A 144,179-nucleotide genomic window follows, 5' to 3' on the forward strand; every position below is an offset into this window, starting at 1 on the left:
TGCTGGACCCGCAGAACTGTTGTCGTCATTCCAGCATAGCAGCCACGTTGCATGGACCCACCATCCAGATGATGGATGGCTGGGATATAACATATACACCATGAGGGGCCCACAGAAGTTGTTGACGTCAACGGCAGCTGCTGTTGCTGCAGGAGATGGATGAACAACATGGATGAAATCCCGTCCTCATGTGGGTCACGCCCAAATGCGTGAACGGTCTGGATTATAGTACATGGGACCCATGAAAGGTGTAATAGAACGTACGTAATATGGTGCATCCAGCACCGTCCCACGCTGGATGGTGTGGATGTAAAATCACATACATGAAATGAGGGCATGCATTCCAGTGATGCCATGTGTGCAACTAGCACGATGACAAGTGGGCCCCACATCCCATGCAAGGATGGGGTGGCTTTCATCACAGAAATGATTCACCGTCCAGTAGCTGCTGGACGGTGAAAGATACGGCCCCACACGTGTGGCCTACACCATGGTGATAAAACACCAACATCACAGTGCGTCCCTCACTTATGGACGGCTGGATTCTTCACACGTGCACTATGGTAGGTCACGTGGATGGGATCCATAGACCACCACTTCTATATATATATATAATCTATACTATCATTATTATATTATTATATATATATATATAATCTATACTATCATTATTATATTATTATAAATAAAAAAAAATCCAACGTGCAGATGGTTGGATGGCTGGATGTACTGATGGTGGGGTGGAGCCCAAAGAACTTGTTGACGTCCAACTGATGGATGGCCCAGATTCAATGCTCGCATGGTCCACACAGTGGGTTTAGATAAGCTGATATTTGTGTCTTCCTCCAATCAGGCCCGTCCAAACGGTGGGCCCACTTGGAGGACGGCATGGATAAAAATACATTCATCATGGTGGGATCCATCCGGGTGGGCCACACGGCCACATCACCGCTAAAGAAATGAAAGAGAGGGAGAGAGAGAGAACGGTGGAGATGGGAGGGACCCCACCACCATGGGTCCCTCTTTGATACAAGACATACATCAAGATGGGTTCCACCATATGTGGGCCCTCAGATCATCAATATCACACAAATTAAATCATAAAATACACCCACCTTTGATCTTCCTAGACTCCTTCCACCGATGCGATCTAAAGGTCGAAGGGTTGGATTGAGTGGTAGGGAGTAGGCCACACAACGCTTCTCTTATAGAGGTTGGGACATTGGAGTTGCTCTCATGGAGCTTGGGAGAAAAAAATGAGAGAGAAATGAGAGAGAGAGAGAGAGAGAGAGAGAGAGAGAGAGAGAGGTGATGTGAGTGATGGAGTGATGGGGAGAGGGAGGGTGAGTGATGGGTGGATGTACTTAGTTGTAAGAGAGAGTTGACTTTAGGGGAGGGGTGGTTGTACTTGGGGATAGAATGGTTGTACTTGACATTTGATATGATGTGTCGTAAAGATTCCCTAGGTAATTGCAACACGTGACGTTTTTCTCGAACTGAACGTGAGCCCACATCTCCTAACCTGGGTATCGCCTTAGCGCTCGAGACGCGGCATCGGAACCGCAGCGACGGCGCGGTCGCGAGGGTATAAGTTTCGAGTCGAGCCAACTCTGATATACGGAACACGACTCAGGATCACGCGCAAACACCGATAACAGATCGCAGGTCACCGAAATTCGACCGGGAGGACCGCGGAGGTATACGGAACAATACGGGCTAGGATACGGGTCTCACAAATGGAATCGGCCTCGTCAATTGGACTCGGCCTCGACAATCGGTCTCGACATACGAAATCGGCCTCGGTGAGAATGGGCCTAACAAGGCCTAAGGGAGGGTCACAATGTGGACATCCAACCATCATTGTCGATCAATGTGGATATTCAAGCACCATTGCTCCCAAGGAGTGGTCCACATAGGGTTAAACATATAGTGGGCCCATGGCCTCACACAAGGGCCTACATCGCGATGGGTCACATTCATGGGCCTCTCATACATCAAGTGGGCCGCATCATATGGGCCACATATACACCATAATGGGCCTCTAACACGGGCCTAATATACATCAAAAGGGATTCATCCCATGGGCCTCAAATATATCACAATGGGCCTCTACCCATGGGCTCAAAATACATCACAATGGGCCTTAACCCATAGGCTCCAAATACATCACAATAGGCCTTAATCCATGGGCTCCAAATACATCACAATGGGCCTTAAATATATCACAATAAGCCTTAACCCATATGCCCCGAATACATCACATTGGGCCTCGCCCATGGGCCCCGAATACATCACATTGGGCCTCGCCCCATGGGCCTCAAATACATCACATTGGGACTCACTCATGGGCCTTGAATACATCACATTGGACCTCGCCCATAGGCCTCAAATACGTCACATTGGGCCTCGCCCATGGGCCTCAAATACAAGGCAGGTGGGCCTATCACATGGGCCTTAAATACAAGGCAGATGGGCCCTATCACATAGGCCTTAAATATAAGGCAGATGGGCCCTATCACATGGGCCTCAAATATACATTATGATGGGCCTCATAGATGGGCCACACCAATGGGCCTCATACATCAAAATGGGTCGCACCAGTGGGCCTCATACAAGGGCCTGATATACATCAAGTGGGCCTTATCAAATGGGCCCAAGTACATCACATTGAGCCTCACCAAATGGGCCTACAACAAGTGGGCTGTATTAATGGGCCACATCAACTACACCATTCATTCATCTTTAGAGATCATTTTAGAGTATTATCTAAAAATTGAATCATAACAAAAGATCATTTGGACCATACCACACATAACAATGGTGAAAATGATTTTTCACCATTAAAATTAAGAGGGCCCACCATAGAATTTATTTTCCATCCAATATGTTTATAAGGTCACAAGGACCTGAACCAATAGGAAAAATAAATATCATATTGGTCTAGAACTTCTATGACCCAAAAGAGTATCAATAGTAAACGTACAATCCCACTGCTTTGGCAGTGTAGTCCACTTGATAACTAGTTCTATCTCATTTTTCTTCTCAAGCCTTAGAACAATCTCACCAAATGGGATGGACAGTTCAGATGTAACACACATCAGTGGGTAGGACCCACCGTCCAGCCATTTGGACGGTGCGGCTAAGACCCATATATCACGATGGTCCCCACGGAATTAGATGGACGGGGCAGAAAATGGGTCCAAGTCCAGACCGCTGGACGGTCTGGGTTGGATGGATGGACGGTCCATATAAGGGGGGAAGGTCCACCTAATGGCCATCCCAAATTCATAACGGGTGGGTCCCCACGTGGGGCCCACCATAACATTTATATTAGGATATATTATATATATATATATATATATATATATATATATATATATATATATATATTATACATATACATATACATATATATATATATATGGTATGTATATATTATAATATGATATTATACACACACACACACATATACCATATTGTGTGTGTGTGTGTGTTTATTATATAGCATGCCTGGTCCAGTGTCCAGAGAGTCTGGACGCTGGATGGACGGTCTGGATTGAATCGAGTAGGTCCACATGGTGTGGGTGGATGATCTTAAATCAAGGTGGGTCCACACTTGTGGCCCACCTCTCATACATATATACTATATTATACACACACACACACACACACACACACACACACACACACATTCTCTCTCTCTCTCTCTCTCTCTCTCTCTCTCTCTTTAATAAATAGCTGGAAATACACACCACTTGTCAGTTCACACTTCATGGATAACACATCCAGCCATCCAGATACAATGGACAGCCTAGATGCATGAATCAAGGTGGGTCCCACGTGGACGTGGCACACCTAATTTGGATCAATCTAATATTTGTGTTTTTCCTTCCGTCTAATCCCGGTAATGGGCTGGACCGTGTAAATCTAACACATCTATAGGTGGGTCCCACAAAGGTGGATGACATGGATAAAATATATACTTTGTGGTAGGCCACACACACACACACCCCGACATTCATAAGAGAGAGCGAGAGAGAGAGAGAGAGGAAGAACGAGGAGGGGAGGGACCCCGCCACTATTGGGCCCTCCTTAATACAATGTATACATCAAGTGGGTCCCACAACAAGTGGGCCCTTAAAATGAAAATCAACAGTGGATCACCCACCTATATCACTCTTTCTTTAGCTCATAGGACTCCTATGCTCCTTGCCTTCTATTTGAATGGAGGTTGATGGAGAATGAGTAGTTGAGATGGGAGATGAGAAGGTGGGCCACACTTAGTTTTTGAGAGAGAGCTTGGATGTTAGAAGCTCTCATGAGATTTGGGAATTGCTTAGAGAATGAGAGAGAGAGAGAGGAATGATAGATTGATATGTGATGGGTGTTGTAAGGAAGGAGATGGAGAGGTAAAGTTTTGTTTGAAATTTGGAAAAAGAGAAATGGGTAGGGAGAGAGAGAGTTGACTTATGGAAAAGAGCGAGTGGGCATTTGTACTTGGGATAAGGTAAGGTGGCATTGAGGTATGGTGGTGTACTTGACTTGATTTGATGTGATGGGTCGTAGAGATTCTCTCGAAATTCGTAACGCGTGACGTTTCTTCGGAATGAACGTGGGCCCACATCTCCTGACCCGAGTATTGGATCGTTGCGCCAGTCACGGCGTTGGAACCACGGCGATGGCGCGGTCGCTAGGGTACAAGTTTCAGGTCAAGCCGACTTCAGTTTCAGGACTCGACTTAGGATCACGTGCAAACATCAGATACAGGTCGAGGGTTGCTGTAATTCGACCACAGAAGCCTACGGAACGGTACGGTATAGGATACGGGTCTTACACAACCTGTGAAAACTCCTCACCTCATGAATGTTTATTAAGATCGGTCATTCTCTAATAGCTCGCACCTTTTCATCATCCACACGAATGCCTAATGACATTACAACAAATCCTAGAAACAAAAGGCTGTCAATTAAAAACTACACTTCTTTAAGTTGAGTTATAACTTGTTAATTTGTAGAACATGCAGTACCTGCCTGAGATGTTTCCTATGCTCTGTCTCATCCTGGCTATATATCAATATGTCATCAAAATATACTATCACAAATCAGCCTGTGAATGGTTTTAAAACTTGATTCATCAAATGCATAAAAGTACTTGGTGCGTTCAATAGGCCGAAGGGCATAACCAACCACTCATACAACCCTTCCTTAGTCTTGAATGTCATTTTCCACTCATCACTAGGTCAGATACGAATCTGATAGTACCCGCTCTTAGATTTAGTTTAGAGAACACCTCGGCTCCTTCTAGCATATCGAGCATGTAGTCCAACCATGGTATTAGGAACCGATATTTGATGATAATTTTGTTGATTGCTCGGCTGTCGACACACATGCCCCAGCTTCCATCTTTTTTGGAGTTAATAATGCTAGTACGACACATGGGCTCATGCTCTCTCTCAAGAGACCCTTATGGATCAATTCCTCCACTTACCCTTGAAGAAAGTTGAGTCTCTCGATTGATCATAACGCAATGATGTCAGCGGTGCTGGAGTGAATGAAAACTCGTAATTCCTCCTAAAGCTACTAGATCTCTGATGAAGGTGGATGGGATTCAGCCACAAGGATATCACATGGGAATGATTGATCAAAAGAGGATAAGATATCTTTTATGGGAAGCAGCTCCTCAGAAGAAAAAGATAGGGCATGAGAAATATTGACCGATGGAGCCAAAGAGGCAAAAAGGTCAACCGCAAGAACTTTTGTAGCTCAACCAGGAAAGACTTCAATTGGTCGAGATGTTTCCTCTTCCAATACTTCTGCTTCGTCCAAAGGAACCATCATGTGTTCATCGACCGAGGTAATAATTACTTGATCAGTTGGTTCTATGGATGGAACAGACTGAATGGAAGATAATGTTGTCAATGTGATCGATTCCATAACTCTCTGATTCTGATCAGGTGCAAGCAATGAAGTTATAGATTGCAAAAGGAGATTGAAGGACTCCATGGGATGGTATATTATTACATTCTCTTAAGCTTAACCTTCTGTCTGATTCTCTAATCAACGAATGTTACTCATAGTCTCTTTTGAGTCAGAAACTTCAAGTCTTTCTATAGAAGAGTAAGAAGCATCGAAGAACAAAATGTTAGAGCAACATCCACCTAAATCTAATCGAACAACAACAATAGTAAATCAGTTGACTGCTAGTGAATTTTTGGTGGGGTCGACGACCAAAGCTAGAGCTTGGTTGGAATAAGGAAAAGGAGGATTAGGACAATATGGTGTGAGAAATTAGTTAAAATGAAGATTATGATCATTTAATATTTCATTTTTTCTTTATCATTTTTTAAAAGTCATATTGAAGTGAGGAGCTTTGTCCCTTATACGTCTCTTCTATCTCCCAAGAATATTTTAAAGGTGGAATACCCGGCCAAAATTTGGTTTTATAATATTTTTCAAAAGCTGCAATAGCTTTATCCGAAGAAGAAATACCTAGAGCAAATCAACCAGAGGTTGCAGAAACTATAGGGTGAGGAGCTGGGAGAGGCTTAAGCTCAAAAATCCTCAAAATAGTTGAAGTTGTAGATGTAATTTGGATTGAAGTAGTCGTCGGAGCCACCTTAGTTGGACTTGCTATTATAATCTTTTAACACTTCAATTCAAGTTGAGTCGGCTCTACCATTCTTATTAACATGAAGAAGGTTTAACCGTCTTTATTAGTGTTGGAGATAGGACTATCGATGTGACCAAAATCGTCTTCCTTAATCATGTTCTCTCTAAGTAGAAGACACGACCGATTGAGGTGCAGTCAATTTTTTGGTGCCTTCTTTGATCGGCCATAGGTTTCTCCATCTTGAATGAAAAAGAAAGACAGTCGATAATCACTCGATGGGATCTGTTAATTAAAGTCCCATAGTAGCTTTTCCACCAGGAGTGGAATGGCTCTAGTTGTTGTGGATAGGTGGTAAAGAGGGTAAGCATGAAAGAAGAGCTTATGGACTCAAACTCTCTACGAAGAGTTTGAAAGGTGATGACGAAGTTTGTAATTGGTCAATGAGTTAAAGGTTGGTTGCAAGTTCGATGAAAAAATGGAAAGTGGATTCCTTGGGCCAAATCAAATTGACAAGCAAGAATATTGGGGCAGTATTGTTCGATATTGGCCTTGCCATCTCAAATAACTTTTCCAAGCCACATCCTTTAAGCTTGCCATCTCGATATCGGTCGACTCATAGTCTTCAATGAACCTGGTCGGGCAAAACTCTTTATCTTTAAAGGAGCAGAATGAATGGTTGTACTAATCGAGGGTAAAAGAAAAGAAAAAAAAAGTCATAAATTTAGCAAAAGAATAATTGATTTTGGAGCAGAGGATATTGTGATGGACAAAGGAGGTGAATTCCACATCTGCTAAAATAGATTTGTCAAATTTTACTCCAAAACACTCATATAACCATATTTGGACAAGACAAGCCCACCAGAGTGATAAAAACCCTTCGTAGTTGCTTCAAACATGTTGTGGTAAAGGTGGTCAAGAACGAAATGGGCGAGAGCTAGGTGATATTCTTGATCGAGCAACTCGAACATGTGGATATATTCTTTGGTGATTTGAAGAGCACTCGTAAATAGTAGAAATCGGCAAATCTACATCATAAGGAAAGTCGTGTGTTCTTACTCATTAACTTTATCATGAGATTTGCATTGTAGAGCCATGAAAGTATAATTCACTTTGTTGGTCTTGTCCGAAAGGGTGAAGGGATGTTGATTCTTTAAAGAAAAGCTCGGATAAACAGGCTCACCAAAGGGAAAAAGGTGGGTGAATGCACATACATCCATGATTGTTAGACCCATGGGTCCGCATTCAAAATGAAATGTATTGGTCGACTAACTCCAGAAAGTTGAAATTGCTATAAGGAGGAAGGTATTAGATGGATATTCACACAAGGACAATTTGATGCATTCATAAATTCAAGCCCACCTCTATGTGTCACCATGTTGTGCTTCAATGCGAGTAAACCATTATGCTCAATCATTCATCAGTTTCGTCCATGCTCTTAGATACTTAAAACACTTTGGAAGGATCCGAGAAATTATCAGATTAGACAAGAAGAACTTCATCGGGACACTTTGAAAAACTTGGTTCGATCTCACGGAGTTATTCATGAGTAACTGCAGGGTGAAAAGCTGAACCAAGTATCAACGATGCCTTGTCTACTTCGATGGAAGTATTGAATAGGGGGTCATTGACCACTCCTAAAGATATAACATCTAGATCTTTGATGAACAATTTTAGATGAAAGGCTAGAATGGAAGAAGAAGAATATGCAGCCATGATAATCGAGAGGAAAAAACTAGAAAGGGGGTTTCGACACAAAAGAGAAGAAGAAATGGGTGAAGAAAGGAAAACATCGACTTAGAGTTTTGTTTATGTATCGGTCGTAATACATGCGCATTAATAAAAGGATAATCATGACTCCTTGTACAATATAATTGTATGCGATTTGTCACATGGACAACCTAAAAGGGGGAGGGAAATGATATCTTTCGATACAGCCTCGGTCAAATAGAATCAATGCGGAGACAACATGTGAAACAATGACAGATTGCATTTATTACATTGGGCAATGGAATAACATTGCTTTCACCTTTTCACAAAGGTGAAGCAATATGAAAAGTAATGTTGTATTCTATTTCTAACCATTTTAAAAAAAGTCAATAGGAGGCTAACATGTGGCATTGCATAAAAAAATAGGAGGTGGATGAAAATATCTTCAAAATATTTTGAATGCTTTTTACGGAATCATAGTTGCCATAAATCTAGTTTTACGTGTCAGTGGATAATCGACGGAATGATGTAGTCATGCTACCCAAAAGTTTAATGAACGAAAAGAGAAACGAGGTCAAGCAGCTAGAAATACAAAAGGCGACAGAGAGAAATAAAACTTTGCTAATATAAGAGGGACAATCACAAAAGGAAAACCTAACAAAAGAATAATCTAGAGAAGGACTTTTCAACTAATGTAACCATTTCAGTAATTGAAGAATGATTTATACGAACAAGCTGTAACGAAGCTCTATAAATAGCAAAGGAATCCAACAGAGCAAAAAACCCAATAACCAATTATCTACAAATCAAACCAAACAAATCTAGCAATTTACTTTATCTCAACTTATCCTATGAGTGGAGGTAATCAAGTAGTAGTAATTCTTAGTTATAATCTTTAATTGTAATTCAAATCTATACTCATATGTTAGATTTGATCTCTATTTAATATCATGCAGTTCTTTCAAGAGACGCATTCTTATAATCGCTCTGAGTGACCTATTGCGAGTTTTTTCCTTTGTTTGATTGCACCAGTATTCTTTTGAGAATCTAATTATATACATTTATATTAGACATATCTACTTATTTTGGTGCTTAGGGTCAAAGTTGATCAATTTAGATCGGCTTTATCGATTCTAGCATCCTACACACATTACACATGATAAGAAACAAACCGAGTGCCAACACAATCTAGATCAATACTAGATAGTCCAAATGCTCCAACGGTAGCACTAGCATTTCTCTTCACCTGAGTCCAAGTTACGCTACTGATTTGGAGTTTGAATCAAATTGGATCTTCAAGCTTTAAAATTAGGCTTATGAAATAAATCAGCAAGTGTGATACATGTGGACAATTAAGAGTGAAGATTTCATGCCATGAGGATCACTTTTTATCGAGGCCTGCTAGTCCCACCCACGTTCACACGCAATATACATGTCACCATGACATGTTTGTGAGAATTATGAGCCACATATAAAGTGGCCCACCATCAATATAACCTATAGCTAGCCTAAATACCAGGCCTTCTGAATGTTGACAATTGGTAAGTTATTTTCACACTTACATGCCGTGCTAGCACATGCATAACGTGACCTGCAAGTAATGGGAGGGCAAGCAAATTTAGTTGAAATATCATTTTATAGTAACACGCGGGTTGACAATAGGGATTTTTGCATGGTCTAATTACCGAGCCATTGACTCGATGAATAACTGAGAGCAAGTGGTATAGAAAGAGAAGAATAGAAAAGTATAGTGCATTTATTGATCCTTTGAAATGTAGGTGCAATGATCTTTCATTTTGCCAAGCGTGATTAGCTGTCATTAGTATGGGAAATGGTTATATGGTCCCACCAGATGTGTATTGAACATCCGTCCATTTTCTAGGTACACTGTAGGTTACAGGATATTTCAAAAAATTAGCCGTTTCTAGAACTCAAGTGTGTCATATCATCTGAAATCATCTGAGATCATGCTTAAAATATCATGCTTAAAATTTGGTGGGTACTCTTGCTCGGGTGGTAGACTCTCAGGACTTTCAACTCCCCGTCAAGGGTTCGAGTACCCATAGGTGGTGAAATTCCACCAGCGTGAGTGTGTGGGGGTGTGTGTGCGTGTGTAAAAAATAAAAAAATAAATAAAAATAAAAATAAAAATGTGAAATCATGCTTAAAATATCTAAAAGCACTTGTTAGGCCCACCTGAGTTTTGGATATGACTGAAACTTGGTTTTACCCTTATCCAAGTGGGACACACACAATGGATGGTCTGGATGTCTGAAACACATCTCAGCTAGTGCTATAAATGATGATGAAGATTTCAATAGGTGGATATCCACTCTTGACTGTTGTCTATAGTGTGTCCTACCTAAGCCATGTATTAGCCTGATTTTTAGTCCCGTGGCCCACCATGGGAGGGTGCATCTGATCAATGGGGTGGATTTCTGACATAGATCACAGCGAGCCCACAAAGCTCAACTTCATGGGCAGTTTCCCATGAGGTGGACCTCATAGTACCATTTCCCTGTAAGTATTGTCACAATTATCATCGGCATTTTGAAAATCTTGATAATATCTTGAATAGCATCCTACACCACATTATTGTGATTTGATGTGAGATTTTTAAAATGTTAGCATATTCAAAATATCCTGTTTTTATCACAATATTCATGATATTGTCACAAAAAAATAATAAAAACCATAAAGAATTTGTTACATAAATATATATTAAATATATAATCATTCATATTGTATCTTAAAATGCTTTTATTTTCGCAATATTTTCATGCTGATATCTTGAGGAAACTTTAAAATTTAAAAATCTCTTGAGAAATTTCTAAGCCAAAAAATTGTCTAAGAAGATCCATCACTATGCTTTCCGAAATATTGAAAAAACGTGTTCAATGATGCATGATAGGCTTTGCATCCTTTCCTTACTTTTAGTATTTTCTTTGTTTGAAAATTAAAAGAAAGAAGATATAAAGGGGAAAAAAATAAATTAATGACCTATAACTTAATTGATATGATTTAACTAAATAAAACTCGGAATATTTTAAAAGTAGCCTACCAAGCAAGTCAACAAGTCTGGTGCTAGTTCATCATTAAGGTGGAGCCCACCTTACGAAGAGCTCCCAAATGCACCACATTTGTGTTAGGTTGGCATGGGTGCCCACTTCAAAGGTGGAACTAATAGAGCTCCGCTAAAGTATAATTATCAAGGTGGACCTAAGGAACTTTTGTTGTACTGTCTTCCTAATTAGATGCTTCATATATGCTATTCACATAAACCAAGAGAGGACTGTGTAGCTACGCACATTAAAGAAAGTGAAAGTAATGAAAATTTAATATGTTGATTACAAGAACTAAAATGTAGACAATTTCTTACCGATAAACTATATTTTAATAATAATTTTATCCTCTAATAACCGAAGTTTTTAAAATTTGAATGTCCAAAATTATATATATTATATACCCATATAAACTTTTAAATTTGGATGACTGAAAATATATATGCCTAACTATGGCATAGGAAGAGCTTACAGTTCAACAATCTCTATAATGAAATGCTACATTGATCAAATGTTTCCCTTATTAAATGAACCAAAACGTCTAATAAATGGATGAATACAACCATTGGTCTATGTTTAATAGGGGCCAACTCAAATGGCATAATTGTTTAACAGTGAAATTTTGAGGATAACCCAAAGACTCCTATCCACTTTGGGGCCACCATATAAATGTTTTGGATCACTAAAACGAGGGACCTGCATCCACAATGTATTGCGAGATGGATGATATGCAACAATTTTTGTTTCCTCATAAGTGTGTTTTATGAAAATGTCCCTAAAAGACTTAAGGCCTAGGTGGGGATGGGACCGGTCGGGTTCAATTAGGGGCCATCAAAGCCCTAACCTTTTTAAACTGGTGAAGAATTATCAGCCAAGCCCAACATATGCCCATTACATTGTGCCTAATACAACCCACTTAAAATTCATCAAGCCTAAACTTGACCTGACTTGGCCTATTTAGCAATAATAAACTCAGGCTTTCATTGACCTGACCTGATCATACCCATTTCACAGTAAGTAAGTCGGGCTTGATTGACTGGCCCCACTGGCACAACATAACCGTAATAGATCTCTACTTATGAATGAGTAGATCTGTCTTTTGATCCACTTGGAGGGTAGATCAGCCTCAAATTTTAGAATAGAATATGAGGCCAATTGTATTATTAGCTGAGAGAATCATGAATACCTACATAACCATATCCATATGTATGTATTTGAACTTACCTTCTATTAATTTGTTTTGGATTTTGGGCCAGCCGGGTAGGACCATTTAGCCCAATATAGTGAGTTATTAGGTATAGAGATGGCAATGGATTGGGTCAGCCTACTGGTCGATCAACTGGCTATACCTGCTTTTGAGGTGGATTTCGGAGAAGCAAAATGGGTAATGGTTGTGTTTGTGTTAGAAAATGTGGCCTATTTACTTAAATTGGTTGGGCTTGGGTTGAACCCTCAATGGGCCTTGTATTCCCACAATGTATTTATGTTTGTATGTATGGATCTATTAATTGCTGTTCTAGAATACCTTTAGCCCGATATTCCACTCTTAATCATGTGTCGTCATGCTGGGTTGGTTCTTGTCAGTCAAGCCCACTCTACTTACAATAAAATGGCTCAGGTTGGGTTGGGTTAGGTTGGGTTGGGTTGGGCATGGGTGTGATAAATTTTAAGTAGATTGGATCAGGCCACAAAGTAATAGTGGGTCACTGGTCGAGTTTCAGGTAGAAATCTTGGATCGTTTGTTAAACAGGTTGGGCTCAGACTAACGTCGACCTGGCCTGAACCCAACCCATTACCACCCCTGGTTGGGTATGGTTCAAACGAAGCCCTACTGATTTATTTAAATGGGCCACTTTTCTAGACCAGGCCTGACCAGCTACCCTCTTAGCTTGGCCTGAAACCTCAAAAGCAGGTTGGGCGTGGGTCAATATCAGCACTACGTTTTCAAAGAGGCGCACCAGACAAGCACACACTGATCTTGTGACATGGTCAAGGTGGGCACTTTCCTAGCAAGTTGGGCTTTTGTTTTTTGCCTAGTTTCCCAGCTCTTAATCAAGCCTGACAAGCCTCAACCCAGTTGGACCAGTTAGGCCCCTGGTCACATCCATCTCGTGGCCCAAAAGGCCACACTCACTGTTGGAATCTATATGTGGTTGAATTAAATAGACTATAAAAAAAAATGAGAGGGAAAAGGTAGGACACCCTAAGCTTGAGCTGGTATAATCTAGAAATAACCAACTCAAACGGTAGGGATAGGCTTGAAGCTCGGCTCCTGTAAAGCTTGTAAAGGGGGGTCACATAAATAAACCAGACTAAAAATGGGTCAAACTCGGTTAGGCTCAGCTTGCATACAGCTCTACACGTGGCCATTGAAAGTTGGTGTGAGTGGGTGGTTTCATCAAGGTTGTTAAAGTCCACACAATTCAATATGGGATCCATTTAATTTACCCGAGACATTAGTAATGGGATAATCTTATAGTTTGGATTGTCTATCAGATCTTTTAAAGGCTAGCTAGCACTTTTATAATTTTGATTGGTTAACTTTGAGTTTTAACTGTCAATTTATTTTCAACCATGCTTGATGGGCATCCAATGGCTAAGATATGTTGATCCACTCCTTGGAGCGGCATAAGAATTTCCAAGGATAGTTCCCACTATTTCCAAGAAATTTGGTTCATTAGGGTGCATGGATTATAAATTTAAATAGCCTTCTTTCATAGTAAGGTACACAAAAGTCTTATAAGATGGTGGAGTGCCCTAATATGGTACACTTCTTGAAACTATTACCCGTACATGGATCTTATACCTGGTGACCGGACTTTGTGGGGCCAACCGTGATGTATGCATTTAATCCACACCGTTCATCCGTTTTGTCAGCTCATTTAATGGCATGAAACCAAAATTGAATGTTTAAGTGGACCACACAACAGGAAATAGTGGGGAAATGGCATCCACCGTTGAAATATTCATAGGTCCACCGTGATGTTTATTTGCCATTCAAACCTGTTCTTAAGATCAGACGGACTTAGATGCAGGAAAAACACAAATATCAGCTTAATCCAAAACTTCTGTAGCCCTGGAGAAGTTTTCAACCGTAGGTGCTCAATCTCCACTGTTTGATGTAGTGTGGTCCATTTGAGCTTTTGACATGATTCAATTTCGGGCTTATTCCTACAATAATATCCAAAAACTAATGGATGGAGTGGATAAAACATATACATCCCGGTGGGCCCCACGGAGTTTTCAAACTACGGTAAGAGGATGGTGAGCGCGTCACTCCACAATCCAAGTCCGCTCCAGCCGAGATCCTTCACTCCGCGTCCGTACGTCGCGTGCACCGGTCATATAGTGCACACGGTCCGGACATGATCGCGCAAACGTGTCCTCAACCGACCGCGTCTTATAGTCCGCGGACTAGTAAAGTGACTTAAAACGAAAGAGTGATTCTAAAGAAGATTCCTCGACATATAAGTTCCTTTTGAATAGTCATTAGAGAGAGAGCCAAAGAGAGTGGAAACTGAGAGGGAAAAGGAAAGACACCTCACCTCCTATAGGCATCGTTTTAAGCTAATTTAAAGACATTTCATTGTATTAAATTTAGTTCTGAAGATAAAACCGTTACAAAAAAAAAGGGGGGGGAATTTTTGATAACCTGGAACAGTGATGGCTGATACATATGCAATTGGAAATTGTACATGTGGCATTCGTTAACTCAAATTAAACCATCCACATTTCAGGACTGCACCGTAGTTTAGATAGGTCATCATTCCAAAATTACATTGTTTGAACAATCCTAACCTTTGATACACTGGCACTAATCCAAACAGCAAGAAATAACAAGCAAAAACATCTCTCTGTTTTTTTTTTTTTTTAAAGATCTTTGTACCCAAACAGGCCAATGTCCACCAACAGGCTATCTAGATTATCCAATCAAGTCGTAACTTTTGATTTATGACCCACCACAATTTTGAATAGGTATAATTTATTAATGTCATTTTCTTTTAAATTTTGAAAAATGCCCTATATATATATATATATATATATATATATATATGATACAAGCGTTCAAAAAGAAAGGATTAGGCCTAGATTTTCAATGCATCCATTGGGCACCTTTGGACATGGAGCCTTTAACTACACACGCACGATCATAAGGATCGATGGAGATTGAAAAGGCTGAAACCATGTCATTCCAGGGCGACTAGACAACGGATGCTAAATGTCACAACAATGGCAACTTTTGAGGTGGGTTTGGACCAAGCTAAATGCATAGCAGGTTCAGCTCAGGCTACAAATGTGATTCCTTCAACTTAATGGGCTAGGCTTCAGTTGAACATGATGAATTTTTAAGTGGGTGAGTTCAGAAGGTAATGGGTTGTGGGCCCGGCAACCGGACCTGCTGGCAACCCTACTCCTGCCTTCATATTGATTCAGAGAAAGCTGTTCAACCTGGACCAAGAAAAGCCCAATAATTGTTGGGCTTCAAAATCATAACAGCCCAAACTATGGGAAATAAAAATTAAGCCAAGGAAAGTACATGGTGGGCTTGAGCATTGACAGAGGAAGCCCCCTTGACTGTCCTATTTCCAGTAGCTCCACCAACATGTTACATGTGTTGGAGATCACGACCGGTCAAACCATATACATGGCCCGGCCTAAAAGAGGTGGCCAGTCCACCATCATCAATTACTCGGCCACAGGTACCAATGGTCTGCATACACTTTTGCAAAACCTAATAACTTGACCGGTCACATGTCTGGGCCTGGGCCTGTTCATGTTATGACCCACCAATGAATGGTCAGATCTCATGACTTGTTGGATCTCTCCTCTCCCAGTCGCCTTAGCATCTATCTCAGAAAAAAAAAAAGCCGAGTATCATATCATCCATTTGCATCAGTCTTGTGAGATGCATCCCATGTACCAGCAGCGTTCAAAATATTAGAGCTCCGCAGACTACAGTTGAAATTTTCAAAAACTCGAGTCAACTCGATGTGCCCCTGAGCTGAGTCGACTCGACTCTATTGCACACAGTATCTAATAATTAAATTAATAAGAATATATGTCTAACAATAGATGAGAAATGCTTAGAGTTCTCCTAGCTGCATTTAGTTGTATAGGAGCATTTGGACTGTCCAATCCATTGATCTAGACCGTCCATTAGGTGTAACGCACATTTCATGGTCAACCATGTAAGCATCACAGCAATCGAAGAAATATTAACCATATGATCAATGTCTTTAACATGGAATGCCAAAATCATTTACACAACAATATGTCCAGTCAAAAATTTAATCCATCTACCTGTCTAGACCATCATGGATTGCTTATGATTCTAAATAACCTCTTTTATTAAGCAATTGTCGCCATCTGATCAATGGCTTGGGACGACGACGGCCATAACAAAGAAGGCCAAATCAAGGCTGCATTGGATCATCTGATCAGTGCGATTTTTGCATGGTGGCCAGAGAAATATGATCTGGACATAATCGAAAGTTTAGATCGACCGGCGACCGGTCTGTCTTACTCCCATTAATTTTTACATTAATCATGCTTGAGTCGACCAAGTCAGCGAGCCAACTTGATGAGTCTGGCCAAGTCATAACCGAGTCGAGCTCATTCGGGAGTTTCTTGGTGACTCAGGCTCAAAATCTAATCGAGTTGAGTTGACTCAGCCGAGTTTCAAGTTGAATCATTGAGTTTAAGAACTATGCCACTAATCACATAAAGATGTATTTAGAATCAACAAAAATAAAAAAAATAAAAAACATATATTTCCATATATAACGGGTTTTAACCATAACTGTAAGTTTCTGCAACCATGTTTATCAGTAGTATTCAACGTATAAGAAATAATAGATTACTAGTATTAGTGTATAAAGAATACACCGATATGATAGTGATCAGGCAGTGGAGCCCAGCGGCTGCTCAAGTACAGAACCTGCTCCTTGGACCCCAAAAACCGATCATGGTCGGATTCTGATCCGATGGTTGAGGATAACACAGCACTCTTATTAATTTAGCCACTAGAATAGGCAGTAGATCAGACTCAAGCGTATATACCCAAATGACAGGAGCCTCTTACGCTGTTGAAGCAATCTCCGGTGGCCTCGGTATCGCCTGCCATCCTGTACAAATTTGGAGAACCTCTTTCAGACCCACCGACGGAGCTTCCATAGTCAATGTCGAGCAGCATTCGCTTGCCTTAAACACAGAATCCACGCCAGGCCCGGTGACTAAACAAGGTTGAGAACCGTTTAGGAACAGATCACCTTCAGACCTTACCCACCCAGATGCAGCCTCTTCACAATCAGCTGCCTGCACCAGCATCACAATACCCCACCACTTCAGTCTCACCATACAAACAGCTACGAGTAAAGTGAAAAAGCACTGACATGCAACCAAATATAGGAACTGAATTTTTCTTTTTTCTTTTTTCTTTTTTGAAAGATGACAAAAAAAATTTTAAAAATAAAAATAAAATAAAATTATCAGGAAGGCTCACAAAACGAGCAAAAGAATACGACACCAACGACGCCAGATCAGGCCCAACTCACTAAGAAACTGGAGATTCTACTAATGATCTCCTCATCCCTAGGCTGGATAAGAACTGGAATTATCAGGCCCAACTCACTCGGAATGCAACTATAATGGAGGACATGCAAAGTTAATCAATTCTATGCATGTGGCAGCCAATGATCAGATCAACAGTCTAGATTATGGAACAACGGGTCCCACATGTATGGAATTCCAATCACACAGAACATAAACATGAACACTTTGCATATGAATATGAACCAAGCCATCCATCAACATACAGACTATTCTGGCAAGAATCATTAGAGAGGCACATAAGGGGCCCTGTACCTCACCAAATGTATGGTACGGTGAGATGCAGGATTCTGAACATGTTAGAAACGCAGTTCAGTGATCCAGACCATTGATATGATGGCCCCACATGGAAGGAGGATGGAATTCCATGTTGGGCATAATCTCCCAGACTCTTGATCGTTGGCCTATTTTCCATTGCGTGTGGATAACTGCCGTCTTCTTTTCTTAATCCCCTATTTGTAGACCGGAGGTTGACCTCAAATCTGGGAGATTTTGAGGGCAACCCATACACGGTGGATTGACAGATCAACAGTCCGGATAACCAAATCATGGTCCTCATATATATGGAATTCTGATCTGATGCTCGGGACTATAATTCTGTTCAAACAAATATCACAGGTATAGTTCTCTTACAAACTCTATGCCCCGACCAGCAAACCATCCATTCACAAATCTCCAACATCCGATGAAAATTGCATCAGGTATCTATCAATATCAGACAAGAATGTAGAATCTGCCTCCTCGCGTAAGTAATGAGTTTTACATTCAAGACGACCGTCTCTCAACCCAGAAATACTAGAAAGCTCTCCTTCTACCATCATTTTTATACAAAAGCAGCCACTCTTCCTTATTGGACCACTCAGCAGTTTAACAACTAGCTTTCAGAGACTCATGATTCAAATGACTGCTCTTTTCCCTATTAGGTCCACCCCATGCCAAGTGACTAGGACATATTCGAAGAAACTTTAGAAGATTACCCAGCCGAATATATATATATATATATATATATATATATATATAGACAAACAATAGTTACGCACAATGGAGATAGATGCCTGTATCTGAGCAACAGCCTATATCAAACAGTTAGTGATGTTTGGCAAGGTTAAGGTGAACCGTCACAACAGCTGAGATGGAAGAAGAATAATCCCACTGACCGATAACTCAGTGCCTAATTGGACCTTTTGGAACCCTGGTGTTGGAGCTTGCATTGGTCTTTTTGATTAACCTTGTTAGGCGAGAAACTAGTTCCAAATTCCATAGAGTTAAAAAAGGGAAGTCCCATGCAAAACTCCTCAAGTAGTTAAACTTTTTTACTTTTTTTAATTAAAATATGATTAAGCACAAAGGAAAACTACAGGCTCTCTTCAAAAACAACAGACAAAATCAATTAGTGACCAACCGCCTATTTTATGATATGATCTGCACACCACTTTATGAAGAATCTACTATTTGGTCCATATATAGGAGTTGCTTGCTTTCTATTTGTTTCTTAATCGACTTCTATAACAAATTACAATTTTATCTCCACTTTCTGCCTGCCATATTATACTTAAAACTATACATCATTAATAGATAGAAACCAAGCAAATAGAAGCCCTTTCACTGTATATTTTAAATGTGCATGAATTCCATCTTATGTCCTACAATAACGAGCATATAGAAGTTAATGTGCAAATATGGGAAAAGCATCAACTGAGTTACCTTCTCTGTCGTATATCTAAATACCTCCTTCTTCTTCCCAGCTTCATATATATTACACTGAGAAAGAATCTGGAAAAAAAAAAAAAAAAATTTGCCAAAAGAAAAATAAATTCAAACCTGAAAGTTAGAAAAAGAAGGAAAAAAAAAATGAGTGCTTTATACTTTCATGATCAAATGGTTTTTAAATGTATTGGAACCTGAGATTCTACGCTGGCACACACAGCATATATACCCCAATTCCTTGTGTAATTGTTGTATAAAAGAACTTTTGCAAATCTAACACGAGGATGCCGCTGCATAGTCCCGTCAAAAAAACAATGATGAATCGTCACCCTCATGCATCTGTCTCCAGTGTGTGTAGGATCTGCTCCAATAAGCATCGTTTTATCATGCTGTGCAAAGTGACATCTGTTGGTATAAATCATTGAATCTGATTAGCATTGAATGTTCGCTCCAAGGTAATAAAACTCGTTGAAACAAAGTCAACTTGAAGAAAAGATGTGACAACTCAGAAAAAAAAAAAAAAAGCATGTAGAGACACAGGACAAACCGAGTTGCACCCCAGAAACATTTATATGTTCCGAGTGAGATACTGCGCAACACAACAGTTCCACCCAGAGCAGAACAAGTTGTAGTGGTTTCGGCTCCTGAGCTTACATGGTACTCCCACTGAGTCATGTCTGCTCAAAATGAAAGCCTTGATGGCTGAGGACAGCACAATTAGCTAACAAGCTATTGCATATTACTCACCTTGAAACAGTAATGTCTGTGCTTTCTCGTGTAATATCAATCAGTCCATCATCGTAACCACACAGGCTGCAACGGTCTATCCATATGTGCCTTGACTTGGTCCTTATTTGAATGCCATCAACATCATGTCCTCTACCACCTTCAAATTCCAGGTTGCATACAATGACATGTTCACATTCCTTCAGCCGTAAACCGTTGCCCATCAGTTTTATCCTCTGGCCACGGCCATCGATTGTCTTATAAGATGATACATTTAAGTAGGAATTGAGATGAATGGTGCCAGACACTTCAAAAACTATCCAAAGTGGTTCTTGTATACGACACCCAGCACGAAGTGATCCATTTCCATCATCTACATAAACAGAAAATAACAAATTAACCTAAGCAAGATAGCCAAAAGCTAATACGGTAGATATCACCTTGTTGCTGGAATCGATACGGGTGGATGGCACGATGTTGCTAGAAACAAATGCAACAAAAGTCTGGGTTTAAAAACTTACCAGAGCTAACGAAATGCACAAAATGGGTAGTGAGAAAAAGGCACTTTTTAGGGGGCGCATGAGTTTCGTGAATGAAGTTCAATAAAGACAAACTAGTAACCACCAAACACAGACTTCTAAAAGGAGGATTGTTCAAAGGAATACTACAATGTGTGTTTTGCACCATTGCTTAGCCGGCAGGGCTTTCAACAGCTCGAGTTTGAGTTTATTGCTGTTGTACCCATAGCAGGACCCGCCTAATGGGGTCGGTCAGGTTCAGCTCTGGTACCATATTCAAGATACCAGGCCCAAACCAAAAAATAAGTTTGGGTATCTTTCAGGTACCTATAAGAGAGAGAGAGAGAGAGAGAGAGAGAGAGAGTTTTTTTGAACATCAAGCAAGATGAAAAAGCAAAGATACAAAACTAATGATCGAGAAAGATAAATTACTATGCTATGCTATATATAATATTAACATGAAAGATTAAATCGGTACTTGACTGGTACCCAACTACGTAAAAAATGGTTCCAGTGTTAGGATCAGACCTGTTTAAATCAGGTCGGGTATCTCGAGTGCCTATGATCTGGGTACCCATTGACAGCCCTATTAGATGGTGGTGATTCATCCATGGTACATGTCAGTGAACATGTGTGTCAACTGCCACTCATCCAAATACCACATCACATTGCAGTCCTAACCAACAATTGATGGCCACCAAACGGACAGTAAAAAGGGCAAACAGTCTAAATTAACCAACAATTGATGGCCATCAAACGGACAGTAAAAAGGGCAAACAGTCCAAATTGAACAGGCTATTATAACATGGATATGATCATCCAATTGCGATATATTTAATAAATGCTACATACACAATGTGGCCCACGATTTGGATGGTTTTCAATTGGTTACATGTATGAATTAGTCAATGACTCGCCACCATTAAAGAAATGGTGAAAAAACCTGAATAATAGCACAGCCCAAGCTGAAAAGGCAAATGCATATTTAAGGTGATGAAGTTGTAGTTTAGAAACACGATCTTACATGGGAACCACTTCCTTGCCATTTCCACAAAACAATTTAGAGAGAAAAGGAAAAAAATAGAGCATCCAAGACTCGGCCGACTGACACTGGTAGCTAAGTTGCAGATTATGGACCAAAATCACAATACATTTGCTGTTGAATTAATGCACTTTTGTGAAAAGGTTCATGTCTCTTTGTTGAAGAGTCACATGTCCCTTAGTTGAAAAGGTTCATGTCTCTTTGTTGAAGAGTCATGTCCCTTAGTTTTTTTTATACTATAAATATGTGTATGGATTTCATTTTCATATATGAAGAAGTACTGCAACAAAAATTAGTTTTCTCCTAATCCCTTCTAAGTTATTTTTACCAAGTAGAAAGGCTACAATAGCCTACAAAGTGGTATCAGAGCTTAGTTTCGGGTCTTGACTGGGTGTTAGAAACTTCTACAAAAGTAGAATCAATAGCAACGAATGGTGCAATAATTCATCCTGCAATTCCCATTTTTGGAGGGGAGAACTTTGATCATTGGAGCATCAAAGTGAAGACCTTGTTCAATCTCAAGGGCTATGGGAGATTGTTGAAACTGGTTATCCAACTACAACCGATCTCACATCTCTCTCAGCCATACAACAAGAACAACTGAAGGAGAATAAGAAGAAAGATGTGAGGCCCTCTTCTTCATCTAACAAAGTGTCTCTGATTCTATCTTCTCTAGAATCATTTCATCTCAAACTTCAAAGCAAGCTTGGGACACTTTACAACAGGAGTTCAAAGGTACGTCTAAAGTGATTGCCATCAAGTTACAAACTCTACGGAGGGAGTATGAAAATCAGAAAATGAAAAACTCAGAAAAGATGAAAGATTATCTTTCACGAGTGATTGAAGTAGTGAATCAGATTAGGATTTATGGAGATTCTATTTCTGATGAAAAGGTGCTTCAGAAGCTTTTAATAAGCCTCTCTGCAAAATATGATGTTGTTGTTGCTGCAATAGAGGAATCTAAGGACCTTTCAACCTTATCATTGGTTGAGTTGATGGGCTCTTTAGAATCACATTAACAAAGATTGTTGAGGCATGAAGAAAAATCAGTTGAAAGTGCATTTCAAACAAAACTTTCAATTGGTTCACAAAGTTCTTTTGAGAAGACACAAGCTGGTCCAGGAAAGAATCAAGGCAATTACAAGAAAGGTGGAAAATCGATGCAAGGGAAATGGCAAAATCGAAACAAAGATAAAAATTTAAATCTTACCTGCAATGTTTGCAAAAAGTCTAGCCATATTGAAAGTGAGTGTTGGAATCAAGACAAACCTCAGTGTTTTAACTGTAAAAAGTTTGGACACGTAAAGAAGGATTGTCGTTTCAAGGACAATCAGCATGCTGCAAACTTCTTTGAAGAAAAAGTTGAAAAGAACATGTTTTTTACATGTTAATACTCACTCACTCAAACTGAAGACATATGATACTTGGACAGTGGATGCAGCAATCATATGACAGGTGATGATCAGATATTCACAAATATCGACTCATCTGTCAGATCTCAAGTCCGTATGGGAAATGGTGTTATTGTGGAAGCAAATGGAAAGGGGACAATTGTTGAGATGTGGAGCCAGATCTGGGGGACGACGCACGACCGGTTATGGTCCCTGCTCGACTGGTCATGGGGTCCGCTTGACCGGTCGTGATCAGTCATGGACCAGCTCGACTCAAAGTCCAGCAAGCATCAGTTTTTGGGTCCGAGGTGCTCGACCGGTCGTGGGCCATGCTCGACCGGTCGTGGGCCAAGCTCAACTGGTCATGGGATCCGCTTGACCGGTCGTGCAGTCCGCTCAACCAGTCGAGGTTACGCAGACGCAGATTCGTTTTCAGATTTGATGCGAACTGCAGAAAATTGAGTTGCCTTTCGCAAGGGTGCGAAAGGGAACTCGTCAAAACTATAAATTGGGGTCCCTAGGGCTATTCTAAAGTGAAGGTGAATATTGGAAAATAATTCTACGGTGTGGGAAAAGGGCTTTCTCTGTTTTTCCAAGGGAGAGGTTACTATTTTGCGTTGTAACCTTTGTTATTCTGCATAGTGGAAATTATATCCGTGATTTTTTTTACCCTAGTTTAGGGTTTTTTCACATATATCTTGTCTTGTGGTTTGTTTGGATTTCTTTGATCTATTTCTAGCTTATATTTCTTCTTGTTTATCGTTTGTGGGTGAAACCGAAGATTGGATCTCTGTTCACTGAGTTGTTGGTGTGCTGTGCAACAACTGGTATTAGAGCTATTAGTTTAGTTCTATTAGGAGCGATGACGGACGAAGGGAAGATCCTAGAATTGAGAAGTTCGATGGTTCAAACTTTGCCTTCTGGAAGTGCAGATAGAGGATTATTTGTATTAGAATGACCTCTATATTCCTCTAGGAGGAAAAGAGAAGAAACTAAAAAAGATGATAGATGATGAATGGTTTTTATTGGATCGGAAGGCTTTAGGAACAATCCAACTCTCTTTGTCTAAGAGCATTACCTTCAATATATCCAAGGTGAAAATTATAAAAGAATTAATAGAAGCCCTAGCCACCATGTATGAAAAATCCTCAGTGTCCAACAAGGTTCATCTTATGAAACAACTATTCAACATGAAGATGTCAGATGGTGGGAGAGTGGCTGAACATCTAAACGATTTTAATACAATCACGAGCCAGTTGGAATCCGTTAGCATTGTTTTTGAGGATGAGGTCAGGGCGTTATTGATCTTGTCCAATTTTCCAGACAGTTAGGATGGTTTGGTGATTGCTGCGAGCAATTCTTCAGGGTCGACAAAGTTAAAATTTGATGATGTGGCCGGTCTAATTCTCAGCGAAGAATCTAGAAGAAAAGCACCAGAAGTTTCAGGGGATTCAGGGAATACTCTAAACGTTGAAGGAAGAGGAAAATCACTGAACAAATGAGGCAATAAACACGGGCGTTCTAAGTCGAGGAAGAATTCCAAGGGATCGAAAGACAAAGATGGGTGTTGGCATTGTGGGAAGAAGGGGCACATGAAACGTGATTGTAGGGCACTTAAGAAACAAGAAGTAAGCTCTCAAGGCGGGAAGGATTCAGTGAATCTATCGGAGGATAGTACAACAGAGGCGTTGATCTTGTCTCTTGATGTGAGGAATGAGTCTTAGGTTATAGACTTGGGTGCTTCGTTTCATGCCACTTCGTGTAAGGAAGTTTTGCGTGACTATGTGTCAGGTGACTTTGGGAGAGTCTACCTGGGTGATGATGAGCCGTGCAGTATTGTTGGAATGGGAGATGTTCATGTCAATCAGAAAGATGGAATGACTTAAAAATTGAAAGATGTCAGACATGTACCGAGTTTGAAATGAAACTTGATCTCAGTGGAGCAGTTGGCCGATACTGGTTATGTGACAACATTCACTAGTGATTCGTGGAAGATCACAAAAGGTGCCTTGGTGATATCTCGAGGCAAGAAAGAAGATACGTTATATGTGACTTCAGGATCGTATAATTCACTCGCAGTCGCATCAACTGGAGTGATTGGGCAGTTATGACATCAGAGGTTGGGACATATGAGTGAAAAGGGGATGAATGTATTATTGTCAAAAGAGAATCTACCAGGGTTGAAGTCTGTTGACTTGAAATTCTGCGATGACTGCGTATATAGCAAGCAGAAGAGGGTAAGCTTCAAGAAGACGGGACACACTCCAAAGATGCATCTGTTGGACCTTGTACACACTGATGTGTGGGAACCGGCACAGAATTGGAAAGTTATGGTAGAAAATAAGATAGGTATAATAGTAAAATGTCTCAGATCTGATAATGGGGGATAGTACTGTGATAAGAGATTTGAGGAGTATTGTGCAGCAAATGGAATCAAACATCAGAAAATGATTCAAGAGACACCACAGCAAAATGGTGTGGCTGAGCGCATTAACAGGACTATCCTTAAGCGCGCCAGGAGCATGAGGTTACATGCAGGGTTGCCCAAAACCTTTTGGACAGATGATGTGAATACTGTCGCATATCTCATCAATAGAAATCCCTCAGCACCATTTGATGGTGGGCTACCAAAAGAAACGTGGACTGGGAAAGAAGTGAACCTTACATATCTTAGAGTGTTTGGTTGCACTTCATATGTTCACATTGATGCAGAGCACAGAAATAAGCTGGATGCCAAGTCCAGGAGGTGCACGTTTATAGGCTACGAGCAGCATGATTTTGGATACAGGTTTTGGGATGCAGAAAATAGAAAAATCATCAGAAGTAAAGATGTAGTCTTCAATGAAAAAGTGATGCATAAGGACAGTATGCAAGAAAATAAGGCCGAGGAGAAAGAATTCGTAAAGATGGAAGAGTTACAGGACACGGGTGTTATAGTGCCACAGGATAATCATGCACAGGAGCATTATGAGGCAGAGCTGCATACACCGGTTGTGAGGAGGTCTACTCGGGAGAGGAGACCCACGGTCCGATACTCACCCTCCTTACATTATCTACTGCTAACAGATAATGGTGAGCTAGAGTGTTTTGAAGAGACGTTACAGTCAAATACACGGGTTAAGTAGGAGCAGGTCATGGATGAGGAGATGGACTCTCTTGAGTCTAATCGTACATAGGAGCTATTCACTCTACCTAAGGGTAAGAAAGCTCTTCATAACAAGTGGGTTTACAGACTGAAGGAGAAGCACGATGGTTCGAAACGGTACAAGGCCAGATTAGTTATAAAAGGCTTTCAACAAAAGGCAGGTATCGATTTCACTGAAATATTTTCACCTGTGGTGAAAATGTCTACGATTCATATGGTCTTGAGTATAGTGGCTACAGAGAACTTACATATAGAGCAGCTAGATGTTAAGACAGTCTTTCTTCATGGGGACCTTGAAGAAGAGATATATATGCATCAGCCGACAGGATACGTGGCACTAGGAAAGGAGAACAAGGTGTGTAGACTGAAGAAGAGTTTATATGACCTGAAGCAGACCCCGAGGCAGTGGTACAAGAAGTTCGACAGTTTCATGTCGGAAAACAGTTACAGGAGATCTTATGCTAACCACTGTTACTATTTGAAGAAGTTTGATATGTCATACATCATCCTTCTTCTGTATGTTGATGATATGCTTGTAGTTGCTTCAAGCATGAAAGACATCTTAGATCTCAAAAGACAACTGTCTAGAGAATTTGCCATGAAAGATTTAGGAGCTGCAAAACAAATCCAAGGCATGAAGATAAAGCGTGACAGGGAAAACAAGAAACTAGTTTTGTCATAAGCAGAGTACATAACCAAGGTACTTGATCGATTTAATATGGGAGGTGCTAAGGCAGTTAGCACTCCATTAGCCAACCACTTCAAGCTATCCAAAGAGTAAGGTACAAAGACGCAGGAGGAACGGGACTATATGGCTAAAGTCCCATACGCCTCAACTATTGGGAGTCTCATGTATGCTATGGTGAGCACGAGGCCAAACATTGCTCAAGTAATGGAGTTGTTAGCAGGTTCATGAACAACCTTGGGAAGGAACATTGGGAAGCTGTAAAGTGGATCCTTAGATACTTGGTAGATACTAAAGATGTAGGGTTGTGCTATGGTGGATTGAAAATCAAATTACAAGGCTACATGGATTTAGATTTGGAAGGAAATATCGACAGCAGAAGAAGCACTACAGGTAGTGCTGCAGTCAGTTGGGTCTCTCAGTTACAGAAGATAATATCTATCAGTACGATAGAAGTAGAATATATTGCGACTACAGAAGCATGCAAGGAGATGGTTTGGACACAAGGTTTCATGGAAGAGTTGGGTAAGAAGCAAGCAGATTGCAAGCTATACAGTGATAGTCAGAGTACAATACACTTAGGTAAGAATTCATCCTTTCATTCAAGGACCAATCATATTACCATCAGATAGCACTTCATACGTTCGTTACTAGAAGATTGATCGATTGCTCTGGAGAAGATTTATACAAGTGAGAATCTTACGGATATACTAACCAAGGCGGTCACATGAGAGAAGCTGAAGCTCTATTCAGCTTTCATTAGTCTTCAGGCTTGAAGACGGGGAGGTGGTATACTCCGGATGAAGAAGACAAAGGTTTATGGTGATGTGTCTTCAAGTGGGAGATTGTTGAGATGTGGAGCCACATCTGGGGGATGCACGACCAGTCGTGGTCCCTGCTTGACCAATCGTGGGGTTCGGTTGACCGGTCGTGATCAGTCGTGGACTGACTCGACTCAAAGTCCAGCGAGCATTAGTTTTTGGGCCCGAGGTGCTCGACCGGTCGTGGGCCATGCTCAACCGATCGTGTAATCTGCTCGACCAGTCGAGGTTACGCAGATTCGTTTCCGGATTTGATGTGGACTGCAGAAAATTGAGTCGCCTTCCGTAAGAGTGGGAAAGGAAAGTTGCCAAAACTATAAATTGGGGTCCCTATGGCTATTCTAGAGTGAAGGTGAATATTGGGAAATAATTCAAAGGTATGGGAAAAGGGTTTTCTATATTCTTCCAAGGGAGAGGTTAGTATTTTGCCTTGTAACCTTTTTTATTCTTCATAGTGAAAGTTTACATCCGTGATTTTTTACCCTAGTTTGGGATTTTTCTACATATAGCTTGTCTTGTGGTTTGTTTAGATTGCTTTGATCTATTTCTAGCTTATATTTTTTCTTGTTTATCGTTTGTGGGTGAGACCAGAGATTGGATCTCGGTTCACTACATTGTTGGCGTGCTGTGCAACAACAATTGCCATTGAAACCAAGAAAGAGGTCAAGTATATAAAAGATGTTTTACTTGTTCCTGACTTGGATCAAAACTTGCTAAGTGTTAGGCAACTTGTTCAAAATGGGCACTCTATATTCTTCGAAAATGGTTCTTGCATTATCTATGACAAGAATGGCATAAATCGAGTGATTGCTAAGGTGAATATGGAGAAAAATCGTAATTTTCCTATTTAGTTGCAATAATTGATTGATTGTGCACGAAAAGTCGAGACACTTCATGAATCTTGGCTTTGGCATAAAAGACTGGGGCATTTGAGCTTTCATGGATTGAAGTTGATGGATTAGAAGAATCTGGTAAATGGTTTACCATCTATCAAATTTTAAAATGACATTTGCTCGGGTGGTGCATTGGGAAAACATTATCGTGTACCTTTCTCAAGAAGCGCGTGGAGAGCAAAGGCGCCCTTGGAGTTGATCTACACTGATATTTGTGGAAAAATGCAAACTCCATCACTTAGTGGAAGCTTGTATTTTATCATCTTTGTTGATGATTATACAAGAATGACGTGGGTGTACTTCATAAAGCAAAAGTCAGAAGCTCTTTCGATCTTCAAGGGATTCAAATCACAAGTTGAGAGACAAAGTGGTCTCAAAATCAAGATGCTAAGAAGTGATCGTGGCAACGAGTATGTCTCTTAGGAATTTGAGACATATTGTGAAGAAGAAGGAATCGAGAGGCAACTGACTGTTGCTTATACACCTCAGCAAAACGGCGTTGCAGAATGGAAGAATAGAACAATTGTCGAAATGGCTCATTCTATGTTGAAGGAGAAAGGCATCCCAAACACTTTTTTACTAAAGCTGTGTCTACAGCTATTTACTTGCTTAATCAGAGTCCTACAAAAGTTATGGATGGCAAAACACCGATTGAAGCATGGTCAAGTCACAAGCCTCCTGTAAAACATCTCAAAATTTTCAGTTGCATTTGTTATATTCATATTCCATCTCAAAAGCGTCAAAAACTTGATGAAAAATCTGAAATTTGCATTTTCATTGGTTATAGTACTTTATCGAAAGGTTATCGAGTATATAACTTTGAGACGGGGAAGCCAATGATTAGTCGAGATGTTTTATTTAGTGAAAGTACAAGATGGGATTAGAAAAAGAAAAATATACAAGAACAAGCCGTTCTTATATAAGAAGATGAGCCAAAAAGCACTCAAGATGTGGAAGAAGGTCATTGCCGACCGTTTTTAACCGTCGGCGTTGCCCTATTTTCTGGCAGTCTCTTCACCAGAAGCTACTCCATCCGCATCATCAAGTTCTCCATCAACAAGTTCAAGTATTTCATCTGAATCGCCCCCTAGAAAAAAGAAGAGTCTGAGAGACATCTACGAGCGTTACAATTTTTCGATTGTAGAACCGGAAAGTTTTGAAGTTGCAGCTCGAGAAGACAATTGGGTGAAAGCTATAGAAGAGAAAATTTGCATGATCAAGAAGAACTCTACTTAGGAGTTAGTTGATCGTCCAAACAGCAAATATGTTGTTGGAGTAAAATGGGCTTACAAGTCTAAACTCAATTCAGATGGCTCAATCCAAAAATATAAGGCAAGGCTCATTGCAAAAGGTTTTACACAACAACCAGGCATTGATTATAATGAAACCTTTGCACTAGTTACTTGATTGGAGACTATACGAACCCTCATTGCACTTGCAGCTCAAAGGAAGTGGTCCATCTTTCAACTTGATGTCAAATCAACCTTCTTGAATGGTGTCCTCGATGAAGAAATTTATGTTGATCAACCACAAGGATTTGTGGTGGAGGGTAAAGAAGATAAAGTCTATCGGTTGAAGAAAGCATTGTATGGACTAAAGCAAGCGCCGCGTGCTTGGTATAGCCAAATTGATGGTTATTTTGCCAAGAATCAGTTTTATCGGAGCAAGTGTGAGCCTACCTTATATGTCAAGACTGAAGGTACATCTATTCTCATCGTATCATTGTATGTTGACGATTTGATACTCATGGGAAATGATCATAGTATGCTCCATCAATTCAAACTCGATATGATAAAGACATATGAGATGAATGATCCTAGCATGATGCATTATTTTTTGGGAATAGAAGTTTCTTAAGATGAAAATGGAATCTTCATTTCTCAAAAAAGGTATGCTAAATCTATTCTTACAAAATTCAACATGGAAGGATGCAACCCAATTACTACTCCTCTTGTAGTAAATGAGAAGCTGATAAAAGACGATGGTTCAAAAAAGGTGGATGAATCATTGTATAAAAGTATCGTTGGAAGCCTCTTGTATCTCACTACAACTAGGCTTGATATTATGTTTGCTGCAAGTTTTCTCTCGAGATTCATGAATTGTCCAAAGCAAACTCACTTAGGAGTTGCAAAAAGGGTGTTACAATACATCCAAGGATCATTAGATTATGGAATCATGTATACTCCTATTCCAAACTCAAAATTGGTAGGATATGCAGATATTGATTGGGCAAGATCCATAGATGATATGAAAAGCACATTGGCATACATTTTCTCTCTTCGATCTAGGATAATTTCTTGGGCATCAAAGAAACAAAGTACCGTTGCTCAATCTACAGCAAAAGCAGAGTATGTGGCGGCATCTCTTGCAGTTTCTCAAGCAATATGGTTACAAAGAATTCTTGAAGATATTGGCGAAAAGTAAAATGAAGGAGCTACTATATATTGCGACAACATGTCAACCATTTCAATTGCAAAAAATCCAGTATATCATAACAAGACGAAGCATATTGCTATCAAGCATCACTTCGTTCGCGAAGTTATTGAGAGTGGCGAGATCAAGTTGACGTATTGCAAGACGAAAGAACAAATGGCTAACATATTCACCAAGGCACTCCCTAAAGAAAGTTTTTGTCATCTTCGAGAGATGTTGGGAGTAATTCCGAAAGTGCATTAAGATGGAGTGTTGAATTAATGCACTTTTGTGAAAAGGTTCATGTCTCTTTGTTGAAGAGTCACATGTCCCTTAGTTGAAAAGGTTCATGTCTCTTTGTTGAAGAGTCATGTCCCTTAGTTGAAAAGGTTCATGTCTCTTTGTTGAAGAGTTATGTCCCTTAGTTTTTTTTTTTTTTTTTTTTTTATACATAATATAAATATGTATATGGATTTCATTTTCATATATGAAGAAGTACTACAACAAAAATTAGTTTTCTCTTATTCCCTTTTAAGTTATTTTTACTAAGTAAAAAGGCCACAATAGCCTACATTTGCAGCAACAATGGAAATCAATAAGAAGTTGTTGTTAATGAGCTTAACTATTTGCAATATATTGACTACTTAAAGGCATGAAGTGATATGAAGGGGTGACTATGAAGCAGGGAGTGATCATCTCTCACATCTATAGTTGGGTTCATCTCATCGTTAACAGATGGGAAATTCCTCCCTCCCAGTCTGATTCAACGAGCAGGGCGCTTGAGGCTATGGGCATTCCAGTGCCTACCCAGCCTCGATGTTCATCCCAGGTGGTGATTTGGAAGAGCAAAAATTTAGCGAGATATGAAGGGGTGACTATGAAGCAGGGAGTGAGCATCTCTCGCATCTATGGTTGGGTTCATCCCATCGTTAACAGATGGGGAATTCCTCCCTCCCGATCCGATTCAACGAGCAGGAGCTTGAGGCTATGGGCATTTCAGTGTCTACCCAGCCTCGATGTTCATCCCAGGTGGTGATTTGGAGGAAGCCCCCGCTGGGCTGAGTCAAATTAAACATTGATGGTTAGGGGTAATCCAGGTGTGGCTAGGGGGGAGGAGTCTACAAATGCGAGAGGAGTGAGTTCCTCTTTGGGTTCCACACGGGCTATGGCATTGCCTCCAATACTTGGGTGGAGCTTCGGGCGATTCATGATGGGCTTCAGCACTGCCTTCATCGGGGGTACCCCAATATTCTTGTCGAATCTGATTCGCTCCTCGTCGTGAACTTCCTCTCGGGTCATGTTATTCCCGGTTGGAAATGGAAAGGATGGATAGATAGAATACACAACCTCTCCAAAGCTAGAAATGTAAAATTTGTTCATACTCTTAGAGAAGGTAACGGGCCAGCGGATGCCTTGGCCAAATTGGGGAGCCAATGTCAAAGGTCGAGTTTGGTTTTAGATCATTCCAACCTCCCTCCAATGGTTAGAGGCCTACTCTTCCTTGACAGATTGGCCCTAGGCTCGGTGAGGAGGGGGACGTAAGATCTACTCCTCTGCGCTCCCTCCTTCTTTTATTTTCTTTTATCTTCTTTGCCTTACGATAGGCTCCCCTCTCCTTTTTGTTTGTGGGAGCCCGAATCCTGGTTGATGCGAGCCAGTTTTGTAAATCCTTTTGGTGAAATGAATTCTTCCTTTTCCAAAAAAAAAAAAAAGGCATGGGATTGATCGTCGGTCAAAATGTTGCTGCTCACACCATGCTTGTTGTGTGAGACTTTTGTTTAGCCTTGAGATTGATCGATTAAAGGCATGGAATTGATCGAGGAAAACCCCCGTGGTCACCGCATTTCAATGAGAGGACCCTCACTAAGAGACACAGTATAGTCCGTTTTTTTTTTCTTTCATTTTTTTCTTCGTCTTTTTTTTCCTATTATTTTAGTACAACTTGTAGGATTAATCTTTTAAAAAGGAAAATTCTTTATAGAGGTCTCCACCAATTCCATGTTCTCTTCTGAGTTTGTGTATGCCCATGTCCACAACCCACATGCATGCATGATCAGGAGAACCTACGTAATATGACATCAATAATATCCCATGGAAATTCTTGGCCAAGCAAAACTGCAATTTTTACTTGGCCAGCTACTATTATGCTATATATTCTGTAAGTCCTGATAGGTCCTAATGGCTATTCGAGGAGCATTTTTTCCATAACCCAAAATGGCTCGTTAACGTGCAATGGTTCCTGCCGGTACTATTTGATGGGGTTTTCCTCCTCAGGTCAAAGGAGATGAGGTGCGGTTCGGATGCCACAAACAGTGGAATCACCGCGCTGCTCGACCAGTCGAGAGCACTGCTCGACCGGTCGAGTGAACAGTGCTCGACCAGTCGAGGGTCACTCGACTCAAAGTCTAGCGAGCTCTGTGAACAGTGCTTGACCAGTCGAGGGTCGGCTTGACCAGTCGAGTGAACAGTGCTTGACCAGTCCTCCAGCCCACACGACCAGTCCTGGTTACACAGATTTGAGTTCGATTTTATGCGAGATTAGAAATTTTGAGGTGACTTTCTCAAAGATTCGAAAGAGAGTTTCCTAAACTATAAATAGGAGGTCCCTAGGATTTTCTAGGGCATTCAAGAGGAAAGGCAAGAGAGTTTTCTAAAGCTTTGTCAGGGTTTGCTAAAGGGTTTAGGGCTATCAAAGGTGAGAGAGAGAGAGAGAAAGAGAGAGAAAGCTTGTGAAAGGGAGGCTATGCTCGTAGAGGTGATCTACCATATCTCAGCGCTTCTACGTCCTTGTAATCGGTGAGATCTCTCCATTTTCTTTGTTTTTCTTATTATTTATACACTCCTGCGCGAGTGAAGAAGGTTGTAACGTTCTACTTCATAGTAGATTGTTAATCTAGACGAGGTCCCGTGGTTTTTACCTCTTTGAGGGTTTTCCACGTAAAAATCTCTTATGTCATGTGGTTTATGCTTTGATTTATTTCATTGCTTTATTACCCCATAATTCTGGTTTGTTTTAGAAAGCTATATCCTAAGGTTTTGTGCAAGGCCCCCAACAAAGTGGTATCAAAGCTAAGTTCATTGAATGGAGTGGGATCAGTTCTTTTGAATTATGAAAGGTGGCTCATCAAGGATGAATAGCCTCAATGGTTCTAACTGAACCATATGGAAGACTAAGATGAAGGACTTTCTTTATTGCAAGGAGCTGTATTATCTCATTTTAGGCATATCAGTAAAATCCAAGGATATGTCTGATGATGATTGGAAGAAGTTGGACCGGAAGGCGATGGGGTTTATTAGACAAGGGTTGGATGATTCCGTATTTCACCATGCGTCTACAGAAACCTCAGCCGCTAGACTATAGCTGAAACTAGAAGGGCTGTATGAGAGGAAGACAGCCGGTAATAAAATCTTCCTGATAAGACGACTTATGAATCTCAAGTTCAAAGATGGCGGTTTTGTGACCGAGAACATGAATGAGGTCAGTAATATAGTGAACCAACTCTCCGCTATGAAGATAGTCCTAGATAATGAATTGCAGGCTTTGCTATTGCTTAGTTCATTGCCTGACAGTTGGAAGACATTGGTGGTGTCTCTAAGTAACTCCGCGCTAGACGGAAAGATTTCCATAGAACAAGTTACTGGCTGTCTCTTCAATGAGGAGACAAGGAGGAAGTCTCAAGGATCTACTTAGTAAGAAGCTCTTGTGACACAGGAACGCGGGAGAGGAAAGAACAGGAAGGGTGGAAAGGCCCTAGATAAATCAAAAAGCAAGTCGAGTACCAGGAAGGATGTTGAATGCTGGAATTGTGGCAAGAAGTGCCACTATAAGCATGAATGTCATAAAAATAAGAACGACAAGAAAGGAAAAGGAAAGGAGAAGGAAGATGAATCAGATTCCACTACAATCGCTTCAGATGGCGACGTTGTAGTTATTCTTTCAGCAGATCATGATGTTTGTCTCACGGCTACGAGTCAGGACACCGACTGGGTGATTGACTTAGGAGCTTCTTTTCATGCGACTCCACGCAGAGACTTCTTCACAAGCTACAAGTCAGGTGACTATGGGACCGTGAAGATGAAAAATTCTGGCATATTGAAGATCGTAGGGGTCGGTGATATTTGTGTGAAGACCGATGTGGGCTACACATTGGTTCTTAGGGATGTGAGGTATATTTCAGACCTTTGCCTCAACTTGATGTTGATGGGAAGGTTGGATGATGATGGCTATGAAAGTCGATTTGTTTGTGGGCGCTGAAAGCTCATTAAGGGTTTGTTGATCACAACTAGAGGGAAAAAGTATTGTACCCTGTATAAGGCAAGTGTCAGTGTGTGCAAGGGTGGGTTGAACATAGCGAAAGATTCTGCTATTGACATGTGGCACAGGCGTCTAGGCCACATGAGTGAAAAAGGGCTTCATCTACTAGCGAGGAAGCGGCTCCTTCCAGATGTGACAAATATACCTCTTAAAACTTATCTTGATTGTTTATTAGGGAAACAACATAGAGTTTCATTCGTTAAAACTGCTTCTCATGTTAATAAAGTGCTTGCATTAGATTTGATTTATTCTAATGTTTGTGGTCCTATAAGGACAAAAACTTTGGGTGGGGCATTGTATTTTGCCACTTTTATAGATGATGCATCTAGAAGGGTTTGGGTTTATGCTTTAAAATGCAAGGATGAGGTCTTTGGTGTGTTTAAATTGTTTCATGTTATGGTCGAGAGAGAGAGAGAGACAGGCAGATCATTGAAGTGCATACGCACTGACAATGGTGGTGAAAACATTGGCGACTTTCATGAGTATTGTAAGTCCCTGGGTATACGGCATGAATAGACGGTTCCCAAGACCCCCTAGCATAATGGTGTGGCTGAGCGAATAAATCGCACCATGGTAGAGAGAATCAGATGCATGTTATCCAATGTAAAGTTGCCTAAGTCGTTATGGGGAGAAGCAATGCACGTAGTAGTGTATCTGATAAACAGGTCTCCATCAGCCCCATTGAATGGAGAAGTACCTGAGAAAGTGTGGACTGGACAGGATCCATCGTACAGTTATCTCAGGGTGTTTGGATGCAAGGCATCTTTTCACATACCAAAGGACAAGAGGTCCAAGCTCGATATAAAGATCAGGCAGTGTGTGTTCTTAGGGTACGATGATGAAAAGTTCGGTTACAGATTGTGGGATCTGACCGAGAAGAAGCTCGTCAGGAGCAGAAATATGATTTTCTTTGAAGATCATTGTATAGAAAACATTGGTAAGCCGGAGAAGAACCAACCTAGTTCAATTGAGCTAGAGGACATGAATCTGATTATTTCTCCCATGTTGCCTGATAACGGGGGAGTACAGTAAGGTGCAGAGGACGAGGGAGTTCCTTTAGAAGATTGGCCAGGGGAGCAGCTCCCACTTAATCCACCTGTTGAGCCATAAGTGAGGAGGTCATCTAGGGATAGACAATTGTCTAAGAGGTACTCGCCACATGAGTACATTATGCTGACTGATGGGAGAGAGCCAGAAGATTATTCTGAGGCCCTATCCGACGAGAATAAGGGGGAGCGGTTGAAAGCTATACAAGAGGAGATGGAAACCTTGCATAAGAACCATACCTATGATATGGTGAAACTGCCTAAGGGCAAGAAAGCTCTGAGCAACAAGTGGGTGTTTAGAAAGAAGGTTGAGCAGAAGAATTCACAGACAAGGTTCAAGGCCAGACTTGTGGTGAAAGGGTTTGGTCAGAGGAAAGGCATAGACTTCGAGAAAATATTCTCACCAGTGGTGAAGATAACACCATACGGGTGTTACTTGGGCTGGCGACTAGTATGGATCTAGAGATAGAGCAGTTAGATATTAAAACTGTCTTTCTCCATAGTGACTTGGAAAAAAATAACTACATACACCAACCAGAGGGGTATGAAGTCAAGGGTAAAGAACATATGTGTGTATGCTGAGGAAGAACTTGTATGGGCTGAAATAAGCTCCATGGAAATGGTATAAGAAGTTTAACTCATTTATATTGAAGCATGGGTATGACAGAATGGAGTCGGACCACTGTAAGGTCATGCGCAAGTTCTCAGATAGTGATTTCTTAGTTCTTCTGTTATACGTTAATGACATGCTTATCATGAGAAAAGACATCAAGAAGATCGACAGGTTGAAATAGGAGTTGGGCAAGTCATTTGCGACGAAAGACTTAGGCCCGGCTAAACACATCCTAGGAATGAAGATAACTTGTAACAGAAATAACAGGAAGCTTTGGCTGTCATAAGAACAGTATATTGAGAAAGTCCTAGAGCAGTTCAATATGAATGCAGCAAAGCCGGTCAGTACTCCAATGGATAGTCACTTCAGATTGAGCGACAGGCAGTGTCCCAAGACAAAGACAAAGGTGGAAGAAATGCAGAAAATACCCTACGCGTCAGTAGTATAAAGTTTGATGTATGTCATGGTGTGTACACACCCAAACATAGCATATGCGGTTGGTGTTCTCAGCCGGTATCTTGCCAATCCTGGTAAAGAACATTGGGCAGCAGTGAAGTGGATACTTCGGTATCTAAGAGGCTCATCCAGGTTGAGTCTATGCTATGGTGAGGGTAAACCTGTGTTAAAGGGCTACACAGATGTAGATATGGCAAGCACATAGACTCTAAGAAGTCTACATAGGGGTTTATGTTCACGTTTGCAGGAGGAGCGGTTTCTTAGTAGAGCAAGCTATAGAAGGTCGTAGCATTATTGATGACAGAGGCCGAGTACATTGCAGTCACAGAGACATGTAAAGAGATGCTTTGGATGAAGAGGTTCCTAGAGGAACTTAGCCTAAAGCAGGAGCAACACGTGGTCTATTGCGATAGTCAAAGTGCTATACACTTGAGCAAAAATCCAAGTCAGCACTCCAAGTCAAAGCATATGGAGATTCAATATCACTGGATCAGGGATACTTTGGAACAGAAGGTGTTACGGCTTGAGAAGGTCCACACGGACAATAATGGGTTAGACATGATAACCAAGGCTTTGCTCAAATAGAAACCTGACTGGCTTGAAGCAGGTGAATTCCTCCTGAGTTGGAAAGGAGGAGATTTTATGGGGTTTTCACTGCTTGACCGGTCGAGTGAATAGTGCTCAACCAGTCGAGGGTCACTCGACTTAAAGTCTAGTAAGCTCAATGAACAGTGCTCGACCAGTCGAGAGCCAGCTCGACCAGTTGAGTGAACAGTGTTCGACCAGTCCTACAGCTTGCTTGACCAGTCCTGGTTACGCAGATTTGAGTTCGATTTTGTGCGGGATGTGGAATTTTGAGGCTGTTTTCGCAAGGGTGTGAAAGAGAGTTTCTTAAAATATAAATAGGATGTCCCTATGATTTTCTAGAGCATACAAAAGATAATGCAAGAGGGTTTCCTAAAGCTTTGCAAGGGTTTGCTAAAGGGTTTAGGGCTATCAAAGGTGTATGAGAGAGAAAAGAGAGAGAGAGAGAGAGAGAGAGAGAGAGAGGAAGCTTATGGAAGGGAGGTTATGCTCATAGAGGTGATCTACCATATCTTAGCACTTCCACGCCCTTGTAATCAGTTAGATCTCTCCATTTTCTTTATTTCTCTTATTATGTATCCACTCTTACATTAGTGAAGAAGATTGTAACGTTCTACTTCATAGTAGATTATTGATCTGGACGAGGCCCCGTAGTTTTTACCTCTTTGAGGGTTTTCCACGTAAAAATCTCTTTTGTCGTGTGGTTTTTGCTTTGATTTATTTCATTGCTTTATTACCCCATAATTCTGGTTTGTTTTGGGAGGTTACATCCTAAGGTTTTGTGCAAGGCCCGCAACACTGTTTTGTAACAGCCTTTAGCATTTTCGAATACCTTGCTGGTGGGCCCCCATTTTGGATAGATCATCCCCCAAAAGTCCCTCCCACTAGAAACTCATTGCTAATTGATTGGTTGATCTTTCATTTTTTAATAGAACTGTTGGCTAAATAGTCAATATGCAAACCCAATCAGATCGTTCAAAATCTCTAACTAAGGAGACTTTTCAGGCAATGGGGCATCATTGATGGGGCCCATCCAAACGACAGACTGGAATGTTGAAAGGTTGATTTGATTTGTATGGTTGTCGGGCCCATATTTGCACGAAGCATGACAGAAAGAAGCAACATATTCAGATGCAGCAGCAGGGAAGTGTTTGTTTCGACATATTGTATGGGAAGTGTCAAGAGTATCAAATATATTAGAAATTCCATTTAAACTGAAGGAAAGATTTTTTTTAGAATTGCTATAAGACTAGCCATGTTGTATGGGATAGAATCTTGAGTAGTTGAAGACATGTTAATAAGATAAGCATGGCTGACATGAGGATTGGCAAGAACTTAGGATCAGCACTGATAGCTAATAAGATAAGGGAAAGTAGGCTTAGATGGTTTGGCCATATGGAACAGAGACCAAGAAACAGACCAGTTAGGTGTGAGTTGGTTCAAGTTAAAGGCTCTAAAAGGGCAAGGGGAAGACCCAGAAAGATGTGGCCGGAGCCTGAAGGTAGTAAGAAAAGACTTGATGTCCTATGGTTTAACTGAGGATATGGTCGATAGAGTGGAATGGCTGAACAAGATTCATGTAGCCGACCCCAATTAGTGGGGATGATGCTTTGATGATTATGATAATTTCATAATGAGGGATTATGACACTGCAGAATGATGAGTTTGTGTTCCGATCGAAGAGGAAAGAGAATTTATGGTTGAAATATTTTTAAACTTAAAAAAATTACTACCTGTTGGTGAGGAAAGGGGAGTTTATAGCGAGACCCTTTCCCATTGCTCCATGCACCCAAACACAGGGTAGAAAGAAAAAAGAAAAAAAAAAAAAAAAGCACCGATTACTGAGCTCCCAGAACTAATCGTTGCTTATCCAATCGTATAACCCACTTCTAGACTTAATCTTACCATCACCAGTGTCTTAAAATTCCAGTCCTGGAGCACAAAACAGACAGCTCCTGAAGCAGAGCATATAAGCAAACATCAAAGAGTGTGCAAGATTATTTTTATTTTTTTGAGTAACAAATAACAACAAAAATAATATTAAAATGGGAAATCAAGAAGAGCGAACCGGCTAAGAGCTTCAATCTCTAAGCTACTACTGCATGATTTTATCTAGAGCTAGGCAATCCTGACCCAATCCAGTGGATCTGAGCCGATCCGACCAGATCCGACCCAATCAGAACCGATCCGACGTCCTGGATTGGTGCAGATCGAGTAGGGCAATCCACATCCGAAAGATTTTTAGGTCAAGTTCGGATCCATACCAATCCGAGCCGATCCGATCCGGACCGGGTTTGGTTACATATCATTTCTGCATTCAATACAAGGTAGGAGATTTGGATGCTCGGGGAATACCCACTTCTTCAAATCGGAGACTCTCTCAGTAAGTTTCTCTCTCAACCTTTCCATAATGCAAAAGAAAACAAAGATACAAAAGACCCATTTCCGATCTTGATATATATGGTTTTATAGTGCTTCTTTTCCTACCAAGTATAAAAAGGAATGCCCATTTCTCTCCTCTATTGATGCCTTTATTTTCTAATTGTATCAGTGCTTCAGATTGCTGTTTATGCCTCTTTTTTTCTTCCAAAACAGAAAATCCAAAAGATCCTTTCCATAACTTGATTAATCTCATCATCTTTCTTTTTTCTTTTTCTTTTTTTTTTTTTTTCTTTTTTTTTTTTTGCAGTGTTTCTTTATCCACCAAGCCAAGATTCTGTAATTCAACTGACAGAGCAAGCTTTCAGTGCTTGCAACATCTCAGATCCCATTTTGCACATGGATGATGGCAATTCGGTTTTTAATATTACTTCATTAGGGAAGTTTTATTTCACCAGTGGAGCACCTGGGCATTGCGAAAAGTCACAGAAGCTTGAAGTTTCTGTGTTTCCCACAAATGGTTCTTTCCCTCCCTCGTATGCACCCACCAACCATGTTGCAACTTCACCTTCTTACTTTAACGTCTTCGGCTCAATCCCGTCATCTTCCGCGATGTTACATAGCATTTCGGGTTTGGTTACAATTGCTACTGGATCAGCAATGATTATACTACTCATCTTCCGTAGAGGTTACTTGCCTTTTGAGGTAGATCAGATATGAGGATTTCTTTGATCCATCTCAATGGACGGTATAGCTACCCTCCATTGACTGCAAATAGCCAACATGTCATCTATATACATCATCCAATCCGTTGAAACGATTGGTCCCACAACGATGATCACTAGGGAAAAAATTAAATCTGGACTGATCCGAACAGTGCCCAATCCGATCCGACTCGGTTTTCTTGACCGAGTCGGACTCGGTCCCGGATCAAATCTACTTCGGGTCAGGTCATTGGAACTTCGGGTCGGATCGAGTTGGGCCCAATCCGATCCGACTTTAACCAATGCCCGGCTCTTTTTCTTTCAAGATCAAACGAAATATTAATCTGGAAATCAACAATCTTATTTTATAGGAGACACAGCACAGATCCCACAGTTCAGCTCCATATGAGGCCCACTGAACGACACAGTGAGTTTTCCTGATACACTGTCATCTCAAGCAAATGTACCTAGTACATGGAATGCATGCACATGAGCATCTGGCCTCTGGTGGCAGCCCAGTGTCTGTGCCTTCAAACCGCTTTCTGTAACGCAAACTAATAATTCATGCATTAACCAAAACACAGACAACATATGCAAATCCATGCACGAACACAACACAAATGCAGAAATCCATGCAGAAACTTCAACAAATTTCGATTCATGTGATAGTGAAGGATGCAGAATCCATGTCCAACATCCAAGAAAACCAAAAAATGTAGAACATGGGAGTGTGGGGCCTACTATCAAGTGTCTATAGCTCAAAAATCACAATGACAATACCATCCTAATCATCTAATCAGCATTCACCAAAATCCGCCTTAAAGACCAAAAAACAGCCAAAGTAAAAGAAATGCCCCATTTCTTCCGGGTGTTAAGATCGTCCAATCAGTACAGTTTTTGAAACAAAAACCATACATTGTGGGACCACAAAAGGGATGCTAATCGCGTGGTGTGGCACACGACTGACATTGGTGGTGTGTTGACGTGGCAAAGTTTTATGCACCTCACCATGATGTATGTGTTATATCCACACCATCCATCCATTTTGCAAGATCATTTTGAGGCATTAGCCGAAAAATGAGGCAGATCCAAAGCTCGAGCGGACCACACCACAGAAAGCAGCAGGGACAATGATGCCCACCGCTAAAACATTCCTAGGGCCCACCATGATGTTTATATGCCATCCAACCTGTTCATAAGGTCACACAGACCTGGATGAAGGGAAAACACAAATATCAGCTTGATCCAAAACTTCTGTGGTCCACAAGAAGTTTTCAATGGTAGGCGCTCGATCCCCACTGCTTTCGATGGTTCGGTCCTCTTTTTTTAGCTCATGCCGTAAAAATGATCTCGCAAAATGGATGGACGTTGTAGATATAACACATACATCATGATGGGCCCACAGATCTTGCCAAGTCAACACACCACCAAGGTCGGTGGTGTGTGTCACACCACGCAATCCGTGTCCCCACAAAAGAAACGATCTTTCCCCCAAAAGAAATTCTCGGTTAACCACAATCGAAGATCGCCACAGGCGAATTCCAATCACCATCCGATCCTTATCAGACAGCAACAGTTTCAACCACAACGAATCAAACTTCCAACAAGATTGACAAAAGCGACAAAAAATACCAGCTAAAGAGGTGACGTGGTAGATGGATCCATGAAGGCCTCCGATGGCGGAGCGGCCGAAGCCTTCAGCCTGCCCGGCGAGGGCCCGCAAGCTGTTGTCGACGTGGGCGTAAGGCAATCGGGCCATCGTTGTGGTAGCTGCTGTCGTTGAGGGAATGTAGGAGGAGTTGGGACCGAGGGGAGGAGGAATATAAGTAGTAGGGGGCGTTGTAATGGACGGTAGAGAAGAGACGTTTAGTGCTGTTATGGGGTTTATGGGAAGGATTTGAAGAGAAACAGACGTAACAAATACCCGTCAATGCCACCCTTATCCATAGCTCAGTTGGCAGACTGAGTGAAAGATACCTCGTTTCAACACTGAGGTCTTGATATCGATCCGTGTGAACTGACAGTGCGATGTACCAACAAGCTAACTAAAAAAAAAATACCCGTCAATGCAGAGACCGGAAACACACGATCTCTCTGCTCTATCTGTCGGTGGTTTTGTTGCAGGAGTTCGTTTTGGCTCTATCGCGATATACGATCAGCGTCTGTCGCCTCCCACTGGGGCCCATGTGCTGAAATGTTCCGATGAATTTGAACCGTTAGTATTCTCTTTAATACCACATATTAGCTATTTTTTCACACAATGATAGTTCATTAATGATCTTGACCTTTGATTTTAAGAGATGAATACAGGCCATTGAAAATCTTCTTTTCATCTACAATCTGTGATAATAAAAATCTACTGTTAAGATTAATTTTATTATACTAGAAATTTTTTAATAGATTCCGTAAAACGAACGGTTCCGATCATCGAAATGCTGAGTATGTAGGCTCAGCGATCGGAGACACACGCTGGATTACGAGTCGCAGTGGGGTAAAACGAACTTGGGAGGAGATTAGGTGTTACTCTTACCGTATGGGCCCTACCTTGATAAATCTGGTTAAGTGTTTTGGACCACGTTGTAAAATGTCTGGAAAGATCGTAATAGGTTAGGATTCTAGAAGACAGATGGATCCGTAATTCATGTGACAGAAGTTTTATATCAGGATCATATTTGTACGTAGAATCTGAGTGGTGATAACCTATCAACGGTGTGGATGGCATATAAATATCATGGTCAGCTCCGGAAGGTTTCAACGGTGAACTTTTCTATTACCTTTGTTTCATTAGTGTGGCCCACCTGTGTTTTGTATCGGCTTTATTTTGAAATCATGTACTATTGTGGTCGTTTCAACGGTGCACGTCACTCTTCCCACTGTTTTCTAAGGTACGGTCCACTCCAGATTTTGATCTACATCAATCTTTGGATCATATCCTAAAATGATATCTCCAGGTGGATGAATGGTGTGGATACAGCACATACATCATGGTGGGTTCACAAACTTGATGGAGTCATATTTGTGGGGGATCTGTGAGGCCCACCGTGGTGTAAGTGTTTTATCTACGCCATTCTTCATTTTTCTCAGATCATTCTAAATATGAGCCAAAAAACGAAGCAGGCACAAGGCTTAAATAGATCACAAATTGGGGATTATACGTACACCATTAAAAACTTCTTGGTAGGTGGAGAAGTTTTGAATCAAGCATCCACGTCTACATGGCCTTATGGATAGATTGGATGGTAAATAAATTTTTTTTAAAAAATAATAATAAAAAAAATAACATGTGGCCCTATGACTTCAACGGTGAGTGTTACTATCACTGCAGCTTCCTTTGGTGTGGTACACTGGGGCTGTGGACCTACTTCATTTTTTGGATTACTTCATTTTTTGGGTTATACCTTGAAATGATCTTAGAAAAAAAATTAACGGCACGGATAAAACACTTACATCATGTTGGGGTAGGACGCAATCCGCACAAGTATAGCTGTGTGCCTGACACAGACACTTTCCTCTTTCGGTAGCAAGAAAGGTAAGTGTATTTTTGGCTGCAGGCCCAATTGCACTGCACGGCCTAACATAGTAAAACAGGCGTGTGGCACGGCATTATATGGTTGGCCCGGTATGGCACGAGATAGTAGGGGTGTACATCTGTCTCGGCCATCAGCTAACTCAGCTTGAAGTTGGCTCGGCCCCCTCCTTGAGCCTGATTGGCCAGCTCGGCTCAGTTTGGTTAATAGCTCGGGCTAGTTTGAGCCCAGTTCACGATTGTAACATTTTCATAAACACCTGGACTGCACCTTTAAAATCTCAATGTATTTGAGACAGCAACAATGGTTTTACATGTATTTTATCAAACACCTTCTAAGCAACATAAAAATCAAGAAAAAAAGGGTGTTGATTTTATATACATACCTTCCTTGCCACCAACCACACTTCTTTGAGTCATTTCATCAAACACTTGGTAAGCAACATCAATATCAAAGTAACTGAGTCACTGAACTGGTTCAATCCGAGTTCAATTCGAGCTGGGTTCGATCCGAATCGAGTCGAGTTGGGGCCAGCTCAAACTCATTTTTGAGCTCAAAAAATCAGCTCAACTTGGTTCGAACTCAGCTTCGAACTAAGTCGAATTGAGCTTTTTCAAGTCGGGTTGAGCGAGCTAACCGAGCTAGCTCGGTTCATGTACACCTCTATGAGACAGTAAGATAGTGGGCTGTGTGGGGATTTGATATCCTAGCCCACAGCCCGGCACGAAGCACGCCCTGATAGGCCGATTGGCACAATTAACAGTCATCCCAACACAACCCTCAAATAGTTATTTTTGTGAAATTAATAATTTTGCTCCCTCCTCAGTAACCATAAAACTACTAGTTTAGAGGTACCCTCTTCTTCAAAGCTATAAAACTTCCAAGGGCCACAAAAGTTTTCGATTAAGCTGATATTTATGTTTTCCCTTCTTTCATGTCTGTGTTAACACATGAACAAGTTGGATCTCAAGTAAACATCACGGTGGACTTTAGGAAGATTTCAACAGTAGACATCACTCTTCCCACTGTTTTGTATGGTGGGGTCCAATCCAGATTTGGATATACCTCATTCATTGGATCATGGCCTAAAATGATCTCTCCAAATGGATGAACGGTGTGAATACAACACATAGATCATTGTGGCGTTCACGTAACCAAGGGCGACTCAACATTTTTGAGTGCCTTAGGCAAGTCATAAAAATGAGGCTTTTTTTGTTTAAAAAATAAAAAATAATAATAATAAATTTAAAATTAAACCATAAATTTGCTTCTTGCCTTTTTAGATGCAAAATTACTAATTAAACTTTTGTATTCAAGTTTACCCAATAAATCAGTTTCGATAGATAAAATTGTTAAACCATTTAATCTATCTTGAGACATAATTGTTTGTAAATAATTTTTTATAATTTTTAGTTTTGAAAAACTTCTTTCTACAGATGCAACTGTAACTGGTATGGTAAGTAGTATTCTATATGCAATAAAACAATTTGGAAAACAATCTAGTTCTTTTATTAGATTAAGTATTTCAATTGGAGTATTAATTTCTATTTTTGTCAAGTTCTTTTAAAACTTTTAATTCCAAAAATAAATCCAAACCGTTAGAAAAATTAAGTTAGAATTTAATTTAGAAAAATGATGTTAGAATTTAATTTTTTTGAGAACTTAATTAACAATAAAGTGGGTAGTTGTAGTCCTAGGTTTTAAGAGAAGAATTTATTAGGAATGATGCTATTATTTTGAAAAGAGACGATAGAGTTAGACTGTTATTATTGATAGTACTAGTTTATAAGATTTGTTTTTTATTTTCAATTTCAAATTTGTAAACTAATTTTTAGATGTTCATATTTGTAGGCCTTTCAATAAGTTTTATTTGAAAAAATTTTGGCTTTTTTTCTTCTTCTTAATTTTAATTTTACTATAATATAGGACCTTCATAATTAAGAACTTTTAATTTTCCTATAATACAAGGCCTTCATGATTAGGGAGCCTTAGGTGATTGCCTCACCTGCCTACCCCTTTGAGCTGCCCTGCATAGAACTTGGTGACATCACTTCAATAGCCAGTTTCGCTAGTCAGTATCTAATCCTGGTCGCAATTCATCCATTTTGCTAGCTAATTTTAGGCATGGTCCCAAAAATGAGGCAGGTTCAAATTTCAAGTGGACCACTTGGTAGTAAAACAGTGGTTATTAAATGCCCACCATTAATGGTTATTGAATGCCCTTTAGTGATCCGGCTTTAATGCCTATTTACCATCCAACATGTTGAAAGGTCACATGTTGAAAGGATCTAACATGTTGAAAGGTCACGCAACCGGGATTAAGCAAAACGCAGATAGTATGAGCTTGATCCAAAACATTCGTAGCCTCAAGAAGTTTTTAATGGTGGTAATCTGATCCCTAATGCGAGGTCCACCTGAGATTTGGATCTGTCTCGTTTAAATAAAAAAAAAAATTTTAAAAATAAAAAAATAAATTATCATACCCTTAAAATAAGCTGAAAAAACAAATGGATGGCATACATATAAATCACATACATATAGTTGGGCCCCACGGTTAGGGCCTCACCCACTATACCCCTACCACTCACCTAATCCGTCCCCATTAGGCCCACATGTTGAGATGCTAAGATGATCGGAACCGTCCATCCATGAATTTTATGCTATGCATGCTACCTTAAGAAGGTTAAGCTGAAATGGATGAAACAGACCATCACAGAAATGAAGGTAGTACCTTGGGAGGAAAATTTTTCAACAGTTCATATCCAACACCAAAAAGCTAGAGTATGGATCATTCTTGAAGTGTGATTATTTGGAAATAAGATGTTTATAGTATCATCTAGAAGATGGACCGTTTTGATCGTCGGATTATCTATTCATGTGGCCCCTATGGGGGACACATGCTAACTACAGTGAATCGCCATACACATAACTAATTTGTATTGGAACATTAACATACAGCACGCTTATCTTCTGCTATATTCATCTTATTGAGACATCCCATCCGTGAAAATGATGGGCCATACCATGAAGATCATCTGAAGAAGAAATTAGAACAATCCTTCCATTAGGTGGGCCCACCGTCCGAATTAAGTGGACTACATTAGATGTAATGCATAATAAATTAGGTCATTCCTCAAATGGTTTGTAAAACTTATACTGGTATTGATTATAAAATAAAATTTTAAAAAAAAAAAAAAAACTCCTATTATTGTTTTAGACCATTTATGTGTAAGCCTACTTTTGTTTTCCTTTCTCATAAAACTCACTTTGATTAAGTGATCTTCACCATCTAAATGAACTATAATTATAAAATAAAGGATTTTCTCCTACAACTGCCTATCTTTTAGGCTATTTTCGAATAAACACTTGCTTTTAAAATATTTCTATCAAAGCGCTTAAAGTAATTTGCACCGTGTTAGGGTTGTCTATGATTTCTTTTGATCCGTATTTTTCAAAATGACAGCACTGCTCTCATTCTTTCTCATTCCAGAAAGCCTCTTTTCATTCCTTCCCACTTGGTAAAAGGGTACGGATAGTCTGTTTCGAAGGCATAGGAAATTTTAGTTCCGTGTTTCTCACCATTGCCGATGGCTCCCACTGACTAAATTAAAATTCCCCGGACTTCTCTTTCCCAAATAGATTGCTTACTACATAACATAACTTTTAATCTTTTAATGTGTGGAAATTTCTAAGTCTCCCCATGATTTTTGTGTTAGATCTATACCGTCTATTAAAATTTTCTTATAATTCTAGAGTATCAGCCCAAAAATGAAGTGCATCCAAAGCGAATAAACTACCGTTAAAACTTTCCTAAAGCCAACCATGAGGCTTATTTTCCATTTGACATGTTGATAAGATCACACATACCGAATGAAGTTAGAAGACAAATATCAGGTTGATCAGAGCCTTATGTAACCTCAAGAAATTTTCAACGGTAGCATCAATTCCTACTATCTACAGTGGTGGTCCATTTTAGCTTTGGATCTGCATTGTTTTTAGTTTAGTATCCTAAAATGATCTGGAAAAAAAAAAATAGATGGACGGTGCAAAACTAAGAAATACATCATCGTAGGGCTCATGTAAATTTGACACCTCAAGAAATTTAGGTGCTTGCTGTGTGTGGTTGGGATGTCAATGGGCTGGGCTCCGCCTGTAAAATTAAAATTTTGAATAAGGTCAGCCTGACAGCTAAGCCCGAAACAGTGCAAAATCCGGGTCTAGACCAACCACGCCCGGCCAGTTGAAAGCCTTGTGTAGTGCAGGGGAGCGGATTAGGTGAGACCTAGCCTCACCCAAGACAGTGCAGCCCTTACGGTGGGGCCACCTTGATCTGTGTATTCTGTTTCCATTATGTCCATCCATTTTTTCAGATCATTTTAGAGCATGGTACCAAAAATTAAGAAGATTCAATTATCAGGTGGACCATAATTCAGGAAACAGTGGTGATTGAACACACTATCATTAAAAACTTCTTTGGGATCACCTTAATGTTTACTTAGTTTTTATTTGTCATCCAATCCGTTGACAAGTTCATGATACTGGATGAAGAGAGAAAACAAATATCAGCTTAATCCAAAACTTTTGTAGCTCATTCATATTCAATCACCAATGTTTCCTATAGTATGGTCCACCTGACAATTGGATCTGCTTCATTTTTTTTTAATAATGCCATAAAATGATTTAGAAAAACTGAATGGAGGAATGGATACAGAATACCCACGTTAAGGTGGGCACTGCGGTTAAGGGCCGCACCGTCTACCTCATCTGCTCCCATGGTGCAGCACATTCCGAGAGAAGAAAGTTGGAAGCGTTGACATGTAGAACTTTTATGGGTCCTATCATGATCTGTGTGTTTTATCCATGTCATCCATCCATTTTGGCAGCTCATTTCAGGGCACTAGCCTAAAAATGAGGCAGACCCAAACCACAGATAGACTACACCAAATGAAACAGTGGGGATTGGGCGCTTACTGTTAAAAACTTTTTTAGGCCACATAAGTTTTGGATCAAGCTGATATTTGTGATTTCCCATCATCCATGTCCATGTGACCTTATCAACATGTTAGATGGGAAATAAACATTACATTAGGTTGTAGGAAGTTTTTAATGGTGAGCATTCAATCAATAATGTTTTCCTATGATGTGGTCCACCTGATATTTGGATCTGCCTCATTTTCAGGCCCATGACCTAAAATGAGCTGCCAAAACGGATGGCATGGATAAAACCCGTGCATTATGGTGGGACCATAGAGCTTTAACACTAGCTAGATGGCTAGTGTTGGGGTCATTAGTCAAACCACGATCCATCAACTTGATCCGAACATCTATGCCTAGCATGATTCTACACCCGCCAAAATTCCTCGGGTCCACCCATGTTTATCAGGGCCATATCCAACCTATTGATAATTAAGGCCATACAAACATGGACAAAGGGAAGACAAACTGAGCTAGAGATCACCAGTGTTTCCTATAGTGGGGTCCACCAATGCTTCAGATCTGCCTCTTTTTTGGGTTCATCAGGTTATGGAAAGTTATAGTGGAGAAGGTTTGCCTATGAATTGGTAGGATAATAATTATAATGATACAAATGATAAAAGACAAGTAATTACCATGACTTTCCATAACCTCAGAATGTCATGACAAAGCTGTAGTTTCCATGAGGTTTATCTCATGTGGAGATAAAGAAAAGACAGATTTTGTTTTTATTACTATTACTTCATATCAAAGGGAAAAGTAAATGACCAGTTAGCCTTATTACAAAGTTGGGTTGCAACTCAAGCAGGATGGGTTGGATTGAGGGTCAAAAAGAGGAGCCAACCTGGAACCCAACCAGACCTGAATTTCAACCTGAGGTGCCCAACCTGAATTCCTCTATGCTATCCCTAAACCAAGCCAACCCCAGTCGACCAAACCTGAACTAAATACATGTGATTATTCCCATCCCGGCCTAACCTGATCTGAATTTTCTCAACCTGAACCCAACCCAATTTCAAATCCGATAACCCTGACAACCCGACCCAACCTTTGGTTGGGTTAGTTGACCTGAACCCAAATTGCAGCCCTGCTACGAAGTGATTAACAAACGTTGAGTTTAAAGAACAATGATCACCTACAATCCATTTCCATGTGATCCTCAAATAACCCAACCCGTGCCGACATGTCACCTGTGTAGGACATCCGAGCCATGCATAAGGTGCACTGGGTGCCACTTAGAAAATCACCCAGCAACACAAAAGGCCTACTCATCAAGCAGGAGAACCTTAGGATTGCTGGGGCTCCATTCAACCCCTGGTGACAAGAAATTGCTGTATGGACATTCGATAGGATTTGCCTCATTGAATATGTTGTTTGGACGGTATATTTGACCTAATCTGGTAGGGCATACCTATACATCCTCCTCTTTCCATGGGTCTCCATCCAACCCTCTCAAAACGTGCCTCATTGTAGATAGACCTACTACAATTTCTCTAGATTGAAGGTTTAGCCATCAGTGGACATGGATTGCCTGCAACCCGTGCCACATGGAAGTTAGTCAGAAGCTACATGGGCCCACTGTGATGTTTGTGATATTCATCAGTTTTTCAACTCAAAAAATAAGACCGATCCAAAACTCAAGTGAGCCACATAGGAAACAACGGGGATTGAACACCCCCATGTTGAAACACTCTTGGAGCTATGGAAGTTTTTGAATCAAGTTAATATTTTTATGATTCCGGTTCATCTTAGTAGAAATAACCTCATGATCAGTTAGATGACATATATATAAACATCACGGTCAATGCCTTAAAAGTTTCAATGATAGGCATTTCCCTCCCCACTTTTTTCTATGGAGTGGTATTTGAGTTTTAGATCTGCCTCATTTTTGGGCTCATGTGCCAGCATGAGTCGGCAAAACAGATGAATTGAGTGGATTTCTCACAAACATCACGGTGAACTCCACTTAACATCCGAATGCAGAAACTCATGCAATCCAATCCTGCAATGGGTGGAACATTGAGTAGTAGGAACTGGTCCAAATTGAAAAAACAAATGTCCACCGGTTAGATTTTAAAATCTTCCAATTGACCTGATCATACGGCTATTTTTCTTCTAAGTGGGGCTAATGTGGACTATCTCATCTAACTTCTATGCATGCCACTCACAATCATTGTTCTTTTAGATGACTTTATGTAGTGGCAGTGGTCAGCTTTCCCAACGTAGGATACAGGTTGCATGAAAAACTCTGAAAAAGGCAAAGGTTGCCTAGGTTGGTTAAGGTACCTACTCCGACTTAGCTTTCTTTTACCTGATGAAGACAACTTAAATGCGCTCAAAATCAACCCGGACTATCAGGTGCATCACCCCTTGCTTGGCCTTGACCCTAAAAATTAGACTTACTAATACTCGGGTAGGCCACCTAATAAAATGATGAATAAAAACTTCTAAATTCATGCAGTAAGGCCAGCTTGAATTTTCTTATGCCGTCATTTTAGGTAATTCTTCTATACCATAGGGCAAATTAGATGACTGAATTAGGTGGCACATAAAGGATAAAATTAATTATAGGTGTTCATTCCTAACTTTTTCATGTGGTGTGGCCTACTTGAGTTTTGGATGATAATAATTTTTAGATGGCGGCTTGACAAGTGGGATAGTGGGCATGCAGATGATACTTGCTGATGGATTCGGATTTGGTACTGACCTCTCCAGTACTGATTTCAGTACTGGTCGGTATTGGAAAAGGTCATCTGGGACAATCATGATATGTGTATTTTATCCACGCCGTTCATTGATTCTGCTAGCTCAATTTAAATACGAGACAAAAAATGAGGCTGATCTAAAGTTCAAGTGACCAAATCATATGAAGTAAAGAGAATGAGACAGATTTAGAGTTCAAGTGACCAAATCATATGAAGTGAAGAGAATTATAATGCTTAGTATTAAAACCTTCTTAGGGCCCACCACGATGTTTATTTACCATCCAACTGTTCAAAAAGCCAGATAAACCTAGATGAAGGGAAAACACACAAAAAACAGCTCGATTCAAAATTTCTGTGGCTTACAAGAAGTTTTTGGCTATAGTCATTCAATCTCTATTGTTTCCTGTGGTGTGGTCCAATTGAGATTTGAATGTGTGTCATTGTTAGAATAATGGCCATGAGCTGGTAAAATGGATGGACGGCGTGGATAAAACACATACATCATGGTGGAGCCCACAAAGCATTGATGGGTTCCAACTAGTACCGAGTTAAGAACTGAAGGAGTCACAACTGAATCTGAATCCCTCGCTGACAGTCTGCATAATAAGGACTAAGCATTTGAGTGGTGTAAAGTGGCCCTGAAAACTTGGAATAAACTCATGCCAATGAGTGGATGAAGATCATTGAATGTGGGATGTGGATTGGGTATTATTGGACAGACAAGGTTACCTAAGGTCACCTATTGAAATTTAGTTAGTTACAAGCTTCTATCGAAAATAGACTACACTTGATGAAATCTATTTGGCTGTAGGCTTCTAGCAGAGATGAGCCAGCCCACCCAAAACTCGTTGGAAAGTAGTTAGATGAATCATATACTCGACTGAATTTATTTTTTACTAGCCAACCAAATTCCACCACGTTGAGTCGGTGTCCTGCTGCATCCTGATAGAGGTAATACACAATCCACCGATGGGAAGCAGTTGCCTGCAGCACCCGCCACAGGGATGGCCTAAGCAATGCTATGTGGGGCCACCATAATATGTGTTTTATCCACATAGTTTATCCATTTTGCCCAGATCATTTTAGTGCTCATCAGATCAAAAAAGAAAAAATACAGATCCAAAGCTCAGGTTGACCACACCACAAAAAACAGTGGGGATTGAACATCTTAAGGGCTACAGAAGTTTTGGATCAAGCTTATATTTGTGTTTTCCCTTCATCCAGGTTTGTATGACCATATGAACATGTTGGATTGCAAATTGAATATCATGGTGGACCTTGGGAAATTTTCAACAGTGGGAATTCAATCCCCAATATTTTCTGTGGTTTGATCTACTTAAGCTTTAGATTTGCATGGTTTTTTGGGTTCATGCTCTAAAATTAGTTGGCAAAACTGATGGACTGTGTGGATAACACATACATTGTAATGGGGAACACAGATGTTGGACTACGTCCTCCCAGAGTGATAGGAATGCTGCATGCAATCCACTTCCCTGAACATGTGGAAATCCCTCATTTCAGGTCACGTTCAGCTCCGTTTTTTCATTGGGCTTCATTTTCAGGTCGAGGCCCAGAACATAAATTGAAGGCCGGACGATGCATTGACCGAGTTTCCATAGAAGAGAAATGCTCTAGTACACTCTCAGAGCCTTACAAAGTATGGTGCTCCTGATTGCATTAGATCACTTGGACAATCCTTGATTGATCTGAACTGTCCATTCAGTCCAGAATACATTTCACTGCCTACCATGCAAAAAAACATTGTACTGATCGGATGGTCCAATCCATCCTTGATTTGACCTTATTTTCTTTATCCCTAGTTTGATTGCCTCAAAAAAGTGATTCTTGAGAATCATAAACAATCCATAATGGTCACTTACAAGTGGATGGATCAGATTGTTCATTTGACCTATTTGGAGTAAATGATCTTGACCGTCCATATTAAAGACCATTGAAGAAATGTTCATATTTGCTACGTCAGTGTGATGTTAGCACCATAACCGGTGCAATTTTTGTCGAACCTAATGAACAGTCCAGATCAATGGATTAGATCTTCTCTTAGTGTCCCAATGCTCTTAGTATTCAAATGGAACTCTATTTGTAAAGCTTAAAGAAACAATCCCAAGCCCACCTGCAGAGCCTAAAACAAGACTTAAACCCTAGACTGGCCCATATGACTGCCTACAACAAGAGCCTAACCGGCGAACTCAGCTCATTTCCAGCAATAACAAACCCCAAAGATCCAAGATGGATGTATGGACAGATAAGTGGTGCACTTCAACGGCCTGGATCATATGTCACATTATCTCCATGTTTACTTTGCGTCATGAAACAACATGACATGTCAGCATTGTGGACCAATATTGTATTATCCACAAAACCACCAAGATTATGTTCTTTTAGACCCTGAACCGGATCTGATTAGTTCTTGGTACCCGTCGGGTCTTTGGATCGGCACCCCCCGATGGACGGATTCCAATGCACACACATGTACATTTTTTACACACATGTAGTGTACATAAATCAGTATCTCTTAATTAATACTTATTTTATATATACAATACTACTTACAACATTAACTGACCCGGCCCAAACCCAACCAACCTGATTTTATCTGGGTCCAAAATGGTGAACCCGACTCAAGCCTGACTAGACCGGTTCTAAAATATTGGTAGACCCATTTCCAGAAAATTGGCCCTAGAGCCTTAACTAAAAATCAGGTCGGGTCCATTAGTTACATGTGGGTCTGGATTATGTGTACTTGATGCCGACAGATGAGATAAAACAAAATACAAGGCACATGCATGAAATGCAACATGGTCTTTGAACAATCAATCTGGTTTTAGAGAACAGCTAGGATGACTAAGAACTTTCAATTGGTGTGAATTTCGTTGGGCGATTCCGGGGTCAACCCGTCTAATGCATAAAATAATATAAAGCCATTGGTGGAAAGAAAAATGCATTTACTGATCCTTTTGAAATGGTGTAATGACTTAAGAGAGATGTTTTCTCGTATCCAAGACATTGAGACAAAACGCATTGATGTGATCTTACATTTCTCTCTCTTGCGATACTAGCTTTGTTTGAAAAGTACTCGAAAAACAAAAATCCACTGAACTAAATCAAATTTCATTAAGACTCTAAAATTGAGTTAATTTGGTCATGACTCGGTCTAAATCAAGAATCATTCAAGGCTCAGTTGACTAGATGCACTCTGGCTTCACCCACTAAAACTAGACAAAATCTTCACCATTAAAATATTTAAAACAAGTGAGCCAAATTCAAACCTAAATTGTCAGCCTTTCTTGTGTATCATCTCATTTTAAATATTTTTACATAGTTACTGACTCCCTACAATAGGATTTCAAAAAGAAAAAAGAAATCTTCTACTTGTATGTATAGAGAGACAAGTCAACTTTTTAAAGATAAAGATGAGCCAGATCATAATGAGTCAGAGATGGATTATATGTGCTTTGGATAGGTGTTGAATTCATAACCTTTTATTACCCATAATTATCATAGAGATACACCGCCCAATACTGCATGTTATTTATAATTATTATTTTTTAAATGCTCTAATACTTTTAGATCGAGCATTATAAGTTGTAGTGCTCCTAGCTGCATTGGGATACTTAGTCTGGCCCAATGATCTAGATTGTTTATTATGACCAACATATACTTAGTCTGGCCTAATGATCTAGATTGTTTATTATGACCAACATATATTTCATGGGCTACCGTTGAAGCATCATGCTAATCAATCTAGCAAATATTAACCATTTGATAGATGGCCTTTAAAATGGATAGTCAAGATCATTAAGATGAAAAAGGTCATCTGAAAATTTAATCAAGGCATTTTTATTGCTTATGATTCTAAAGAGTTACTTCTCTTAGACAATTGAAACCATCCCATTCATGACAAAAGAATTGTTACATAAAATAACACCAAATTCAAGGGGATTATATCATCCAATCAATGTAATTTTTGCTTGGTAGCATATGAAATGTTTTCTGGACTAAAGGGGTGTTTGAACTTTGTTTCCCATGATAAATCACCCTGAATAAATAATAATTATTTACTTTTTGTATTTTTGGCACTACTCTCAATGAAACATAGCATTTCCTCTCTAAATTCTAAATTCTAGGAGGAAAACATAACAACTTTGAGGCCCACTATGATGTATGTATCTTATCTACACCGTCCATCCATTTTGTCATCTCATTTTAGGGAATGAGCAAAAAAATGAGGAAGATCCAAAGCTCAAGTAGACCACACTACAGGAAATGGTGGGAATTGAAGGCCTACTGTTGATTTTTTATTTTATTTTTTAGGGGGAAGGGGGTTCTAGCTGATATTTGTGTTTTCTCTTTATCCATGACTCTATGACCTTATGAACCAGTTGGATGAAAAATAAACATTAATGTAGACCCTAAGAAGAAAACAACTTTCATAGGTGGACATCATCAGGACTGATATTTCCCGTGGTGTGTGCATTGGATGTTGTAATTGATGTCTTAAATTGAGTCAGTTACAGGGCATGTCGATGTAATTGATAGACTGTTCAATGTCACCTTTGATGACATCGAACAATGCTCGATCCATTAAGATTTTTCAGATTTTCTCAGTTGGTTGTTGGACATATAGGTGTCATTTTTCGATAACGTCGAAGATCAAATTCGATACCATCGAAGCTAGTTCGTTGTAATTGAGATTTTTCGAAATTCCATGTGATGCCTCTGGAAAGTTTTGGCAATTATTCGATGTCATCGAAGGTTAAGTGTCGATGACATCGAAGGGTGTTCGATAACGTCAAATTGATTCGTGAAGAATTTTGCGAATCCGCCGAATCTCCAGAATTTGTTTCCAATTTCGTATGAGATTCTTCCATAGCTTTTATATGTGTGTGTGTGTATGTAAACGGGATTGGTGTACCGGATTATGTGTACTTGATGTCGATAGATGAGATAAAACAAAAAACAAGGCACATGCATGAAATGTAGCATGGGTCTTTGAACAATCAATCTGGTTTTAGAGAGTAGCTAGAATGACTAAGAACTTTCAATTGGTGTGAAATTTGTTGGGCAATTCCGGGTCAACCCGACTAATGCATAAAATAATATAAAGCCAATGGTGGAGGGAAAAATGTATTTACTAATCCTTTTGAGGGGTGTAATGGCATATGAGAGATGTTTTCTCGTGTTCAAGACATTGAGACAAAACGCATTGATGTGATCCTACATTTCCCTCTCTTGCTATACTAGCTTCGTTTGAAAACTCGAAGAAAAAAAATCCATTGAACTAAATCAAATTTCATTAAGACTCTAAAATGGACTTGATTTGGTCATGACTCGATCTGAATCAAGAATCATTCAAGGCTCAATTGACTAGATGCACTCTGGCTTCGCCCAATAAAACTAGAGAAAATCTTCACCATTAAAATATTTAAAACAAGTGAGCTAAATTCAAAGCCTAAATTGTCAGCTTTTCTTGTGCATCATCTCATTTTAAATATTTTCACATAGTTACTGACTCCCTACAATGGGATTTCAAAAAGAAAAAAAAAAAAAAAAATTCTTCTACCTGTATGTATAGAGAGACAAGTCAACTTTTTAAAGATAAAGATGAGCCAGTTCATAATACGTCAGAGATGGATTAAATGGTGATTTGGATAGATGTTGAATTCATAACCTTTTATTAGCCATAAGTATCATAGAGATACAGTGACCAATACTGCATGTTATTTATAATTTTTTTTAAATGCTCCAATGTTTTTAGAGCATTATAAGTTATAGTGCTCCTAGCTGCATTGGGATACTTAGTCTAATCTAGATTGTTATTATGACCAACATATATTTCATGGGCTACCGTAGAAGCATCATGCTAATCTTGCAAATATTAGCCATTGATCAATGGCCTTTAACATGGACAGTCAAGATCATTTGCATGAAAAAAGGTTAATCAACACATCATTATTGTTTATGATTCTAAAGAGTTACTTTTCTTAGACAATTGAAACCATCCCGTCCAAGAGTAAAGAATTGTTACATAAAATGACACCAAATTCAAGGGGATTGTATCTGTTAGGATTTTGGACTGCAGAATCACACAGATCTGGACCTAGGATAGCAATATAATGGCACCAAGCAAACACAAGAGAACACACAGATTTAACATAGAAAACTCTTTTAGGAAAAAACCACGGCACAAAGCAACAGAATTCCATTATGAAAGCATCAATTACAAAGTGAGAGGACTTACCCGATTCGAACAACCTCGAATCTCACCCTTACTATACACTTTGATAACCCTAGAACCATTTAGAATACCTTTAGGAAGCCTTAGAATACTTTAGAATAGTCATAGGGACCCCTATTTATAGTTTAGGAAACTTCCCTTTTGCACCCTTACGAAACCGCCTCAGATTTCCACAGTCCACACAGGATCCGGACTAGAATCTGCGTAACCTCAACTGGTCGAGCTGAATCCTCGACTGGTCGAGGGACCCCCTCAACCGGTTGAGCCATCCCCTCGAGTGGTCAAGCGGCCCAGACACCAAAAATCTGTGCTCGCTAGACTTCGAGTCGAGATGGCCTCAACTAGCCTAGCGACCTGCTCGACCGGTCGAGTAGTCCGCAACCCAGAAGGTTTAAGACATCTTCTGTGACAACAATCTCTACCATGTCTTCAATCTTCAAAAGTGTAGCTCCTTGACCTCTTCTTTCATCTTTGCATCATATCATAGCTTCTCGTGCATACTCCGTCCTTCTTTTTTGTCATCGCCAAGCCCAGAGAAGTTACACAGAACTTGAACTTCTCTGCAGGAACGATCTAGGTGAACATGCCTGCCGGATCTGAGTCCACGTGCCCAACCACCTTCGTTCCTGTCTTCTCAAAAGGAAAGAAGTAGTCTTCTTGCCATCTCACCGCTACCCAATATTACTTGTCGGGGTACTTGCTCACAACACCGATAGCCTATGAAATAACCGATCTAGTCTAGACCCTGGCATACACTGTCAACCACATTCAAATAAGGCTCATGTGATATCCTACTTTTCCCCATCTGTTTTAGGACGTCTTGAGGAAAACTTAAAGAGAGACGCGTAGGGAACGCTCTCCGTCTTTACCTGGCCCGTCACATCCTTGATTAATACCTACACACAAGGTATTCCTCCTTTGATTACCAAAGCCTACTCCTCTTTCAATCTCAATGCCAAGAACCATCTTTACAGCCCCCCGATCCTTCATCCTTAATGTCCCACTTAACCGAGTCTTCAGTACATTGATTTCAGACATGTCATAATTGGTGATCTACATGTCATCAATTCCTGACTCACCATGAAGGAATCAAACCATTTCCTAGGCGACAGGTTGAACCACAACTTCCTGCAAAATCTTTTCTCAGCCCATTTAACTTCGAACTGCTCTAGTTGCTTCATGTAGATCTGCTCTTCACTTTCCCTTGCAAAAGTGTAGACTCCACATCCATCTTTCTAGCTCAAGATCACATTGGCCAACTAGTGCCAATCACGGATCTAATAGATATTTGCTATACCGTTAGCGCGAATATCTCTGAGAAGCTGATCTCTTCTCTCTGAGCACAACCCTTCGCTACCAACCTCGCCCTGTATCTATGTTGTATCCTCCTAAAAATTCACTTGCATCCAACCGCTCTCCGACTCACTGAAAGCTCCACCCGCTCCCATATGTTGGCCTGGTACAATGAATCCATCACATCACCCATAGTCACCTTTCACTTCTCAGCACCAGGGTCACCTAGAGCCATCTGAATAAAAGAAGAATCCCCTACGATATTGGAGTCATCCATGTACCTTGTCGATATCCTATGATCATACCATGTGATTCTTCTCATAGGTGGCTACTCCACCTGCTCTGTATCCTTGTCCACACGTCTCAACCTTCCTGCCCTACCCACTCATGTGGTCATGCCCAGCATGCCACACATGTGCAGAAGTAGAATCCGCCACATCTACTGCAGCTCCACCTTTTGAAGTGCTCTCGATCAACCTGTACAAGTTACTGAGTCGTTGCCCTTTCATGATTACTTGTGCCCCCTTAAATACCTTAAGGGTACCATCAATACCTGTGAACTTGCAGCTCATTGCCTCAAGTACACCAAGAGAAATCAGATTCTTCTTCAAATCAGGAACGTGCCTGACATTTTTTTTATTTTTTATTTTTTAAAACAAAAAGAGGATTCATTCATATATTCAATGGGAACATATACAGCTCATTCGGGCCTAAGCCAGGCAGACAAAAAGATACCCCGACGAAGGCCTATCGTAAAACAGAAAACAAAAGAACTATCAATAAGGGGCTATATCCAGAGCCAGGGGGTTAACTCAACCGAAGATTTCCCAAACTAACTTTATCAAGAAAATGGAACCTCTCACCTAATGAGGTAGCTCTGAAGGCCGATTGAACCAAGCACCAGATTGAGAAGCACTCCCTAGCCGAGCCAAAAAATCCGCCGGTGAGTTCCCTTCCCTTAGAACATGCACAAACCTGATTCGGCCATTACGCTGCAACTATAAATCCTATGCAACCACATCCTCCATTTCCATCCCGGCGTTGCCACTCCGTTGAGCAAATCGACTACTAGATTAGAGTCTGATTCTAAGATGATTTGGCTATAACCCCTTTGAATACCCAAAACCGTCATGCACCGCTCTCAATTCTACAATGGTATTAATGCCAACTCCATAGCTACCTGAAAAAGAAAAGAGAAAATTGCCCATCTCCTCTCTGCAAATTCCACCCCCTCCCGATCTGCTCGGATTGCCTCTAGCTGACCCATCAACATTAATTTTGACCCATCCAGGCGATGGCCTCTCCCATCTAATCAAACCTGCACGACCACGCTTTCTAGTGGCACTAGACAAGACAGCACCTACCGTTGTAGAATCTGACCAACCTGACCCCAACTTGCAGCCCTGGTCAGATGAATTGCAAAGAAGAGTGTCCCATCATCTGATTTTTGAGAGAACACGATCACAAGTTACCAGTACATCATCAAAAATTGCCACATTACGAGCTTTCCACATCTCCCATATAATAATGCATGGAATAATCATTTAGTTCACCGATTTATCCTGCCTAGAACGGACCGCCACCCACCATTGAGAAATCCTTGCTTCAACCGAGGAAGCAGCCATGACACTAATTCCAAACCATCCACCTACAGCTTTCCATACCACCTAAGCGATACTGCTGTTGACGAAGAGATGTAACAGAGTCTCAATGCCATGAGGTTGGGATCTAAGAAAAGAACAACAGACACATCTGGAAGCTAAATGGACACCCCGAGATTGGACCGTACTATCCACCGGGACGGCATTTTGCAGCACCTTCCAAAGAAGAAGGGAAATTTTGGGTAGCAGTTTGGCGTGCCAAACCCATCTTGACCAGCTCCAACCCGGCCTAGGAGCTCTGGTCAAAGACCACGCCGATTTAACTGAAAAAACTCCTGAAACCATGAGCAGCCAAAATGGCACGTCAACACCTTCTGTGGTGCAATACCCTGCCTGAAAGATGTGGTCAATGACTCTCTGAGGGAGAAGAAGGAAATCCGCAGAGGGAGGAAGAGGACGACAAGGACCAATCACCTAACGCACCTAATCATCAAGCAATCCAACCGGCACCTCGACTTCAGCCAGCTGCTCGAGCGGCCCTAGCCCAGTCCAATTCGATTTTCAAAAATTGCAGAGGCCAGCACCTATTTTCCATTGAACCTGGGATTCCACCATAGGAATGAATTCCTTGATTCTCTTCCACAAGGGGGATGATAACCGCCTTGAACGAGCCAAAAGCCTTGAAGACAAGTCGTGATGATACTTAGCTATCATGAATGAATTCCACACATTATCCTTCTGACCAAATTTAATCGACCAGGCCATTTTAATACGAAAAGCTTTCATAATGTCCACAAGTTTCCTAAAGCCAATGCCTCCCTCATCCTTTGGCGTGGCTAGCAAATTCCAATTCTTCCAATGACACTTTTGTTTCCCTTTTGACCAGCCCCAGAAAAAATTCCCCATATGTCTCTCAATTGATTTTAACACCTGAGAAGGAATATATAAAGCCCCCATTGAGTGAATCGGAATACCAGCTAAGACATTCTTCACCATAATCGCTCTTCTAGCCTGGGATAAAATGCAGGCCTTCCACCCATTAATGCGCCCCACAATTCTGTCTACCATCGGATTGAAAGCTGAAGCTTGGAGCCTACCGTCCCCCATATGAACACCCAGATAAGAGAAAGAAGCTGACAATTTTCCAAAGCCGAGGATAGGCTCAATCATGCTAACTCGAGCACTTAACAATTTTGATGCGCAATAAAAGGAACATTTCCTCAGATTTATGCTTTGGCCAGAGGATGCTTGGAAGGAATCCAGGAATTTCTTGATTACTAGCAGTGAGGATTTGCTCCCATTAGTGAAAATTAAGGTATCGTCAACATATAGCGGGTGTGTGATCGGAGGGCATCCTCTACACAAAGCAAATGGCCAGCTATCCCAAAGATATAACAAGCTTTTGAGCCCTCTGCTCAGGACCTCAGCTGAAAGAATAAACAAGCTTAGAGAGATGGGATCCCCTTGCCTGAGACCCCTAGAGGATTTAAAGAAGCCCACCATCTCACCATTTAAAAGAATCGAAAACCAACTATTCGCCCAACACTTTTTCTACCATCTCAATCCAAGGCATGCTAAAACTAAACTGCTTCAAAACCTGCTTCAGAAAATTCCAATTAACCCTGTCATATGCTTTGTCGATGTCAAGCTTCAAGACAATGTTTCCAACCTAACCGGCCTGTTCAGTTCCCTGAACAGCTCTTGAGCTAAGGCAACATTTTCAGCTATATAGCAGCCTTGAACAAACGCCCCCTGTTCTGGCGATATCATCAATGGGAGAAGTTGGCTAAGCCTGGAAGCAACAATCTTAGAGAAAATTTTATAAAGGCAGTTACACAGACTAATAGGATGATAATCGGAGAACCGCTTAGGAGAAGGAGATTTCGGGATTAAGCAAATAATTGTAGCCGATACTGACCTGGGAATATTACCTCCTTGAAAGATATAAGAGATTGCCTTATGAATATCCTAACCCACCACCTCCCAGCTAGATGCGTAAAAGCTGGCTGAGAAACCATCAGGCCCAGCCACGCTATCTTTTGGGATGGAAAGAACCATCGAGTGAACTTACAACAACGACGGGATCTTCAACAACATGTCGTTGTGGGCCTACGAGACCATCTGCGGAATACACCGAAGAAGGTCTTGATCTATCTGATAAGAATCTGCACAAAATATCTGCTGGAAATGGGCGACCGCTGCTGCCTTTAAATCTGCCTGACCTTCCGCAATATGTCCAGCGTCCAGTTCTACCTGACTGATATTTACTCTCCTCTATTTTTCCTTAGCCATTGCATGAAAAAACCGTGTATTTTTGTCCCCCTCCGACTGCCAGTCCACCCTTGATTTCTGCTTCCAGAAGATTTCCTGCATAATATCTAAGGAGGCTAACCTGGCTGCATTGGAATTAATTTGATGCTGCAAGCTGACTGGTTGGTCTAGCGAACCTGAAGAGGCTTGGATTTGGGACTCCAACTCGACGGCGCGATGCTCCATTAGCTTTATCTGCTCGAAAATATTTCCAAACACCTCTTTGTTCCAAATTTTTAGATCCTGTTTCACTTGCTTAAGTTTATAGTACATTATAGACTGGATGAGAGGACTCCACCTTGTTCCAAGCTGACTTGACCACATTGAGAAACTCCTCATGCTGGGTCCACATACATTGAAAACGAAACGGTTTAAGCCCCCCAGACAACATACTAGGCAAGGAGAGGAGCAGCGAAGTATGGTCGGAATGAATACGAGGCAAATGGGAAACTTGGAAATGAGGGAATGACATGGACCAGCTTGCGTTGATGAGAACCCGGTCTAACCTTGCCCAAACGCGAGCATTCCCAGATTGGTTATTACTCCAAGTGAACCAACTCCCAGAAAAACCCACGTCTAACAAGCCCGCGGAATTGATCGCATCAATAAATTCAATAGAAGAATCTCTGTCCGCAGCCCTTCGGCTTCTTCTTTCTGAGTCGGCCACTATTGCATTAAAGTCACCACATACTGCCCAAGGGCCCTGTACCGAGGAGGGGAGAAGAGCCAGATCTGTCCAGAGAGCTCTCCTCAAAATCTGAGCAAACCTGGCATAAACAAAAGTTAGAAATAGATGGGAGTCACTATTCTGAACAGACACAGACATCTTGATACGCACCGTACCAACAGCCACAACATTACAGGCAATATCATTGCCCATAAATACCTGTCCACCATCGCACTCCCTGTAGCTGGTGAACCAACTCTGATGAGGAGTCATGTGAAAAGATGCCCTTGTGTGTAGAATCTACTTGCCCTTACGATCATCGTATGACCATTTGATCGTAGACACAAACAAGCATTACTACACATCCACTCAATCCATCTGACGTGGCAGCATTGGCCTCCCTGTACGAAGCCTCGGAATCTTCTCTCTTCGATTTAGAATTTTCACAATCCTTCTTCACATGTCCTTCCTTCCCACAGTTCCAGCACTTTACCTTTCTTTTGCCCTTGCCCTTGAATTTGGATCTAGAACCTGAAGAATCTGTACCTTATTTAGAATTTCTACCCCTTATAAACAGTGCATCAGAAGTTGTCCCCATGTCACCGTTTAGCTTTCTCATAGCCTTCCCTTAAAGGGATGAGATAACGGTGTCGACACTCAGGGTTTTATTCGCACTGCACATAGTACCCTTGAATGAATCATACAACGCTAAAAGAGAATTCAGCAACATACATGCTTGTTCTTCATCTTTCATCACTTCCTCCATATCCAGCAATTTGCAAACCAATTTATTAAAGTTATTGATGTGAGCCTCCAAATCTCCACCCTCTACCATCTTGAAGTTATAACACTACCGCTTCAAGTGCAGGCAATTTTCAAATAATTTTTTTGCATAGACATCCTCTAACTTCGCCCATAACTTAGCCGTAATTCTCTCTCATCATCAGTCATAGTAGACTTCCGCTCCTCAAGAGCACCATTTTCGCCTTGCTTGATTAAGGAACTCATCATCTTGATCTTCCATAACTCAAAATTATTTTTTCCTGAGTATTTCTCAATCTTATACCTAGTGCTTCTCATTATTATTAATCCCTCAGATTCATATCTGTGCCCCAACGACTGCTTTGATACCACTTGTTGGGATTTTGGCTTGTGGAATCACAGAGATCTAGATCTAGCATATCAATACAATGGCACCAAGCAAACACAAGAGAATACATAGATTTAACGTAGAAAACTCTTTTGGGAAAAAACCACGGCACAAAGCGACAGAATTCCACTATGAAAGCATCAATTACAAAGAGAGAGGACTTACCCGATTCGAACTACCTCGAATCTCACCTTTGCTACACCCTTTGATAACCCTAAAACCATTTAAAATACCTTTAGGAAGCCTTGGAATACTTTAGAATAACCCTAGGGACCCATATTTATAGTTTAGGAAACTTTCCTTTCGTACCCTTGCGAAACTGCCTCAGATTTCCGCAGTTCGCACAAGATCCGGACTCAAATCTGCGTAACCTCGACTAGTCGAACCGAGTCCTTGACTAGTCAAGGGACCCCTCGACCGGTCGAGCCATCCCCTCGACTGGTCGAGCGGCCCGGACACCAAAAATCTGTGCTCGCTGGACTTCGAGTTGAGATGGCCTCGACTAGCCTAGCGACCCGCTCGACCGGTCGAGCAGTCCACTCTACCGGTCGAGCAACCCAGAAGATTTAAGACATCTTCTCTGACAATAGTATCATCCAATCAATGTAATTTTTGCTTGGTAGCACATAAAATGTTTTCTAGACTTAGAGATATTTGAATATTTGTTTCCCATGATAAATCACCATAAATAAATAATTGTTATTTACTTTCTGTATTTTTAGCACTGCTCTCAATGTGGCGTAGATGTTACAAATTTGGGGCCCACCATGATTTATGTTCTTATCCGCACCATACATACACTCCATCATCTCATTTTAGGGAATGAGCAGAAAAACGAGGAAGATCCAAAGCTCTAGTGGACCACACCACATGAAAGAGTGGGAATTGAAGGCCTATTATTGATTTTATTTTATTTTATTAGTGGGGGGGATCTAGCTGATTTTTGTGTTTTCCCTTTATACAAGACTCTATGACCTTATGAACCAGTTGGATGACAAATAAACATCAATGTGGACCCTAATAAGAAAACAACTTTCATCAATAGACATCATCAAGACCAATATCAACTGTGGCATGTGCTTTGGATCTGCCTCATTTTTGGGTTCATGTCCTAAAATGAGCTGGCCAAATGGATATATGGCATGGATAAGACACACACATCACAGTGGGCCCACAAATTTTGTGCACTACTCTAACGAGCTAATTTTAACTCATGCAATTACGAAAATCTGGTGAAATTATACTCACCCTTTTTTCTCCCCACCAGACGCATGTAAAAGAGATTATTTTGATTTTACAAGTATTTGTATTTTCCAAAAATTAAACACCCCCTTTAATGGACAATTCATATTTGATAGATTGAACTGTCCCAATGAATCCATTCAACTATGAGCACTATAACTTATAGTGCTTTGAAAGCATTGAAGTACTCTCACTTTATTAATATTTACCAAGTCCGAAATACTCAATAGGTACATACCTTGAATCATATAAGGACGTTTGGATCATAAGTTACTTTGGATAAGCTACTTATGTCACGAGTAACTTATCTTGATTTCTACTTCTGCAGTCCAAAAGTATGTTTGGTAGCAAGCATATTATTCATAAATTTTTTTAAAAAAAAAGTAGAAAACCATATCTAATTTCCAACCTCATAAGCAATCATCCCTCAAGTTTGTTTGGTCCCCTTAACATCCACCATCCAACAAATGGAGCTCACTTTTGATATGGACCATTCATTGTATGGGCCCCACCTTTAATGTGGGTTGTCCATCATATGGGCCCACCTTGGATACGGGCCATTCATTATTATGGCCCGGCCTGTAATGTGCACTATTCATTATATAGGGCCCACCTTTGATGTTGGTTATCTATCAAGTGGAGCCCACCATCAATGTTATTATCCATAATGTGGGGCCCACCTTCAATCCACCGCTCATCATGTGGAGCCCACCTCTAACATGGATCATCCATCATGTGGGCCCCACCACTGATGTGGGTCATCCATCATGCAAGGCCCGCCTTGAATATGGACCACTCATCATTAGGGTCAACCTATAATATGAATCATCCATCATGCGGGGCCCATATTGATGTGGGCCATCCATTATGCAAGGCCCACCTTTGATATGGGCCACTCATCATTAGGGCCGACCTTTAAGGTGGACTGTCCATCATGTGGGGCCACTATTATTAATTGTCATCATGTGGGGCCCACTATTATTAATTATCTATCATGTGGAGCCCACCTTTGATGTGAAATATCCATCATGTGGGACCCACCTTCAATGTGGGTTGCCCATCATGTGGGGCTCGCCTTGGATGTGGGTCATTCATCATTAGGGGCTAACCTTTGATGTGGACCATCCATCTTGTGGGGCCCAATTTTAATGTCCATTACCCTTCATGTGGGGCCCACTTTTGACACAAACCATCCATCATGTAGGCCACACCTTTGAAGTGGGTCATCCATCATACTAGCTCACCTTAGATGTGAGCTTTTATCATTATGGGTCAACCTTTGATGTGGATCCTCCATATGTGGCCCCGCATTAATAAAGGGTCATCCATCATGTGGAGCCCATCTTTTATGTGGACCATCCACCTTGTGAACCCCGCCTTTAATGTGGACAGTCCACACGTAGGGCCTCCTTTGATATGGATTGTTTGACAACCTCCTTTGATATGGAAAAAGCCTATAACAGGCTTGATTGGAATTTTCTCAAAGTCGTTCTTCACAAATTCGTCTTCACTTCTAGGTGGATTTCTCTGATTGAAAATTTCTAGTCCAACTAATGGTTCTCGATTTTGATTAATGGAGAACCCAGCGGCTTCTTTAAGTCCTCGCGAGGCCTCTGCCAAGGGGACCCTATTTCTCTAGCCCTTTTCATCATTGCGGCTGAAGTCCTTAGCCGAGGTTTCAAGCATCTAATTGATAGAGGGATCTGCCGACCCACCAGACTCATAGTAACTGCCGCCTCATCTCCCATTTGTTGTTCGCTGACGACACCGTCCTCCTAGCCAATGGTAGCTGCGACACTCTACGGCGCATTAATAGTTTCCTTTCTCTCTACCAGAAAGCTTCCGACATGAAATTCAACACACATAAGAGTTTCTTCATTACCTCAGCTACCCAATCTAATCTATGAGTGAGATCCATCCAACGGATTCTGGGTTTCAACAAAGGAGCAACCCCCTTTACTTATCTGGGTGTTCCAATCTATAAAGGCAAACCACGTAAAACCCTCTTCCAGCCCATCCTTGACAAGATATCTCTCCGTATATCTAGTTGGAAAAGCAAAATTCTTTCTCAAGCGGGCCGCTTGACCACGTTCTCTCGAGTATTCCAATTCATATCATGGCAGCTGTTGTGGTCCCTACTGGCCTGTTAGAGCAGCTAGAAAATTCTTTTTCTAATTTTTTCTGGGGCCGGGAGGGCAACAGAAAACATCATCACTGGGTTAACTGGAAATCCATCTATTTGCCTAAATCCGAAGGTGGGTTGGATATGAAAAGTCTCAGCAGCCTCATAAATGTGTTCAGATTGAAGATAGCATAGACTATTTTGTGCAGGGGAAATGGCAACTGCTGGGCAACCTTCATGAAAGAGAAGTACCCTGCTGATGTGGTAAAACCTGGGGGTACTAGCTGCGCCTCTTATGCCTCCCCCCTATAGAAAAAAATCTGCTCTCTCTTCCCATCCATTCCTACCCACTCCCGCTGGCTCATTGGGCGTGGAGAATGCAATTTTTGGGATGTTGATTGGTCCAGTCTTGGCCCCTTGAAAGAATGGAACCTGCAGCCCTATACTCTTTAGCCCCAGCGTGTTCTTGACTGGATAGGTCCAAATAGTTGGTGTGATCTACCTCATTCTAGGCTATTTTTCCCCAAGTGGTGCTCGACCATATCAGTGATGAGGGAATATATATCCTCTTTCTCAGACGACTCCTGGATTTAGATCCATTCTCTGTCAGGTGAATTCAATACTGCTTCGGCCTAGTTGTGCACTCGTCTCTCCGGCATGAAGAAGAGCTGGTCCAAATGGGTCTAGCATTCCATTCTCCCTCCAAAGATTTCCCTCATCACATAGAGCTCATTCATCATGCCCTCCCTGTTGACATTAGAACCCAAGCGAAAGGTATCTCCATGGCCTTAAAATGTGATTGTTGCCCTCCTCCTTTATAGCCAAATCTTAAGACGATCGACCATGTCTTCTCTTCAGGCGCCTTGGCCTCAAAGGTATGGAGGAATTTTAAAACTTTGTTTCACATCCCGAGATCAACTTCCCAACATTTAGCAGTTGGAAGGGCTTTTATCTGGTGGTCTATTGCAGGATTGGCTGACCTTTATATCTCCCTAAGGGGCCTAACTCCAACCCTTATCTTCTAAGAGCTCTGGCTGGCTAGAAATGCAGCCTGCATGGAAGGATCTGCTATTAATACTAACAGAGTTATATCCAAAATCAACCATTGGATAAAACTACTCGCTCCTCACCTCCCTCTCCCAAAAACGGTCCAATGCTCCTCTGTTGCTACCCTGTTTAGCATAGGGCTATACAGAGACAAGACGAGGCCTATGAAGATGCAGATGGTCTATTAGCTTCGGCCCAATGCCGGTTAGATCAAGGTCAACGTTGATGGTTCGGATTTAGGCAATCCAGGCCCTTTAGGAGGTGGAGGTATCGTTAGGGACAACTCGGGAACTTTCATTTTTGTTTTCGCTTCTGGATATGGGATATGTTCTAATGGTCGGGCTAAGACCAAGGCAATCTGGGAGGGCCTATTCCTTTGCATTGAAAAGGGCTTCACCAAGGTGGAGATTATTAGTGACTCCAAATTGGTAGTGGACTCTATCATCAAGAAGGCCACCCAATCTTGGGCTTTGTAGTATTGGTGGATCAAAATCAGGTCCCTCATGGACAGAATTGAGGCTACCATCTCCTATTCTCCTAGGGAGACCAATGCGGTGGTAGATGGGCTAGCCTGCATGGGTAGTGGAGGTCAACTTTACAGATGCTTCCAGTCTTTGGAACAGCTTCCTCCCATCAATAGAGGTCACCTCTTCCTGGACAAATTTGGTTTAGGCTATTTGAGAGAACGTTAGAGCTTGTGTTTTTCCCTTTCGACTGATGGGCCTGTTTTTCCTTTTTGTTAATAGGCCCATCCATACTTGTACATTTCCTTACATTCTCATATATGAAATGACTTTTTCTTAAAAATAAAAAATAAAAAAGTAGAAAAGTCATAAGTTATAAAGCTTTAAAAAATTTACTTATTAAGGTAAGTAGTTTTTGGCAAATAAGTTACTTTTACATTGATGTTTACCAAATTAACTTAAGTATTAAAAAAAAGTAACTTAATTACTTAGCATAAGTTAAAAAAATAACTTATTTATAATGTCTTCAAGCTTTAAAATTACAGCTTATCAAAAATTACATCTTATCAAATAAATCAAAAGGGGGTGACGCATGCGGACAATTAAAAAGGGTGTTGATCTCTCTACCAAGGAGTATAACTTCTATTTATGCCTGCTAGCCCCCACCCCACATAATACACGTCACCTTGGCATGTGTGTGAGAATTACGAGCCACCTATAAAGTGGACCATACTAAAAAGATGACCTGGCCCGAATGTCAAGCCTGTCCACTCATGCACTGAATGCCCAAGATTGACAAGTTCTTTTCACAATGTTGATTGCTTTTATGCATGCACTTGTGCACTAAATGCCCAAGATTGACAAGTTCTTTTCACACTGTTGATTGCTTTCATACATGGGTGCCCTGCATGGCAAGTAAAGTTGGCCTACTAGTTCAGACAAAGGCCATTATTTTAGTCAAATGGACCCAGCAAAATTCATTGTAGACGTTTCTCCATATATAAACATAGACTGAGTCTAGCTCACAATCTACATCTAACTTAGGTTACGCGTAAAAGTATTTACTTTCTAAGTGATAGCATGATAATTACTTAAAAGTGATTAGGAATCGAGTCTAGATATCATTATCTACCTAAATTGCTAAAAGAAGAAAAGCGAACCAGCTAGAACATAGCGAGATTGATTATGGCTACCTATTAGATGTATTTTAAATGAAAATTTTATGTAAAGAAATGATAAAAATAATGAATATAGGTGAAAGTCATCGATGTAAATTCAGAAGCTGAAAAATAAGTGAAATAGGGGATAAAATCGGAATTAGTACTCATGTTGAGCTGTCCACTTTAAGGTAATGAACATGACTAACATTATGAAAAGTAAATTAACTTCATAGAATTATAAGTTAGAGTTCACTAAACATGTTAGAAACTTGATGTTAGGACTTATTCTATTAATTAAGTGATGAGGAAGGATTTAGCTCAATTGTTTGCTAAGGATATTAAGATTTAAATTATCCATATTCTATTCTCATACCTTTGAATATCACTCACATATATAGGATTGCACAGAAAATTGCTAAGTTGAAATTTGAATTTTGAGAATTTGTGTTTGCATATTTTGTTTAGGACTAGCAAAATATCAGTTGGGGAGTGTGTTAAGTGTGAAATATTGCATGTTTCCTCATATTTATTCCTTAGTTTTATGAACATGATAGTGCTTAATCAATTTATTTACACTATTTTCTCTTACGAGGTGATTTCGAGAGCTTTGGAGAAAAGGACACTTAAAATAGTGAATTAATGCTCAAAAGATTACCAAAGTGAAGCTTAGAGATTTGAAAGTCAAGAATGAAGAAATTACATGCCAAAGTGAAGCAGAGAAGGACGTGAGGTTGAGCACCGTCTTCCTCAAGAGGATAACTATTCCGAATCCACGGAACTTCTCTGGATGCCTCACAGAGACTTCTCGAATCCAAGAGGAAAGAAAGCAGAAAATATAAATAAATTCTAATAAATTCGAAATTGATTAATGAATGAATAAAAATGAGTTCACAACCCTTTAAATAGGGGTACCAAGAAATGGGAAAGAAATCAGAATCAAACTACAACTAAAACTCCTAGAATCAGCAACTTACTATTTATAGACGGTCGTGATGTCTACTAGTGCGCATGGTTTTTGGCCAAAAATAGTAAGTGTGCTATTTGGCTTCACCAAACCGTTCTCCTAATTATTCTAAGCTCTTTTCACGTTGGACGCGACTCCTAAAGCCCGACGAATGAAGAGTTATAATCAAACTAAAACTTACTATTTATAGTAAAAATGAAATTAAAACAGGGAAACGACCGTCGATTCAGGGGTATTTCGCAAATCTGGCTTGCGCAACCCGGCATAGCAGGGTTGATTGGCTTACGCCCGATAACTTATTCCGGATTATGAGATACGCTCAATCTAAGGTCCGATGGTCCGAATCACTTATGTTGTCAACTGGGCCTTTTCTGATCCATCTTGGCCATGAAACTGTCCGTGACCCGCTCTACATCAGTCCCCTCCACTTCAAAAGAACTCATCCTCAAGTTCTTATCCTACTCCGGTTCATGATACTCGGTCAGGTCTACGACGTTGAAAGTCCATGAGATCGCCATGTCATCTGGAAGATCAATAACATAAGCATTGTTATTGATCTTTCGAATGATTGGGACGGGTCCATTCTTCTTATTTTTCAACTTGTTGTACGTCCGGTCGAAAATCTCTCTTTGCGCAGATGGACCATAACGAGGTCACTCACCTCGAACACTTTTTGTCGTCGGTGCTTGTCCGCTTGTTCCTTGTACTTCTCGTTTGAGGCATGTAGCTTAGTCTGCACTTCCCCATGGATACCCATGATCTTGTCTGCCATATGTTTTGTTGCAATGCTCGTGCCTAGGTGCTTGGGTAGAGGGACTAAGTCAAGTGTGTGGCGAGGCACTCGTCCATAAATAATTTGGAATGATGATTTTCCTGTCGAGCGGTTCACCATGTTGTTGAATGCAAACTCTGCTTGAGACAAGGCCAAATCCCACTGCTTCAGTTTTTCTCCTGAAATACAGCGAAGGAGCTTTTCCAACGTGTGATTCACAACTTCGGTCTGCCCATCAGTTTGTAGGTGGTAAGCACTGCTGAATTGAAGTCGTGTATCGAATCGAGTCCACAAAGTCTGCCAAAAGTGGCTAATGAACTTCATGTCACGATCAGAAGTAATGATCTTGGGGCCCCCGTGTAGCCGTACAAGCTCCCTGAAGAATAGATTTGCCACGTGTGTTACATCGAGAGTCTTCTTGCATGGGATAAAGTGCGCCATCTTAGAGAAACGATCTACTATCACAAACACCGATCCATGTCGCGTTGTGTTCATGTGAGACCAAGCACGAAGTTCATTAATAAATCCTCCCAAGGACTATCAGGCACAGGTAATAGGGTGTAAAGGCCCGTATTCTAAGATTGTCCCTTGGAAGTCTGATAAATATGCCAATGTTGTATGGCTTTTCCCACATCACGTACTAATTACGACCAATAATACCGCTCTTTTAAAAGAGCTCGTATCTTGTCTCGCCCAAGGTGTCTACTGAGGTCACCTCCATTTAGTTCATGAATAATCTGCTCCCTCAGAGAACTTTGGGGGATGCACAATCGATTCCTTTTGAAGAGAAAATCGTCCTGTATATGAAGGTCACTAGGGTGACCTTCTTGGCACTTCATCCAAGAATCTTTAAAGTCCTCATCCTCGGCATACAGCTTCTTGAGACAGTCGAAGCCGACCACCTTGTTGCTCATCGTAATAAGTAGTGATGCATGACGACTAAGTGTATCAGCCACCTTATTCTGCTGTCCTGATTTGTGCTTCAGAACGAATGTGAATTCCTGTAAAAACGCAACCCATCTAACATGCACACGATTCACGTTAGTCTGACTATTAATAAACTTTAATGCTTGATGGTCAGTGTACAGAACAAACTCTCTTTGAATTAGATAGTGCCACCAATGTCACAGCGCCTGAACAACTGTGTACAACTCACTACAAGAAATCTCACTTTTAGCGATGAAAATTTTCGTTGCTAAAAGTCAAATTTTCGTAGCTAAAATGTTTTAACGACGAAAATTTTCGTCACTAAAAGACCGAAGCAGAAGGGTTTTATCAGTGGAAAATTCGAATTGTCGCTAAAGGCAAGCTTTTTAGCGACGAAAATTTTCGTCGCTAAAAAAACTTTATAACACTTTTTAGCAGCGAAAATTTTCGCTGCTAAAAATATTCGTTCCACTTTTAGTGGTGAAAAAACTTTCCAAGACTTTTAGCAACGAAAATTTTCGTTGCTAAAAATATTCGTTCTACTTTCTAAAAAATAAATATTACACTTTTAGCGACGATATTTTTCGTAGCAAAAAATAATTACAAAACTTTTAGCGACGAAATTTTTCGTCGCTAAAAAATAAATGTTAGACTTTTAGCGACGAAAATTTCGTTGCTAAAAAATAACTGTTAGACTTTTAGCAACGATATTTTTCGTCGCTAAAAATAATCTAAGAAACTTTTACTTACAAAAATTTCGTAGGTAAAAGTCTCTTTTTTTCAAAAAAATATTTCAGCACAAAATTCCACATAAATACCTGATATACACCTGTTACAATAAATTTCACAGATATTCTTCCTGATATACACCTGTTATATAATATATTTCATCATATTCACATTCACATCCATCTAAGTACAAAGACTATAGAAGCTAACTATCCTTTATTAGGATTAATCTAGGTGCAGTTCTAAACTTGCATAGTTCCTGTAAAAACAAATCACATGATACAATCCAGTTCGCATGAGTGCAAGAAAGAAAAGTAACCATTGATTTGGAAGGAAAAAAAACCATTAATGTGCATCACTTCACAAAAGCCTGCAACCCATCACTGCAATCACAAAATAAGTCAATGAATCACTTCACAACCATCCATCGATCTGCATCACTTCACAAGCATGTGCTTTAGTTACAAAAGTCTAGGATCTGTTGCAATAAGGAAAAGTCAATCAGTTACACAAATGAGTTGATGAACCAGGCTACAAATGAGTGCATGAAGCCCAAGTACTACTACATGTGGTGACAGGTCTGCATCGATGGCTATCAGTTTAGAAATGAGTGCACAGAAGGAAAATAACCATTGATTTGAAAAAAAAAAAAAAAAAAAACCTGATATCATTTCGTAACCATCAATGGCTATCATTTCCTTCTTTTTTGCTATAAGTTGCAGTAACAGCTTCCTTCTTTTTTCCATTAAAATGCTACTAGCAAAGCAGAATGGAAAATGTACCAATCACTTTCATAGGGAATGACAACATCTGCAGTGGCAAGGTTGATACCCAGACTAATGTATCAAGTAAATGCAATTTTGTTTGAGATGATACATAACAGAAAAGACCAACAAGTTTCCTTCTCACCCTATCAGGTTCGCCAACCTGTGTTTTCACCAGGGCCCAAATATCAGGTTGATTCAAAACTCAGGTGGGCTACACCATGGGAAACAGTGGAGATGGGAGGCCTCACTGTTAAAATTTAGGACATCCCAACACTCATGTGGACCACACCAAATGAATTTAGAGTGTTTAGTGATGATTTTACACCATCCCCTATGACTTGCCCAACCTAAGTCTTGTATTGGACTTATTTTAAGGATCCACAGTGAAAATGTGCTGGTGCACCTGGCGGACGGAGTGGATCTGATGCACATTCTCACCCATGTGGTCGACACAAAGAAGTAACATGCGTAGAAAATGCAGTGCAGAGATGGTATGTCTGACAAAACAGAGATGAATTGTGAATCAAGTGTCAACACAGAAGTAACATGTGCAGAAAATGCATTTCTCATACTCTCTAACATATATTATAACAACTTAGCAAAGTGACTCACCGATAATTACATTGATTTGCTAGTTTGGACTGCTTGAAACCTGCTCTTGCTTCTTCAGCCCAATCCTAAAAAGCAGTGCAGAGATGGTATGTCTGTCAAAACAGGGTTGCCACCATACATAAAGCATGGATTGTACATCCAAGTAGAGAAATGCCATTAATATGCTCAAAGGACTTACTTGACGCATGATCTGAGCACCCCAAGTCTTGGAGTTATTACAGCTTAGTAACTTTGTACGTATGGGAGACTGAACATCTGAATTACCTTTCTAAACTGAACATCTGAACAATGGAGCTCATTAGATCAGCGCAATGGATCACATAACCATTGGCTCCACTTTTACAAATTGAATAACCAAGCACACTATGCACAGAATTTACTAAGCCAAAGTGCATGTGAAGCCCTGACCATCCGCATGCCATACGTGCGCAAGATTCAAGCATTCCATTGGATGGGCCTCACTGTTTGCATGATTTGATAGTTTTTCTAAGTCATCGTTAAAGGAGTCAATGATCAAGGTCTTAGTCGCGTAGACACCATGTCTGACGGAGCATATATATGATGGTACCCTCGTTCAAGAATCAGTTCTTTTTAAAAAAAAAATTTACGATCTGGACTCAAAAATTAGTTATATCCTAATCTCAGGTGGACCATACAACAGGAAACAGTGTTCATTGAATGCCCACAATTAAAAACTTTCTAAGGCCCACCGTAATGTTTAGTTTCCATCTAAACCGTTGGTAAGGTAAGAAAACAAAAAAAAAAATTCAGAGATCGTCTTTATCCAAAAATTAACACAATCTAAAATTGGAAAGAAATAAACTTAGATTGGCTGTTTTAAAAAAAAAAAAAAAAAAGAAAAAGAAAAACTTCTCAATAAGGTAACTTGCAAACCCAGCAAAACTTAGAAGCTATCTTTAACTTGAATTTACCCCAAATGATGAACTCGTCAGACAAAAATCTATTGCAAACTCGCTACTGTCACGTTCATTAGCTAATCCGCGTCCGTAGACACCTCGCATAGACACGCACGCCATGCATGCGAAACGTCATTTTCAAACCAAACAACACTCGCTATTTGCAAATCTCATGCGGCCACTTCATTCCCCCACTCTCTCCCTCGATTTTCCCACTCTCACCTCTCCGTCTCTCTCTCTTGAAGAAAAAAAAATCTCTTTTATGTTTTTTCAATCTTCCATTTTCTTCTTAACAAGAAAATCCATATTTACTAATATTCCCATTTTTATATTTTTCAAAAGAATGAGTTCAGACTCCGAAAGCGTCGGCTCCAGCACTCATACTTTTAGCCCAAACCCTAACCAAGGACTCCAAAATTACCAAGTACTCATAAACATTCATTGCAAGCATTTTCTATCTATGTGCATGACAACCATACTATTACGATCAATCCTCTTATGACGACAAAAATGAGTTTTCTCATCCGCAATAGCATGATATAGGAATCGAATATACGCCTTACCTGCTTCTAATGAAATTCCACTTTTCAATGTTCTTAAAAGCTAGAGACAATTCACACTAAGTACAATACTAGCCTTCCTCATGGTTTACCTAAAGTTATACTAGTAGTTCATGTTGCAGAAATTAAAAAGATGATGATGCATGATGCATACTCACAGAACATGAAGGAGAGATGTATGGCCATCACTACCATGTGTTCACAAGTTCACCCTTTGCTTCTGTAAATGAATAATTAACAAATAAAAATAAATAAAATTTGTTGAGTCCCATTTAGCCAGCAAATGTGTGACATTTGTAGCATTTGTTGTCTAAAATGTAGCTACCATTAAAACATGAGCTAGAATTCAAATAGTACACAATTCTTAATGTCTAGTTCTCATCCACCATATGGCATAAATGCATGGCAAGTTGGCAACCCAGACAATACAAATTACCCTAAAAAACAAAGAGCATACAAAATAACAAATTGAGGCCGCATTGTTGAATGTAGCCCAAATCTGCACTTGATTCTGCGATCTTTTGAAGCTATAGAAGTCAGAACCATGGATCTCTTTAAAATATGACAGTGACTAAGAAAAATGTGTAACTTTTCAGCTAGATCACTAATTTTAAAGGGCTTCTTAGCCCATTAGCAACTCTAGAACCCAAGAGATACATGTGTCATATGAAGGAAACACATGTTGAGCCAATGAAATTTGTAGCAGCGTATAAGTCCATCCTGATGACTGCAAAAAGGTTTTAAGTTAGTCTTGTGAGTTGCTTTAATGCATCGATACATGACTAGATTCTTTTTTTTTTTTCTATTTTGGATTATCAATTGTCTGAACACTAGAGACCCCACACACTCAAATGAGCCATATGAAAGCAGCATCAATAACACAAGCAAAGAAACCAGATTGATTGTTACTATTTTTGAAAATTCCTCTACAATAATAAAGTGATTTACTTGGAGTACCAAACAGGAGAATAATACACAAGATATAACTGGACTCATTTAAAATACAATGAAAATCAGAAAGTGGATAGCAGCCTCTTCGAGTTGCACAGTAATTTTTTTTTTTAATGAAAGGGTTAAATCTGCCATAAGAAACAAATAGAACTATTTAATTTCCAAGCAAGAAAGAAACCTGAAACAGAATTGAAGTTTAACATGACTAATAAGAATTGGAAACAAGCATTAAATAGTATAAGATGCTCCCACAGGAGACACAGAAACATAGGATTTTAAAAGAAAACAAAAGAAATATATGTGAGAGTGACAATCAAGCTACCTGCTCTTTGAAAGTTTCTTCGTCCTTTAGGATTGCTATCTTCATCGATTCTTTATCATTCTGCTTTAGTTGCCTATTCATTAGCTTTGCTTTGGCTAAAACCAGTCCGTGAATCTTTGTTCAAAGGAACCTTCCTAAGATAAGCTCTAAAAAGTTCCTTTGAAAGAAGATTCCCCAATTTTTTCTCCTTATTAACTCATCATATACATGTTTTGATTCATTTCCCCATACACATTTAACTTATTACAAGAGGAAAGGAAATGATATAATTCCAGTCTTGGATATGCAAATGACATTAGGAAAGGAAATACATAAACAACATACAGATAGCCACAACAACAACAAGGATTTACTTGTTTAGATTGCATACCAATTACTAAATGTATGTAGCCTGCCAAGAAGGTGGCTTTCAGCCCAATGTGAAACTGTGAAACTTTGAAACTGTGAAACTGTGAAATTTGAATTTGAGAAACTGTGAAATTTTGTAACATTGCGATCAATTACCAAAAGACATGAGTAGATACAAAAGAACTCATCCAGCCCAAATCAAATAGACAAAAACCCAACAATTCCTCATTCTCACCCCTTGAGCAGATTTTCAAGAAGCAATGGTGGAAACAGAAGTAGGGGAAGATCCCATTCCAGCCCAATGTTCTCTTCATTGTTTCAAATGTAACTTGATTCCATTCCTGCCTCTATATTTTATAATCCTATTCATTGAAAATCCCATGGAAGAATTGTTCAAGGCTAAAATTGAATGCAACTTGATTTATAAAAATAAAAAATAAATATATAATAAAAGGAAGCACAAATGATCCACTAGAAAAAAAAAAAAAAGGCCACAGTATTACTGTATCCAATATGTAAGGCATTGTATCGCCATTCTTCCAAGAAGATACAAGAGCCTGCATTCAAATTCTAGAAACAATCAACAACTAAAACTTGCAAATGATTACATGCATACATCTCTGTATGTGGTTGTATTTCTGGCTTGTTCACCATGGTAGCGGCAATCAATTGCAACAGCTATCTATTCTCATGAAGCGTGCTCCTGAGGAAATGAAATTAGCAGTTGAGAAGCCATGCTGTTGTGAATTCTGTATAATGACAAATGAAGGTCCCCATTGTGGATGGATCATAGCTTGAAATCACAATGACCAGACGATCTGAGTAATCAGGATCCACTTGTCAAGTCTCTTTTGAGATTCTGAGTAATCAGGATCCACTTGTCAAGTGTCTTTTGAGATTCTGAGTAATCAGGATCCACTTGATTGGAATTGGTTGGATTTACAATAAGGACATCCCTTGTGTCCATCTCTGGGCCCACCAAAACTTTGCCATTTCTAATTCTATTGGTCAATCATCATGCAATACTTTTAGAGGACCCAGAGGGCCAAAGATACGCACAATATTCTCCAAAGGGCAGGAGTTCACTTGGCATCATCATGCAACTGTTTCACAAGCATCTTTGCATCATCTCTCATGGCCAAAAATAAAAAATAAAAAATCATGCAGTGTCACCCTAAAAATCAACAGAAAAGAAGCACTAGAACTACCAGCACAACTAATGCAACAAGCAGGAATATTCATTCCACAGATTTATCATTCCATATTTCGTAAATTGTAAGATATTAGGTACCCAAAAAAAAAAAAAAAAAAAACCAACATCAGGAATTTTCTAGGCAAGTGAATATTGTGATAATTTAATCATAATTGGACTCCAGCATGATGCAGTGAGTCAGAAGCGAACATGACAAACCCAGTGATCACAATCTGGCCTTGATAGACCATCTTAAAGTCACCATTGAAAACTTGGCTGGATCATCATCCTCCGCCACAAGTAACTAGTGAGAATTTCGATATAAAGATAACATGAAGTGGGCCACCATTCATTCATCAATCTCACTGTTTGTTCCAATATACCTTAAAAGTGTTGAGAAAAGAGATGAGCCCTTGAGAGGAGATTGAGCAAGATCTCAATGTTGAATTAGCTCCTTTATTTCTTTCTACATCTGCACAACAAAAGGTCAAGTCATCTATGTTTAGGCCATAGAAACTTTGGCTCTCTAAATGCCAAACAATTTTGAATCCAAAAATCAAAAATTGGATTTGGGTTTTAAATTTCTACAGTTGAGGACCTAGGAATTTAAAAACCCAAAATGAAAGTTACCATTTTCTAGCATTGGAGAGCCAAATTCAAATAAACAAAACAACCAAATGCCATTTCAAAGTCATCTTCCAGAAAGAAAGGAAAAAAGGAAAAGAAAAGAAAAATCCACTTGAGTTCTTTGGAATCCGTACCATAAAGCTTGAGTTGTGTTTCAAGATCATGGATCCCACCTGAATAACCTCCACTACTGCCATCGGGCTGTTTATCAATCAACCGCCTCCTTTTCTTGGTCATCATTTCTTCAAGAATTCAACTCAACAAACATAAAAATACTATCAAACAGATCCCAAACCAATTTTCAAAGAAACCCAACTTCAATTCAATGAAATCGTCAATGAAAACAGAGAATTCTGCATGAAAAAAAAAAAAACACTAAAAAATAAACCTTTTTCTATGACACTCTTGCTTTGCACCAAGGCCTCATCTCTTTTGGTAAGCTTCCACGTCAAATTAATATGTATGATAACCATCAATCATTTTTCAGCAATGATCTACGTCAAATGTCTTCTTTACACACACAACACAATTAGATAATGATATTCAGACAATCACTGTAAGAGTACGTATCTCCAATTACAGCTACAAGAACATTTGTGTCTAGGTCCCATAAAGTGAGAACATCTTTTGCAGCACATGTCAGTGAACATTGTTATGAAAGAGAGATTGATGTATGGATATGCCAAATTATATAATGTATATATGGAAATGCTTGTAAAAGGAGCTAGGACCACCTTGACCATCATCCTCATCAACAAGAGTAATCAGAAAAATTATTACTAATTAATATACCAGACTAAAAAATAATAATAGAAACAATGGAAGAACGGATACTTACATCATACTGATGAAGGTCCATTTGAGTTCCTAATCATGATGATGTCTAGCTGATGGAGCAGATACAAAATGCAAGCCACATAACAAGAAAAAACAAAAATGGAGAATGAACACCCGCCATTGAAACATTCATGAGGACATTTAAATTTTGAACCAGGCTAGTATTTGTGTTTTCAGTTTAGAAAAGAGGACATCTCAGAAATCTAGTTTGCTAAGTGCTAAAGGGCACAAATCATAGTACCGGACATAGCAATAGCTGGTTCAGATCAATGTGATTTTCTTGCATAACATGAAATCGGCATAAGTACTTGGATGAAGACCATCCATCCACCAAACTTTAAAACCCATGTCATTTGCAGGCATGCACATTATCAATTCATACCTATCCACATGACAATATGGAAGTGTTAAAACCAGCCAAGGAGTTCTTTACCAATGGGATACCAACCAACCAAAAAATATCTTCCTGCTAGAAAGGAGCAACACCCACACCTACCCCTATCTCATCCACAGTCGCATGCACAACAACATTCCCAGATGCCGCAACATCCTCAACCTCATTCCCAAATGCCTCATCTCCAGCCACATCTCTAGCACTCACTGCAGCAGGAACCCCAACTGCATCCACATGTTCACCCTCAGCCCCACCTCCAACATCCTCCTCATATGCAGCTGCAGCAGCCCTAAATCACTAAATCCCTAAATCCCCAAATCCCTAAATCCCTAAATCCCCAAATTGTTTCAATCGGTATTGAGATTGAGAGAGAGAGAGAGAGAGAGAGAGAGAGAGAGAGGGTGCACGAGAGTGAGAGACGCCTGTGAGAGAGAGAGAGGGTGCGCGAGAGTGAGAGTGAGAGAGTGACGGAGGACAGAGAGGGAGAGAGACTTGTCTCTTTCAACTCCAAATGGCTACTCGCGTTGACACCAGCGCCAAGGGCTGGTGGTCCGTGCTCTGTGGGCCCCACCATGATGCATGTGTTTCATCCCTGCCGTCCATTCATTTTTCCATATCATTTTATGGTATGAGACAAAAAATGAGATACATCCCAACCTCAACTGGACCACATTATAGGAAACAGTGTTGAATGAGCGTCGACCATTAAAAACCTTTTGGGGGCCATATAAAGTTTTGGATTAAGCTGATTTTTTTTTCTCTTCATACAGCCCCAGAATGTTTTAAATGGTTGATGCTCATTCAACACTATTTCCTATAATGTGGTCCATTTCAAATTATGATATGCCTCATTTTTTGTCTCATGCCATAAGATGATCTTTAAAAATAGATGAGACGGCATGGATTAAACACATACATCATGGTGGCGCCCACGCAGCACCAACCACCAGCCAATTGATAGTGTAGGGGGAGTCACCGATCCGTTCCCTTTATTTGTGTTGTGGTCCATTTAATCTTTGGATATGATTCAATTTTTGAATAATTCTATAAAATGAGCTCGAAAAATGGATGAATGGTATGGGTTGATCCCAAATTTTCGATAAAATGAGCTTGAATAATGATTTCCACCGTTGATACCTTCGTTGGGCCCACAGTAATGTTTATTTGTCATTCAACATATTCATAATATCAAAAAGATATGAATGAAAGGAAAACACAAACATCAACTTGATCCAAAACTTCTGTAAATGTTATTTTTACTGGTGGATATTCAATTCCCACTTTGTAGTCCACTTAAGCCTTGGACCCGCTCCATTTTTTATTTAATACCTTATAATGATCCAAGAAAAGTGTTGAATGGTATAAAGAATGTCAATCCGTGACTTGGGTGGGCCACACCACATAATATAGTGGAGATAGGTTTCCTTAAAACTTTCATAATCATATATTGGGCCTGTCTAAATGTGATTCACATATCTAACCCACTCATTATATGTGTCCCACTTGGATGAGGGGTCAGAGCCAGTTTCAGCCGCATTCAAAACTCATGTGGGCCCCACCAAGTGCTTTTATATTTTTTAGATGTCTTCACATAGTTTTAGATGGTATGGCCCACCTAAGTTTCGTATACAGATGATTTTTGAGATATCTCATAAGCTAAAGGGGACACATCAAATGCACTGTGTTGATATTTGACACACATCATGATGGCACCACAAAATTTACTAACATTAATTCTTAAGTTCTCAGGGTGTCAACAAGTTGGGTCACAATTTTGACCAGAATATTTGACCCATTTTACATGTCTGGTGCATTCACTCTATTTTTCTGATCATTACCCTCAATTTGACTAGTCACTCACCCCGATCATGCTACATATGAGAAAGATATTAGGCAAACAAGATTGATCAACAATTTGAGTGAATTTTGATTTAAACATCTGAAGTTATTTACTCTTCAATCTGGACTAATCAAATTATCCAAAAATGGTTAAAGGTTGTTCATAATATCGAAAATATATGAATGAATAGAAAACATAAACATCAGCTTGATCCAAAACTTCTATGGGCTCCAAGAAATTTTAAATGGTAGAGGTTCAATCCTGCTATTTCCTGTGGTGTGGTCCACTTGAGCTTTGGATATGCTTCCTTTTTGTTCTTTAGTCCTCAAATTATCTGTTAACATGGATGAATGGAGTGGATAAAATAAATAAATAACAGTAGACCCCACAGTTTATTCTGGTAAGGGTAACAAGTAACTCACCTAAATGTAGTGGAGAAGGGTAGAAGGGTTTCTTAAAAACATTCATAATCATATATTGGGGCTGCCTAAATGTGATTCACATATCCAACCCACTCATTATGTGTGTCCCACTTGGATAAGGGGTCAGACCAAGTTTCAACCGCATCCAAAACTTATGTGGGCCCCACCAAGTGCTTTTATATTTTTTAGGATGTCTTCACATAGTTTTAGATGGTTAGCCCACTTGAGTTTCGTATACAGATGATTTTTGAGATATCTCATAACCTAAAGGGGACACATCAAATCCATGGTGTCGATGTTCAACACACATCATGATGGGGCCCATAAAACTTACTAACATCAATTCTTAGGTTCTCACGAGGTCAGTAAGTTGGGTCACAATTTTAACCAGAATATTTGACCAATTTTACATGTCTAGTCCATTCACTCAATTTTACTGATCAATACTCTCAATTTGACTAGTTATTCGCCCCAATCAGGCTACATATGAGAAAGATATTGGGCATACAAGATTGATCAACAATTTCAGTGAAATTTGATTTAAACATCTGAAGTTATTTACTCTTCAATTTGAATTGATTAGATTGTCCAAAAATGATTAAAGGTTCAATTAATGGATGTGCCTAATAATTTAGTAATTTTATGTTTCGCAAATAAATTTCAATTTCCTTTTAAAAATAACATTTTTTTTCAAAATGTATATTTTTTTTACCCTTTTAACTAAATATCATTTTTATTATAAAATATTTCAAAAATATTTAAAATACAAATTTGGAATTTTTATTTTCAAAATCTCAAAAAATATCTCATATTTTAATTTTCTCAAAATTTTCAAAATGCCGATTTTTTTTCTTCAAAAGCATTATTTTGTTCTCAAAATTTGTCTTAAACATATGTAGGATTTCTAAACTTTCCAATATTCTTTTTCATGTGATATTACAAATCATTTGAATATTACCTTTTAATTATATATATAAAAAAAAATTCATTCATATGATATAAAAACTATATATATATATAGTCATGCTCCCCTGCGCACCTACGCACGTGCGCACCTTTGCACACGTGCCATGGGTGTCTAATCGGAACGGTCCATGTGATGCGGAATCCCATAAAACCTTATGAGACAAATTTTCACCCCGATCTAATATTCTGGTGGGCCATAGCAAAGAGAAATGCAAACCAAGGGAGGAAACTGTTTTCATTTTCCATGGCCCATCAAAGTTTTAGATCAAAGTAAAACTTGGGTCCTGGGGGTTTCAGGAGGTGCTGCTTCACATGAACGGTTCAGATTTCGGATCCACATCACGTATGATGGGTTCTCAAAAAAGTTCGTACGTAGTACGTACGAACTGGTTGGTATATATATATATATATATATATATATAAATTTTAAAAATTAAAACATTTTTACATTATTATTGATGGTTTTCAACCATCGGGAAAAAAATTTTAGAAAACACTTTTACCGAAGAACATTTTCCCCGATAAAAGTCTTACCGCAAACATTTCCAAGACAGCGCATTTTTTGTTAAAATTCAAAACACCCTTTAGCGATGAAAATTTTCGTTGCTAAAGGAGGCTTTTAGCTACGAAATTAATTTTGTCGCTAAAAGTAAACTTCTCGATGAAACTTCCGCAGTGAAAATTTACATCACTTTTGGCGACAAATATTTTCGTCGCTAAAAATATTAGTGGCGACGGTTTTGGTTCGTCGCTAAATGTCAAGGCGAAAATTTCCATATTAAAATTTACAACACTTTTGGCGACGACAATTTTCGTTGCTAAAGGATGTTTTGGCGACGGTTCTGGTTCATCGCTAAATGGCAGGGCGAAATTTTCCTAGTACAAATTTTCAACACTTTTGGCGACGACCATTTTCATCGCTGAAGGATGTTTTGGCGATGGTTTTTGTTTGTCACTATATGTCAGAGCGAAAATTTGTAAATTAAAATTTACAACACTTGGTGACGACAATTTTCGTCACTAAAGGATGTTTTGGCGACGGTTCTGATTCGTCGCTAAATGGCAGGGCGAAAATAAATCTACCAGACTTTTGGCGACGAACATTTTCGTCGCTAAAGGATGTTTTGGCGACGGTTTTGGTTCGTCGCTAAATGCCCGGGCGAAAGTTATTAACAACACTTTTTGGCAACGACAATTTTCGTCGCTAAAGGATGTTTTGGCGACGTTTCTGGTTCGTCGCTAAATGGCAGGGCGAAAATTTTCAAGTTCAAATTTACAACACTTTTGGCCACGAACATTTTTGTCGCTAAAAATATTATTGGCGACTGTTTTGGTTCGTCGCTAAAAGTCAATATTAAAAAATTGTATACAGCATTTAGCAACGAAAATTTTCAACGCTAAAAGTCGCTTTTAGCTACGAATTTTCAATTTCGTCGCTAAAAACCCTTTCTTGTAATGACTCATGCTCATAAGTCGACCACTTCTTTCAGACTTCGTTGAGCTTCTTGTTGTAGAAGGCTACCGGCATGCCTTCCTATGATAATACTCCTCTAATTCCGACGTATGAAGTGTCACACTCAACCTCAAACAATTTCTCAAAATTAGGAAGCACTAAGACTGGTGTTGTAGACAAACGATACTTGATCTCATGAAAGCTCTTGTCAGCTTTATTGGTCCACTGGAATGGTCCTTTTTTCATGTAATCTGTTATAGGTGCGACTATGGTGCTAAAATCTCGCCCAAATCGACGATAAAAAGTCGTCAACTTATGAAAACTCCTCACCTCATGAATGTTTGTCGGGATCGACCATTCCCTAATAGCTCGCACCTTTTCATCGTTCACACGAATGCCTATGGACGTTACAACAAATCCTATAAATAAAAGGTTGTCAGTTAAAAAACTGCACTTCTTCAAGTTGAGGTATAACTTGTTAATTTGTATGACCTGCAGCACCTGCCTGAGATATTTTCTGTGCTCCGCCTCATCCTAGCTATATATCAATATGTCATCAAAATATACTACCACAAATTGGCCAGTGAACGGTTTTAGAACTTGATTCATCAAATGCATAAAAGTACTTAGTGCGTTTAATAGGCCGAAGGGCATGACCAGCCACTCATACAACCCTTCCTTGGTCTTGAATGTCGTTTTCCACTCATCACCAGGTCGGATATAAATCTGATGGTACCCGCTCCTTAGATCTAGTTTAGAGAACACCTTGACCCCTTCTAGCATATCGAGCATGTCATCCAACCGTGGTATTGGGAACCGATATTTGATGGTAATTTTGTTAATTGCCCAGCTATCGACACACATGCACCAGCTTCCATCTTTTTTTGACGTTAATAATACTGGTATGGCACATGGGCTCATGCTCTCTCAAGAGACCCTTACGGATTAATTCCTCCACTTGCCCCTGAAGTATCTCACACTCCTTCGAACTCATTCGATAATGAGGGAGGTTGGGCAAGTTAGCCCCAGGGACGAGGTTTATATGATGTTGGATGTCCCTCATGGGGGCAATCCATCAGGTAAATCCTCAGCCAAACTTCTTTGAATTCGTTTAGCAACAGTCTTAAACTTGAAGGGATGTTTGAGGGTTCCTCTTCCTCACCCTTCACCACTACGGCATATAACTCGCCAGTTTCCTTGGATTCCTCCATGAAATCCCGAATGGTCAAGAGGGAACTCCCCTCTACTCTAGAGGTTTCAGGGTGGTTCTCTGGTGCCATAGGGGCAAGGATTATTTTTCGACTATCCTCAACGAATATGTAGACATTATCTCATCCCCGATGGGTCGCATCATGGTTCGACTGCTAGGGTCGACCGAGTAGCATATGACAAGCTTGCATGTCGACCACATCACAAAGTATTTGATCCTTATAATTTTTGCCAACTGAAAACAAGAAGTGCATTGTTCAGTTACCTTGGTCTCATTCACCTTTTTTATCCAACCAATTGAGTACGGGGAAGGATGTTTCGTCGTTGGTAGCTGCAACTTGTCCACCATCACTCTTGAGACGATGTTCTCACTACTATCATATCTATGATCACATAACAGACCTTTCCGTTGACAGTGCACCGAGTACGAAATATATTGTATCGCTGTGGATGTAATTCCTTTTGTGGGGCATACAGTAATCGCCTCATAACTAGAAATTCGCCACGATCCTCGCCTGTCACTTCATCGCCACCTGCTATTTCTTCAGTGGTTTGTTCATGTTTATCAAAGTCATGGTCTTCTTCTGCGGCCTCATCTTTAGTGCCCTCTTCGTTTATAATCAAGTATATTGTGGGACATTGAGGACAAGTGTTTGATAAGTGGCCTGGTTGACCACAGCAGTAGCAATTGTTCGACCTGAGCCGAGCATAAGGATTTGGAATCCTACTCGAGCCCACTGTTGTGGGTGCTGCACGTTGAGGTCTGGATGAGCCGCTCCCCGTATCACGGTTTGCCGTTGTAGGAGGTTGAGGACGTTCTCCTACTGGATCTTTTCCTCGTGTCAGCACTGGATCCTGCGTGGTACCCATCATGGGGGGTCGAGTTGAAGGATATGGACGAGCAAGAGCTCTTGCAAGTTGTGTTTCTACCCTACCCGCTAATTGAACTGCTTCATCCACGGTCCCAAATGGGTACATCTGAACTCGGTCCTGAATTATCGGTCGCAACCCACCTATAAATCATGCCACCTTCTGTGACTCAGATTCTGACAGATCATTTTATGTAACCAACCGCTAGAATTCTTCAGTATAATCTGTGAGGGTTCGATTTTCTTGTCGGCAATTTTAATATTGTTGGAATAATATCTGCTCATAATCACTTGGAAAAAATCGTGATCGAAGAAGACGTCTCATCCGTGGCCATGATGAGATGGGCTCCTTGTTCTGACGGGCTCGTGAGAGTTGTAATTATTCCCACCATATAGAAGCATCAGATTTTAATTTAAACACTACCAATTTTACCTTTTTATGATCTGGCACATCCATATAATCAAAATATCACTCTACTTCGGCTAGCCAATCGAGAAAATCTTTTATACGTAATAAACCATTAAAACTAAGAAGTTCACCTTACCTCGATAGTCTCTTTCAGCACGATCTAGATAATCGTCTCCATGGATTGGTCGTCGGGCAAAACCCTCATTAAGTTCTTCGTCGCTAGAACTTGAATCATCTAGTGTAGCCCTATAGTTTGCCACTGGTAGTGCTCTACGAAAATCAGGGTTGCATCATATAGCAACCATGGGTGGTGGAGCCACCATAGGTGGCGGGGCAATCATAGGTGGTGGAGCGCTGCCTAGGGCTCGAGGCGGAAGTAGCACATCCACAAGACGGTCGAGGGTTACCTGCAGCCGTTGCATAGTCAACTGACTCTCCCGGTAGAAAGCTTCCATTCTTTTCGAAAGATAACGAATCCCTGGATCACCGTCCACGGGATTTTGATTCACACCTTCATTGTTTGTCATCGGCCCGAGGGGAATCCTCACTCTGAGACCAAATTGACGCAGGGAAAGACGTGAGGTTGAGCACCGTCTTCCTCAAGAGGATAACTATTCTGAATCCACGGAATTTCTCTGTACTCCTCACAGAGACTTCTCAAATCCACGAGGAAAGAAAGTAGAAAATAGAAATAAATTCTAATAAATTCGAAATTAATTAACGAATGAATAAAAATGAGTTCACAACCCTTTAAATAGGGGTACCAAGCAATGGGAAAGAAATCAGAATCAAACTACAACTAAAACTCCTAGAATCCGTGACTTACTATAAATAGTGAACTTATTATTTATAGACGGTCGTGATGTCTACTAGTGCGCAAGGTTTTCGGCCAAAAATAGTAAGTGTCCTATTTGGCTTCACCAAACCGTTCTCCTAATTATTCTAAGCTCTTTTCATGTTGGTCGCAACTCCTAAAGCCCGACGGATGAAGAGTTATAATCAAACTAAAACTTACTATTTATAATAAAAATGAAATTAAAACAAGGAAACGACCGTCGATCTAGGGGTATTTCGCAAATCCGGCTTGCGCAGCCCGACATAGTTGGGTTGGTTGGCTTACGCCTGATAACTTAATCCGGATTATGAGATACGTCCAATCGAAGGTCCGACGGTCCGGATCACTTCTGTCGTTGACTGGGCCTTTTCTAATCCATCTTGGCCATGAAACTGTCCACGACCTGCTCTACATCAGTCCCCTCCACTTCAAAAGATCTATCCGCATAGTCAGGTTGGTTGGCTAAAGTAGCTCGTTCTACCCCAAAATCATATATTTAACGCCCGATAACTCATTTTGGATTGTGAGATACGCCCAATCTAAGGTCTGACAGTCCGGATCACTTCTGTCGTCGACCGGGCCTTTTCTGATCCACCTTGACCATGAAACTGTATGTGACCCGCTCTACATCGCAAAGATCCAAGAAAACCAAGTACAAACTGAAAAAATTGCAGAAGAAACAACAAAAAATAGCCTGTTCGGATCGACCTTCAACTCAACTTTTGGTTTAACCAAAGGTGCACAAATGGTCCAGTGAGGAACAAATAATTTCATAGCTAATTTGTTCCAACTGAATCCCAGTTCGGTGCGACCAAAGCCAGGTTCGATGCGACCGGAGGAAGGCTTGGTGCGACCGAAGGTGAACAGAGAGTTTGAGCATGAAATAAGGTTAATTCGGTCCAACTGAAGTTCAAATTTCAGTGCCACTGAAGTCAGTTGGCTGCAGCCGAAGCGTAAGCCGACTACGTAAATTGAAGTTGTTTCCAAGTCGGTCCGGACAAAGCTTATAAATAGGAGTTCTTTGAGAGTTTCTAAACACGAATTAGGGTAGAAGGAAGATGGCAAGGTGATAGAGAACTATGAGGAGTCCTCCATCTTCTCCAAATCCTTCGTTCTAGTTAGTTTTTTATGTGTTGTTTTAAGAGTTTAGTTTCAATCATGTCTTTGGTTAGCTAATCTCTTAGCTATAGGTAAGAGGTGAAACTTGTTGTCTATTTTAATGTTATTATTACTTTGATTTAAGTTGTTTGATATTCATGTTAGATATTTCATAGTTTATAGTTTTATTTAAAGAAGTATTTTTAATTTACATTGATCTATCATCGACTCCAGGCACGGTGGATTTTTTGATCTATCATTGACTACAGGCATGGTAGATCAATTCAACTAGACAGTTATAATGTGGAACCGATGATATGAATGTTCAGAATTATGATGGGATATTTATGATGTTTTAATTGCTGAATCTTCCAATTGGATAGATTAGGACTTCGATTATTGTTGAAGTATTGATTGAATCAAGTAAGGATGCATTAAGATGACTGTAAGTGGATCCTTTTCACTCTAGTTTCCTTTATCTTGATAGTTTCACTTCATAACAACATCTCTTTCAATTCACAGATTTAGTTTAGTTTCTAATTTTAAATTTAAAGTAACTGAGAAAATCACACACATTTAGTCCCTATGGGTTTGACCTTGGTCTCACCGAGATTATTATTACTTCGCAACCTAGCACTTAAGATATCAAGCGAACAAGTAGCCATTGAAAAGAGAGAGTATGGGTTTTTTAAAGATTGAAAAGTAGAGAAAATTTGAGTGTGTAAGGGAGAAAGCACCAGAGAATCCTTTATGTAGGCACTCGGAATGAATAATCATGCTCAAAGACGAGGTGTCGTGATGATTGAAGTGCTCCATTAATTGCATGAAATGTTCCTCAGGAAAAAGGAACGAATGAGCATACGACTTCTCATGAACGTGCCCCGTCATTAATACAGTTATGCCACACAGAGAGAAAAAGCCAAGTACTTGAGATAATAAAAGATGGGTGGAAAGAAAATATTCTAACGAATTATATTAAAGATAAATAAAAGTATTGACCGATAGTAAACAAGAACAAAGAAATCATAATTCGAAAGGCAAAAAAGAGGTAATCGCTTCTTCAAGTTCCGACCGCTTGGCCTCTTACCGATAAAGAGTAGCTCTAGTTTTAGCTTCTGAGCGTGTTATTTGGCTAATCAGTCGACTGTGCTCTTGCATATAGGCATCCAATTGATTGATTTCAAACCTTTTGACCATGTCTATGCTTGGTCAGAGATTTTTTTTCTTTCTTCAGCAATTTTAGTTTATCCTCCATGGCCAAGATTTGAGCTTTCAAATTGAGGTTGTATCTTACTCCTTCAAGTTACTGTACACAATAGCAAGTTGTTCTCTGACAACTACAACTCAGTCATTTTCACGGAGATGGTTGAATGCTCAACTTGAAATCTATCAACTGCAACAACTGTATCCGGATGCTCGTGGATCAAGCTCATAAATTCATAGAGTGCGAGCAGTTTAGCCGACAGAGTCTCGTCTCATCAAATGAGAATTTGATACCAACGAATAAGAAAGTTGAGTCTCTCAATTGATCATAACACAATATGTCACCGGTGCTAGAGTGAATGAAAACTCGTAATTCCTCGTAAAGCTACTAGATCTCTGATGAAGGTGGATGGGATTTAGCCACAAGGATATCACATGGGAATGATTGATCAAAGGAGGATAAGATATCTTTTATGGGAAGTAGCTTCTCAGAAGAAAAAGATAGGGCATGAGAAATATTGACCGATGAGGCCAAAGAGGCAAAAAGGTCAATCGCAGGAACTTTTGTAGCTCAACCAGGAGAGACTTCAGTTGGTCAAGATGTTTCCTCTTCCAATGCTTCTGCTTCGTCCAAAGGAACCATCATGTGTTCATCGACCGAGGTAATAATTACTTGATCGGTCAGTTCTATGGATGGAGCAGACTGAATGAAAGATAATGTTGTCAATGTGATCGATTCCATAACTCTCTGATTCTGATTAGGTGTAAGCAATGAAGTTATAGATTGCAAAAGGAGACTGAAGGACTCCATGGGATGGTATATTATTACATTCTCTTAAGCTTGACCTTCTGCCTGATTCTCTAATCAACGAATGTTACTCATAGTCTCTTTCGAGTCAGAAACTTCAAGTCTTTCTATAGAAGAGTAAGCAGCGTCGAAGAACAAAATATTAGAGCAACATCCACCTAAATCTAATCTAGTAAATCGGTTGACTGCTAGTGAATTTTTGGTGGGGTCAACGACCAAAGTCAGAGCTTGGTTGGAACAAGGAAAAGGAGGATTAGGACAATATGGTATGAAAAATTAGTTAAAATAAAGATTATGATCGTTTAATATTTCCTTTTTTCTTTATCATTTTTTAAAAGTCATATTGAAGTGAGGAGCTTTATGTCCCTTATAAGTCTCTTCTATCCCCCAAGAATATTTTAAAGGTGGAATACCCAACCAAAATTTGGTTTTATAATATTTTTCAAAAGCTGCAATAGCTTTATCCGGAGAAGAAATACTTGGAGCAAATCAACCAGAAGTTGCAGGAACTGTAGGGCGAGGAGCTGGGAGAGGCCTAAGCTCAAAAATCCTCAAAATAGTTGGAGTTGTAGATGTAATTTGGATTGAAGTAGTCGTCGGAGCCACCTTAGTTGGACTTGCCATTATAATCTTTTGACACTTCAATTCAAGTTGAGTCGGCTCTACCATTCTTATTAACATGAAGGAGGTTTAACCGTCTTTATTAGTGTTGGAGACAGGACTATCGATGTGACCAAAATCGTCTTCCTTGATCATATCCTCTCTAAGCAGAAGACACGACCGACTGAGGTGCAGTCAATTTTTTGGTGCCTTCTTTGATTGGCCATAGATTTCTCCATCTTGAATGAAAAAGAAAGGCAGTCGATAATCACTCAATGGGATCTTTTAATTAAAGTCTCGTAGTAGCTTTTCCACTCGGAGTGGAATGGCTCTAGTTGTTGCGGATAGGTGGTAAAGAGGGTAAGCATGAAAGAAGAGCTTAGGGAGTCAAACCCTCTACGGAGAGTTTGAAAGGTAATGACGAAATTTGTAATTGGTCGATGAGTTAAAAGTTGGTTGCAAGTTCGATGAAAAAATGGAAAGTAGATTCCTTGGGCCAAATCAAATTGACAAGCAAGAATATTGGGGCAGTATTGTTCGATATTGACCTTGCCATCTCAAATAACTTTTCCAAGCCTCATCCCTTAGGCTTGCCATCTCGATATCGGTCGACTCATAGTCGTCAGTGAACCTGGTCGAGCAGAACTCTTTATCTTTAAAGGAGAAGAATGAATGGTTGTACTAATCGAGGGGAAAAGAAAAGAAAAGAAAAACTCATATATTTAACAAAAGAATAATTGATTTTAGAGCTGAGGATATTGTGATGGCCAAAGGAGGTAAATTCCACATCTGCTAAAATAGATTTGATAAATTTTACTCCAAAACACTCATATAACCACATTTGGACAAGACAAGCCCACCAGAGTGATAAAAACCCTTCGTAGTTGCTTCAAACATGTTGCAGTAAAGGTGGTCGAGAACGAAATGAGCGAGAGCTAGGTGACACTCTTGATCGAGCAGCTCGAACATGTGGATATATTCTTTAGTGATTTGAAGAGCACTCACAAATAGTAGAAATCGGCAAATCCACATCATAAGGAAAGTCGTGTGTTCTTACTCATTAACTTTATCATGAGATTTGCATTGTAGAGCCATGAAAGTATAATTCACTTTGTTGGTCTTTGTCCGAAAGGGTGAAGGGATGTTGATTCTTTAAAGAAAAGCCCAGATAGACAGGCTCACCAAAGGGAAAAGGTGGGGGAATGCACATACATATATGATTGTTAGACCCATGGGTCCGCATTCAAAATGGAATGTATTGGTCGACCAACTCCAGAAAGTTGAAACCGCTACAAGGAGGAAGGTATTAGATGGATATTCACGTAAAGACAATTTGATGCATTCATAAATTCATGCCTACTCCATGTGTCACCATGTTGTGCTTCAATGCGAGTAAACCATTATGCCCAATCGTTCATCAGTTTCATCCATGCTCTTAGATACTTAAAACACATTAGAAGGATCTGAGAAATTATCAAATTGGACAAGAAGAACTTCATCGGGGTACTTTGGAAAACTTGGTTCGATCTTATGGAGTTATTCGTGAGTAACTGTAGAGTGAAAAGTTGAATCAAGTATCAACGATGCCTTGTCTACTTTGATGGAAGTATTAAATAGGAGGTCATTGATCACTCCTAAAGATATAACATCTAGATCTTTGATGAACGATTTTAGATGGAAGGCTAGAATGGAAAAAGAGGAAGATGCAGTCATGATGATCGAGAGGAAAAAACTAGAAAGGGGGTTTCGACACAAAAGAGAAGAAGAAATGGGTGAAGGAAGGAAAACATCGACTTAAAGTTTTGTTTATGTATCGGTCACAATACATGCTCATTAATGAAAGGATAATCATGACTCCTTATACAATACGATTGTATACGACGTGTCACATGGATAACCTAAAAGGGGGAGGGAAATGATATCTTTCGATACAGCCTTGGTCAAGTAGAATCAATGCGGAGACAATATGTGGAACAACGACAGATTGCATTTATTGCATTGGGCAATAGAATAACATCACTTTCACCTTTTCACAAAGGTGAAGCAATATGAAGGGTAATGTTATATCCTATTTCTGACCATTTTAAGAAAAGTCAATAGGAGGCTAACATGTGGCATTGCATAAAAAAGATAGGTGGATGAAAATATCTTCAAAATATTTGAGCACTTTTTACGGAATTATAGTTGCCATAAATCTAGTTTTACACGTCAGTGGATAGTAGACGGAATGATGTAGTCATGTTACCCAAAAGTTTAATGAACAAAGAGAGAAACGAGGTCAAGCAGCTAGAGATACCAAAAGGCGACATAGAGAAATAAAACTTTGCTAATATAAGAGGGACAATCACAAAAGGAAAACCTAACAAAAGAATAATATAGAGAAAGGCTTTTTAACTATTGTAACCATTTCGGTAATTGAAGAATGATTTGTAAGAACAAGCTGTAACGAAGCTCTATAAATAACAAAAGAATCCAGCAGAGCAAAAAAACTCAATAACCAATTATCTACAAATCAAACCAAACAAATCTAGCAATTTACTTTATCTCAACTTATCCTATGAGTGGCGGTAATCAAGTAGTAGTAATTCTTAGTTATAATCTTTAGTTGTAATTCAAATCTATACTCATATGTTAGATTTGATCTCTACTTAATATCATGCAGTTCTTTCAAGAGACGCATTCTTATAATCGCTCTGAGTGACCTATTGCGAGTTTTTTCCTTTTGTTTGATTGTACCAGTATTCTTTTGAGAATCTAGTTATATACATTTATATTGGACATATCTACTTATTTTGGTGCTTAGGGTCAAAGTTGATCAATTTGGATTGGCCTTATCTATTCTAGCATGCCTACACACATTACACATGATAAGAAACAAACCGAGCGGCAACACAATGTAGATCAATACTAGATAGTCCAAGTGCTCCAATGGTAGCACTAGCATTTCTCTTCACCTAAGTCCAAGTTAAGCTACTGATTTGGAGTTTGAATCAAATTGGATCTTCAAGCTTTAAAATTAGGCTTATGAAATAAATCAGCAAGTGTGATACATGTGGACAATTAAGAGTGAAGATTTCATGCCAAGAGGATCACTTTTTATCGAGGTCTGCTGGCCCCACCCACGTTCACACGCAATATACATGTCACCATGACACGTTTGTGAGAATTATGAGCCACATATAAAGTGGCCCACCATCAATATAACCTATAGCTAGCCTAAATACCAGACCTTCTGAATGCTGACAATTGGTAAGTTATTTTCACACATACGTGCGATGCTTGCACATGCGTAACGTGACCTGCAAGTAATGGGAAGGCAAGCAAATTTAGTTGAAATATCATTTTATAGTAACACGCAGGTTGACAATAGGAATTTTTGCATGGTCTAACTTTCGTAGACAGGGCCATTGACTCGATGAATAACTGAGAGCAAGTGGTATAGAAAGAGAAGAATAGAAAAGTATAGTGCATTTATTGATCCTTTGAAATGTAGGTACAATGACCTTTCATTTTGCCAAGCATGGTTAGCTGTTATATATTAGTATGGGAAATGGTTATATGGTCCCACCAAGATGTGTGTTGAACATCCGTCCATTTTGTGGGTACCCTGTAGGTTACGGGATATTTCAAAAATTAGCCGTATCTAGAACTCAAGTGTGTCATATCATCTGAAATCATGTGAAATCATGCTTAAAATATCTAAAAGCACTTGTTGGGCCCACCTGAGTTTTGGATATGGCTGAAACTTGGTAAGACCCTTATCTAAGTGGGACACACACAATGGATGGACTGGATGTCTGAAACACATCTCAACTAGTGCTATAAATGATGATGAAGATTTCAATAGGTGGATATCCACTCTCGACTGTTGTCTATAGAGTGTCCTACCTAAGCTATGTATTAGCCCGATTTTTAGGCCTGTGGGCCACCATGGGAGGGTGCATCTGATCAATGGGGTGGATTTCTGACATAGATGACAGCGAGCCCACAAAGCCCAACTTCATGGGCAGTTTCCCATGAGGTGGACCTCATAGTACCATTTCCCTGTAAGTATTGTCACAATTATCATCGAGATTTTGAAAATCTTGATAATATCTTGAATAGCATCCTAGACCACATTATTGTGATTTGATATGAGATTTTTAAAATGTTAGCATATCCAAGATATATATCATGTATTTATCACAATATTCATGATATTGTCACCAAAAAATAATAAAAACCATAAAGAATTTGTTATATAAATATATATTAAATATATAATCATTCATATTTTATTTTAAAATGTTTTTATTTTGCCAATATTTTCATGCTGATATCTTGAGGAAACTTTAAAATTTAAAAATCTCTTGAGAAATTTCTAAGCCAAAAAATTGTCTAAGAAGATCCATCACTATGCTTTCCGAAATATTGAAAAAACGTGTTCAATGATGCATGATAGGCTTTGCATCCTTTACTTACTTTTCATATTTTCTTTGTTTGAAAATTAAAAGAAAGAAGATATAAAGGAAAAAAAACATTAATGACCTATTTATAACTTAATTGATATAATTTAACTAAATAAAACTCGGAATATTTTAAAAGTAGCCTGCCAAGCAAGTCAACAAGTCTGGTGCTAGTTCATCATCAAGGTGGAGCCCACCTTAAGAAGAGCTCCCAAATGCACCACATTTTTGTTAGGTTGGAATGGGTGCACACTTCAAAGGTGGAACTAATAGAGCTCCACTAAAGTATAGTTATCAAAGTGGACCCGTGGAACTTTTGTCGTACAGTCTTTCTAATTAGACACTTCATATAAGCTATCCACATAAACCAAGAGAAGTCCATGCAGTTACGCACATTAAAGAAAGTGAAAGTAATTAAAATTTAATATAGGTTGATTATAAGAACTAAAATGTAGACAATTTCTTACCGAGAAACTACATTTTAATGATAATTTTATCCTCTAATAACCAAAGTTTTTAAGATTTGAATGTCCAAAATTATTTATATTATATACCATATAAACTTTTAAATTTGGATGACTGAAAATATATATGCCTAACTATGGCATAGGAAGAGCTTACAATTCAACAATCTCTGTAATGAAATGCTACATTGATCAAATGTTTCCCTTATTAAATGAACCTAAACGTCTAATGAATGGATGAATACAACCATTGGTCTATGTTTAATAGGGGCCAACTCAAATGGCATAATTGTTTAACAGTGAAATTTTGAGGATGACCCAAAGACTCCTATCCACTTTGGGGCCACCATATAAATGTTTTGGATCACTAAAACAAGGGACCCTCATGCACAATGTATTGTGAGATAGATGATATGCAACAATTTTGGTTTCCTCATAATTGTGTTTTATGCAAATGTCCCTAAAAGACTCAAGGCCTCGGTGGGGATGGGACCAGTCGGGTTCAAGTTGAGGGCCATCAAAGCCCTAACCTTTTTAAACTGGTGAAGAATTATCAGCCAAGCCTAACATATGCCCATTACATTGTGCCTAATACAACCCACTTAAAATTCATCAAGCCTAAAGTTGACGTGACTTGGCCTATTTAGCAATAATAAGCTCAGGTTTTCATTGACCTGACCTGATCATACCCATTTCACAGTAAGAAAGTCAGGATTGATTGACTGGCGCCACAGGCACAACATAACTGTAATAGATCTCTACTTATGAATGAGTAGATCTGTCTTTTGATCCACTTGGAGGGTAGATCAGCCTCGAATTTTAGAATAGAATATGAGGCCAATTGTATTATTAGCCGAGAGAATCATGTATACCTACATAACCATATGTATGTATTTGAACACGAGGCTTGATCTTCTTGGATAAGGTGGGCTTGGGGTCCCTGAGAGAGTGTAGATAGTTTACGTGTTGTGCAGGTTTTTCTTAAAAAAAAATACTGAGTGTCAAATTGGCCTTCATGGGACCTCCCTAGGGAGGTTAGGGGGATGTTGTTTCTGGTCAAAGTCCGCATGGGGTCCGTCAGTTCTCTTCCTTCAGAGTCCTAGGCTGTCTTTTTGGAGTTTTTTTCTCTGATTTTTGTGCTACCTAGTTAGTCTATATGATAGGTGTGGCCAGATGTTTTTTGCTGGTGCCCACCTGAATTCCAGCACTGTAAATCTCCGGTTCATATCATCAATGGAAAGCTTTCTTTTGAAAAAAAAAAAACTTATCTTCTATTAATTTGTTTTGGATTTTGGGCCAGCCGGGTAGGATCATTTAGCCCAATATAGTGGGTTATTAGGTAGAGAGATGGAAATGGATTGGGTCAGCCTACTGGTCGATCAACTGGCTTTACCTGCTTTTGAGGTGGATTTCGGAGAAGCAAAATGGGTAATGATTGTGTTTGTGTTAGAAAATGTGGCCCATTTACTTAAATTGGTTGGGCTTGGGTTGAACCCTCAACGGGCCTTGTATTCCCACAATGTATTTGTGTATGTATGGATCTATTAATTACTGTTCTAGAATACCTTTAGCCCGATATTCCACTCTTAAACATGTGTCGTCGTGCTGGGTTGGTAAGATCAGTCAAGCCCACTCTACTTACAATAAAATGGCTCGGGTTGGGTTGGGTTGGGCTCGGGTGTGATAAATTTTAAGTAGATTGGATCAGGCCACAAAGTAATAATGGGCCACTGGTCGAGTTTCGGGTAGAAATCTTGGGTTGTTTGTTAAACAGGTTGGGCTCAGATTAACCTAAACCTGGCCTGAACCCAACCCATTACCACCCCAGGTTGGGTATGGTTCAAACGAAGCCCTACTGATTTATTTAAATGGGCCACTTTTCTAGACCTGGCCTGACCAGCTACCCACTTAGCTTGGCCTGAAACCACCTCAAAAGCAAGTTGGGCGTGGGTCAATATCAGCACTACGTTTTCAAAGACACCAGACAAGCACAGACTGATCTTGTGACATGGTCAAGGTGGGCACTTTCCTAGCAGGTTGGGCTTTTGTTTTTTGCCTAGTTTCCCAGCTCTTAATCAAGCCTGACAAGCCTCAACCCAGTTGGACTCCGTTAGGCCCCCGGTCACATCCATCTCGTGGCCCAAAAGGCACACTCGCTGTTGGAATCTATATATGATTGAATTAAATAGACTTTTAAAAAATGAGAGGGAAAAGGTAGGACACCCTAAGCTTGAGCTCGTATAATCTATAAACCAAACCAACTCAAACAGTAGAGATAGGCTTGAAGCTCAGCTCTTCTAATGCTTGAATAGGGGGTTCACATAAATAAACCAAACCAAAATTGGGTCAAACTCAGTTCGGCTCAGCTCGCATACAGCTCTACATGTGGCCATTGAAAGTTGGTGTGAGTGGGTGGTTTCATCAAGCTTGTTAAAGTCCACACAATTCAATATGGGATCCATTTAATTTACCGGAGACATTAGTAGTGGGATAATCTTATAGTTTGGCTTGTCTATCAGATCTTTTAAAGGCTAGCTAGCACTTTTATAATTTTGATTGGTTAACTTTGAGTTTTAACTGTTAATTTATTTTAAACCATGCTTGATGGGCATCCAATGGCTAAGATATGTTGATCCACTCCTTGGAGCGGCATAAGAATTTCCAAGGATAGTTCCCACTATTTCCAAGAAATATGGTTCATTAGGTTGCATGGATTATAAATTTAAATAGCTCTCTTTCATAAGTAGGGTACACAAAAGTCTTATGGTGGAGTGCCCAAATATGGTACACCTCTTGAAACTCTTACCCGTACTCGTACATGGATCTTATCTTACAAGCAAAGAGTGATTCTAAAGAAGATCCCTCGACATATAACCTCCTTTTGAATAGTCATTAGAGAGAGAGCCAAAGAGGGTGGAAACTGAGAGGGAAAAGGTAGGACACCTCACCTCCTATAGGCATCGATTTTAAGCTAGTTTAAAGACATTTCATTGTGTTAAATTTAGTTCTGAAGATAAAACCATTAAAAAATGGGTAATTATTGATAACCTGGAACAGTGAGGGCTGATACATGAGCAGTTGGAAATTGTACATGTGGCATTCGTTAACTCAAATTAAACCATCCACATTTCAGGACTGCACCGTAGTTTAGATAGGTCATCATTCCAAAATTACATTGTTTGAACAATGCTAACCTTTGATGCAATGGCACTTATCCAAACAGCAAGAAATGACAAGCAAAAAACATCTCTCTTTTTTTTTTTTTAATAAAGATCTTAATTTGTATCCAAACAGGCCAATTTCCACCAACAGGCTATCTAGATTATCCAATCAAGCGTAACTTTTGATTTATGACCCACCACAATTTTGCATGGGTACAATTTATTAATGCCATTTTTCTTTTAAATTTTGGAAAATGCCCATATATATTATACAAAAGTTCAAAAAGAAAGGATTAGGCCCAGATTTTCAATGTATCCAACGGGCACCTTTGGACATGGAGCCTTTAACTACACACGCACGATCATATGGATCGATGGAGATTGAAAAGACTGAAACCATGTCATTCCAGGGCGACTAGACAACGGATGCTAAATGTCACAACAATGGCAACTTTCCTAGGTACTTTTGCCTAGTTGTGGCAATGAGTCAGGTCCACCCTCAGGTCAACTGGCCTGACTTACTTTTGAGGTGGGTTTGGACCAAGCTAAATGCATAGCAGGTTCAGCTCAGGCTACAAATGTGATCCCTTCAACTTAATGGGCTAAGCTTCAGTCGAACACTATCTGACCATATATGTTATCAATGGGTTGGGCTAGATGACCTAACCTAACCCAAAACCAAAAACAAAATAAAGAAGAAAACACATTTTATTTTTATTTTTTTCCTTTTTCTTTTCTCTGTTTGTGGGCGCTGGCAACCCTACTCCAGCCTTTATATTGATTCAGAGAGAGCTGATCAACCTGGACCAAGAAAAGCCCAATATTTGTTGGGCTTCAAAACCATAACAGCCCAAACCATGGGAAATAAAAATTAAGCCAAGGAAAGTACATGGTGGACTTGAGCATTGACAGAGGAAGCCCCCTTGACTGTCCTATTTCCAGTAGCTCCACCAACATCGTACATGTGTTGGAGATCACGACGGGTCAAACCATATACATGGCCCGGCCTAAAAGAGGTGGCCAGTCCACCATTCAATTACTGGGCCACAGTTACAGGAGAAAAACAGACTCTTGGAAAAATGACTACCAATGGTCACATTCTGGGCTTGGGCCTGGGCTTGTTCATGTTATGACCCACCAATGTGTGGTCCAGATTTCATGACTTGTTGGATCTCTCCTCCCCAAGTCGCCGTAGCATCTATCTCAGCATAGGACTGATGGACCGATCACCAAAATTTAAAAAAAAAAAAAAAAAAAAAGTCTCAGATCATCCGTTTGTATGCATCACAGCAATCCAAGAAATATTAACCATATGAACAATGTCTTTAACATGGAATGCCAAAATCATTTACACAACAATATGTCCAATCAACAATTTAATCCATCTACCTCTTAGAGACCATCATGGATTGCTTATGATTCTAAAGAACCTCTTTTATTAAGCAATCGACGGGCCATCGGATCAATGGCTTGGAACAAATAAGGCCAAATCAAGGTCGCACTGGATCATCTGATCAGTGTGATTTTTGCATGGTGGCCAGAGAAATATGATCTAGACATAATCGAAAGTTTAGATCGACTGGTCTGTCTTACTCCCTTTACTTTTTACATTAATCATGCTTGACTCGACCAAGTCAGTGAGCCAACTTGATGAGTCTGGCCAAGTCGTAACCGAGTCAAGCTCACTCCGGTGTTTCTTGGTGACTCAGGCTCAAAATCTCATCGAGTTGAGTTGACTCAGCCAAGTTTCAAGTTGAGTCATTGAGTTTTAGAACTATGCCATTAATCACATAAAGATGTATTTAGAATCAACAAAAAAAATAATAAAAAAAAACATAAATTTCTACATATTACGGGTTTTAACCATAACTGTAAGTTTCTGCAACCATGTTTTATTAGTATTCAAGGTATAAGAAATAGTAGATTACCAGTATTGGTGTATAAAGAATACACCGATATGATAGTGATCAGGCAGTGGAGCCCAGCAGCTGCTCAAGTACAGAACCTGCTCGTTGGACACCAAAAATCGATCACGGTCGGATTCGGATCCGATGGTTGAGGATAACACACAGCACTATCAATTTAGCCACTAGAATAGGCAGTAGATCAGACTCAAGCGTATATACCCAAATGACTGGAGCCTCTTACGCTGTTGAAACATTCTCCGGTGGCCTCGGTATCGCCTGCCATCCTGTACAAATTTGGAGAACCTCTTTCAGACCCACCGACGGAGCTTCCATAGTCAATGTCGAGCAGCATTCGCTTGCCTTAAACACAGAATCCACGCCAGGCCCGGTGACTAAACAAGGTTGAGAACCGTTTAGGAACAGATCACCTTCAGACCTTACCCACCCAGATGCAGCCTCTTCACAATCAGCTGCCTGCACCAGCATCACAATACCCCACCACTTCAGTCTCACCATACAAACAGCTATGAGTAAAGTGATATTGTCAAAAAATCATATCTGTGCAGCAGAGCAAGTTAAAAAGCACTGACATGCAACCAAATATAAGAACTGGATTTTTCTTTTTTCTTTTTTCTTTTTTTTTTGAAAGATGACAAAAAAAAATTATCAAGGAGGCTCGCAAAACGAGCGAAAGAATTTAACACCAACAACGCCCGATCAGGCCCAACTCACTAAGAAACTGGAGATTCTACTAATGATCTCCTCATCCCTAGGCTGGATAAGACCTGGAATTATCAGGCCCAACTCACTTGGAATGCAACTATAATGGAGGACATGCAAAGTTACTCAATTCCATGCATGTGGCAGCCAATCAGATCAACAGTCTAGATTATGGAACAATGGTCCCACATGTATGGAATTCCAATCACACAGAACGTAAACATGAACACTTTGCAAATGAATATGAACCAAGCCATCCATCAACATACAGACTGTTCTGGCAGAATTATTAGAGGCACACAAGGGGCCCTGTGCCTCACCAAATGTATGGTACAGTGAGATGCAGGATTCTGAACATGTTAGAAACGCAGTTCAGTGATCCAGACCATTGATATGATGGCCCCACATGGAAGGAAGATGGAATTCCACGTTGGGCATAATCTCCCAGACTCCTGATCGTTGGCCTATTTTCCATCGCGAGTGGATAACTGCCGCCTTCTTTTCTTAATCCCCTATTTGTAGACCAGAGGTTGACCTCAAATCTGGGAGATTTTGAGGGCAACCCATCCACAGTGGATTGACAGATCAACAGTCCGGATAACCAAACCATGGGCCTCATATATATGGAATTCTGACCTGGACAAACCATACATTTTCTGATGCTCGGGACTATAATTCCGTTCAAACAAATATCACAGGTATAGTTCTCTTACAAACTCTATGCCCCGACCAGCAAACCATACATTCACAAATCTCCAACATCCGATGAAAATTGCATCAGGTATCTATCAATATCAGACAAGAATGTAGAATCTGCCTCCTCACGTAAGTAATGAGTTTTACATTCAAGACAACCATCTCTCAACCCAGAAATACTAGAAAGCTCTCTCCTTCTACCATCATTTTTATACAAAAGCAGCCACTCTTCCTTATTGGACCACTCAACAGTTGACCAAGTAACTAGCTTTCAGAGACTCATGATTCAAATGACTGCTCTTTTCCCTATTAGGTCCACCCCATGCCCAAGTGACTAGGACATATTCGAAGAAATTTAGAAGATTACCCAGCCAGAAAAAAAAAAGGATATAATAATATGTACTCAACCTCTTTTTTTAATGGTATAATAACGTTAACTCCTGCTACCCTGCAACCCATAGAAGCACCTTCTTGGCTCCCAAATATCAATAGACAAACAATAGTTACGTACAATGGAGATGGATGCCTGTATCTGAGCAACAGCCTATATCAAACAGTTAGTGATGTTTGGCAAGGTTATGGTGAACCATCACAACAGCTGAGATGGAAGAAGAATAATCCCACTGACCGATATCTCAGTGCCTAATTGGAATTTTTGGAACCCTGGTGTTGGAGCTTGCATTGGTCTTTTTGATTAACCTTGTTAGGCGAGAAACTAGTTCCAAATTCCATAGAGTAAAAAAAAGGAAGTCCCATGCAAAACTCCTCGAGTAGTTAAACTTTTTTACTTTTTTTAATTAAAATATGATTAAGCACAAAGACAAACTACAGGCTCTCTTCAAAAAACAACAGACAAAATCAATTAGTGACCAACCGCCTATTTTATGATATGATCTGCACACCACTTTATGAAGAATCTACTATTTGGTCCATATATAGGAGTTGCTTGCTTTCTATTTGTTTCTTAATCGACTTCTATAACAAATTACAATTTTATCTCCACTTTCTGCCTGCCATATTATACTTAAAACTATACATCATTAATAGATAGAAACCAAGCAAATAGAAGCCCTTTCACTGTATATTTTAAATGTGCATGAATTCCATCTTGTGTCCTACAATAACGAGCATATAGAAGTTAATGTGCAAATATGGGAAAAGCATCAACTGAGTTACCTTCTCTGTCATATACCTAAATACCTCCTTCTTCTTCCCAGCTTCATATATATTACACTGAGAAAGAATCTGGAAAAAAAAAAAAATTGCCAAAAGAAAAATAAAATCAAACCTGAAAGTTAGAAAAAGAAGAAAAAAAAAATGAGTGCTTTAAACTTTCATGATCAAATAAAGGCTTTTAAATGTATTGGAACCTGAGATTCTACGCTGGCACACACAGCATATATACCCCAATTCCTTGTGTAATTGTTGTATAAATGAACTTTTGCAAATCTAACACGAGGATGCCGTTGCCTAGTCCCGTCAAAAAAGCAATGATGAATCGTCACCCTCATGCATCTGTCTCCAGTGTGTGTAGGATCTGCTCCAATAAGCATCGTTTTATCATGCTGTGCAAAGTGACATCTGTTGGTATAAATCATTGAATCTGATTAGCATTGAATGTTCACTCCAAGGTAATAAAACTCGTTGAAACAAAGTCAACTTGGAGAAAAGATGTGACAACTCAGGAAAAAAAAAACACATGTAGAGACACAGAACAAACCGAGTTGCACCCCAGAAACATTTATATGTTCCGAGTGAGATACTACGCAACACAACAGTTCCACCCACAGCAGAACAAGTTGTAGTGGTTTCGGCTCCTGAGCTTACATGGTACTCCCACTGAGTCATGTCTGCTCAAAATGAAAGCCTTGATGGCTGAGGACAGCACAATTAGCTAACAAGCTATTGCATATTACTCACCTTGAAACAGTAATGTCTGTGCTTTCTCGTGTAATATCAATCAGTCCATCATCGTAATCACACAGGCTGCAACGGTCTATCCATATGTGCCTTGACTTGGGCTTTATTTGAATGCCATCAACATCATGTCCTCTACCACCTTCAAATTCCAGGTTGCATACAATGACATGTTCACATTCCTTCAGACGTAAACCCTTGCCCATCAGTTTTATCCTCTGGCCACGGCCATCGATTGTCTTATAAGATGATACATTTAAGTAAGAATTGAGATGAATGGTGCCAGAAACTTCAAAAACTATCCAAAGTGGTTCTTGTATACGACACCCAGCACGAAGTGATCCATTTCCATCATCTACATAAAAAGAAAATAACAAATTAACCTAAGCAAGATAGCCAAAAGCCAATACGGTAGATATCACCTTGTTGCTGGAATCGATACAGGTGGATGGCACGATGTTGCTAGAAACAAATGCAACAAAAGTCTTTGAGTCTAAAAACTTACTAAAGCTAATGAAATGCACAAAATGGGTAGTGAGAGAAAGGTACTTTTTAGGGGGCACATGAGTTTCATGAATAAGTTCAATAAAGACAAACTAGTAACCACCAAACACAGACTTCTTAAAGGAGGATTGTTCAAAGGAATACTACAATGTGTGTTTTGCACCATTGCTTAGCCGGCAGGGCTTTCAACAGCTCGAGTTTGAGTTTATTGCTGTTGTACCCATAGCAGGACCCACCTAAGGGGGTCGGTCAGGTTCGGCTCTGGTACCATATTCAAGATACCAGGCCCAAACCAAAAAATAAGTTTGGGTATCTTTCAGGTACCTATAAGAGAGAGAGAGAGAGAGAGAGAGAGAGAGAGAGAGAGAGAGAGAGAGAGAGAGTTTTGAAGGATAACTGAAACTCATCAAGCAAGATGAAAAAGCAAAGATACAAAACCAATGATCGAGAAAGATAAATTACTATGCTATGCTATACATAATATTAACATGAAAGATTAAATCGGTACTTAACTGGTACCCAACTAGGTAAAAAATGGTTCCAGTGTTAGGATCAGACCTGTTTAAATCAGGTCGGGTATCTCAAGTGCCTATGATCTGGGTACCCATTGACAGCCCTATTAGATGGTGGTGATTCATCCATGGTACATGTCAGTGTACAGGTGTGTCAACTGCCACTCATCCAAATACCACATCACATTGCAGTCCTAACCAACAATCGATGGCCATCAAATGGACAGTAAAAAGGGCAAACAGTCCAAATTGAACAGGCTATTATAACATAGATATGTTCATCCAATTGCGATATATTCAATATATGCTACATACACAATGTGGCCCACGATTTGGATGGTTTTCAATTGGTTACATGTATGGATTAGTCAATGACTCGCCACCATTAAAGAAATGGTGAAAAAACCTAAATAATAGCACAGCCCAAATTGAAAAGGCAAATGCATATTTATGGTGATGAAGTTGTAGTTTGGAAACACTATCTTACATAGGAACCACTTCCTTGCCATTTCCACAAAACAATTTAGAGAGAAAAGGAAAAAAAATAGAGCATCCAAGACTCGACCGACTGACACTGGTAGCTAAGTTGCAGATGACAGACCAAAATCACAATACATTTGCAACAGCAATGGAAATCAATAAGAAGTTGTTAATGAGCTTAACTATGTGTGATATATTGACTACTTAAAGGCATGGGATTGATTGTCGGTCAAAATGCTGCTGCTCGCATCATGCTCGTTGTGTGAGACTTTTTTGTTTAGCCTTGAGATTGATTGAGTAAAGGCATGGAATTGATCAAGGAAAACCCCCGTGGTCACCGCTGTTCAAAGAGAGGACCCTCACTGAGAGACACGGTATAGTCTGTGTATGCCCATGTCCACAATCCACATGCATGCATGATCAGTAGAACCTACGTAACAAGACATCAATAATATCCCATGGAAATTCTTGGCCAAGCAAAACTGCAATTTTTACCTGGCCAGCTGCTATTATGCTATCTATTCTGTAAGTCCTGATAGGTCCCTAATGGCTGTTCGGGGAGCATTTTTTCCATGACCCAAAATGGCTCCTTAACGTGTAATGGTTCCTGCCGGTACTGTTTTGTAACAGCCTTTAGCATTTTCGAATACCCTGCTGGTGGGCCCCTCTAACCAAGGAGACTTTTCAGGCAATGGGGCATCATTGATGGGGCCCATCCAAACAACAGACTGGAATGTTGAAAGGTTGATTCAATTTGTATGGTTGTCGGGCCCATATTTGCACGAAGCATGACAGAAAGAAGCAACATATTCAGATGCAGCAGCAGGGAAGTGTTTGTTTTGACATATTGTATGGGAAGTGTCAAGAGTATCAAATATATTAGAAATTCCATTTAAACTGAAGGAAAGATTTTTTTTTTAGAATAGCTATAAGACTAGCCATGTTGTATGGGATCAAATCTTAGGCAGTTGAAGACATGTTAATAGGATAAGCATGGCTGACATGAGGATTCACAGGAACTTAGGAGTAGCACTGATAGCTAATAAGATAAGGGAAAGTAGGCTTAGATGGTTTGGCCATATGGAACGGAGACCAAGAAACAGACCAGTTAGGTGTGAGTTGGTTCAAGTTGAAGGCTCTAAAAGGGCAAGGGGAAGGCCCAAAAGGATGTGGCCGGAGCCTGAAGGTAGTAAGAAAAGACTTGATGTCCTATGGTTTAACTGAGGATATGGTCGATAGAGTGGAATGGCTGAACAAGATTCATGTAGCCGACCCCAATTAGTGGGGATGATGCTTTGATGATTGTGATAATTTCATAATGAGGGATTATGACACTGCAGAATGATGAGTTTGTGCCGGTCGAAGAGGAAAGAGAATTTATGGTTGAAATATTTTTAAACTTAAAAAATTACTACCCGTTGGTGAGGAAAGGGGAGTTTATAGTGAGACCCTTTCCCATTGCTCCATGCACCCAAACACAGGGAAGAAAAAAAAAAAGCACTGATTACTGAGCTCCCAGAACTAATCATTGCCTATCCAACCTTAATAACCCACTTCTAGACCTAATCTTACCATCACCAGGGTCTTAAAATTCCAGTCCCGGAGCACAAAACAGACAGCTCCTGAAGCAGGGCATATAAGCAAACATCAAAGAGTGTGCAAGATTATTTTTTATTTTTTTGAGTAACAAATAACAACAAAAATATTATTAAAATGGGAAATCAAGGAGAGCAAACCGGCTAAGAGCTTCAATCTCTAAGCTACTAGTGCATGATTTTACCCTTTTTTTTCAATATCAAATGAAATATTAATCTGGAAATTAACAATCTTATTTCATAGGAGACACAGCACAGATCCCACAGTTCAGCTCCATATGAGGCCCACCGAACGACATTTTCTGCATTCCCAATATAAAAGATCTATCATCCATAACTCAGTGAGTTTTCCTGATACATTGTCATCTCAAGCACATGTACCTAGTACATAGAAATGCATGCATATGAGCATCTGGCCTCTGGTGGCAGCCGAGTATCTGTGTCTTCAAACCGCTTTCTGTAACGCAAACTAATAATTCATGCATTAACCAAAACACAGACAACATATGCAAATTCGTGCACGAACACAACATAAATGCAGAAATCCATGCAGAACCATGCAGAAACTTCAACAAATTTCGATTCATGTGATAGTGAAGGATGCAGAATCCATGTCCAACATCCAAGAAAACCATAAATGCAGAACATGGGAGTGTGGGGCCTACTATCAAGTGTCTATAGCTCAAAAATCACAATGACAATACCATCCTACTCATCTAATCAGCATCCACCAAAATCCACCTTAAAGACCAAAAAACAGCCAAAGTAAAAGAAATGCCCCATTTCTTCCAGGTGTTAAGATCATCCAATCAGTACAATTTTTGAAACAAAAACCATATATTGTGGGACCACAAAAGGGATGCTAATTGCGTGGTGTGGCACACCACTGACCTTGGTGGTGTGTTGACGTGGCAAAGTTCTATGCGCCTCACCATGATGTACGTGTTATATCCACACCATCCATCCATTTTGCAAGATCATTTTGGGGCATTAGCCCAAAAATGAGGCAGATCCAAAGCTCGAGTGGACCACACCACAGAAAGCAGCAAGGACAATGACACCCACTGCCAAAACCTTCCTAGGGCCCACCATGATGTTTATATGCCATCCAACCTCTTCATAAGGTCACAGAGGGAAAACACAAATATCAGCTTGATCCAAAACTTTTGTAGCCCACAAGAAGTTTTCAATGGTAGGCGCTAAATCCCCACTGCTTTCAATGGTTGGGTCCTCTTTTTTTGGCTCATGCCCTAAAAATGGGAAACGGATTGGCTACTCCCCCTGCCACCAGCCCCGTGGCTGGTAGTCGGTGCTCTGTGAGCCCCACAATGATGTATGTGATTCATCCATACCGTTCATCCATTTTTACAGATTATTTTATGGCTTGATCCAAAAAATTAGAGGGATATAAATCTCAGGTGGACCACACCACAGGAAAACAATACTGATTGGATATCTACCATTAAAATCCTCCTATGGCCAACTGTACTGCTTATTTGACATCCAATCTGTTGATTAGGTCATACAGACCTAGATGAAGGGAAAAGACAAAGATCAGTTTGATCCAAAACTTTTATGGCCCCCAAAAAGTTTTTAATGGTCTACGCTCATTCAACACTGTTTCCTGTAATGTGGTCCACTTGAGATTGGGATATACCTCATTTTTGGTCTCATACCCTAAAATGATCTAGAAAAATAGATGGACGGCATGGATGAGACACATACATCATGGTGGGGCCCACATAGCACCGACCACCAGCCATTGGCTGGTGGCAGGGGGAGTAGCCAATCCGTTTCCCTAAAAATGATCTCGCAAAATGGATGGACGATGTGGATATAACACATACATCATGGTGGAGCCCACATAACTTTGCCAAGTCAACACACCACCAAGGTCGGTGGTGTGTGTCACACCACGCAATCCGTGTCCCCACAAAAGAAACGATCCTTTCCCCCAAAAGAAATTCTCCGTTAACCACAATCGAAGATCGCCATAGGCGAATTCCAATCACCATCCGATCCTTATCAGACACCAACAGTTTCAACCACAACGAATCAAACTTCCAACAAGATTGACAAAAACGACAAAAAATACCAGCTAAAGAGGTGACGTGGTAGATGGATCCATGAAGGCCTCCGATGGCGGAGCGGCCGAAACCCTCAGCCTGCCCGGCGAGGGCCCGCAAGCTGTTGTCGACGTGGCCGTAAGGCAATCGGGCCATCGTTGTGGTAGTTGCTGTCGTTATCGGTGTCGTTGAGGGAATGTAGGAGGAATTGGGACCGAGGGGTGGAGGGACATAAGTAGTAGGGGGCGTTGTAACGGACGGTAGAGAAGAGCTGTTAGTGCTGTTATGGGGTTTATGGGAAGGATTTGAAGAGAAACAGCCGTAACAAATACCCATCAATGCAGAGACCGGAAACGCACGATCTCTCTGCTCTATCTGTCGGTGGTTTTGTTGCAGGAGTTCGTTTTGGCTCTATCGCGATATACGATCAGTGTCTGTCGCCTCCCACTGGGGCCCATGTGCTGCGATGTACCGATGATTTTGAACAGTTCGTATTCTATTTACTACCACATATTAGCTATTTTTTCACATAATGATAGTTCATTAAAGATCTTTACCTTTGATTTTAAGAGATGAATACAGGCCTTTGAAAATCTTCATTTCATCTACAATCTGTGATAATAAAAATCCACCGTTAAGATTAATTTTATTAACTTTTTGAATAGATTCCGTAAAACGAACGGTTCCGATCATCGAAATACTGAGTATGTGGGCTCAGCGATCGGAGACACACACTGGATTACGAGTCGCAATGGGGAACTTGGGAGCGGATTAGGTGTTACCCAGGCAACACCTTAGTGGGTGTTACGCTTACCGTGTGGGCCCCACCTTGATAAATATTTTGTATATCTACGACGTCCATCCGTTCCATCAGCTCATTTTATTTTTTAATCCCAAATATCAATCCTAAAAAAAATCTCTATTGGACCACACAACTGGAAAAGTGGAGAATGACAATTAAAATATTTTTATAGGCCATAAAAGTTTTGGATCAAGATGATATTTTTATTTTATTTTCATCCGGTTCATTTTGATCTTATCAACGAGTTGGATGGAGAATAAACATTACTTATCTACTTTTAGTGGCCCACAGAAGTTTTTAATGGTGGGAATTCAACCACTACTATTTCCTGCAGCGTGATCAATCTGAGATTTGAATCTGGTTAAGTGTTTCTGGAGCACGTTGTAAAATGTCTGGAAAAACGGATGGACGGCGTGGATATATAGAACACCATCAAGGTGGGCTCCCGTGTAGGGTAACACTCACTATATATTCCTGTGCCCGGAGCTGTGTGACAAATTCATACCGTACATCTGTTTTGAAAGATCGTAATAGGTTAGGATTCTATAAAACCGGCAGATCCATATTTCATGTGGGCCATACCTCAGGAAACAGTGGGGATAGAATGCCTGGGGGACAGAAGTTTTGTATCAGGATCATATCTGTACGTAGCATCTGAGTAATGATAACCTATCAACGGTGTGGATGGCATATAAATATCATGGTCAGCTCCGGAAGGTTTCAACGGTGAACTTTTCTATTACCACTGTTTCATTGGTGTGGCCCACCTGTGTTTTGTATCTGCGTTATTTTGAAATCGTGTACTATTGTGGTCGTTTCAACGGTGCAAGTCATTCTTCCCACTGTTTTCTATGGTGGGGTCCACTCCAGATTTTGATCTACCTCAATCGTTTGGATCATAGCCTAAAATGATATCTCCGGAGAAAATGACCACTGTAGACAAAACCTTTTATCCAGCGGTTTTTATGAAGGAATACAAACCTTAGTTACCAACTTAGACTAGCACGTGCGGACAGCGACTTTGAGGACGAAACTACCCCTCCTTTTCACTGCGAAGACGAGCGCTGACGCTCCTCCAACTGAGAGTTGTACGAACGGCTTAAAAGAGATCAAAGTTACATGGCCCCACAGCTATATATTTATTATATCCACAACGTTCATCCGTATTTCGAGATCATTTCGGAGCATTATCCCCAAAAAAAATCATATCCAAAGATCAACTGGACCACACCACAAAGAGCAGCGGGGAAATTGATTTTCACCGTTAAAACTTTTGTAGGGTCCACCATAACATTTATTTTCCATCCAATCTATTCATAAGGTCACAAAGGCCTGGATGAAGAGGAAAAACAAATTTCATAATGATCCAATACTTCTGTAACCCCTTAAAGGGTTTCAATGGTAGACGTTCAATTTCTCACTGCCTTTTACAGTGTGGTCCACTTGATAGTTAGATCTGTCTTATTTTTCGTCTCAAGCCTTAATATGAGCTCGCCAAATAGATGGACGGTTTGGATATAACACAAACCTCATGGTGGGGCCCACAGAAGCAATGAAAATTCATAAAAATAAAAAAAAATCCTGGATGAATCGCGGATTCCGCGATTCCATCGCAGCTTGCTGTACGATTTGGGGATGGATCACAGAATCCGCGATTGATCCCAGATTCAAACAAAAAGCTATGGCTACGGGCTATAGCCGTATCAATTTCTAGTATACCTTTCTAGTATACGTTTCTTTTTTAATTTTTTTAATTTTTTTTTACATTTAGAATTTTATTCTACCTACATTTTTCTCTAACACATATTTATATAAATATGTATATATAAGCATATAAAAAAAATTTCTCACCTTTTTTTATTTCTTTCTTTATTCATATAACAAGAATATCTTCTAAACCAAAATTAGTTACTTGACGTACCATATATGATTTTAGGGCTGAAAGTTAGGCGGGTTCAACCCGACCAACCTGTGACCCACACGACATTGGGTTGGGCTTGGGTAGGATGTATCGAGTTTGGTCTTGGGGTTGGGCCATACAAATACCAACCTGATAAAACTTGGAAACGGAATCACCGGGATTGACCGTCAAATGCATAGAAATGACCGTGAAGTGAAGGGAATTGACCATGAAGTGTATCAAAATGACCTTGAATCTAAACGGAATCGTCGAAATTGACTGTGAAATGCATGGAAATGACCGTGAAGTTAAGCAAATTGACCGTGAAATGCGTGGAAATGATCGTGAAGTGTATCGAAATGACCACGAATCTAAACGGAATCGTTGGAAATGACAGTGAAATGAAGCGAATTGACCATGGAATGCATGGAAATAACTATGAAGTGAAGGGAATTGATCGTAAAGTGCATGAAAATGATCGTGAATCTAAACGGAATCGTTGGAATTGACTGTGAAATGCATGAAAATGACCGTGAAGTGAAGCAAATTGAATGTGAAATGCGTGAAAATGAACGTGAAGTGAAGGGAATTGACCGTGAAGTGCATCGAAATGACCGTGAATCTAAACGAAATCGCTAGAAATGACCGTGAAATGCGTGGAAATGACCGTGAAGTTAATTGAATTGACTGTGAAATGCATGAAAATGACCATGAAATGAAGGAAATTTACTAGAAATTGAGCGGGACAAACTGAAAATTAAGCAGACCAAACTGGAAATTGAGCGGGCCAAACTGAAAATTGAGCGGGATAAACTGGAAATTGAGCGGGACAAACTGAAAATTAAGTGGGATAAACTAGAAATTGAGCGGGCCAAACTCAAAATTGAGGGAGACAAACTGGAAATTGGGCGGGCCAAATTGGAAATTGAGCGGGTCCTACATGGTTTTCCCATGGAATATCTCTGAGTAGATATCCTTTTAGCTATGTGCATGCCTCTCTCTCAAATTGAGATCTAATTGAAAGGGGATAGAGATGAGGTTGGATACAAAGACCTTATCCCTATTGTAAACCAACTCTTCCTAATCCTCTCAGATTCTCTTTATAAAAAGAGGAACTCTCTAAGTGTAGAGGCATCCCGAAACTACAGAGAGGAAAAACCAAGAGGAATACGAGAAAATATCCTATTGTCCATTAGGCTTCCATATGTTCTAAACCCTCGATATGCCATCATACAAACACCAACCCGATAAAACTTGGAAATAGAATCGGCGGGATTGACTGTCAAATGCATGGAAATGACCTCGAAGTGAAGGGAATTGACCGTGAAGTGCATTGAAATGACCGTGAATCTAAACGGAATCGTCGGAATTAACCGTGAAAATGCGTGGAAATGACCGTGAAGTGAAGGGAATTGACCGTGAAGTGCATTGAAATGATTATGAATCTAAACCCTGGCTAATTAAGCTTTCATATGTTCTAAACCCTGGCTAATCAGGCTCATCTATCGAAAGCAGTCCATCGAAACTAGAATAGGACTGCTGATTACTGACGCACGATCAAGGATGTAATTAGGCTATTGACCGCAGCACCAGCCAATTAACTGATCTGTGAGCTCCATGATGATGTATCTCTTTTATCCTCTCAGTTCAATCATTTAGCCGGCTCATTTTATGGCATAAGACAAAAAATGAGACGTACAAATCTAAGGTGAACCATACTACAAGAACATAGTGTTGACTGAATATCCACCATTAAAAACTAGTAGGTGACCCAACATGAGCCAGCTATCTAGTGCAAAAGCTGTGGGCCCCACTATGAAGTATGTGTTTAATCCATGCTGTTCATCCATTCTTTCAGCTCATTTTAAGGCATGAGTCCAAAAATGAAGCGATCCAAAGCTCAGGTGGATCAAACCACAAGATACAATAGTGAGAATGATGTCCACATTTGAAACCTTCCCAGGGCCTAAAGTGATGGTTATTTGCCATCTAACCTGCTCATGAGGTCACACGATGTACGATGGGTAAACATAAATATCAACTTGATCCAAAGCTTTTGTGTGCGTTAAAGAAGTTTCCAACAGTAAGCATTCAATCCCCACAGTTTTCTGTGGGGTAGTTCACTTGAGCTTTAGATCTGCCTCATTTTTTGGCTCATAGCCTAAAATGAGCTGAAATAAATTGGACAGATTGTTGATAAAACACATACATAATGGTGTGGCTCACATAGCTTTGACACCAACTATCCGGTTGGTGCTGGGGTCACCGACCAAACCGCGTCCTTGTGGGATCATGGGCGCTCATAAAGGTGGTTCTGATGGTGAATTTTCTGTTTCTTAAAAATTTCGTTGGTTGGGTGGGTCAGGCATGTATAAAGAAATGGACGGTTGAAACAATGATAACCGACGGTATACATTCAACATGAGTGTGTCGGTTGGCCGATGGGTGGGCTTGCTTCAGTGCGTTCGGCGCATCTACGTATTCCAGTTGAACTTGTAGTGGGCATATCCAAAGGGCGATGACATAAGAGGAGAGGAAAAAATCGGAGTATGGTAAAGCCATCTATACCCAGCACACTTGGCAGTGTGAGGTGCAAATCTGTCCGTCCATATTTATTAATCAGCATGGATCGTTTACGCCTCAAAAATTACAGCTACTTAACAATCCTTGGGCCTATTTGGCAGCGTGGATTTGTAAAACCCTGGATTTGGAACCCCCAAGATTAGAAACCCCCTGGATTTGCAATCCTTCCAGTGTGCTTGGTGAGGGAACCTAGGAATTTAGCGAGGGAACCTAGAAATTCAGCGAGGGAACTGAAGAATTGAGCGACGCTCGCTCAATTTCCAGTTTATCCCGCTCAATTTTCAATTTGGCCTACTCAATTTTCAGTTTGTCCCACTCAATTTCCAATTTGACCCCAAACTGGAAATTGAGCAGGCCAAACTCGAAATTGAGGCTAGACGAGTTCATCATCTTGGATCTAGTTAAAATTGGTTGGGTTCAATTAAGTATAGTCTAGGTTGAGCCTAATCTAGTTTTAATATATATATATATATATATATATATATATATATATATATATATATATATATATATATATATACAATCCTATGGAAAAAACAAATGAAAAGAGAGAGAACATATGAGAGGTGATCCTTATCTCCTTTGATGGTTCAAGCTGCATGTGCCCTACCCAACTTATAAGGAGAAGTTATATGGGTCTTGGAATAATGTTGGTGACAAATCCACCTTGTCTATTAATATTATCATATTGTGTTAGGACATGACTCTAAAAATGAGATAAATCCAAAATCTCAAATAATCTATGCTATAAGAGATAGTGGAGATGGAAATTGATGCATTGTGATGATTGAGTTCGAGTATGCTTGCCAACAAAGCAAGATTTTCTTGTTTGTTGCCATGTGATTGGGCTACATTATTACATCAATCAAGTTCGGGTTCGGGATCGGGTTTAAGTTTGGGTTTTCAAGTTTAGGTTTAGGTTTAAGTTAGGGAGTTGAGATTAGGATTAGGTGTAGGTTTACGTTTAGGGATTTAAGAATACATTTAGGTTTTAGATTTAGGTTTAGGTTTTAGGTTATATGTTTAGGTTATAGGTTTAGGGAATTGAGAATACGTTAAGGTTTAGGTTTAGAAAATCAGGTTTAATGTGTTTAACCTCCACTAAAACCATATGCTTGTTTGCGTAAAAATAGACTTGTTGATGCTTTATGCCATGAGAGTTTCACCTTCTCTATTAATTGCATCGTACCACAACAACATAATCACTAAATCATGTGGATGATGAACAAAATCATGAAATCCAGTAAAAAAAAAAAATGAACCTCTTTGTTGCTAGCACTGATAGCTCAACCAAACAAAGAAGAGACTATCTTCTAGCCAGCAAGATTAGAAAAGAGTGACCTAACGTAACCAAATCAAGAGAAATAGAAGATGCAAAATAGGCAAAAAACAGCCCACACCACCAAGACCATCCTATGTCAGTATGTTCTGCAATGAATTATGACAACTATGGGAACTATGAAATCCAAATGCACTTTTACATCAAGTGTTGAAACTCGAAAGCAACCCATTCAAGTGACTATTATTGAATCATAATACAAAATCAAAGCAAGGTCACTGATATGAAGGATTTTTGTCCTTCAAAGTATATGCTAAGAAATAAAGAAACAACTTAAAAGAAAAAAGTATAGGTTTGACGACATAAATGGATAAGTATTGCAGACTGCATGCAATGCAAATGTTCATCAGATCATGGTGCTAAGGCCAAGAACTGTCAGTAGAACTGCAAATGTAGCTTGGAAGAAGCAAGAATCCATCAATTTTCTTTCTTTCATCAACTTGGGGAGAACCCCAACTGACCAAAATCTTTTTCATATGCATGTTTTATGTCCCCGTTTTCTACATACTATTGAGGTAGCTTAAAGAAGCTTGGTACTCTCATTTTTTAGTGCTTTCAACATAAATATGTATGGACTCACTAACAACAAATGGGTGTTAGTGTACAAGTAGTGTACAAAGGAGGGAAGAACGTCATAGTATACATCACTTGTCTTAATGGTGCCACTCCTGCTCTCCTCCATCTCATTCTCCAGCATCTTTAAAAACTGAAGATTTGCTTATCCATACAAGAAGCTTCGAACAAGCGTAGCTAGACAAATGCATTCAAAAAGTTCTATCTGATTACAACTTTAAGGCTAACCAAACGGCCCCACGATAAACATGAATTTCGTATAAGTGCTACATATGCATGCCACAAAAGCACTTATACATGCATGTGCACACATAAAGACACTAGCATGTTGCATCTACGAAAACTTACTATAGTCTGTCATTGTTCAATACTTTCAGTACTTACAAGGAACGAATGCTATCCTTAATTTCCTGTAGATGATTATCATCCTTCCAATGAGCTGTTGCATCAAGTCACAAATGACCAAATATTAGAAGGTATATGAAAAAACTAAGTGATCATCTTGACCTGATTCAGAATGCCAGCTTCCAACAGTCCAAAAGAAATCGACACAGGATGAGGCCACCAAGTATTACTACATAAAAGAGGAGAGTCAGGGGTCCACCTTAGATTACGTAATTTACTATGGTGTGGCCCACCTTAGATTTGGATCTGCCTCATTTTCGGATTCAAGCTTGAAAATGAGTTGAAAAGATGAATGGTGGGCTTGAATAAAATACATTCATTATGTGAGGAAAATTTTTGGTTGCTGAGTTTTACATTTCTTAGCTTAGTAATTCCTTAGTTTCTAGGCAAAATAAAAAATAAATCAGTTCTTGGTTGGTTTTTACATTTCCCATGAATTCCTTTTGGTCATAAATCTTGCCCCAACTTCTAGGCGGGGAGTGAAAAACATGGGGAATTAAAACATGATTTTAGACTCTTCTAAGGTTTTCCCAAACTTTCATGAATATAGTGGCACAAGTGTATGCATAGATAAAATAAAATAAAATAAAAGGCAGGTTAGATGGAAAATCTCCTAGTTTTGGTTCGTTGGGACTTTCTAACCTAGTCTTTATCCGTGCTTTGCTATTCTTGATCGTTGCCGCTGCCATCGGCATCATCATTATCTTATTCCTTCTCATAGTGATTTGGGATTGGCCTTTCAATGGCAGATTGTCGAAAGGGTGAGGGCAAGCAAGCAAAGTAGGATCATGGAACAGCAGTTGCCAAACAAACGGCCAACCACAAAACACCCACACACAAGATATGCCATGCTTAGTAGTTGGTAGGACAAAATAGCACAGAACCCACCGATACATTATTGCCAACTCACATGCAAACACAATCAAGCCCACATTTGATTACCAACTCAACTCACATGCAAACATGATCAGCCCCACACCATTATTACATGATCATCCAATTTTTAGGTTCGCCACAAATTTGAACAGTCCTCTCGTCCCTATGCTTGGACTGCTTCGAATCCCTATGTCGAACAATCACTGTCCCGCGTGGCACCCCAGAAATCCTCTTAATGTCAGTCACCTTAAAGGGTATCAGGGAATTTTCGATTGCTAGGCCAAAGGTCAGTGACTTTATGTTTGGATTTCGAATTGAAGTGTAGAAATGCCGCACAGTCTCGGCGTCGGCATTGTTGTAGGTTCCCTCGCTCAATTTCTAGCTTTCCTTGCTCAAATCCTAGATTGCCTCGCTCAATTTCCAATTTGGCCCGCTGAAATTCTAGTTTGTCCCGCTCATTTCCATGTTTGCCCGCTCAATTTCCAGTTTGGCCCGCTCAATTTCCAGTTTGGCCCGCTCAATTTCTAGTTTGTCCCGCTCAATTTCCAGTTTGTCACTTCATGGTCATTTCCATGCATTTCACGGGCAATCCCAGCGATTCCGTTTCATTTCACGGTCATTTCCATGCATTTCATGGTCAATCCCGGTGATTCCGTGTCATTTCACGGTCAATCCCGGCAATTCTGTTTCATTTCACGGTCATTTCCATGCATTTCATGGTCAATCCCGGCGATTCCATTTCATTTCTATGCATTTCATGATCATTTCCCTTCACTTCACAATCATTTCCATGCATTTCACGATCAATCCTGATGATTCCATTTCATTTCACGGTCATTTCCATGTATTTCATGGGCATTTGTTTTTCCACACAAGTTTTGGATCATTATGAAATTTGTTTTTCCTTTTCATCCAGGTCTTTGTGACCTTATGAATAGATTGGATGGAAAATAAATGTTATGATGGGCCCTATAAAAGTTTCAACAATGAAAATCAATTTTCCGCTGCTCTTTGGTGTGGCCCAGTTGATCTTTGGATATGATTTTTTTTTTTGATAATGCTCCGAAATGATATGGAAATATGGATGAACGTTGTGGATATAATAAATACATAGCTGTGGGGCCATGTAACTTTGATCTCTTTTAAGCCGTTCATACAACTCTCAGTTGGAGGAGCGTTAGCGCTCGTCTTCGCAGTGAAAAGGAGGGGTAGTTTCATCCTCAAAGTCGTTGTCCGCATGTGCTATTCTAAGTTGGTAACTTAAGTTTGTATTCCTTCATAAAAACCGCTGGGTAAAAGGTTTTGTCTACGGTGGTCATTTTCTCATGACCATCAGACTTCGATTAAATTACAAGACGACCAATTGTTATTAGAAATTATTTGATACCGGAAAAAGATAAGTAACACTAATTCGGCTTCAATAATGACCTTGAGCGTTAAGATATGCAAACACGTGATGAATGACTGAGATTTAAAGAGATTGGTCATCTATTCAACCACTCACTCAGTATGTAAAATTGAATCAGACAATATTTAGAGGGTGTCATTCATCCTCTGATGATGGGTTATACTTTTGACTTCTGTACTTAAGGATTTTTCAGCACAAACAAAATCGAATGGCAAAGAGATTCTTATAGTCAGTCATAAAGAATAGCTACGGAACACTCTCTTGATGGATGAACTAAGTCCAACGTGATATCATAAACTCAAATTATATCTAAAGATTATTAGTTACTTGGTTACTATTATACATTACACTACGAAACTTAAGGCAATAGACTTGGAAAGTAAAGATTACACTATAAAATGTAACTTGCTCAACAAAGTAATTAAATAAAAGATTATACTATGAAATGTAAATTGACAAAATAATTGAAGAATAATTGAAAGATAAGTTTAGATTGTTTGGGTTAGTATGAGATGATTTTCCTTCTTGATTTGCTTTGTTATTTATACCAATGATCTAGTTGTTTTGGATACTTCTCATGTTCTGAGAATTACCATAAACATTTTCCATTACTGCCATATGGAATTCCCACGTTTTAGCTTTCTTTGCTCATCCTCTTGCCACCTGTTATGTAATCACAACAACACTTACACTTATCGAGATATCTCTTTTAAACGTATTTGCAAATATTTGAATGCACCATACATATTCATACATTTTACACATAAGTCTACCAGATCATTCGTAACAGGGTATGATGATAATGGGGATGAACAACTAATATCTATGTTTAATATCGAGCAAGGTATTCCTTTTCTGGGCCCTCCCTTGGATGAACCACATGCTAAAAATTACACCAGTAAGCTGATCCAAACCACCAATTGGTGGGATTTTTCCCAACTGCTCTATTGCAAATATCATAGCGACCTCCCAGTCAATAATTAATATGTTTCGATCTGGCCCCACTTTTGGGCTCTGTATCTTTTACAAGCATGCCACACCTACATAAGTCAGCTGCTTTGGATCTGTATCATTTTTGAGATCCTAACATAAAACGACATGGAAACATGAATGGATGATGTGGATAAAACCTATAAATCATGGTAGCCCCTCACAGCGCGTGTCCATTCCTAGCTAGGGATGGGTGGGTTATCATGCAATCCCCGTTCATTTGAAAGCTGTTGGTTGGTACCTACTTAACTCAGTCTCCTTGTAACTGGACCAGCTATCCCGTCAAATCCGGCCACTGGAGGAGTGGATTATGTGTTACTTGGGTAATAAGTTGGTGTTTCCCTAACTGTGGGGCCCACCCTGATGTATGTTTTGTATATCCTGCATCATTTATTAGCTTTTAGAGCTCATTTAAAAGCGTGGTTGTGAAAATGAAGCATATCCAAAATCTCAAGTCGACTACATTGCAGGGATATTGGTCATCGAAAGCCCATCATTAAAAACTTCTTAAGGCCCCGTGTAACGTTTATTTGTCATCCAACTTGTGGATAAGGCCACATGTGCCTAATTGATAAAAACTTTTGCAACCCCATTAATGGTTGGCATTCAATCCCTACCAAGTAAGTCCACATGAGATTTGAATTGCTTCATTTTTATTTTTTTAAATCATGTCCTAAAACAACTGAAAAATTGATGAACAATACAGATATACAACAAATACATCTAGGTGGGCCCCACGGTTAAGGAAAAATCTAATATTGTTTTACTTGCCTAATCACTCCCACATGAGGGGTGGAATTGGGAGCGGATTAACTCAACTCATTTCATGACATTATCCAAATCTACCATGAACTACACCCTTGTAACAAGTGATGAATGACCATTAAAACCTTTTTGTAGGGCGTAATTTTTTTGGATCAAGCTAATATTTATATTTTTCCTTTATTTATTTCTATTTGACCTTATCGGAAGCTTGGATAGCAATTAAACATTATATATTTTCTTACAATTGGCAATGAGAACAATCACCACTATTTCTTATGGTGGGATCTACCTAAGGTTTAGATATGCTTAAATTGTGGGACCACGTCTTAATATGGGCCGTAAAAATGGGGGGACAGTGTTGATATATAACAAATTATTAAGCTAGGCCCCATGCTAATTTGGTACCGACATCCAAATCGGCTCAAGGTCTTTTAATGGTGAAGTGAAGGGAAGGGAATTGACCGTGAAATAAAACGGAATCACTGGAATTGACCGTGAAATGCATGGAAATGACCGTGAAGTGAAGGGAAATGACCGTGAAGTGCATGGAAATGATCGTGAATCAACACGAAATCGCCGGGATTGATCGTGAAATGCATGGAAATGATCGTGAATCAATGCGGAATCACCAGGATTGACCTTGAAATGCATGGAAATGAGTATGAAGTGGAGCGAATTGACCGTGAAATGCATGAAAATGACTGTGAAGTGGAGCGAATTGACCATGAAATGCGTGGAAAGGACCATAAAGTGAAGGGAATTCACCATGAAATGCATGGAAATGATCGTGAATCAACACGAAATCGCCGGGAATGACCGTGAAATGCATGAAAATGATCGTGAAGTGAAGCGAATTGACCGAAAATTGAGCGGGACAAGCTGAAAAATGAGTAGAACAAACTGGAAAATGAGCGAGCCAAACTAGAAATTGAGCGGGCCAAACTAGAAATTGAGCGGGCCAAACTGGAAAATGAGCGGGACAAACTAGAAATTGAGCAGGCCAAACTGAAAATTGAGCGGGCCAAACTGAAAATTGAGCGGGCCAAACTGGAAATTGAAATTGAGCGGGCCAAACTGGAAATTGAGCGGGCCAAACTGGAAATTGAGCGGGATAAACTGGAAATTGAGCGGGACAAACTGAAAATTGAGCGGGCAAACATGGAAATGAGCAGGACAAACTGAAAATTGAGCGGGCAAACATGGAAAAAGATATTTTCAGGCCACAACAACAAAAAAAGGTTAGGATCTTCTAGAGTCTGAGATTTCAGTAAAGATGATATGACCTCAGCAAGCAAGAAATGTGCCACTTGTGTAGAGAAATAGAAAAATCATTCTCACCTATATCTTGTTTGTAGAATGCCTAGGGATATGGAACTTCTTCAAACGCTTTTTAATTTGTTGGGTTCTCCAAAAAAGTGGCCTTAGTCGTAGGTGGGAGGATGAAATTGTTGTTTAATCAAGTAGGGTGAATTTTGAGGATGCTTTCATTTGACATAATCTGGTGGATCTAGAAGGAAAGGAATAAGAAATTAGTCGCATAGAAGGAAAGGAATAAGAAATCTGGTGGATTATAACCGTAGCTATATCTGTATTCCTATATTTTTTTAAATTTTAAACATGGAATCAATCCTCTTTGCCATAACCTTTCCCTCACTACTTTCACCTCTTTACGTGGATTTTTTTTATATTAGTCGCATACTTTGTGCAATGAAGACCCTCTAAGCATCAGATCCTTTGAACCGGAAGAATGCTCTTTGATATCACCAAACAAAATTTCTGCAAATTACTTTCCTCCAGGTACGGACTGCCATGGAATTAAAATAGATCACCCTAACATGAAATGATATAGCAACAAAAAGATCTGAAAAACTACTAAACCACAATAACCAATAAAAAATCAAATCGAAAATGGAGGAATTTATTTCCATGCTAGGAATTCAAAAAATATATAGAATCACAAAGAAAATCAATTTAATTCAAAAGGCTAAAAGGGAGATGGGATCATATAGGTAATGTAAACAATAGAAACATCATGGTAAGCAAAGAGGAATCATAAATGTAACTTCAATTCATTATTAGGTGATATCTTAGTATCAGAAGACTTCATCTCTTGGGAATGCACTGCAACTACAAGTTACAAGCGCCTCTCCCCTTCCATAGAATTACAAGACCCGTGTACTACTTCCTCCGGTAACAAGAAGAAAAGAGCATGGATGTTCCTTCATCAATTATTTTCTTCCCTTCCCAAAAGAGGTTATCATATGGAGAGAGAGGATGCCAAACAAGATGCTGTCACTTGTCCAAACAAGGACATGAGGAGGAGACGGCCATCGTCGTGGCTACCAGATCCTAACCACTGATGGCCTATTCAAGGATGGTGAAATACAGATACACTTCTGCATCTTCATGTTCTTTATTTCTCTCTTTTTAATAAGAAGAAAAATTCAAACAACAAACAGGACTCCATGAAGTATATTTGGAAATTTTAGAGAAATGAAAATTGAAGAAAGAAAAAAAAAAACTGTATCATTATTTCTTCTGTCTATTCAGTTGTAATTTATATGAGGGGTAGGAGTACAGTGGAAACCAAGATTCCTACAATTCACGCCTTGTTTATGCGAGTCGCAGTTCTTTTTTTGAGAGTCATCTCCCTCCCTCCCTCCCACCCTCTCTCTCTCTCTCTCAATTATTTCTTCCTCCTTTTTTACTAGCATTGTTGATGTTAATTACTTAACAAAACCATAATATAAATTTTCAAATCAACTGGTTACAATATTGACCATATACATTAACATGGACCATCCATCATGTGACCCTAAATGGCTAGAAAATTCAGTGCTTCTCATGAGAAAGAGAAGGGGATAATGTGGTCATGGCAGCACCTGATGATCCTGATCAGAAAGAAATGGATTCCATTCTCCTCAATGGATTTTGATTACTCACCAGGTGTATCATGATGTCCTAAGATGAGCAACTGTCAGAAACAGGCCAATTGTAGTTGATCAATAACCTTTAAAGACAAACAGTCATCTCTGAGAAATGAAGAGATCTATCTATTATAGATTGTTTCTTCTGCATCTTCTTCAGGACTAATGGCAATACATGTCGAGACTTTGAGCATATGGTGAGGTGAGAGAGATGCATGGCAGCTGTATCTTGAACATTTTCAAGACAAAGATCCAATGCATCCCATTAATCATCATTTTCTCTATTTCCCATGGCTTCTATTCCATTTGCCCACGCATAGAGATTACAGATGAGGGCTTTTATAGTGCGGGAGATGAAGATATATCAATGGAAGCAGCACCATGAGCTTTTTTTTTCTACCTCTATTTGAGGACTGAAATCAGTTGCCCGTTTTATCTAATATATGAGAAATAAACAAAAAAGGAGAGTTAACAGCTATGCTGCTCCTAAACAATAAACAATAAATTGATGAATAGTGAAATTAACTTCATCTATCTCTACTTTTTCCCTTTAAATCGAGCGGGCCAAACTGGAAATTGAGCGTGACAAATTAGAATTGAGCGGGCCAAACTGGAAAATGAGCGGGACAAACTGGAAATTGAGCGGGATAAACTAGAAATTGAGCGGGCAAACATGGAAATGAGCGGGACAAACTGGAAAATGAGCGGGCCAAACAGGAAAATGAGCGGGCCAAACTGAAAATTGAGCGGGACAAACTGGAAACTGAGCGGACCTAACTAGAAATTGAGAGGGCCTAACTAGAATTTGAGCAGGACAAGCTGGAAATTGAGCGGGCCAAACAGGAAATTGAGCGGGACAAACTGGACAAGTCAAGTCGAGTTTGGCCCACCTCGACTCGAGTCAAACTCGACTTAATCCATCCATCATGAAGGAAAGAAAATTTAATAAGAGGTCCCAACTTAATGATTCCAAAAATCCACTCAGCTGCTTCTTCTATGTACAACCGCGTGGGCTTGGATATGTGTACGGTTGTATGAAGCCCTCCCATACTATATGGTTTTTTGCATAAACCCAACAATAAGGCTACTAGTTCTAGATATGTGAGACCAGGTCCAATCAATGGAATTTGATTGGATATGTGGGCCTCAAATTGGACCTTAAATCATGTCCTGAGTCTACCACTAGCCAGCCATGGACCAAGTCCTTCATTAGATAGACAACATTCCAATGGCTATGTTGTTGAAACTGCCTAGTAGAAAATCTTCATCCTTCCCTATTGTCATTTCAGGGCTTTATCCTACAAATAAGTGGGATATAAATCTTAGATGTACCATAATATAGGAAAACAATAGTGATTGGATATCCATCATTTAAATCCTCCTGAGGCCAACTGTACTGTTTATCTGAAATCCAATCTGTTTATTACATCATAAAGACCCAGATGAAGGCTAAAAACAAAGATCAGCTTGATCCAATACTTTTATGGCTACCAAAAGGTTGTTAATGGTCGATGTTCATTAAACATTGTTTCCTATAATGTGGTCCAATTGAGATCAGGATATACCTCATTTTTTAATATAATATCATAAAACGATATATAAAAAAAGACAGACAACATAGTTGAAACACATACATCATGATGGGGCCCACAGAGCATTGAACACCAGCCATTAGCTGGTGGCAGGGGGAGTAGTCAATCCGTTTCATGTAGTATATCAACGCTGTTGATCTATTTTTCTATCTAATTAAGGGGTTGAGCCCCAAATTGAAGCATATCAAAATATCAAGTGGATCATACCACAGGAAACAGTGGGCATAATGATTTTCTAGTTTGCCCCGCTAATTTCATGTTTCCCCTGCTCAATTTCCAGTTTGTCCCACTCATTTTCCAGTTTGGCCAGTTTGGCCCGCTTAATTTCTAGTTTGGCCCGCTCAATTTCTAGTTTGGCTCGCTCAATTTCCAGTTTGGCTCGCTCATTTCCTAGTTTGGCCCGCTCAATTTTCAGTTTGTCCTGCTCAATTTTCAATTTGGCCCGCTCATTTTCCTGTTTGGCCCGCTCAATTTCCAGTTTGTCTCGTTCATTTTCCAGTTTGTCCCGCTCATTTTCCAGTTTGCCCTGCTCAATTTCCTGTTAGGCTAGTTTGGCCCGCTTAATTTCCAGTTTGGCTCGCTGAATTTCCAGTTTGGCCCGCTCAATTTCTAGATTGGCCCGCTCATTTCCTAGTTTGGCCCGCTCAATTTCCAGTTTGTCCCGCTCAATTTTCAGTTTGGCCCACTCATTTTCCAGTTTGTCCCGCTTAATTTCCAATTTGGCCCGCTCATTTTCCTGTTTGGCCTGCTCAATTTCCAGTTTGTCCCGCTCATTTTCCAGTTTGTCCTGCTTAATTTTCAGTTCGGCCCGCTCAATTCCCGGTCAATTCGCTTCACTTCACGGTCATTTCCATACATTTCACGGTCATTCCAGGCGATTCCGTGTTGATTCACGATCATTTTCATGCATTTCATGGTGAATTCCCTTCACTTCATGGTCATTTCCACGCATTTCACGGTCAATTCGCTCCACTTCACAGTCATTTTCATGCATTTCACGGTCAATTCGCTCCACTTCATAGTCATTTCCATGCATTTCACGGTCAATCCCAGCGATTCCGTTTTGATTCACGGTCATTTCCATGCATTTCATGGTCAATTTCCTTCACTTCACGGTCATTTCTATGCATTTCACGGTCAATCCTGGCGATTCCATTTTGATTCACGGTCATTTGCATGCATTTCACGGTCAATTTCCTTCACTTCACGGTCATTTCCATGCATTTCACGGGCAATCCCGGCGATTCCGTTTCATTTCACGGTCAATCCCGGCGATTTCGTTTCATTTCACGGTCATTTCCATGCATTTCACGATCAATCCCGGCGATTCCGTTTCATTTCACGGTCAGTTCCATGCATTTCACGGTCATTTCCTTTCACTTCATGGTCATTTTCATGCATTTCACGGTCAATCCTAGCGATTCCATTTCATTTCACGGTCATTTCCATGCATTTCATGGTCATTTCCCTTTATTTCATGGTCATTTCCATACATTTCATGGTCATTTACACGCATTTCATGGTCATTTTCCTTCATTTCATGGTCATTTCCATGCATTTCCTGGCAATTCCCGAGACTTCAACCCAAGCCCAACCCAAGTTTTATTGAGTTGTTGTTTGTATGGCCCAACTCCAAGACCAAACTCGATACATCTTGACCAAGCCCAACCCAATGTCGGGTCGGTCACAGGTTGGTCGGGTTGAGCCCGCCCAACTTTCAGCCCTAAAATTATATATGGTACGTTAAGTAACTAATTTTGATTTAGAAAATATTCTTATTATATGAATAAAGAAATAAATGAAAAAAAAAAGAGATTTTTTTTATATGCTTATATTTACATATTTATATAAATATGTGTTAGAAAAGAATGTAGGTAGAATAAAATTCTCCATGTAAAAAAAAAAAAAAAAAAAAAAAAAAAAAAAAAAAAAAAAAAAAAAGGAGAAAGTGTGTTGGGATACGGTTATAGCTACGGTTATAACTACGGTTATAATCCGTAGCCATAGATCGGGGGTGGATTTGCAAGGTTCACGATTAATCGCCAATAGGGACAGCAACTTGTGGTGGGATACGGCTATAGCTACGGTTATAATCCGTAGCTATAGATCGGGGATGGATTTGCAAGATTCACGATTAATCGCCAATAGGGACAGCAACTTGTGGTGGGATGCGGCTATAGCTACGGTTATAAGCCGTAGCCAAAGATCGGGGGTGGAATCGCAAAGTTCACGATTAATCGCCGATAGGGACAGCAACTTGCGGTGGAATCATGGAATTCACGATTTATCGCCGACTTACTGCTATGGCTACGGATTATAACCGTAGCTATATCCGTATCCCTGTCCACACGCCATTACCATTCTACTTGAACGTCTACCGTTGAAACCCTTTTAGGGGCACACAAGTTTTGGATCATTACGAAAATCGTTTTTCCTCTTCATCCAGGTCTTTGTGGACTTATGAATAGATTGGATGGAAAATAAATGTTATGGTAGGCCCTACAAAAGTTTTAACGATGAAAATCAATTTTCCGCTGCTCTGTGTGGTGTGGCCCAGTTGATCATTGGATATGATTTTCTTTTTTTGGATAATGCTCCGAAATGATCTCGAAATATGGATGAACGTTGTGGATATAATAAATACATAGCTGTGGGGCCATGTAACTTTGATCTCTTTTAAGCCGTTCGTACAACTGTCAGTTGGAGGAGCGTCAGCGCTCGTCTTCCCAGTGAAAAGCAGGGGTAGTTTCGTCCTCAAAGTCGCTGTCCGCACGTGCTAGTCTAAGTTGGTAACTTAAGTTTGTATTCCTTCATAAAAACCGCTGGGTAAAAGGTTTTATCTAAAGTGGTCATTTTCTCGATATCTCCGAGTGGATGAATGGTGTGGATACAACACACACATTACGGTAGGGTTCACATAACTTGATGACGTCACTTCAATAGCTCGCTACTCAACCTGTCAATAGCTAATCCGCGTCCGATGGGCAAAGTGGATTTGTGGCCGACATATTTGTGGGCCCACAGCCCTGGCGGCTGGCACAAGTGGACGCGGATTGCGTCCTACCCCCTGACGGTAATCCGTCCAGGCAGGGCTCTGTGGGGCCCACCGTGATGTAAGTATTTTATCCACACCGTTCATCGTTTTTCTCGTATCATTTGAAGGTATGAACTAAAAAAAGAACCAGACACAAGGCTTAAATAGACCACAAATGGGGATTGCACGTCCACCATTAAAAAATTCTTGGGAGGTGGAGAAGTTTTGAATCAAGCTGATATTTACGCTTCATCCTCGTCTACATGAACTTATGAATAGGTTGGATGGTAAAAAAAAAAAAAATTGTGGCCCATAGACTTCAACTGTGAGTGTCATTATCACTGCAGCTTCCTTTGGTGTGGTCCACTGGAGCTGTGAACCTACTTTATTTTTTGGTTTATACCTTAAAATGATTTTAGAAAAAAAAAATTAACGGCATGGATAAAACACTTACATCATGGTGGGGTAGGACGCAATCCTCGTCCTGCACAAGTATAGCTGTGTGCCTGACACAGACACTTTCCTCTTTCGGTAGCAAGAAAGGTTAGTGTATTTTGGCTGCGGGCCCAATTGCACTGCACGGCCTGACATAGTAAAACAGGCATCTGGCACGGCCTCATATGGTTGGCCCGGGATAGCACGGGTGTACATCGGTCTCAGCCACTAGCTAACCTCAGCTTTAGCTCAGCTCAGCTCAGCTCGCTCCTTGAGCTTGATTGGCTGGCTCGCTTGGCTCAATTTGGTCAACTGCTCGGCCAGTTCGAGCCCAGTTTACCATTGTAGCATTTTATAAATACATGGACTGTACTTTTAAAATCTTACGGTATTTGAGACAGCAACAATGGTTTTATAGATATTTTATTAAACATCTTCTAAGCAACATAAATATCAAGAAAAAAAGTCGAGTTGGTTCAATCTAAGTTTGATTCAAGCTGAGTTCGATCCGAGTCGAGTCGAGTTAGGGCCAGCTTGAACTCATTTTTGAGCTCAAAAAATCAGCTCGACTCGGCTCGAACTCAGCTTCGAATCAAGTCGAATCAAGCTTTTTCAAGTTGAGTTGAGCGAGCTAACCAATCTATCTCGGTTCGTGTACACCTCTACAAGACAGTAAGACAGTGGGACGTGTGGGGATTTGATATCCTAGCCCACAGCCTGGCACAAAGCACGCCCTATTAGGCCGATTGGCATAATTAACGGTCATCCTAACACAACCCTTGAATAGTTATTTTTGTGAAATTAATAATTTTGCTCCCTTCTCAAGAACCATGAAACTACTAGTTTAGAGGTACCCTCTTCTTCGAAGCTCTCTCACCCTCTCTCACTCAAATCTCTCAAGTTCCGTGAATAATGCCAAACTAGTTGGGATGTACTCAATCAATGATAATTGTATAACCTTCATTTCAACATTTCATCTGAATATTAAATAAACTGAAAAGTTTCAGTATATCAGTGTCTTTACTTTTATTTTGAATGGATTGATAGACACAGCCCGTTAGGTACAATCTGGCACGTTAAGGCAAACCGGTGTATTGGGATTCACTTTCCAAATAAATGGCACGGCATAGCACGTTCAGACTCAAAGTGTTCAAGCACAGCTCGCCCATTTACACCCCTAAGGTGAGGATGCGGTTTGGCTAGTAACCCGAACACAAGCCAGCTAGCTGATGTCAAGCTCTGTGGGCCCTATCATGATGTATGTGTTTTATCCACACTGTCTATTCATTTTTCCAGCTCATATTGAGGCATATGCCCAAAAATGAGAAGGTAGACCGAAACTCAAATGGACAACACCATAGGAAATAGCAAGACTGAACTCTTCCGTTTGAAAACTTCTCAGGACTATGGAAGTTTTAAATCAAGTTGATATTGGTATTTTCCCTTCATCTTGGTCCATGTGCCTTTATCAATGGGTTGGATGACAATAAACATCATGGGCCCTAAGAAGGTTTGAATGGTGGACGTCACTGTACCCAATGTCTGTTGTGGTATGTACACTTGAGTTTTGGATCTACTTCAGTTTTTAGATGATGTCCCGAGATGAGCTGTAAAAATGGCATCAGAGCTTTGACATCAACTAGCTGTTGGGTATTGGGGTCACCAGCCAAACCGCGTCCAGTAGGTGAGGTCCTAACCACGGGCTCCATGTATTGTATGTCCACGCAGTTCATGGACGTGGATTAGCTACTGACAGGTTGAGTATCGAGACTCGCTACTGAAGTGACGTCACCAAGTTATATGGCCCACCATGACATATGTTTTGTTTCCAGGCCATCCATTTCGAGAGATCATATTAAGGCATGATACAAAGAATGAGTCAGATCCAAAGTTCAAGTGGACCCCACCATAGAAAACAGTGGGGAGAGTGATGCACACCATTAAAAACTTTCAAGGGCCACAATAGTTTCCGATCAAGCTAATATTTGTGTTTTCCCTTCTTTCATGTCTGCATTAACACATGAACAAGGTGGATCTCAAGTAAACATACTTTAGGAAGATTTCAACAGTAGACATCACTCTTCCCACTGTTTTGTATGGTGGGGTCCAATCTAGATTTGGATATACCTCATTCTTTAGATCATGGCCTAAAATGATCTCTCCAAATGGATGAACGGTGTGGATACAACACATAGATCATTATGGGGTTCACAAAACTAGGGGTGGCTCAACATTTTTGGAGGCCTTAGGCAAGTCATAAAAATGAGGCTTTTTAGTTTAAATTTTTTTAAAAAAAAAATACTAAATTCAAAATTAAACTCTAAATTTGTTTCTTGCCTTTTTAGAGGCAAATTACTAAATAAACTTTTGCATTCAAGTTTACCCAATAAATCAGTTTCGATAGATAAAATTGCTAAACTGTTTAATCTATCTTGAGACATAATTATTCGTAAATAATTTTTTATAATCTTTAATTTTGAAAAACTTCTTTCTACATATACAACTGCAACTGGTATGGTAAGTAGTATTCTATATGCAATAAAACAATTTGGAAAACAATTTAATTCTTTTATTAGATTAAGTATTTCAATTGGAGTATTAATTTCTGTTTTTGCGACTTCTTATAAAACTTTTAATTCCAAAAATAAATCTAAACCGTTAGAAAAATGAAGTTAAAATTTAATTTAAAAAAATGACGTTAGAATTTAATTTTTTGAAAACTTAATTAGCAATAAAGTAGGTAGCTGTGGTCCTTGGTTTTAAGAGAAGAATTTATTGGGAATGATGCTATTATTTTGTAAAGAGACGATAGAGTTAGACTGTTATTATTGATAGTACTAGCTTCTAAGATTTATTTTTTATTTTCAATTTCAAATTTGTAAGCTAATTTTTAGATGTTTTTATTTTGTAGGCCTTTCAATAAGTTTTATTTAAAAATTTTTTAATTTTTTTTCTTCTTAATTTTAATTTTGTTATAATATAGGACTTTCATAATTAAGAAATTTTAATTTTGCTATAAGGCCTTCATAATTGGGGGGCTTAGGCAATTGCCTCACCTGCCTATCCCTTTGAACCATCCTTGCACAGAGCTTGGTGACGTCACTTCAATAGCCAGTTTCGCTAGTCAGTATCTAATCCCCGTCCATAGTCCATCCATTTTGCCTGCTAATTTCAGGCATGGTCCCAAAAATGAGGCAAGTTCAGATTTCAAATGGACCACACAGTGGTAAAACAGTGGTTATTAAATGCCCACCATTAATGGTTATTGAATGCGCTTCAGTGTTCCCGCTGTGTTAACGCTTTAATGCCTATTTACCATCTAACATGCTGAAAGGTCACATGTTGAAAGGTCATGCCTGGATTAAGCAAAACACAAATAGTATTAACTTAATCCAAAACTTTCGTAGCCTCAAGAAGTTTTTAATGGTTGGTAATCTAATCCCTAATGCGAGGTCCACCTGAGATTTGGATCTGTCTCCTTTTTCTTTTTTTTTTTTAACATCATACCCTTAAAATAAGCTTAAAAAACAAATGGATGGCGTAGATATACATCACATACATCTAGTTGGGCCCCACGGTTAGGGCCTCACCCACTAAGTTGTTACCCCTACCTCTCACCTAATCCGTCCCCATTAGGCCCACATGTTGATATGATAAGATGATCGGAACCGTCCATCCATGAATTTTATGCTATGCATGCTACCTTAAGAAGGTTAAGCTGAAATGGATGAAACAGACCATCACAGAAATGTAGTACCTTGGGAGGAAAAATTTTCAACAGTTCATATCCAACACCAAAAAGCTAGAGTATGGATGATTCTTGAAGTGTGATTATTTGGAAATAAGATTTATAGTATCATCTAGAAGATGGACCGTTTTGATCGTCGGATTATCTATTCATGTGGGCCCTATGGGGGACACATGCTAACCACAGTGAATCGCCATACATACAACTTTGTATTGGAACATTAACATACAGCACTCTTATCTTCTGCTATATTCATCTTATTGAGACATCCCATCCGTGAAAATGATGGGCCATACCATGAAGATCATCTGAAGAAGAAATTAGAACAATCCATCCATTAGGTGGGCCAAACACGTACGCAAGTTGTCCTCTGATTTAGATTGTGTAGCACATCTAATGAATGGTTCTTACGCAGGGTGATCTTTTTGAAGATTTCCACTATTTTCATGTCCCAGATGTTACAAGAAAGGCTGCAAGTTGGCGGGAAAGGAGTTGTAGGTAAAAGTTTCCGTCCAACATTGTAGCTGTATACAGGTTTTAGTTTCACAAGTGAGGCCCGTCATCGGGTAATCAAGACCATTGATCTGTTGAGTCCTACCATTGATGGATCATGCCTCCTAAAAAATCCTAGATTGGGAGATCCCAGCACATTGGATCAACCATATAATGGAAGAGGATTGCGTGCGGAGTAAAGTAAACTCCGTGGGGCCCACCATGATTTATGTCTTTTATCCACGCCGTCCATTCATTTTATCAGATCATTTTAGTGCATGAGCCCAAAATTGAAGCATGTTCAAAGGTCAAATGGACCACACCACAGGAAAAAGTGTGAATTGAACGCCTGCTTATCATTGAAAACTTCTTGGGGCCACAAGTTTTGAATCACGCTGATATTTTTATTTTACCTTCATTCATGTCTGTGTGACCTTATGAAGAGGTTGGTTGACAAATAAACATCACTGTAGGTCCTAATAAGGTTTCAAAGGTGGATGTCATTATTTTCACTATTTAATGTGGTGTGTTCTAGTTGAACTTTGGATATCATGCCCTAAAATGGCATGTAACACATACATATACAATGGGCCTCACACATATGTTAATAAATTAACATTAACATATGTTATACATTTGCAAAATCCACAGTCAGATTCAAACTTTAGATTCATATTTCAGATCTTAGAATTAACAAACCAGGCTTTAGATTCAAAGGCCAGGTTGTATTGTCCTTACTCTTGCTCCGGTGGTAGACTCTAAGGAGTTTCTACAGCTGGTCAAGGGTTCGAGTACCCACTTTAGTGGTGAAATTCCACTAACGTGAGTGTGTATTTGAAAGAAAAAAAGAAGAAGCCAGGTTGTATTCGCTACACGGGATGTATTCAAGCAAAACAACCTCCTATTATTGTTTTAGACCATTTATGTGTAATCCTACTTTTGTTTTCCTTTCTCATAAAACTCACTTTGATCTAAATAAAGGATTTTCTCCTATAACTGCCTATCTTTTAGGCTATTTTCGGATAAACACTTGCTTTAAAATATTTCTATCAAAGCACTTAAAGTTATTTGCACCGTGTTAGGGTTGTATATGATTTCTTTTGATCCGTATTTTTCAAAATGACAGCACTGCTCTCATTCTTTCTCATTCCAGAAAGCCTCTTTTCATTCCTTCCCATTTGGTAAAAGGGTACGGATAGTCTGTTTTGATGGCATAAGAAATTTTAATGACTCCCACTAACTAAATTAAAATTCCCTAGACTTCTCTTTCCCAAATAGATTGCTTACTTCATAACATAACTTTTAATCTTTTAATGTGTGGAAATTTCTAAGTCTCGTCATGATTTTTGTGTTAGATCTATACCGTCTATTAAAATTTTCATATAATTCTAGAGTATGAGCCAAAAAATGAGGTGCATCCAAAGCTCAAGTGGATCACACCACAGAAAGCAGTGGGGATTGAACAAACTACTGTTGAAACTTTCCTAAAGCCAACCATGAGGCTTATTTTCCATTTGACATGTTCATAAGATCACACATACCGAATGAACTTAAAATACAAATATCAGCTTGATAAGAGCCTTATGTAACCCCAAGAAGTTTTCAACGGTGGCATCAATTCCTACTATCTACATTGGTGTGGTCCATTCTAGCTTTGGATATCCATTGTTTTTAGTTTAGTATCTTAAAATGATCTGGAAAAAAAATAAATGGATGGTGCAAAACTAAGAAACACACCATCGCAGGACTCATGTAAATTTGACACCTCAAGAAATTTAGGTGCTTGGTGTGTGTGGTTGGGGTGTCAATGGGCTGGGCTCCGCCTGTAAAATTAAAATTTTGAATAAGGTCGGCCTAACAGCTAAGCCCGAAACAGTTCAAAATCCGGGTCAAGACCAACCACGCCCGGCCAGTTGACAGCCTTGTGTAGTGCAGGGGAGCAGATTAGGTGAGACCTAGCCTCACCCAAGACAGTGCAGCCCTTACGGTGGGGCCACCTTGATCTGTGTATTCTGTATCTATTATGTCCATCCATTTTTTCAGATCATTTTAGAACATGGTACCAAAAATTAAGAAGATTCAATTATCAGGTGGACCATAATCCAGGAAACAGTGGTGATTGAACACACTATCATTAAAAACTTCTTTGGGATCACCTTAATGTTTACTTAGTTTCTATTTGCCATCCAATCCGTTGATAAGTTCATGATCCTGGATGAAGAGAAAAAACAAATATCAGCTTGATCCAAAACTTTTGTAGCTCATTCATATTCAATCACCAATGTTTCCTATAGTATGGTCCACCTGATAATTGGATCTGCTTCATTTTTTTTTAATAATGCCATAAAATGATTTAGAAAAACTGAATGGAGGAATGGATACAGAATACACATGTTAAGGTGGGCATTACAGTTAAGGGCCGCACCGTCTTGGGTGAGACCGGGGTCTCACCTCATCTGCTCCCATGGTGCAGCACATTCCGAGAGAAGAAAGTTGGAAGGGTTGACATGTAGAACTTTTATGGGTCCTATCATGATCTGTGTGTTTTATCCATGTCATCCATCCATTTTGGCAGCTCATTTCAGGGCACTAGCCTAAAAATGAGGCAGATCCAAACCTCAGATCATCTACACCAAATGAAACAGTGGAGATTAGGCGCTTACTGTTGAGAACTTTTTTAGGCCACATTAGTTTTGGATCAAGCTGATATTTGTGATTTCCCGTCATCCATGTCTATGTGACCTTAACAACAGGTTAGACGGGAAATAAACATTACAGTAGGTCGTAGGAAGTTTTTAATGGTGGGCATTCAATCAATAATGTTTTCCTATGATGTGGTCCACCTGATATTTGGATCTGCCTCATTTTCAGGCTCATGACCTAAAATGAGCTGCCAAAATGGATGGCATGGATAAAACCGTACATTATGGTGGGACCATAGAGCTTTGACACTAGCTAGATGGCTAGTGCTGGGGTCATTAGCCAAACCACGTCCGTCAACTTGATCCGAACACCTATGCCTAGCATGATTCTACACCTGCCAAAATTCCTCGGGTCCACCCATGTTTATCAGGGCCATCCAACCTATTGATAAGGCCACACAAACATGGACAAAGGGAAGACAAACTGAGCTTGAGATCACCAGTGTTTCCTATAGTGGGGTCCACCAATGCTTCAGATCTGCCTCTTTTTTCGGTTCATCAGGTTATGGAAACTTATAGGGGAGAAGGTTTGCCTATGAATTGCTAGGATAATAATTATAATGGTACAAACGATAAAAGACAAGTAATTACCATGACTTTCCGTAACCTCAGAATGTCATGACAAAGCTGTAGTAGTTTCCATGAGGTTTATCTCATGTGGAGATTAAGAAAAGACAGATTTTGTTTTTATTACTATTACTTCATATCAAAGGGAAAAGTAACACCCAGATCCATAGCTCAACTGGCAGACTGAGTGGAGATACCTGGTTTCAACACTTGAGGTCTTGGTATCGATCGTAAATGACCAGTTAGCCTAAGTACAAAGTTGGGTTGCAACTCTAGCAGGATGGGTTGGATTGAGGGTCAAAAAAAGGAGCCAACCCACAACCCAACCAGACCTGAATTTCAACCTGAGGTGCACAACCTGAATTCCTCTATGCTATCCTTAAACCAAGCCAACCCTGATCGACCTAACCTGACCTAAATACATGTGATTATTCCCATCCCGGCCTAACCTGATCTGAATTTTCTCAACCTGAACCCAACCCGATTTCAAATCCGATAACCCTAACAACCTGACCCAACCTTTGGTTGGGTTAGTTGACCTGAACCCAAATTGCAGCCCTGCTACAAAGTGATAAACAAACGTCAAGTTTAAAGAACAAGGATCGCCTACAATCCATTTCCATGTGATCCTCAAATAACCCAACCCGTGCCGACATGTCACCTGTGTAGGACATCCGAGCCATGCATAAAGGTGCACTGGGTGCCACTTAGAAAATCACCCAGCAACACAAAAGGCCTACTCATCAAGCAGGAGAACCTATATGGAAGCAATGGACAGTTTGAAATCTGCAGATGTTCAGATAGAACGATCATGTGTAGCCCACCTGGTGCACAGCTAGGACATCCTAGCCCACGATCATGTAGGTGATGATCCCTCAAGTTTATAAGAGAAATAAATAAATTTAAAATTGGGAAATAATAAAGAAAAATAGGAAAGCAGAATACCTGTTGAATTATTCAAAGAGTATTCAAATAATAACTTGTATAAAGAAGATACATAAAATCTCGGCATTGGCGATTAAAGAATCTGAAAATGGCTACACTTATCAAATATCAAGAACATGATATGTACAACACTTCCTATGACATGCGCTTAGTTAAACCTCAGATGCCATTCATGTGTGTAAGCGGGAATGCTTAACCTCAATCATGGTTCTTATGCAGAATAGCTGCAACAAATAGACTCGAGAACCTTTTGTTTAGTTCTTTCAGCACTCGTGCCTTTGATCAAGGGTTTCTTAGCTTTAACAATGGCTTTAGTTATATAGTCCACCAAAACCATTCATCCCTGTCAACATTAGCAATATTTTAACACATCCCAATGTTTCAATTGAATAAATCATACCAACGTGCTGAATTTCCCTGGCAGATATCTTAAATGATAGATATTATAATATCTTAATGTTATCCAGTCACCAATAATCGCTGCAGGAGCAACGGCCATCCTTGAAATGGTGGAACCGATGCATGTCTCTTACTATAATTTCTCTCTTTGTAACCTGTGAAATGTACTTTGTTGCATTGTGGCAATCAACACATACACGAAGGTTCTTCCTTATCTGGATAGTAGTCCCTGGGCTAGTGTTTATAAGTCCAAACGCAATGGCCAGCTTCTCACTATGGGTGTTGAGCAGCTGTTCTTTTACATCATCCTCCACATCATGTATTGAATTAGTATCAGGCACATAACCAGCAGCCTTTATCTCATCCACCAGTGCCTCCAGTGTAGCATATATCCTCTCGGTTTGTGGGTGGGTCGTGCTACCGGAGTAGAATGTATGAACCTCATTTTTTAACTCGATGAAACTGAAACCAGGATTCTTTTTCAGCCCTTTCTTTCCCATCATTGTTCTCACCTTAGCTACATCATCCCACATCGAAGCCGTCGCATATATGTTGGCCAACAACACATGATACCCACCGTCTTGTGGCTCTAGTTCAAACAATCTCATCGCAGCCTTTTCTCCCAATTCAACATTTTGATGAATCTTGCAAGCACCCAACATAGCACCAAACACACTAATGCCTGGTTCAATTGGCATCTTTTGAATGAAGTCCCAAGCTTCATTAAGCCTCCCGGCACGACCAAGAAGGTCAACCATGCAGCCATAGTGATCCATTGCTGGCTCTATGCCATAATCCCGCTTCATGCTGGCAAAGTATCGCCGCCCCTCATCCACCAAACCCGAATGGCTGCAAGCAGAAAGAACAGACAAGAAGGTTACATCATTTGGCTTGATGGGACTCCGTTGCATCTCCTCAAACAGCTCAACTGTGGCTTCCCCAAACCCATGGGTTCCATACCCATCTATCATGGCATTCCATGTTGTCACATGCCGCTCATCCATCATGTTAAAAAGTTTCCGCGCGATTTGTACACCCCCACACTTAGCATACATATCAACAAGAGCGGTCATCACAAAGATATTCTTCTCAAGACATGATCTAATAGCAAATCCATGTATCCATTTCCCTTGGCGCAATACCGATACATCTGCCAATGCAGGAATAACACTCACCAAAGTAAAAGAATCCGGTTTGATAGTTTTCTGTTGCATCTTGCAAAAGAGATTCAAGGCATCATTTGGACATCCATTTTGTGCATATCCTGAAATCATTGCATTCCACGAAACAAGAGTTCTGCCTCTCAAGTTTTCAAATATTTCAGCAGCGATATCCACTCTCTTACACTTAGAATACGTTGCAATCAAAGAATTCATAACAGAAACATCAGACCCAAGCCCAATTTCAATCAATAGTTCATGAACATACTTCCCTTGTTCCAAATTGCCCAAATCTGCACAAGCATGTAGCGCCGCCATGATAGTGACATCCGTGGGTTTAACCCCTTCATCCAGCATCTTCCTAAACATCTCCATCGCTTCCTCAGCATCTCCGCTTTGAACATACCCATCCATCATCGAGTTCCATGAAACCACATTCCTCACCCGCATCCGGTCAAAGACCAACCTTGCAGTCCCAATTGCCCCACACTTTGAATACATGTCCGTAAGAGCAGTCGAAACATTCACCAGCAATTCAAACCCAGCTCTAATAGCATACCCGTGAAGTTCCCTACCAATCTTCAAAGACCCCATATCTGCACAAGCAGGCAATACAGTCACAAGTGTAATTGAATCTGGCCTCTTCCCTTCCTCCTGCATCAAAGGAACCAACTCCAACGCTCTCTTCGCAAAACCATTCTGCGCATATCCAGCAATAATCGCATTCCAAGCCACCAAATCTCTCTGGGGCATTCTATCGAACATCTTCCATGCATCCTCAATCTGCCTACACTTTGCATACATATTCACAACAGCTGTCATCGCAAACAAATTTGACTCAAACCCATAAGAAATCAGTTGTGAATGGATCTCCCTACCCCGTTTCAGATCCGAATTATCCCCGCAATTCTTTAATAGGTAGGTGAAGTTGTAGACAACAGGCCGGACATCCGAAAGCCTCATCCGAGAAAAGAACGACAACCCATCTTCAATTTCAGAGTGTTTGGCATGTCCCTTTAGGATCGAGTGGTATAGTTCGTCGATTTTCGAATCGACGCGGTCGAAAACAAGGGTGGCGTGGCTGAGATGCCCGAACTTCGAGAAGAGGCTGACGAGCTTGGTTTGGGTTGGGTGGTGATTGGAAAGGCCGGATTTGATGATAAGAGGGAGGATCTGGTGGAGCTCTTTGATGTCGGAGCAGAGCTCGAGGAAGAGCGTGGAAGGGTGTGAGAAGAAAGAAGGAGAAAGGAGGGGTTTTGGAGATGGTAGGGAGTGGAGGTTAAGAGAGAGAGAGGTGGGGCGCATTTTAGAGGGAGTCAGGGTTGACGGGAGAGGAGGGAAGGGTTTTAACGATGAAGCCATTTCTGCAACCTTTCTATGTTTGATATGGCGTGGTCGTTGGATATATCCGTTAGTAGGACAGGTTCTATGTTCGTGAGAATCGGCTGTAGTGCGATGAGTTTGTGGCTGTGGGACCCATGGTTCAGTGATCCACA

The 144,179-nt window shown here is 39.9% G+C and overlaps 3 protein-coding genes and 1 long non-coding RNA gene across 5 annotated transcripts; 1 reads left to right on the top strand and 3 right to left on the bottom strand.

The window, feature by feature from the left end:
• Window positions 1-17,129: 17,129 nt before the first annotated feature.
• LOC131253046 (probable pectate lyase 4) lies at window positions 17,130-43,398 on the bottom strand. Of its 2 annotated transcripts, XM_058253869.1 has the most exons (6): window positions 43,058-43,398; window positions 41,893-41,967; window positions 20,442-20,793; window positions 19,889-20,099; window positions 19,692-19,760; window positions 17,130-17,693 (listed from the first exon to the last, which is right to left on the bottom strand). In XM_058253869.1, the coding sequence occupies exons 1-6, from the start codon at window positions 43,182-43,184 to the stop codon at window positions 17,457-17,459; spliced, it is 1,071 nt and encodes a 356-aa protein (XP_058109852.1). In that variant the 5' UTR covers window positions 43,185-43,398; the 3' UTR covers window positions 17,130-17,456. The 2 variants fall into 2 exon arrangements, with proteins under 2 accessions (XP_058109852.1, XP_058109853.1); XM_058253870.1 differs by lacking the exon at window positions 41,893-41,967 and having other exon boundaries at window positions 43,058-43,395.
• LOC131253048 (uncharacterized) lies at window positions 20,109-107,800 on the top strand. Its single transcript, XR_009174810.1, has 2 exons — window positions 20,109-20,351; window positions 107,653-107,800. It is a non-coding gene; the product is annotated as an uncharacterized LOC131253048 (long non-coding RNA).
• Window positions 104,469-113,414, bottom strand: LOC131253045 (probable pectate lyase 4). Its single transcript, XM_058253868.1, has 5 exons — window positions 113,071-113,414; window positions 107,888-108,239; window positions 107,338-107,548; window positions 107,144-107,212; window positions 104,469-105,025 (listed from the first exon to the last, which is right to left on the bottom strand). The coding sequence occupies exons 1-5, from the start codon at window positions 113,375-113,377 to the stop codon at window positions 104,789-104,791; spliced, it is 1,176 nt and encodes a 391-aa protein (XP_058109851.1). The 5' UTR covers window positions 113,378-113,414; the 3' UTR covers window positions 104,469-104,788.
• A 27,684-nt stretch (window positions 113,415-141,098) lies between these two features.
• Window positions 141,099-144,051, bottom strand: LOC131253049 (pentatricopeptide repeat-containing protein At1g11290, chloroplastic). Its single transcript, XM_058253871.1, has one exon. The coding sequence runs from the start codon at window positions 144,043-144,045 to the stop codon at window positions 141,592-141,594; it is 2,454 nt and encodes an 817-aa protein (XP_058109854.1). The 5' UTR covers window positions 144,046-144,051; the 3' UTR covers window positions 141,099-141,591.
• Window positions 144,052-144,179: the final 128 nt, after the last annotated feature.

Source organism: Magnolia sinica, chromosome 8 (genome assembly GCF_029962835.1).
Source record: "Magnolia sinica isolate HGM2019 chromosome 8, MsV1, whole genome shotgun sequence".
Lineage (NCBI taxonomy): Eukaryota > Viridiplantae > Streptophyta > Magnoliopsida > Magnoliales > Magnoliaceae > Magnolia > Magnolia sinica.

Bases quoted from the DNA above. Each gene is read 5' to 3' on its own strand.
- LOC131253045 (XM_058253868.1), bottom strand. From the start codon at position 113,377: ATGGGTATTTGTTACGGCTGTTTCTCTTCAAATCCTTCCCATAAACCC. The intron at 107,213-107,337 runs GTTCCAATACAT...TTTTTTTTCCAG, and splicing joins GTGCCAGCGTAGAATCTCAG to ATTCTTTCTCAGTGTAATAT. The intron at 105,026-107,143 runs GTAACTCAGTTG...ATGCTGGTGCAG, and splicing joins TTAGGTATATGACAGAGAAG to GCAGCTGATTGTGAAGAGGC.
- LOC131253049 (XM_058253871.1), bottom strand. From the start codon at position 144,045: ATGGCTTCATCGTTAAAACCCTTCCCTCCTCTCCCGTCAACCCTGACT.
- LOC131253046 (XM_058253869.1), bottom strand. From the start codon at position 43,184: ATGGCCCGATTGCCTTACGCCCACGTCGACAACAGCTTGCGGGCCCTC. The intron at 20,100-20,441 runs GTGAGTAATATG...TTATACCAACAG, and splicing joins ACAGACATTACTGTTTCAAG to ATGTCACTTTGCACAGCATG. The intron at 19,761-19,888 runs GTTCCAATACAT...TTTTTTTTCCAG, and splicing joins GTGCCAGCGTAGAATCTCAG to ATTCTTTCTCAGTGTAATAT.